The sequence below is a fragment of the Linepithema humile genome, chromosome 8 (genome assembly GCF_040581485.1).
Source record: "Linepithema humile isolate Giens D197 chromosome 8, Lhum_UNIL_v1.0, whole genome shotgun sequence".
In the NCBI taxonomy this organism is placed as follows: domain Eukaryota; kingdom Metazoa; phylum Arthropoda; class Insecta; order Hymenoptera; family Formicidae; genus Linepithema; species Linepithema humile.
In genome coordinates this window covers 4,279,643-4,399,666 of record NC_090135.1, presented here as the reverse complement: position 1 = coordinate 4,399,666, position 120,024 = coordinate 4,279,643, and the positions used below count along the sequence as shown (strand labels likewise).

Below are 120,024 nucleotides of genomic sequence, written 5' to 3'. Positions count from 1 at the left end.
CGTCTCAATGATAACCATAATTCCGATTCACTTTGATTTCTCGTCTCGAGTTCAATTTTCTGCCAGTTTTTCGCATTCTCGGACAACTTTTCTGAATGGTATTGCCGAAGTTGCTCGAATATTTCGGATGGAAGATCCGGTTTTTGCGATTTCGGACCGTATTAACGATCTGTTCCTAGCTCTTGTTTAAATATTTTTTGTCTTCCCTGTGCTTCACGAGATTCTCTGGTTTTCGCAACTTTTATTTGTCGTCGCTTTTTCAGATTCTCGATAATAGGCGGAACAGTCTTACACATGTTTTCATGCAATTGTGTAAGAACTTGTTGCGTATTGTATTGCACAACTGCTCCTGCTACTCTAGCGTTGTAAGAGCCTCGTTTACCAAAATTAATGCGTTTCCCGCCAATTTCTTTGCAGATTATCGAGTTGAACGATTCTGCAGGATTATTTGTAAAATTCAGTAACAAGCTGTCGGAATAACCGCTCAAATATATTATAGCACTTTCTACTCTTTGATATAGACCGTATAATTTCAGAGATGGTACATAATTTCTTTTTGTTTCATTACCATTCTCTTTGCACATACGACCGCGTGCTTCGCATCGCTTATGTTGGCCAAAAACATGGCTAGGAATGTTCAATATATCATTTCGTAATTTCATAGCCTTACAATGTTGAGGTGTTTGTTCTTTTTCTCTTTGCAGAGCGGCTACCTTTTCTATTTCTTTTCGAATATTTAAAATGTTGTTTTTTACAACATTTCGCAACTCTACAAAGCCACGTCTATTTGTTTTTGGCTGAGTCGTCTCTGCTACAGCTTTCAGCTTTTTGCACAGATTGCGAAGCAAGTGATTCTTGCATTCTATTTTTTTTACTGTCACCTTTTGTTCACAGTATGGTCTGTTATCAAGAATGGACTAATACACGCTACTGTCACCATCGGCAATAACCGTTTTATAAATCAGTCCATGCATTTCGAGGCTACATTTAAAACCTTCTACGATGATATCGCTCTCCATGCTTGTGGAGCTTGCATTCCGATTAAAATTTTTATAGCATTTATGAGCTTTTGATTCGACACCATTTCGCTCTGCCATATCACATACTGCGCAAAATTTATTACGGACACCGACGAAGAGAATCTTTCTTGTATGGTAACCAATTATGGCTCCAATACCCGAAAGAGAATTGTAAGCATTGCCATACGATCTCTTCATCCAACTACCATCTGCTACAACGGTTATGTATGGAATGCCATTTATAACATCGTTTCTCTCGAGAGCGAGTTGCTTTTTAACTTCGCCAGCCATTTTCATATTTTCCATGGCTGTTTGGTTGAAATCATCAACTAAATTCTCCCTGTATTTGATATAAGTAGGCTCAGACATACAATGAACATTTATGGCTGCACATAGCTCTTCGAGCTGCGCATAACCAATTACCGTTGTAACAGTTCCTGCTACAACAGCTGTATTAATGTCCAATGTTTCTGGTTCTGTGGGTTCTGACCAGATACTGGCTTTATAATTGCACATTTGACATTGGAAAAACAACTGTGTCATTAATCCATTGCGACGAGAATTTATGAGTTTCCAATCTCTAAACTGGCACTCTATTTCTTGCGCATGATTATCAAATGTTCTGTGGATTTCATTCCACATAAAAGCAATGTCGACAATGCGACGGCCCTCAGGCAAACTTTCTTGTATACAAGAAGTGTCTAGAGGGGCATTTTTTTCGATAACAAGAGTATCGTTATCATTAATACTTAAATAAGACATACCTGTATGAGATGTTGATTCCAGGCATTGCATTACTTGAGTACTAGCTTCCGAATCCATCGTGTCGGGTAGGGATACCACAGATTTCTCGATGGATTCGTCGCTAGTACTTGTGGTAAACTTTATGCTCTCGGAATCAACTATCTCTTGGGTTTGAAGCATCTTTAATTTTAATTGTCGCCTGCAAATAAAAATAAATGGATTATTATTTTGTAAAGTCTTGTTATAAATGACATTTATTAAATCATTTCACATAATCTTGAAAAAAGTAAAACCTTTAAAAAATATGTAGTCCTTTGTTTATAAATTTTTATTACTAGAAATTAAGTATTTGGTAAAAAAAAATTAATGTTTTAACAACATAAATGCCTCGAAATATTAATTACCTACTTAAAGCGCATGTGGTTACAAATTAAAAAAAAACCAGCACACGAATAGATCGCCTCTGGTATAAAATATTCAGCCAGCACACGAATAAACCGCCTCTGGCACTAACTACTATTCAATTTTTGAAAAAACCAGCACACGAATAAATCGCCTCTGGTATAAAATATTCAGCCAGCACACGAATAAACCGCCTCTGGCACTAACTACTATTTTGTAAAAAGTTAGTACGTATTGTAAATTTTTGAAAAAAAAAAACAGCGCTAATTACTATTAAGAAAGTATGTAAATGAACAATTTTAAATTATAAAAAAAAAAGCAAAGGACTACTTTCTTACATTATATAGGTTTTACTTTTTTCAAGAATATATAAATAAATTAATAAATTTCATATACAGTGTGTGTGTGTGTGTGTGTGTGTGTGTGCGCGTGCGTGCGTGCGTGCGTGCGTGCGTGTGTGTGTGTGTGTGTGTGCGCGCGCGCGCGCGCGTGTGTGTGTGTGTGTGTGTGTGTGTGTGTTTGTAGATGAGAATAATTGCAACTTTTGGCTCGATTTTCTGATAGATCTATTAGATCCTCCTTGCCGCTCGCATGCTAGCAACAAGTCGCCAAACGCGTTAACACGTGCGAAAGTAAGGTACACGATACCCAACTTCATGAATATCCATATGACAAATGCAATGAGATCATAAATATAACAATAGATTTCCACATCACCTGTTACTATCATTGACGTTCTTTTAAATGATTTCCCCAGTAGGTATATTCCACTATCGAAGAATGACTAACAATAAGAATAAGTAATGATTTAAAATTTTTTTATGTATCTATTGTCTCATATTTATCATCTTATTGCATTTGTGATAATGACGTTTTTGAAGCAGAGTCGCCTTAGATACGTGCGGTGTTAACGTTGACGACTCGTTGCTAGCATGCAAGCGGCAAGGAGGGTCTAATAGATCTATTAGAAAATCGAGCCAAAAATTGCAATTATTCTCATCTTCTACAAATACAAACACACACACACACACACACACGCGCGCGCGCGCGCGCGAATAATATTCGAGATGGAAATACTGACCTTTTAAACCATTTTCCCTTTAAACTAAGTCTACGACCAAAAAGACGCAGATGTTTCTCATTGCACTTTTGCCCCATTTTCACTTATTTTACTTATTTATTTATAATAAATAATAATATATAATAAAAAATATATAAAATTTTTAATTAACACGTTCAACACGTTGTAACGGTCAATTCTTTTCACTGTTTTTTTTTTTCCTGTACAGCACCGCGCGACTCTGAGTCAACGATGCCTGATTCTAGACTTTTTAGACTAGAAAAAAGAAGCACGAACATGTATCCATATACATGCTCGCGCATGGTGCGGTTACCCCTCCGTTCGTGCTTCTTGTGTCTAGAATCTGGCATCACTGTCTCTGCTCCGCGCAGCAAAGCTATTTTAAAAATTATCCGATTTATATATCATGTTTCATGTCATTTTATAATTGTAAAAATCTTATTAAACCATTACAATTATTTTCTAATCGATAAAATTGTGGGCCCGGATCAAAGAACTCTCCCAGCGCTCGAAATCCTGTAAAAGTATTGTCCAAATTTCAGAGTATGAAAATTTTGAAAGTCACAAAATTAATTATTTTTAAATATTGGCTTATAGAGAATGACGAGACGGAACTTTTTTCTATTTGCAGTTTTTTTGTTCGATGCTTATTTTTAATAATAAAAATTAAATACTGAAAAATTGTTATTCCCAAATTTAATAAGATTTTAAGATATAAATCGTCGTAACTTAGCCAAATTTTGTTGAAATTGTTTGAAATTTGGTATACGCATGCAGTATAGTCTAGCGATGCCTACAAAACAATAAAGAAGCTGAAAATCGCCTATTGTTTAATAATAATTAATTGCAAATTGAGGCCAGTCGGTACCATGTTTTTTTAGCTTTGCCGACAAAAAGTATCGAGGGAACTTGAAATTTGAAACAACTTCCAGTGAGACATTTGTTCCTCACTATTGAAGGAAGATTTCTGGAAATTTTCAGATCGATTCATTGAAAATTTGCGGAAATATGCATTTTATAAGAAAACATGTGACGCCGCTAATTATAGCTCCGTGAGCGCTGAACACCATCAGGCAGCGTACTCGCTGTTCGGCTTTCCAAAACTCGATTTTATAATGATTTTTTAATGGTTATACATTTGAACAATTGCCCACTCACCACGAAATATGGAAATGACGAACTATTATTTATACGGTTCCTTAATTAAATACTTTTATTATTATTATTTCGAAATATTTCACATACACTCCAGAGACGCGGTCTCTAGGACGATAGTAATTTAACAAATAACAATAGTTAAAGTTTTAAAATATCATTATAAAATCGAGTCCTGGAAAGCCGAACGGCGAGTACGCTGCCTGATGGTGCTCAGCGCTCACGGAGCTATTATTAGCGGCGTCACATGTTTTCTTATAAAATGCATATTTCCGCAAATTTTCAATGAATCAATCTGAAAATTTCCAGAAATCTTCCTTCAATGGTGAGGAACAAATGTCTCACTTGAAGTTGTTTCAAATTTCAAGTTCTCTCAATACTTTTTGTCGGCAAAGCTAAAAAAACGTGGTACCGACTGGCCTCAATTTGCAATTAATTATTATTAAACAATAGGCGATTTTCAGCTTCTTTATTGTTTTGTAGGCATCGCTAGACTATACTGCATGCGTATACCGAATTTCAAACAATTTCAACAAAATTTGGCTAAGTTACGACGATTTATATCTTAAAATCTTATTGAATTTGGGGATAACAATTTTTCAGTATTTAATTTTTATTATTAAAAATAAGCATCGAACAAAAAAACTGCTAATAGAAAAAAGTTCCGTCTCGTCATTCTCTATAAGCCTATATTTAAAAATAATTAATTTTGCGACTTTCAAAATTTTCATGCTCTGAAAGGAGACATTACGTACTGTGGGTCACTGATTTTAATAAAAAAATTTTGACGACCAATAGTTTTCGACCAATAAAGTTTGTGTGCGAAGCCATTCGACGCACTTCTCAGAATTTACAGAAAAAAAAATTCTTAAAGTTAAACACAAATGTATGCGCAGTGTAAATGCTCCTACTGCTGAAATTAATTTTAGTTCGTAATAGCTCAACGGGAAACGTCTGGATTATCACGCTGGAGATTCGGATTCGGATATCTCACTGATTTTTTTTTCCTTTTTTTATATGAATTGTAGTGTTAAATACATTTTGTAAATACAAACGATATTTTTTTACTTATTGCTCTTATTTTTTCATAATATGTGAAAATCCGAATTATTATTGAAGGAAGACGAAAGAAATAATTTTATAATTTAATTAATTATTAATTGCTAGTTTTATTAATTATTTAAACATACTTTATTAACATTTGGAAAAATAGTTCTACTTTCTTTTAAACGTGATGCAAACTATGCATATTGTATCATATCATTGAATATAAATTAATTAAATTATAAAATTATTTCTTTCGTCTTCCTTCTATAATAATTCGGATTTACACATATGAAAAAATAATAGCAATAAATAAAAAAATATCGTTTGTATTTACAAAATGTATTTAACACTACAATTCATATAAAAAAAGGAAAAAAAAATCCGTGAGGTACTCGAACCCGAGTCTCCAGCGTGATAATCCAGGCGTTTCCTGTTGAGCTGCTACAAATTACTAGAATTAATTTTAACAGTAGGAGTATTTATAGTGCGTATTCATTTGCGTTTAACTTTATAAATTTTTTCTCTGCAAATTCCGAGAAATGCGTCAAATGATTTTGCACAGAAAATTTATTGGACGAAAACTACTCGTCAAAATTTTTTTATTAAAATTGGTGACCCAGAGTACGTGTTGTAAGACGTTTGGACAATACTTTTACAGGATTTCGAGCGCTGGGCGAGTTTTTTTATCTGGGCCCTCAATTAATAATGTGAAATATAAAAATTTTATTTTTTATAGTAAGATATATACGTAAGATAGATAAAGAAATCCTCGCGCGAAAAAATTTCGGAAGTCTTCAATATATCATCTCGCTTGCTCTTGACTCATTTTTGTTCGACACTGATACATAGAGTGTCGAGTGATGTTTATTATTTACAAACAAAATTAGTGAGCACGGTAACAGCGCACGGCCTCAGATTCGGTCTGAAAGTTCTCATTTGTCTTTCGACCGAGCAGCGAGCAGCGAGCAGCGAGCAGCGAGCATCTAACAACTAAAAAAAAGCGGAAGGCAACAATGCCGAGATGTAAGTACTTTGACTTTTTTAGTGCAAAATAACATTTTTAGAAATATATTATTATAAAATAATATATAATTTTCATTGCAGCACGAAGCAAAGGCAGTTTGCCATTGAAAACGGCGACGAGGATGATAACAAGGGCGACGACGACGACGAGGCTGCCGACACCGACGACGATGAGGTCGCCGATACCGATGACGACGTCGACATCAACATCGACATCTACGCCGACACCGACACCGACACCGATGCCGCCGTCGACATCGATGCTGCCGTCGACGAAGACCGCGGCGACGTCGCCGCTAGCGATGGGACAAAGGAACGCAGAACAAAATGTGAAAAAAGTTAGTATATTTTAAAAAATTTAATATGTTGCATGTGCGTGAGTGAGTGAGTGAGTGAGCGAGTGAGTGAGCGAGCGAGAGAGAGAGAGAGAGAGAGAGAGAGAGAGAGAGAGAGAGAGAGAGAGAGAGAGAGAGAGAGTGTGTGTGTGTGTGTGTGTGTGTGTGTGTGTGTGTGTGTGTGTGTGTGTGTGTGTGTGTGCGTGTTGGGTGTGGGTGTGAGTGTATGCATCGCGTGCGTGCGTGCGCGCGCGCGCGTGAGTGTGTGTGCATAATGCAATCTTTTTTTAAAGCTGAAATATTATTTCTCATTATTTCCACTTTAAAAAAAATTACATTAAAACATACATGTGAGCGCATACACACATGTATGTTTCAATGTAATTTTTTTTAAAGTGGAAATATCAATGAGAAATGATATTATATGTAGGCATGTATTTTAGGGTGATTTTTATTTTCCGAGTGTGGAATTCTTTCTGCGATACCTTTCAAAATGTTTTCAATGCACAAAAATATAATTCCTGTCAAATTTCAACTTGATCGGACAACGGAAACCCGTGCCCTTGGCTCGTTAAATGTTTTTTTCTTGTAATAAACTTTCTATACTATCAACATTGATTTTTAAAGTGTATTTTTTACAAAAATCAGCCTAAAGGACTTTTCTTTTTTTTTAACAAGTGTCTTGCTTTTCTGCATTGTTTGAGACCTTATACATTTCATTTTATCAATTAGGGGAAATTGTGTGTAATTGATAAAAAAAATAAAAATATAGTTATTGCATTTATTCATTGATTAAACTGGAAAAAATAATGTATGGGTTAAAAAAGTTGTAATAGTATGTTTAGAGCCGAAAGAAGAATAAAAATTTAAAGATTTTGTCTATAAAAATAAATTTTCTGACTAATGTTATATAATAATTATGTTCTTTTATTCTTCTTTTGGCTCTAAATATACTACTACAATTTTTTTAGCCCACAGATAATTTTTTTCAGTTTAAACAATGAATAAATGCAATAACTATATTTTTATTTTTTTATTATTTATACACAGTTCCTTCTAATTGATAAAATGAAATGTATAAGGTCTCAAACGATGCAGAAAAGCAAAACACTTGTTAAAAAAAAAAAATTAAAGTCCTTTAGACTGATTTTTGTAAAAAATACACTTTAAAAATCAATGTTAATAGTATAGAAAGTTTATTACAAAAAAAAAATTTTTTAACGGACCAGACACTGGTTCCTGTTGTCCAATCGAGCTGAAATTTGGCAGGAATTGTTTTTGTGGATTAAAAATATTTTGAGAGGTACCGTGGAAAGAATTCGAAACAAAATTTTGTTGCGCCTACTATGGTAGCGGTAGGCGCTGCGTATAGATTCGGGATTCGCCGTGCTGGTCAAGGGGGCTTTGGCTCGGAGAGTGTAAAATAATTAAGCACTTCTGAATATATATATATAATAGCTTTTATTTGGTATCTTCTTATTACACTTGTCACCTCACTTATTCGGCGACCGTACTACCGTGGTTACGCGTGTACGCGACGTGTCGTGCTTCGTCCGGAACTTTGCTGATAAAAACCCGCGGCGCCTTGTGTGCCGCCTTAATTTATACGGATCAGTATTCGGAACACAATGAGACTTGAACTATATCGATCCATTGTGTTACCAAAATGCTGATCTGTTTAACCTACTTTAGACGCAAGTGACACTCGGGCTTCTAAGAACGAGTGCTCGCGTCAGCGCCTAATTGTTTAATAATTAAATAACTTTTGTCACAGGATTCTCGAGAAGTGGCCTCGATTAATGGCCTTCTAAATGTTTATTATTGTTATTGCCTAATTAACCTATAATTATTACGTTGTGGTCTTTCGACACACAACAATTTTAATCAAAAGTTAATAAAAACCACTCTAATATATACATATAAAAACACTAATACTTTGTTTTTAATATTTTAATTTCTTTTTTCAGCGCATTAATGAGGCGGTGCGGCGGGCGGTCAACCGCGAGAGGCGGCGGCAGCGAAAGCGTGGCGTACCGCCACCAACATACACGGGATATCAAAGCACGGCCTATGTGCCCGTGCCTCCTGCACCGATATTTGTGCCCGTGCCCCCCGCACCAACAGCATACATTCCTTCCCTGCCGCCGCTAGGGTACATGCCCGCACCTCCCGCATCGGGATACGTTCCCGCACCGCCGCCAGGGTACATACCCGCACCTCCCGCATCCGGATACGTTCCCGCACCGCCGCCAGGGTACATGCCCGCACCTCCCGCATCCGGATACGTTCTCGCACCTCCCGCATCCGGATACGTTCCTGCGCCGCCCGCATCATACGGGCCTTATTAAAGAGTTACACCACTTTAAACTTAAAAATCAACGCCATTTTTGCCAATTTTTAAGTTTATTATTTTAAGTTTACTATTATACACAAAAATTTTTTTTTTTTTTTACAAAATGGCGATGTTGATGTTTTAAAGTGGTGTAACCCCTTAATAAAAATAAAATTTTTATAAATAATATATATTAAATATTCTATATAATAGTTACATAATACTTTAGAATAAGATTATAATAAAAAAAACTTATGTAATAAAATAAAATAAAATAAATACATATAATGTTTCAATTATATGTATTTATTTTATTTTATTTTATTACATAAGTTTTTTTTATTATAATCTTATTCTAAAGTATTATGTAACTATTATATAAAATATTTAATATATATTATTTATAAAAATTTTATTTTTATTATTAATATTACTAATATATATTAAATATTCTATATAATAGTTACATAATACTTTAGAATAAGATTATAATAAAAAAAAACTTATGTAATAAAATAAAATTAAAAAAGAATATGTTTAAATTATATGTATTTATTTATTTTTTATTCCTTTCCTTTTTTATCCTTTTGTAATCACTTAGCTTCAGACTCCACACATATTTGTTAAACACACATTATTTAATATGTTCACTCGCACTTCTTTCTATCTGTCTGTCTGTCTGTCTCTTTCTCTCTCTCTCTCTCTCTCTCTTATTTGCATCATTATATTTTATCTATATAGTTTTTATTCCTCCTATTTCCCTACATAAAAATAAGCACTTTTGTTTTATAGCATACATGAAATATGCAATAAGTTATCTTTTCTATTTTATTTTTTATATTTATGCTAAATATAAACAAATAAAATGTAATGAATATAATAAAATGTACATATATTTTTTACATTGCTATAATTATGTCATAATTATTATTATTTTTATTGCAATGTCAGAAATATATGTAAATTTTATTACATAAATATATTTAAAATAGTAAAATAGAAAGAGAAAGTAATTTATTGTATATTTCATATATTCTATATAAAATGTAGCGTATTTAAATTTATTTCTATGTGGGATAATACAAGAATAGAATAAAGCCATACAGATGAAATATAATAATAAACTATTAGAGAGAGAGAGAGAGAGAGAGAGAGAGAGAGAGAGAGAGAGAGAGAGAGAGAGACAGAGAAAGAGAAGCGCGAGTAAATATGTAAGCAAATATGCGTGGAGAATAAAGCTGAACGATACGTAGTGAGCGAGCAGTCAGAAAAAAACAGAATGAATGTATCAGTGAGAAATCGAAAATACAAAAGCGAAATATTATTTATGCGTACATATATATAGCTCTCAGAGACAAAGATAGTACGATTGTCTGGCTTTGTCAAGTCAGCAGATTGCAGCTCTATCTATCTCGATGTCCAGCAATTAATCTACAGCTGCGTCTTACTCACGTATATAGAACCGCACACACACATCTATACTAAATAATTAAAACTAAATACTTTTTACATTAGGCTTCTAAACTTATTTCTGAAAGCTCCATATTATTCTTTCATGTAATCCCTACTACGGATGCAGCTTGTTTTGTATGTGCAAACTACATAACTTTTATATTAAGCAAATATTATTACGAGCTGACGTCAGAAGCCGGTAATAAAACTGTAACTTTTGAGTTTTTCTTATTTTTTCATATAAAATTGCTGCTTCCGTAGTGTCTTACTGTTTGTACTTTAATTGTAGAGAAGGATTTATCAATCTGTACAGTAAAAAAAAAGTTAAAACAATCCTTCTAAGTTTCACGTTAGGTCGGTAATACAGACCCTTTTAGGATCCCCTTAATAAAGAAAGATGAAGTTAGATTAGCTGCACTAATAGACAGATTAAACAGTATCTATAAGGATTCATCAAATAGAAAGCGCGGACTGATTAACGGAATAGGTTCGCTAGTTAAATCGCTATTCGGCACTATAGACGCCGACGATGAAAAACAAATAAACGAACAACTGATGCTAATACAAAGGGTGTTTACGATAATTCAAGTTCGAGTTAGTTTCACTAGGACCGAAAAATGAGATAGACATAACCATCTAGAACCTTTATAATTCATGACAATTCGACGCTGTCTTGTATCGCTTAAGTTAAATTCATTGAATTTGTTGAGTTTATTGAGCAAATTTTATTGTAATAGAAAAATGTCAACTGCAAATCAATCTATGAAAGAAACAAATAATGTTGGTATGTATGTTGGTATACCTCTTTAATAAATTAATAATAATATAATTAATAATAATAATAAAGGACATTTTTCTATTACAATAAAATTTGCTCAATAAACTCAATAAATTCAATGAATATAACTCAAGCAATACAAGACAGCGTCGAGTTGTCATGAATCATAAAGGTTCTAGATGGTTATGTCTATCTCATTTTTTGGCCCTAGTGAAACTAACTCGAATTTGAATTATCGTAAACACCCAAAGTAACCAGAAGACGCTTACGCACGTAACGCATAACCAATTAAAAGTATTAAATACTACAATAGCGCATATTAGTGATTTAGAAGAAACTATCGAACAGAATAACGAAAGATTATACGATTTAGATAAGCGTATCTACAACGGCACATTATTAATTATCAAAAGCGAAGAAATAAACGAATATTGCACTATTATTAACAAAATGTTAACCGATTTACAGCGTGACGTACAGAACGTATATGACTACATGTCTTACGCTACACACGGAATTATACACCCTAGGTTAGTTCCGGTAGAGCAAATTTTTAGCGAATTGCGAGCGACAACGCCATACTTGCCTTAAGGGACGCACTTCCCCTTTGCCCTCAAAAATAATGGATGGCCGTTACTAGAAAAATTGACCACTATTAACGCGTATTATGCGAACGACACTGTGTACACTATATTAAGATTTCCGCTTGTATCTTATCCTAAGTATAAGTTAATAAAGATAATTTCTCTACCTGTCCATAACCATGGCGAACTATTTACCTTTACAAAAATAAACCAACATGTAATTGCCGTTAATCTGGAATTACCCTCCTATGTAACCATGTAGAAAATTTAAGTAAGTGTGTAAAAATCGTAAATCAGTATATTTGTAAACCAGACAGTCCAGTATACTCTATAAATCCGAGAGCACTCTGTGAAGTACAGTTGTACGCGGGACTAGCGAAAGAAAATGCGTGCGACGTTAGATATATTAAATCTAACCAAACGATTTGGATAGCTCTAAGCAAAGAAAATTCATGGCTGTATTCGACTAATAAAGAACAGAAAATAATTATACAGTGCAAAAATAAAAGGGATATGCGAATTAAAATTGAACGCACAGGTAGAATTACATTAGTAAATAATTGTAAAATAATTACGACGGACATGACCATCAGGACGTCAACAAGCGACACTAGCATTCAAGCCTTTTTGCCGAAATTTAAATTAACTCTAATAAAAGAGACGGTCATAAATAAGCCAGAGGAGGCAATCAGACCAATAAAATTAAAGAAAATCATCCAGAGCTCTAAGGAACTCATGGACTTAGGAAGAGAAAAAAAAGAAATTAATAAGGAATTAAAAGAAAGTAATGTTGTGCAATTCAAAAAGCCAATGTTTATTTATCCTATGGTCACTAGTTCTGTAGTTATCGTAGTTATTGTGTTAACCATATTAATAAAAATGGTAATTGTTCTAGCGAAAAAAAAAAAGGAAACTCGAGACTCTCGCAACCCCGGAATGCGTAAAATTGTAAATCATTATAACATGCACTACTCAGGTTACTACTAAGACAAACTGCATTAAACAAACGAAAACTTCGTACCTTCGTTTTCTTCTTTTAACGGGGGAGGGATGTTGTGTGTCGAAAAACCACAACGCTATAATTATAAGTTAATTAGGCAATAACAATAATAAACATTTAGAAGGCCATTAATCGAGGCCACTTCTCGAGAATCATGTGACAAAAGTTATTTAATTATTAAACAATTAGACGCTGACGCGAGCACTCGTTCTTAGAAGCCCGAGTGTCACTTGCGCCTAAAGTAGGTTAAACATGTAACGGTGCAGCCCGCAAGCTGCATCGTTACGGCTACGGACCGTCCATCATCCGTAGCCCACCAAGGGCGCATCGAGCGCCGATAAAGCTTCATCAAAAACAACGGCGGTCAAGCGCCGAACGGACCCCCACATTCGACCGTTCCAAAATTCCGTTAGTGGGGGCCCGCCGCCGAAATCGCCGATGCTTGCCGATCCGAAGTCAGTCGGCTGCCAGCCGGGTATAAAAGAGGCCCGGCTGTACGTCTTCTCACCAGATCCTGATGTTCGCTGCTAGACAGCGAACATCTCTCTACGAGCGTTCTCATAGTCCGCCGAGCGTACTCGGCTTCTATGCCTTTTTCCAGCACACGAGCGTTCTCGTGTACCGCCGAGCGTACTCGGCTCCTCTAGGCACCGATCTTCGTGCAGCGGGCATTCCCGTGTACCTAGCCGGATCGCCATTCTAATTCCGCCTTTGTACGAGCGTTCTCGTACTCCCGCCGAGCATACTCGGCCCCTCTAGGCACCAATCTTCGTGCAACGGGCATTCCCGTGTACCTAGCCGGATTGCCGTTCTAATCCTGCCTTCGTACGAGCGTTCTCGTACTTCCGCCGAGCATAATCGGCTTCCTGATCCAAATATCGCGTTTCTTCGCCGAGACTTCAAATCGTAATCCGTCCGGCAGGCAAAACAGTGTTGCTAGACGGGATGCTTTTTCTCGCGCATGCGCAGCGCTGCAGCTATGAATCCAGCGGTGTATACGGCTTATAGTGTTGGGTGCTGGCGCGAAAAGTTAGACGTTTGACAGGCTACAGGAGAAGGTTAGGTGAGTACATGTAAAAAATAATAATATTTATATCATATATATATTTATATGTATTTTTTGTTACGCAAAATATGGATAGTTCAAAAGGAGCCATTAAAAAGACGCATATTAAAAATTTTCAAAATTCTTGGTTAGCTGACGATTTATTTAAAGGATGGCTGGCTCCTCATCCTACGGAAAATAAGGCAATTTGTAACTTGTGCAATATTACCATTAGATGCTGTAAATCAGATTTAATACGGCATTCACAAAGGGCTAAACATATTAAAAATTGTGACAGTAATTCTCAAATAAGTCAAAGCCAACATTCCAAAAATTCTCATATTGAAAACGTTAAACGAGCCGAAATTAAATTAGCAGCTTTTTATTCTGAACATAATGTTGCTCTTTATGCCGCAGATCACGTTCCTTTGTTAAAAGACATTTGTATAGATTCTTCAATCGTGCAAGATCTTTCACTGGCTCGATCAAAGTGCACCAATATTATTAAAAAAGTTCTTGCAAAGCAGGAAATTGAGAAAATTGTTAACATTTTACAGAATCAAAAATTTTCAATTTTAATAGATGAAAGCACGGATATTAGAGATACTAAAATTTTATGCGTTCTTGTTCAATTTTTTTCTCCGTTAAAAAAAAAGTTGAAACACAACTATTAGAATTATTAGAATTAAATGCTGCAGATTGCTCTGCAAATAGTATTTTTTAATTATTTAAAAAACTTTTACAAAAATATGAAATACCTATTACAAATATAGTTGGAATGGCAAGTGATAATGCATCCGTTATGATTGGATGTTATAATTCATTTTTTTCTCGTTTGCATTCTGAAATTCCGGGAATAGTTATGTTAAATTGTATTTGCCATTCTTCCGCGATTGTAGCTAGTAAAGCCTGCAAAAAATTGCCACAATCTTGTGAAAATTTAATTAGAGCGGTTGCAACTTTTATATATCAGGCAGTGCAAAGAGATGTACGATTTTAAAAGAATTTCAAGATTTTTTTGATATTGAGAAAAATAAGATATTAAAATTAGCTAATACAAGATGGCTCGTTTTGCATAAATGTGTGGTTAGGCTTCTCAAAAATTGGGAAGCTTTAAAACATTATTTCACATTAGCTATTCATGAAGACAAATTAAGATCTGCGGAACTAATTTTAACAGATTTAAATAATAATAATATTAAATTATATTTATTATTTTTGAAATACTCATTAAATTTTTTAAATACTTTCAATGCTCTTTTTCAAGGACGACAAATTTTAATTCATATTTTATTTGAAAAGTCTCAAAAAATTATTCGGCAAATTGCTCAAAATTTCATTAAGCCTGAGGCTTTGGAAAATATCATCTCTTTAGATGTTGACAATGAGAATTACATACAAGATCTAAATGACATATATGTAGGGCCCAAATGTAAAAACTTTTTAGCAACACAATCTTTAGAATGCGCGGAAGAAATTAGATTAAAATGTTTAGATTTTTATAAAACAGCAGTCCGCGAAATGTTGAAACGTTTACCGTATAAAGATACCTTTTTCCAACAATTAACTTTTTTACATCCGTCTATTGCGCTATTTGATCAAGGCAGAATGAAAATTAGAGATTTAACTTGTATTGCTAATTCTGTTGCAAATATTGATATTACTAACTTAGCTTTCAAGTGGAGAATTCTGCCATCAGTTTTTAACGATACAGAAAAACAGAAGTTGGTTTCTTTAGAAATTGATCAAATGTGGTCAACAATTTTTGAACATACAGATTTAAATGGGGAAAAAATTTTTCCAAATTTAGAATTATTAGTTCAAGCGGTTCTTTCTTTTCCCCATTCAAATGCCGAAGCCGAACGGATTTTTTCTATTATTACTGATGTAAAAAATAAAAAGCGAAATCGCTTATCAGTTGATACTCTTTCCGCGATTAGCATTGTTCGATCAAGTTTTCAGGTTAAAGGCATTAATTGCATTAATTTCAAAATTGATTCGCGACATTTGGAGTTACATAACTCTCAAAATTTATATACAAAATCTGATTGCAGTTTATCTGATGGTAAATAGCTTAGTTTTTTATTCTAGTCGTTATAATAGCTTTGTCATTTTTCTTTATTTTTTCAAATTTTATTTAATTTTTAATGCATAAAAACGCGATTTTTTTTTCTTTATATTTGTCATATTAGAGTTTTTTTATATTTACAATATTGTTAGTATAGTTTCATTTTAACACATTTCTTTCAGCATATTAATACACATTTTTTTCAGCATTATTAGTACTCGCATAATATGCAATTTTTATTTTAATTAATATTTTTATTAATATTATTTTTATTTTTATTATTCATTATTTATTATTTATTTTATAATAATTGATAAAAAAAATTATTTTTGTTTTATTGTAGAATTAGATCTTAAAATTAGTTGTACAAAATATGTTATTTTTAATTTTAAAAAATATGTGATTTTATTTGTGATAATTATTGTGATATTATCAATGTAAATACTTTTATTTTCTAATGTTATATATGTTAATACTTTTATTTTATGAATATTGGTAAGGTTTTTAGCAGTTTTTCCTTATCCTTGCAACAAATGTTGGTATTCTTCGTAATTCTGCCAAATAAAATACTTTATTGTTATTAAAATGTTATCAACAATTATTTAAACATCCTTTCCTTTTTTAGCTTATTTTTTATTAATATTATTAATTATTTTATTATTATAAAAATAAACATAATATTTACATGCGTTTAATTTATTATTATTTTATTACTTTTTATCACTTTTTAACGATAAACAAAATTTTCTAATAATTTTTTAATAGAAGAGTCTACAAGTGCCCTTTTTTTTCCTCAATTAGTACACCGTTGAGGCCGATTCTCAAGTGCGTTCGTGAAAAAAAGCGTCCCGTCTAGCAACACTGAGGCAAAACCGCGTCGACCAATCCGCGCCGCCGATCAGTCCGCATCGATCTATTATCGAACGGACTCGCGACTCTACGAACGCACTCACCGACAGGCGCTCCGTCGTGTGCCAATTGTTACGACTCGATCACACGGCGCTTGCGCCGATCGTTCCACCGATCGCACTAAGACGCCTCACGTCAAAGCCAATCATATTTCGCCGTGGCTTTTATACTTATCTCACCGTTGCTTTTATACTTATTTTACCGTTGCTTTTATAATTATTTCGCCGTTGCTTTTATACTTATTTCGCCGTACCTTTATACTTTTCTCGCATCACAATCATACATCGCATTTATACAAATTTCACCGAGTACATTTATCGCAATCATACATCGCATGTACACACAGTCATCAGACTCATTATTTGAATAAACACATTTTCTTATTTATTATTAACATTCACGTGCATTCTTTCTTGACGTACCCCCAACCGAACGAACCCGGCGAGCTATACCACGTCCGAAAAAGCTCACACGGTTTCAAACAGATCAGCATTTTGGTAATACAATGGATCGATATAGTTCAAGTCTCATTGTGTTCCGAACATTGATCCGTATAAATAAAGGCGGCACACAAGGCGCCGCGGGTTTTTATCAGCAAAGTTCCAGACGAAGCACGACACGTCGCGTACACGCGTAACCGCAGTAGTACGGTCGCCGAGTGAGTGAGGTGACAAGTGTAATAACAAGATACCAAATAAAAGTTATTCTATTTATTCAGAAGTGCATAATTATTCTAAACTCTCCGAGCTAAAGCCCCCCTTGACCAGCACGGCGAATCCCGAATCTTTACGCAGCGCCTACCAAAGTAGGCGCAACAATATAGCGCGGGTCCGTCGATGTGGTCGCGCTGCCACGGTTGATTGTAATGCTTAAGACACGAACGATAACCTCGCACCTCCGGATCCGCTTTTAAATGTTCCGGAAGTTTCTCCCACAGACGCTTAACGTACCGACAAAAGTTTTGTAAAAGAATCACTTTCGGTATAAATCGCAACTCCTCGGCTAACAAATGTAAAATATCGTCCGTCAGTACGAAAAACATTTTTCCAACTGAAGAATGTTTGAGCCGCGCACACCTATAAATAGCATGCAAGCATCGAACGTTAATCAGTAAAAATGAAATTTGTCCGACAACCGTATACGATTCGTGTGAAAAATATGGACGATAAGACGCTGGTGGGAGGAGCTTACGCATCTAGACACGGTCGAATGCTGCCAAGCACGATACGCGGTATCATTTGCGGTCCCTCGAATTGCGGTAAAACAAACGTAATGTTGAATCTGTTGGAAAGTCCGCACGGTGTGTGTTTCGAAAACGTGTACATGTACTCGAAATCGTTACATTAGCCGAAATATCGATATCTCGAAAGATTGCTCGGACCGATCAAAGACATCGGTTACTTTACATTTTTGGATAATTGCTCCGTGATACCTCCGAGCGAGGCGCTACCAAATTCTATATTTATCTTTGACGATATAGCCTGCGACAAACAGGATGCGATTCGAAAATACTTTGCGATGGGTCGACATTCCAAAGTCGATTGTTTCTATCTGTGCCAGACGTACGCGAAAATACCTAAACATCTTATACGCAACAACGCGAATCTGTTAATTTTATTCAAGCAGGATGGTACAAACCTTAAACATGTCTACAACGATCATGTAAATACGGACATGACGTACGAAGATTTCTGTACATTGTGTCGCGCATGTTAGCAGCACAAGTGCGGTTTCATTGTAATAGACAAAAATAGTGCGATTGGCGATGGACGTTACAGACGTGGTTTTAACGAGTTTGTGGTACCACGAAATGGTTAGTTGTTCTCGAACCGTCGACGATGACGCTCAACACGAAAGATATTGAGGGGCGTGAGAAGTTGGCGAAGGAGATTGTTCGTACGAGCGAATTGATTCGCAAGAAACATCGGACGTTGAAGGCTAGAAGGATAGAGAAGAAGATAGATTTGGAGAAGCATTTCAAGCCAGTCGTCGAAACGTTGAAACGAATCGTCGAGAATATCAAGGGTGACGATGATTCAGTTGACGATCTCGAGATTAAAAACGAACCGGACATCAAACGAAAGCGGTCGAGCTTTGAGAAGAAGAAAATCAAGCGTACCTCGTTAACGATACCGATATAGACCCCGTTGACGTCATCGATACAAGCCTCGACTCCGCTCCAGCCGCAAAAATTGATGTTTGAAGCACCGACAAATTTACCGACCGAAAACGTGTTCGAAACCACGGACCCGTCTTTCGTAACATCCGTGAGACAGACGATGCAAACGTCCGATGGTCAGGAAGCGCTGCACAGCCATTTGGGCCGGCTCGGGCGAGAGTACATCGGAGTCCTCTTGAGCGGTGATAACAATATTAATAATGTTTACGGAGTGTACTACAACAACGGGGGAACGCAGCTAGGAGACAAGCGCTTTGACATTGATAAAAATGATAACATAATTGTGAACGACGTTAAATACACTGGTACGCCCGGTCTGTATGAATTAATATTGAAAAGACATCCCGACGATGTGGTGTACACGGAGGATGATAAACAGTGCGACTTGAACTAGCCTCGGAATCACGCTAGATCCGAGGGAGCACGCCCAATGGAAATCGGTAACCGCGGTACTCCACGATCTTCGGGAGCTAGGTAACTCGCGAAATCGGCAATAACTGCACGATTCGGTAACTCGCGGTATTCCACAAAATTCGGGAGCAAGGTAACTCACGCGATATCGGTAACCGGAAATGGGCGCCAGGTGCGAGTAATCGCACCGCGGTATCGGTAACTTCAACAGTTCTCAAAAATGCTCGGCCGCTCCCCGCTCAGTATATGGCAGAGGGGCGCAGTTCTTTTATTTAACGTTAGATATCTAGAGTGAGAGGCGAACACAAGGACAACTCGATAATTAATATTTAACAATAATGTATTTCCATGATTCGGTTACAAGGGTAAAGATGTGTGGAGCGTTCGTCCTGAGCCGATACGGCGGAAACAGTTCAATGCGGTAGTAAGGCCATTCGCCCAATTAATCGGTAACAAGAATAAAGTTCGACAATTACACGAAATCACGGAAACGCGATCACGATAATTCGCCGCTGATCCGACTATATACAGCAAACAAATGACTTATATTTTGATCATCCGATACGGCCGGTGAAGGCCAAATAAATATTCTTTGAACGACGGTAGCCTAACGGCCAGAAATGAGATGTCGCGGAACGGCTATTTTTCGCGGGCTTTCCCGTTTCTCGCCGAGACGCTAACTTTACGGTAACAGCAATCTCGCGGAGAACGTTCCCGAACCAAAATCCGCGGACATTCACCCACGGTACTTCCGGTACGGTGATAACGCGACAAAATCGGTAACAGAACGGTATCGCAAGAAAGACGGTAGCAATCGGTATCTTCCCAAAAGAAACGGTAACGGAAAGACGATAGCAATCGGTATCTTCAAAAGAAACGGTAACGGTAGGACGGTACGGTAACAAAACGAACGGCAAACGAAACGGCAACGAGAAGAGACTGTCGGCGCTTAATTCTCGCAAGACGGAGAGACTTTTACGCGCTATCCGGAGCCCGCTGGACATGCGGTAATTGAGCGTAATTGAGCTCAGTGGCTCTTCTCGGCTCTGTACGTAGGTCCTTCCAAATCCGCGTCGCCTTCCTGCGCATCCTGCCGATTTTCCAAAAAGGGGGGCCCCTGAAAACCGCCCACAGTTCATCCAGGGCGCCCCCCCCCTCCCCGCTTTCTGTGGTTTCCTCAAATCCTTCGGCCGATAATGTGTTGATGAGTCGATGTTCCCGGAAAAGACTGGTTAGGCTGGCCGAGCCATACTCCGGTCTTTCCGGGTGCAGCATCTTCGGAGTCCTCGAAGCCGTCTGCAGCCGGGCGAGGTCCGCTGCTGCGTGTCTCTGCGCTTCTTTGATTTTGTGGCTAAAACCAAAGCGGAGTTAGATAGGGCTTGGATGGCGGAGGCGACGGAATCGCGGTACCTTTTGCTATGGGGTCACTAACGCGTGACACCCGTCGATGATCCCCCGGCGTCCGGTCTTCATGGCGATGCTGCATCTTCGCCCTGAGGCACAAAACACGCAACGCCGCCCGCACGGGGTCTTGCCTTACAACTTAAAAACGATATTAACGGTACAAAGGGATTGACATAAAAAAACAAATCGTATCGATTGTGGAGTCTCGCGGGTTGCTCTCTCCACGCGAGGAGCAACACCAGGACTTTTTGCTCCCTCGGTCGGGCTATCGCCCTTGTGACGGCGCTCGAAAAGCGTCACGTCACAACTCCCCCTTCCCAGAGGAGGACCGCGGGGTTTCGGTCCCGACGAACGCCGGTGACCGCCCCTCCGGTAGCCTTACCTGGGTGTTCTCACCACAAAACCGCAAAACTCGACAGCTTCCCCAGTCGTTTTGTTTCCCCCCCTGCCCCGTTTGGATTCCGCGTGCGATTATCCCGAAAGTCTCTACGAAATTCCCGTCCACGCGAGGATCGCGGGGTGTTTCTCAATTAACGGAAAGCTCACGCCTTACTACTAGGGGAGGGTGAGGAAGTAAACATGAGTTGGTTTGACGGGCTTTATTTGTGTGCTGTCAGTGCAGCGACTTGTTGGTAATAGCAAAACAACAAAAAAGAAAGAAAAAAAATTAATAATCAAGAGGACAGAAAAAAAAACTATAATACTATTGTAGGATTTAGATTTAAATTTAGCGCTATATTATTTGTTTTCGAAAAACGTTGCGACTTGGCGTGACGAGCGCGACACCGTCGCCGCGACGAGCTTCTTTTTTTTTGGGAGAAGGGACATTACGAGGCTGGCAGCAGTAGAGCCGAGTCGAGAAAGTGACGTGTGTGCGACAAGACTTGATTAAACCTCTCATTTACGAGATTTATGCCTCATTGATCCCACTTTATTTTACTTTGTTTGATTCTTGAATAAAATAACTTTTTTACAACTGGGGGCTCGCCCGGGATAGAGGCTAGTAAGTGAGAAAACGACGACGAGAAACGAAACGACGACGAGAAACGAAACAACGACGAAAGACGAAATCACGACAAAAACGACGGAAACTTAGCCGGGATAGAGGTTAGTAAACTAAAGACGAAAGATAAAAGTAGAAGACGACGACGATGGCAAACAATGACGAAGGACGAAATCACGACGAAAATGACGAAGACGTGCTGCAAGCCGACGCGATGACGGTGATCCGGCTAAAAGAAGAGCTTAAAAGACGTAAGTTAAAGGTGTCGGGCAATAAAGTCGATCTAGTAGCACGACTAAAGGCGGCCTTAGTGCTGGAAGGCCAACACGAGGAAGATGACGACAACGACGGATCCAGCGACGAAGACGAAGGAAGCGATGCCGACGCAGATGGCGCCGCAAAAAACAGACGCCGATCAAAATTTGTGCCGACTTTCAAGGACGTGGAAGAATCAATTGACACATTCAGTGGAGATGACGGTACAAATGTGAAGACGTGGATCAAAGAGTTTGAGGATCTGGTCAAGTTATGCGAGTGGAACGAGACACAAAAGATCATCTATGCGAAGAGGTTACTGAGAGGCTCTGCCCGCTTGTTCATAAAATCTGGTGATTGCCCAAAGACGTGGAAGGTTATGAAAACTGCCCTGAAGTCGGAATTCACACAGAGAGTGGACAGTCGTGCGGTACATAAGCAGCTGCAGAGAAGAAAAAAAAAAGCCAGCGAATCCTACCATGAATACTGTTACAAGATGGTGGAAATAGCTACGCGAGCGGACGTTGAGACGAAAGCGGTAATTCAGTATATTATTGACGGCATAGACGACGAAGAATATCGTAAGTCCGTCTTATACGGTGCTAAAACTATTCGCGAATTAAAGGACAAATTCGATACTTATGTAGAAATGTGTGGTAGAATAAAAACAAAGTCGAACGAAAATAAAAAGAAATCGCCGGTGGAAAGTAAAGTTGTGAAACAAAACGGAAAACGCTGTTATAATTGTGGTGACAGTAATCATTTAAGTGCAGTATGCCCGTCGAAAGGGCAAGGCCTGAAATGTTTCGGTTGTAATAAATACGGTCACATAGCGGCGAAATGCCCGGAGAGTGCAGATGCGGAAAAGAAGAAAAGTTGTAACGTAATACAGTCCGATTCCGGAAAATGCCGTAAAGACGTAATTATAAACAATACGAAGTTGAGCGCGATAATCGATTCCGGTAGTGATATCAGTCTGATGTGTGAAGAAAATTATAAACAAGTCGGATCGCCGGTCTTAGGAAATCGTACGATTAGATTCCGAGGAGCAGGTTCGGGAGAAAACACGACGTTAGGAGATATGCGCTTAAAAATCTGTATCGATATGGAAATATATGATATCATTGTGCATCTTGTTCGCGACGAAATAATTCCGCACGGTGTGCTCATAGGATCCGATTTTTTGAACGGTGTCGAAGTAAATATCAAAAGGGGAATCGTAAATATTTCAAAAATCGCGGATGATTCTAGCGAGTTCGCGGAAGTTTGTAAAATTGACGCGGTGCAAAATGACGAGCACATGGATTTATCGCACATCGCGAACGACGATATTAAGACAGAAGTAGCAGGCCTAATAAAAGAATATAAGCCGAAAAAAGAGGAGGAAGTAGATGTCAAAATGACTATAGTTGTAAAAGACGATGTTCCAGTCACACAAAACGCGCGTAGACTATCGGTAGCGGAAAAGGCTGAGGTAGATTTACAAATTCACGAGTGGCTTGAAGAAGGAATAGTGCGACCATCATGTTCAGATTACGCAAGCCCGATAGTACTGGTTAGAAAAAAGAATGACTCGATAAGAATTTGCGTGGACTATCGAAGGTTGAACGAAAAGATAATTAAGAATCGATATCCTTTACCGTTGATCGAGGACCAATTAGATTTTTTGCAAGACGCGAAGGTGTATAGTACGCTCGATTTAAAGAACGGGTTTTTCCACGTGCCGGTTGAGGAAACGAGTGTTAAGTACACTGCTTTTGTTGTCTCGAATGGACAATATGAATTTTTAAGAATGCCATTTGGCCTCAGCACTTCTCCAGCGTATTTTCAAAAATATTTTTGAAAATATGTAAATGCCGTTTTTCGCGATTTAACTGCGGAAAAAATTGTAACGATATACATGGATGATTTGATAGTACCTTCGGTTGATGTAAAAGAAGGATTATCACGACTTAAGCTAGTATTAAAGACGGCGGCTAGATACGGGTTATCATTTAATTGGAAAAAATGCCAGTTATTAAAGTCGAAAGTGCATTATTTAGGATACGTAATAGAAAACGGAAAGATCACGCCTTCTGAAGAAAAGACTGACGCCGTGAAACATTTTCCAAAGCCGACCAGTGTGCGCGCCGTACAAAGTTTTTTAGGCCTTACAGGCTACTTCCGCAAGTTTGTACCGCAATATTCCCTCATAGCGCGTCCACTAACCGATCTGTTAAAAGACGAAAGAAAATTTGATTTTGATAAGGAACAAAAACATGCGTTTGATCAGTTAAAACTGGCTCTTAGTAATAGACCTATTTTACGTTTGTACTGTCCGGCGGCGGAGACAAAATTACACACCGACGCATCCGCCCTTGGTTTCGGTGCAATATTACTTCAGCGCGATAGCGAGGATCGGTTATTCCACCCGATATATTATGCAAGTGGCAAGACTACGCCGACTGAAACGAAATACGATAGTTATAGACTAGAAGTGCTAGCCATCATAAAAGCGCTAAAGAAGTTTAGGGTATATTTAATCGGAATCTCGTTTACTATAGTAACCGACTGTAAAGCGTTTATGCAGACTATGAAGAAAAAGGACATTTGTACGCAAGTAGCAAGATGGGCGCTCTACCTTGAAGAATTTCGGTATTCAATCGTACATCGTCCTGGCAAAACAATGCGACATGTGGATGCCTTGAGCCGACATCCGTTACCTTCCGCCATGCTAATTGAAGAATGTCAAGATGATATTTTAACAAGACTCCGTCAAAATCAGCAGGAAGACGAGGAAGTGAAAGAAATTGAGAAAAAGATGAAAAAAGGACGAACAGACGGATTTATAATGGCGAATGGACTGTTGTGTAAAGAAGTGGATGGCGATACCCCAATCGTCGTACCGAAACTGATGCAAACTCCTATAATCCGTCAGATCCATGAACGCGGCCATTTTGGGAGTGAAAAAACGAAGCAACTGCTGAAGTCCGATTACTGGTTCAAGAATATGCATCAGAAGATCAACAAGGTCATTCAAAATTGTCTCGCTTGTATCATGGCTACGAGAAAAACTGGCAAGCAAGAAGGACTACTCCATCCCCTCGATAAGGAAGTTCTGTTGGACACCTACCATGTGGATCATTTGGGTCCAATGCCGTCGACACAGAAGAGGTATCAACACATATTTGCGGTGATAGACGCCTTCACTAAGTTTGTATGGCTTTATCCGACGAGGAGCACTGGGACGGTAGAAGTACTCAACCATTTAATGAAGCAGTCAGCTGTTTTCGGTAATCCTAGACGAATAATATCCGATCAGGGGACAGCCTTTACGTCAAACGATTTCAAAACATACTGTGAAGACGAGGGTATAGAACACATCACTATCGTTACTGGCGTACCAAGAGGTAACGGTCAGATCGAGCGAATAAATCGGACGTTAATCCCGTTATTAACCAAGCTATCCTTGCCGCATCCGACTCAATGGCACAAGTTTGTCGCACGAGCACAGCAGTATTTAAATCACGTACCAAGTCGGAGTACAGGAATGACACCATTCCATCTTATGTTCGGAACACGAATGAGGCTCAAAGAAGATCCTCAGATAAAAGAGATATTGGAAACAGAAAATGCTACCATTTTCCTAGAAAAACGTGATCAATTACGAGAAGAAGCACGTAAAGCTATATCAAAAATCCAGGCTGAAAACAGGCGAAGTTACAACAAGAAGCGTAAACCTCCGAGTAGTTACAGCGAAGACGACTTGGTAGCCATCCAACGAACGCAGGGCGGACCAGGGTTAAAACTCTATACAAAGTATTTAGGACCCTATCGGATCAAGCGCGTCCTACGAAACGATCGATATATCGTAGAGAAAGTAGGTGAAGGAGAAGGCCCCAGAGGAACTTCGACTGCCGCTGACCACATGAAACCGTGGGCAAATCTACAGGAGGACCCGCCAGATAACGAAGATAACGACATCTGAGGACAGATGTCAGTCGGATGGCCGAGTGTAGGATTTAGATTTAAATTTAGCGCTATATTATTTGTTTTCGAAAAACGTTGCGACTTGGCGTGACGAGCGCGACACCGTCGCCGCGACGAGCTTCTTTTTTTTTGGGGAGAAGGGACATTACGAGGCTGGCAGCAGTAGAGCCGAGTCGAGAAAGTGACGTGTGTGCGACAAGACTTGATTAAACCTCTCATTTACGAGATTTATGCCTCATTGATCCCACTTTATTTTACTTTGATTCTTGAATAAAATAACTTTTTTACACTATACTTAACCTACAAAAAGTACAAAAAGAAAAGCAAAAAGAGAAAAACAAGAAAAAAAACAAAAAAGTAAAAAAGAAAAAGAAAAAAGAAGGAAAAAAAAGAAAGAAAAAGAAAAAAAAAATGTTGGTGGTCTGCGTCCCCTGAGTCTTCACTGTGAGGAGGATTCCGACTGGCTTCGCCACGGCCATCCCTCGGAGCTGGTGGAGGTTTGCCGGGACCTTTGCCCCCGGCCGCCTCGTCGCCGCCGCTCTCGCGGTCCCCGGGGCCCGGTGTAGCGCTCCGTCCGCCGGTACGCGGGTCCGCAGCGCGGGCATGTGCGGACGGTCACGTTCCGTTCCCCGCAGCCAAAGCAAAAGCTTTGCATGCGGGGCAGGTCGCACTCCGGGTAGGCGTGCAGCTCAGAAAGGCAGTTCCAGCAGCCTCCCGGATGCCGTAGGTTCTCCGCTGGAGGGGCCCATACCGCCGGGCTAAGTCCTCCCTCACCGCCTTAGTTGGCGGCGGCGGCGGTAGCCAGTCCTCCTGGATTGATTCCGACTGTCGGGCGCTCTCCCGGGTGTCCGCTTGGGTGCCGGCCTCGCAGGTTGATTCCCGGGTCGTCCCCACCGCCGCGTCGCGTGTTGCGTGGGCGGAAGTCTGCGTTTCCGCGTTGCGAGTAGAGGGAGGCTCGGCCACTACGGCGCCCTCCTCGGTCCAACGCCACCTTCGGGCCACCTCCATAGTGTCCCAGAGGTCATCCCAAAATCCGGGCTCGCGGTCGTGTATGAAGCGCCATACACGGCGGTGGCGGTGCCAAAATGCGCGAGAAATGCGCCGCAGCTCCTCCATATCCATTACGTTGCGCTGCATCTGCTTTCGGGATCGGGAAGGCAATAAGGTTTAAGGTCCTGCACGTGAATTTTTCCCGCGGGAGACCCGTCCAGCTGGACTAGCTCGTACACGACGGGCGAGATCACCCGCGAGATTTTCAAAGGGCCCTGGAACCTGTGTGCCAATTTCGCGGCTATATTCTGCGCCGCAGACGATAATACGTGCTGTCGCTTCAGCACCAAATCGCCGACCTCAAAACGTCTATCACGCCTGCGTAAATTATAACGGGAGGACTGTCTTTGAAACGCCTGGTCTAGGTTTTCCACAATCCATTCGCGCAATGATTGTAATTTCTTCATGCGCTCCCCCCATTCTGCGGTATCTTTACTCTCAATTTCGGTAACCTCATTGTCGCGACGCTTTAGTGATTGCACCGGCTCTAACTCCCTTCCTAAGTTGAGGAACGCGGGAGATGTCCCTAAGGACGAATGAAACGCGGTGTTGTACGCGAAGCGGAATTCGGACAAGTGTTTGTCCTACTCGCGATGGTCCTTCTCTATGAACGAAATGACCATTGTCTTAAGAATGCGGTTTACTCGCTCTACGGGATTAGCCTGAGGATGATAGAGCGGTACCGTTGTGTGCGTGATATTACGCCCTTCGGCAAACGCCTTCATCGTTTTATTGATAAATTCGGTACCGTTATCCGTCAATAAAAATTTCGGAGCGCCCCACCGTGAGATTACTAAATCTTCGAGGGCCTCTTTAATTTTGATTCCGGTAGCCGATCTGAGTGCTTTGCACTCCATCCATTTGGTGAACAAATCCTGAATAACAAGAATGTACTGAAATCCCGATTTACTACGCGGCAATAGCCCTATGATATCGGCAGCTACGGTTTTCCATGGGCCGTCCGCAATTCGGCGACCCATGAGACCTGCGGGACACGTTTGTTCGACCTTGGTGCGCTGGCAAATATCACACGCTCGCACGTAATCGGTAACATCACGAAACAAATTCGGCCAAAAATAAGACATGGCGACACGCTGATAAGTTTTCTCTACGCCTAGGTGACCTGCCTGCGGCGCGTCGTGTAAATTTTTTAAGGTTTCTCGGCGCAATTCTTTCGGTAGGACTAATTTCCAACGGTCGAGGTCCTCGACTATCTCGGAAATCACGCGTTTCGGCCTCAAAAAATATAATTGCCCGTCCACGACCTTCCATTGCGTGTATTTATTCGGACTTGATATTATCTCTTTATATCTTTTGCGGTACCAATCATCCTTCGTATCTATCCCCGGAGCGGTATCGGCAGCGGCAAGCGCGCCAGCGGTATCATTTTCGGTAACCAAATTAACGGTATCGGTAACGGTATCTGAATTTTCCACGGTAACTTGAGTTTCGAACATGCGAGAAAGTGCGTCAGGCACGTGATGTAAGGCACCTTTCCTGTGAATTACCTCGTAATCGTACTCTAATAATTCGAGAGCCTATCGAACTAATCTACCTGTTAAATTTTTCAAATTATGTAACCAGCGTAGACTGCTGTGATCGGTAACAACTGTGAATTTATAGCCTTCAAGATATGGTCTGAATTTCTTTATCGCCCAAACGACTGCTAAGCATTCTTGCTCGGTAACTGTGTATCTTGTTTCGGGGCCTGCCAGAGCGCAACTTGCAAAAGCTATTACCCTTTCATCGCCATCAATCTTTTGAGTCAAAACGGCACCTAATCCTACAGAACTAGCGTCAGTCTGCAAAACGAAAGGTTCTTCAAAATTCGGACACGCAAGTGTTGGTGCGGTAACTAAATGATCTCGAATCTGATCGAAGGCGCGAACCTGATCACTCCCCCATTCCCAGCGCTTGCCTTTTTTCAAAAGGCGTGTCAATGGCTCGCTAAGAGTGGCAAATTGCGGAATAAATCGTCAATACCAGGACGACTAGCCTAAAAATCGGCGCAATTGCTTGATATTTAACGGCGCGGGATATTCGAGGATCGGTCGCGTCTTTTCAGGGTCGACCATTAGCCCTTCTTTTTGCACGAGAAATCCCAAATATTGCACCTGAGCACGGCAAAATTCACATTTGTCGGGATTCACGGTAAGACCGGCAGCGGTAATTCTATCCAATACTTTATTCAGCCAGATCATATGTTCCTCAAAAGTAGGCGTTACTATCACAATGTCATCGAGATATGCAAACGCAAAAGGTTCCATTTCGGGGCCTATCAACCGATCTAGCAATCGTTGAAAGGTTGCGGGTGCCCCTGTTAAACCGTACGGCATCCGCGTAAATTGATAGAGTCCTTTACCCGGAACACTAAACGCGGTAATTTCTTGGCTGTCCTTAGCCAACGGTACCTGAAAATATGCCTGACTCAAATCTATAGTTGAAATGTATCGAGCTGATCGCAATTTGTCCAGAATTCCTGCCATGTTCGGTAACGGATATGCATCCTTTTTTGATAAACTATTTATTTTCCTAAAATCCAAGCAGAATCGGTATTTGCCATTCGGTTTTTTGACCATAACCACCGGGTTCGACCATTCGCTAAACGAAGGTTCTATTATTCCGGCGTCTAACATTTTGTCTACTTCCGAACGGATGGCTTCTTAAACCTTAGGCGACACTAAATAACAACGCTGCTTCACGGGCGGATTACTGCCTATATCGATCTTATGTTTTGTCAGGTTTGTAATACCGGGATTCACAGACGGTTCCGGGAGGGTTTTCAAAAAAGTATCTAACGTATGCTCCTGTTTTGACATTAATTCCGTCAATCCATAATATGAGCCTTCACGAGAAATTCGGTTGGTAGCGAGACGGTAGCGAACGTTTGGATTTTGCGCAAAATACCATTCACCTGTTGCGAAATCTAATCCTATACCAAATTTTGTTAAGAAATCCACCCCTAAAATGCATGGTACTGCCAACGTCGGCAACAATGCAACGGTAACCTCACGACACTGACCTTTTAATTCTAACTTGGTAAAGGTAACTTGATTTCTTCGTGAATGTTCGCGATCTGTTCATTCGCTGTGCGAATTTGTATGCCTCTCCCCTTAGAGGTCACGAGTCCTAACGTACGAATAATTTTTATTCCCTCTCGACCAAGCAAAGTTCGATTGGCTCCTGAGTCCACGAGGGCCGAAAGTGTATAATTGTCGATACGGATCGTAAAGTATCGCAGGGGCGGCAATTCGTCTCGCTCGAACGTAACGTAGGAATGTATTAGCGTTTCGGTATCTATCAATCTAGTTCGGGTCTCTTCCTGTGGATCTGGAGTCGTAGGGACCCTATCTACTGGCTCCGGTCCGCGTTTCCCGCACACGTAGGGCAGGTTCTAACGGTAACATCCGGTTTGCCACACCGGTAACAATACATGCGGCGCTGCTCGGTACATTCGCGTGCGTGATGTCCGATTTTAGTGCAGTTCCAGCATTTGACATTGCTGGCCGCAGCGGTAGCGGAAACGGTAACTTTACTTGACGAATCGGAAGCGGTATCGATAGAGGTATCTTTATCGGTATCAGCCTTCGCCTTATTCGCGGTTTTGGCCTTCTTTTTCTTCTCCTTTTTAGTGGAGGCAGCGGTAGCAACGGTAACAGGATTCTTCGGTTTTCCTTTCGGAGCGCGGTACGCTAAGTCCGGGAAAATAGATTGTTCCGGCGGTAACGGGGGTCGGTAATTTTTCTCCGCGAGGTAGCTTCTTTCTACGCGGCTCGCTAGATATTCTAATGTGGAAAAATCTCCAAATTCCTGCCGGCGGATCGCGATTTGCAAACGCGGCAGCATATTGCGGTGCGCGAAATTAAGCTGTTCCGCTAAGGGCCAAGGGGGCGTCATTCTATTTAATAACGCGCGTAAGCACGTCAGGTAATCGGCAGCTGTCTCGTGCTCCCCCTAGGTGCGCCTGAAAATTTCGTCTCGCAGCGCGTACTGAAAATCGGGATTTCCGAATCGCGCTCACCATCCGGCCTCAAAATCATCCCAATTGCGCCAATTTGCGCTCTCTAACCTCACCCAATAAAGCGCCATGTCCGATAAGAACAGCGGTAAACACCTGAATAGATCAGAATCCGATATCGGTACTATCGCACGAGCTTCTTTTATCCTTAACAGGAATGCTTCCGCGTCGCTACCCCGCTTTCCCGAAAACTGTAGGTTCCACTTACGCATTAAATTATATGCCTCCGCAGTGGACGCGCGTGACGGACGCGGTTCGTAGATTTGCGGGGGAACCTCCGGAATTTTCGGGGGACGCGTAGGGTAAGCTCCTCCCACCGCGGCATCTTCCTTTCCCCCCCCCCCCCCGAATGTGAAACGGGGGTGTCCCGGTTAAGTTGGGTCTTCCCTTCGGGGGGTAGATTCACCCGACATCGCGCCCTTGTCTAGTGACATCGCGGCGTCCTCAGCCGGGCTAAGTGCCGGAGACGGGGGAGATTTTTCCTGCTGAGCGTTCTCGTAACGCGTAAGTTGCGCTCGTAAAACCGGCAAAATTCCCTGAATACTTAATCCCCTATCCCGGGGGTTGAGCTACCCACCGGGCGCGTCTCCAGGTGGCGGATAGGAGGATGCCCAGTAGGTGTGAGTTTTCTGAGAGGACTTAGTGCTGCTGGGTAGTGGCGGTTATAACCTGGCCCCACGGAAGTAAAACCCTGTGGAGGGTAAAGGAAGACCGTTGCCGCGGACCAGCTCCCCAAGCCAAGTTGTAAGCCATCGTGGCGATGGCTGCATGTCACTGGGGGAGCAGTGTCGCGAACGATGCCTCTGGGGTACCGGGCGAAACCCCAGAGTATCCAGCCTTACCCACGCATGCGGGGCTCTGCGTGGGCGGACCGTGTAGTTCCCTAGCTACTCGTGACCACTATGGATTCGAATATAAAGACAAACGTAGAGAACGAAGTGGGAGGTCGGAAGGGCTCGCGTGACGGGTCTCCGAAGGAAGGAGCTAGAACGGTGACGGACGGGACCCTTAAGAGCTCCGGAAGTGAGGCCGGCCCGGCTGCGCGGCAGGAGGTTTCACCTCTAGCGAGGAAGAATCGGTGCGGGGCCGAAAGAAGGAGGGCGAAGCGGATAAGAGCAGCGGCTCTGGAAGGGGCTCGCTCTCTTCCCGTGGCTTCCCCCTGCACGCCGGTGGAAGTGGTGAAGGGGCACGCCGACGGTAAACGTCGGAAGGGTTCCAAGGATACCCCTCTATCGGGCGACCGTCCGCTGAAAAAGCAAAGGACTCGCGACGGGCAACATGCTTACTCGGACGCTGCTGACCCTCTGGCGAGGATGATTGTGGCGGAGGGCTACCCCGAGACAGGGATCACTGCTGAGCAGTTGACTCTGTTGAGAGATGCGGTCTTGGAGGAGATCGACGGGATCCAGGAGGGTCCGATGCCCAGATTCCACGGCACTTCTCTAAGGAGTGGTGCGGCAGTGGTAAGATGCGCGGATGGAGCGTTGCTGGATTGGCTCGTGGGGCGGAACGGCGGCATCACTCCGTGGGAGGACGCCAGTCTCAGGGTGATGGGCTTGGACGCGCTTCAAAAACAGCACAGGGCGGTGGTTTGGGTCCCGGGACTTCTCAGGGGCGCGGCCACGGTCCTGAAGCGGCTGGAGAAGCAGAACCCAGGTCTCATCACCGGGAGCTGGAAAGTGTTTGCGGAGGGGGTAGGGGCCACTAGGGAGGGTGGAAACCTGGTCCTCGGGGTCCCGGGGTCCAGTGTCCTCAAATTGAAGACACTGGACTTCAGACCATTCTTTGGGCTCGACAGGATTGTCTTTCGGGTAAGTGGAGCCCAGGGAGGGGTAAAGGAGGATAAGGAGGACCCCCCTAAAACGGTCTCGCAGCCAAATGGCGGGATCGAGAGGGATAGCCTTCACCCAGGTTAATCTGCATCACAGCAAAGGGGCCTCGGCTGTTTTGGCCAGGCAACAAGCTGGGAGACAAACATGCATATCACTGATGCAAGAACCCTGGATAATCCGAGGTTGCATCAGGGGTTTGGCGGCCTGCGGTAGGCTCTTTAGGGCTCCATCAGTGGACCGGCCCAGGGCCTGCGTGGCCGTCAAGGGCATGGAAGCCCAGCTAATACCTCACCTGTGTTCCAGGGACGTTGCGGCTGTAGAAGTGAATTTCACTGATCACTCCGGTGACAGGAAGAAAATGGTTATTTGCGGCCTATTTCTCTCATGACGAGGGGGAGGCAGTGCCGCCTGTACCGGTGATAAAACTGGCAGAATACTGCCAGGAGAAACGGCTTCCTTTGATCATGGGATGTGACGCTAACGCGCATCACACCGTGTGGGGAAGCTCGGACACCAATGATAGAGGAAGGAAAGTGTTGGAGTTTCTAGCATCTACGGATCTGGAGATCCTCAACACAGGAGATGAGCCCACCTTCTGCACTATAGCGAGAAGAGAAGTGCTCGACATCACTGTCTGTTCCAGGCAGTTGATACAGGAGGTAGTGGAGTGAAGGGTCTCGACAGAGCTCTCGCTCTCTGACCATAGGCAGATCTCCTTCAGGATAGCTAAGGCTAGAGGGAAGGAGGTCAAATTCAGGAATCCGAGGAAAACCAAGTGGGACTCCTATAGGGAAGACTGGCCAACAGTCTCAAAGGCTTCCCTAAGAGGCACGGGACAGAGGACGAACTGGAGACCTGTGTGGACTACTTGCAGAGGTCTCTGGTAAACTGCTACGAAAGTAACTGCCCCGAAAAGGCGGTTACAAATAGTAGAGGAATTTCCTGGTGGACCCCTGGACTGCAGGGACTCAGAGTGGCGGCTCGTAGGGCCTAGAACAGAGCCAGGAACACGGGCCGCCAATCCGACTGGGAGCTCTCTAGGAGGGCACAGAAGGAATATAGAGACTCTGTGGTTAGGGCAAAACTGGAAAGCTGGAGAAAGTTTTGCGAGGAAGTAGAGGGAATGCCTGAAACGGCAAAAATCTGCAGGATCCTCGCAGGAACCCGGATGCGACTCTGGAAGCCATCGCACTCCCTGATGGGACGGTGGTGACTGGAGAGCAATGTCTGGAGCATCTACTGGAAGTGAGCTTTCCGGGCTTCCATAGGGAGCAGGGAGAGCTATTTGCATATAAGGAGCCGGGCTCACTCAGAAGAGCCCGACAAGCGGACTGGCGAATGGCGGCCAAGATTGTCATGCCCGAGAAGGTCAAGTGGGCAATTAACACCTTTAAGCCCTACAAGTCAGCGGGACCGGATGGTGTCTTTCCGGCTCTTCTACAAGAGGGACTGGAACAGATCGTGGGCCCACTGACCCAAACTTTAAGGGCTTCTATCGCAATGAGCTACACACCTAGCGCATGGAAACTGGTCAGGGTAGTTTTCATCCCAAAAGTGAGAAGAACGAGCTACACCAAGGCAAAGGATTTCAGGCCAATTAGCCTAACATCGTTTCTCCTTAAGACATTGGAAAAGCTGGTGGACGCGTATCTGAGGGAGACAACTCTGTGGAGTCACTCTCTCCACAAAAATCAGCACGCGTATCGTTCGGGCTATTCCACCGAGACTGCTCTACATTAGACGGTAGCGTTTATTGAGAAGCAGCTGGAAAGGAAGGGCTACGCAGTGGGTGCTTTCTTGGACATAGAGGGCGCCTTTAACAACACACCGCACGAGGTAGTGTGTGAGGAAGCCGCCAGAAGGGGTGCCCCGATGAAACTCGTCGAGTAGATCCGGGGCATGCTAGGGAGGCGTGTGATGACTTCGCTGGGAACTGCGAAAGTCTGTGAGTGGGTGGGAAGAGGCTGCTCGCAGGGCGGAGTACTTTCCCCACTTTTATGGTGCCTGGTAGCAAATGGTTTATTAAAGGCACTGGACGATAGAGACTTCACTGCACAAGGCTACGCGGACGACGAGGCAATACTTGTGCGAGGCCCTTTTCTGGAGACGTTTCTAGAGCTCATGCAGGGGGCACTGGAAGTTGTAGAAGAGTGGTGTCAGAGAACGGGTTTGGCGGTAAATCCACTAAAAACCGGTCTTACTGTCTTCACTCGCAAATACAAGGTGGGCACCATTGTGGGACCCACTCTTGTAGGAGTAAAGTTAGTTCCGACCGAATCAGTGAAATATTTGGGAGTTATCCTAGATAGGAAACTGCTTTGGGAGGAGCACTTTTGTAACCGGTGCAAAAGCTTGTGCCAGTATTTTTGAATGTGCAGAAGGACCTTTGGCCAGACTTGGGGTTTGAAACCGAGTATGATACACTGGATCTACACAGCCATACTTCGCCCCAGACTCACATACGCAGCCGTAGTATGGTGGACTAGGGTGCAAAAGAAAACAGCCAAAGTTGCGCTGGAGCATGTCAGGGCTCTGATTTTGAAAGAGGCCCTGGGTGTTATGGTTACGACACCAGTGGCGGCGATGGGCGTAATGTTCGGCATCGAACCATTTTATCAGGTGGTAGTGACTGCGGCAGCAGTGGCGACATACCGTCTAAGATGCGAACTAAAATGGAAGAAGGGAGCCCGGCATACGAGGCTGCCGGAAGACGTTCTGCTGGATCCGATATTTGAGATGCGACAGGACAGAATACCTATTATTCGGGCTTCTGATAGGCGCTTCAAAATGCATATACCGAGGCCGGAGGAGTGGGAAAAGGAAGGTGAAAACTTAGGGGCTCGAGTGCGTGGAGGAGATGTCTGGTATACGGACGGCTCCAAGACGGACACGGGCTCCGGGGCCGGCTTCTTTGGCAGTCGAGAGGGATGGAAGGAGAGCATTTCTCTTGACAGTTATGCCACGGTATTCCAAGCGGAGATTGTGACTATCCTAAGCTGTGCTCAGACCGTACGGAGTAGGGTAGAAGCGGGAGAGCATATCAGAATTTGTACGAACAGCCAGGCAGCCATCAAGGCGCTGGGGGCTCCGACAATAACGTCGCGATTGGTTCAGGAGTGCAGAGGCGTTCTGAACGAATTGGCGAGAGAGAGAGAAGTCACCGTTACATGGGTGCCTGGTCACTCAGGCATCCAGGGTAATGAATGTGCGGACCAGCTGGCAAAAGCGGGTTCAGAGACAACGATGGTAGGACCGGGGCCGGCTCTAGGAATCCCCTTTTGTCTAGGAAAGGGGAGGATCAAAGAATGGCTCCGCAGAGAACATCTAAGACACTGGAGAGTGGAATCTGAGTCCAAATGCAGACAGGCTAGAGCTCTGATGGAAGATACTCCTAATAGAAAACTGACTTGGAGCATAAGGGCTCTGAGTAGGAGAGATGCCAGGACAGCGGTACACATACTGACTGGTCATGGCACCTTAAACTACCACATGTACAAGCTTGGGCGTAGCGATACATCCAAGTGCAGGACATGTGGAGACGACGAGGAAACAAGCCTTTATGTGCTCAGCGACTGTCCTGCACAGGCAGGGTTGAGACACAAGATGCTGGGCTCAGCACTACTTGGGCCCGAGCAGATCAGGAAACTGCCGGTGAGGGATCTGATTCTCTTTTGGAGAAAAATAGGTCTCTCATAAGTAAGTTTATGAGGGGAGGCACAATGGACAATGTCTGGGTGCCGCGGGCGGTGCTTCGAAAGAGGAACGCCCCCCCGTTACAATATTATTATTATTATTAATCCCCTATCCGATAAGTGTTGTCGCGCTTGTTTGATAGTCAGGTCGTAAATCCACTGATGAGGATTACTATCCTTCCTCATGTGGAGAAGAAAAAAAAAAAAATTATCCGGTACTATTCCCTAGGCCCACCCGAATACTCGCAAAAAAAACGTAGTCAAGACGCAAAACAACTCCAAAAAAAAATTATAATCTCAGTAAGGAACGGTACTAACGAGAAAGAAAGCCGAGAGAAAACAAAAAAGAACGACGCTAAATTGATTCGTATTAACCAAAAGTACTTAGTTACCGAACGAGAATTCACCACAATAGAACGCAATACCGGAAAACGCACACGCAAAAACAACAAAAGAAGAAGTCAACAATATATGATAAAAGAAAAAGAACGAAAAAGAAAAGAAAGAAAGAGAAAAGGAAAAAAAAAAATAATTAACGCCACTAACAAAACGAGAGGAAACCGAAAATAAAAAATACACCAAAATAGAAAGTAAGCTTAATTTATTACTCCCAACTTACTCACGAGACGATAATCGCCGACAAACGAAAAGAGACACGGAAAGAGAAAAGAAATCACGCCGAGAGCCGATTCTCGCCGGCGTATTCACAAATCTCCCCGAAATTTCAATAAGTCTTCCGAAAGAAAAAAAAATAAGGATAATAATAATTCCGCTACACTTACGCGATCTTACTGCAATTAAGCTTCACGTATGCTTCCTTCGTGATTCGTACGCGAGAAAGCATAAAAGAGAAAAGGACATACAGAGAGAAGGAACGAGAAAAAGAAATGAAAAGGAAATTATTAACGGTAGCTTAATTTAAAAAAAAAAAAAAAAAACAACACACGAAAGTGACCGTATGCTCGAGTAACCGACACGAGAAAAAAAAGAAAAAAAAAGAAATCATAAACACAATTGATACGATAACGAATAAATACGAGAAACAAACAATTTCAAACGACACGAAAACTATACGTTTTAACGACTTTGATACGCCAAATCAGCCAAATTCAATGCGAGTCCGTTAAACCCACGATCGAAATTTTCATCATGTGGCGATATCAATATAATAACGGTAACGATATTTTCAATCCGACCTCCGTCAGGCAATCTATTGCTTAAAAAAAAACGTCATTCGGTATGACTCGAAAAAAAAAGAATTTTACAAACAAAGAAAAAAAAGTTAGCAGGCTAAGGTTACTGTCATATAATTTTAAAGTTAATATATCGGAAATGAAGCGTCAATTACTAGCGTTATCGTGAAAAGAAAGAGAAAGGGACAAGATGAAAGAAAGAAAGACGTTTTCAGTGGCGGAATACGGAACGCAATGATCAATCCACGAATTTTAACGAAACAGAAAGAAATAACGAGAACGAGCAAAAAGAAAATAATTAATTTTGAAAAGACAATAAGTATGCACTTAAAGAGCGAAACGAAAAGAAGGGAAAAGAGACAAAAAAAAGGTAACAAAAAAAATGTGATGTGATCACGCAAAGCCGAATTAAATAATTCCTTAAGTAATAAAAATCAAAAGAATACGTTGAGACGGAAGTTTAAACGCAACGAATTTAAACACGACCTTATACGTTGAAGCCTAAGAGAAAAGAAGTAACAAACAAAATCCGAAAAAAAAAAGTAATACATGAGCTATCGACAATAATCAAAAGAAAGCAGCTAAGATCAACGGTATCAAATAATAAACGAGTTCGTCAAGCGGTCATAATAACGATTCTCTTATCGAACAATATTATACGAATGATTCATTATAACGGAAATTTACGAAATTAACGAAAAGATCTCGAAATCAGGCCTCGCGCATAATTAATATCGGAAAGATACGATAAACGGCTCTCTATAACACGCTCGAAATCAGTCAGGCGGAAATAATGCTGAACAGGTTGAGACTTTAAATGTCTCGGTTTTTCTATTGATCTACTTAATTTCTGCGAAATCGGTCTAGACGGTATTATATAAGCGAGCGCATGTACGAGTGTTTACGTCGCGTTCGGCCGCGAGCGAGCGACGTGTAGAAAAACTCTACAGCTGAGCGGCACGCGCCAACACAGCGAGCGGTATCACACGTATACGCGACGGCACACAAATTCTAGAGTCCTTTTCTTTTGAATAGGACTTAGAATAGACTTATTGCAACTTACTTGCATAGGACAGCATATAGATAGTGTGGACGATACGAACATTTGTCATATACACAGTCGAAAGAACATGAAATGTAATAAGTGGATTAGTACATTGACAACGACACAGATATAACTAATTGAGTTACGCTCTCTCACTCTCCAGATCTTATTTTCTACTACTTTTTCGATGAGTTTTCACGGCGTGGGCCCCACGTTGGGCGCCAAAATTTGCGACGTGAACTAGCCTCGGAATCACGCCAGATCCGAGGGAGCACGCCCAATGGAAATTGGTAACCGCGGTACTCCACGATCTTCGAGAGCTAGGTAACTTACGCGGCGTCGGCAGTAAATGCACGACTCGGTAACTCGCGGTATCGGCAATAAATGCTCGATTCGGTAACTCACGGTATCGGAAATAGATGCTCGATTCGGTAACTCGCGGTACTCCACGCTCGTCGGGAGCAAGGTAACTCGCGAAATCGGCAATAACTGCACGATTCGGTAACTCGCGGTACTCCACAAAATTCGGGAGCAAGGTAACTCACGCGATATCGGTAACCGGAAATGGGCCCCAGGTGCGAGTAATTGCACCGCGGTATCGGTAACTTCAACAGTTCTCAAAAATGCTCGGCCGCTCCCCGCTCAGTATATGACAGAGGGGCGCAGTTCTTTTATTTAACGTTAGATATCTGGAGTGAGAGGCGAACACAAGGACAACTCGATAATTAATATTTAACAATAATGTATTTCCATGATTCGGTTACAAGGGTAAAGATGTGTGGAGCGTTCGGCCTGAGCCGATACGGCGGAAACAGTTCAATACGGTAGTAAGGCCATTTGCCCAATCAATCGGTAACAAGAATAAAGTTCGACAATTACACGAAATTACGGAAACGCGATCACGATAATTCGCCGCTAATCCGACTATATACAGCAAACAAATGACTTATATTTTGATCATCCGATACGGCCGGTGAAGGCCAAATAAATATTCTTTAAACGACGGTAGCCTAACGGCCAGAAATGAGATGTCGCGGAACGGCTATTTTTCGCGGGCTTTCCCGTTTCTCGCCGAGACGCTAACTTTACGGTAACAGCAATCTCGCGGAGAACGTTCCCGAACCAAAATCCGCCCGCGGACATTCACCCACGGTACTTCCGGTACGGTGATAACGCGACAAAAACGGTAACAGAACGGTATCGCAAGAAAGACGGTAGCAATCGGTATCTTCCCAAAAGAAACGGTAACGGAAAGACGATAGCAATCGGTATCTTCAAAAGAAACGGTAACGGTAGGACGGTAACGGTAGGACGGTACGGTAACAAAACGAACGGCAAACGAAACGGCAACGAGAAGAGACTGTCGGCGCTTAATTCTCGCAAGACGGAGAGACTTTTACGCACTATCCGGAGCCGGCTGGACATGCGGTAATTGAGCGTAATTGAGCGCTCACGGTATCAAAACTTCGGTTAGTGGTGTGAGAGACACTACATATAAAACAAACTCACGCTACCAGCCATCACCGGACGGAACTCTACGGCTACCCGAGAGGCGGCTTACATTGAGTGGACGTCTTCGGCGTCTTCGGCGTCGTTGGGCTGAGTCCTCGATATCGGCCTCGCGCACTTGCGGCACACCAAACAGTGGCTCTTCTCGGCTTTGTACGTAGGTTCTTCCAAATCCGCGTCGCCTTCCTGCGCATCCTGCCGATTTTCCAAAAAGGGGGGCCCCTGAGAACCGTCTACAGTTCATCCAGGGCGCCCCCCCCTCCCGCTTTCTGTGGTTTCCTCAAATCCTTCGGCCGATAATGTGTTGATGAGTCGATGTTCCCGGAAGAGACTGGTTAGGCTGGCCGGACCATACTCCGGTCCTTCCGGGTGCAACATCTTCGGAGTCCTCGGAGCCGTCTGCAGCCGGGCGAGGTCCGCTGCTGCGTGTCTCTGCGCTTCTTTGATTTTGTGGCTAAAACCAAAGCGGAGTTAGATAGGGTTTGGATGGCGGAGGCGACGGAATCGCGGTACCTGACCTTTTGCTATGGGATCACTAACGCGTGACACCCGTCGATGATCCCCCGGCGTCCGGTCTTCATGGCGATGCTGCATCTTCGCCCTGAGGCACAAAACACGCAACGCCGCCCGCACGGGGTCTCGCCTTACAACTTAAAAACGATATTAACGGTACAAAGGGAATGACATAAAAAAACAACGCGTATCGATTGTGGAGTCTCGCGGGTTGCTCTCTCCACGCGAGGAGCAACACCAGGACTCTTTGCTCCCTCGGTCGGGCTATCGCCCTTGTGACGGCGCTCGAAAAGCGTCACGTCACAACAGAAATACAAGAGCATACTCTTGGCGACAAACGCTTACAGACGCGGCCATAACGCGCATTTACCTGTTTTGGGAAATAAAGGGCACAAATATAAAAATATCATTGCGCCTCTGATGCATCTCAACAAGAGAGGTGGAGGTGTAATGACTCGTCACGCATTACCCGAATGTAGCACGAGACGAAACGTGACACCGCAGACCATGACCGTGACCAACAACGCGGTCGATTACGTGCACTGGGATACAAGGAGCAGGAGCGCGCCCGCGCAGGATCGATTCTATCGAGGCGCTGCTCTCGATCATCTGGCTGCCGTCCGCTGGCGCCGTCTATCGGTCAATCTAGGTTGCATCTTTCAGTGTCGACTTCGGGGCTGGCAAGATGTCTGATTATACGCGACTTGGCGTCGAAAACTTGAGCATTCACGCAGAGACTATGATCCGAACGAATTAGTCGATCGTCTTCGATTATTGGATGCCTCCCATCAGGCGGGAAACAACGCTTACGACAACGAGTTTCTGTCGATAATCGAGGAACTGCGGGAAGCGGGTCTGATTATAAATTGATCACAACTTTTCAACTATCGCCAGTAGCGCTAGTGCAATGCTGCAGGAATGTCTATCAATAAGTTTGGAATACAGCTTGTAAAAGGTGACGCGAAGAGAGGAGAAGCGCGGTGGAGCGGTGGAGTTTCTAGAAATTACGTACGAGAAAATAGTCTCTGCGTGAATGCTCAAGTTTTCGACGCCAAGTCGCGTATAATCAGACATCTTGCCAGCCCCGAAGTCGACACTGAAAGATGCAACCTAGATTGACCGATAGACGGCGCCAGCGGACGGCAGCCAGATGATCGAGAGCAGCGCCTCGATAGAATCGATCCTGCGCGGGCGCGCTCCCGCTCCTTGTATTTTTATAATATCAAATAATAACCGATGATATGTTCGAGAATGTTCGAAGAAGTCGACCTGCGAAAGAACTGAAAAGCGAAGAGACACTCTCTATCGCCGTGTCAGACTAATAAGTCGCAATCGTCAGTAAAAAAATATAGAGAGACCGTCGAAAGTTGAAAAGAAAGAACTTGTATCTTTTCGGGGAAGTCGAACTTTGTAAAATATCACAGTTTAATTAAATTTATTTCAAGTAGAAGTGTTAAACTAGTTTCAGTGTTTTATCTCTTATTTCACAAACCGTTTTACCATCCTAGATACTACCGTTGCCGAATAAAAATAAATAAAGTCGAAGATAGGACACATCCGTCTTGCCGTTTGAAAAAGTCGTTGTCGTTCAGAAGATTTTATAAGCTTTTATTTAAATAATACAAAGTGTCGATTTGAAATCTTACAGCTCAGAAGTGGGATAACACTATCCTTGAGCCGTGTCGTGTCGAAATACATTTAAAAATTATTGCCGTGTCGTGCCGAGATTAAAAAAGGGCTTTTCAAGTCCGCAACGTGTCGAAAACGATTTAAAATCGCTGCCGTGTCGTGCCGAAGTCGAAAAAGGCTCTTCGAGTCTGAAATTAAAATAAAGACGATTTAAAAGACATTGTCGAGTCGTGACGAGCAAGCATCATGCCGAAGACAAGATCGATGCTTGACAGAGAAGATTTGGAGCAGGCTTCGTTAGAAGCGATCCAAAGGGAGGCTCGAAGGTATCAAATACCAGTAATGAACGACCGAGACCTCCTTATCGACCAGATTCTTACCCACCTTGAGAGGGTTGGGCCGTCGGAGAGGACGTTAGACGAACAACAGGCAGTTGGTGAGGTCCACGTCCCAGTAGCATCGTCTGCAAGGCGAACAGTAGTAGCGGAGCCGTTGACCTCGGAGATGTTCCGTCAGGCAATGTCGGACATCTCAGCGACGATGATGAGGCAACAGCAGGAGATGCAGAAGCAACAGCAGGAGCTTCAGCAGCAGAACCAGCAGTTCATGCTGCAGATACTACAGCAGCTGGCGCCGAGGGCGGGAAACGTCCAGGTGGTCCAATCAGACGGAGAGGCAGACCCAGGTAGCCCTGAATCATTAAGCAGAAACGAAGGTAATGTGTCGAACAATCTTAATTCTGCGATAAACGGACAAACGAATATCAGTGCGCATACCTTACCGGCGGGAAATGCGGTTAGTTGGCTGGCCTCTCAGATTCCGGAGTTTAGTGGCGGTGAAGACGAAAACGTTGCCGTGTGGTCGAGACGGGTCGACCAAGTCGCCGTCATTCATGGCGCTTCCGACGGGATCACGTTACTGGCCGCGTCCAGTAAATTGACGAAATTCGCTCGTCAATGGTACGAGATCCAGACGGGCGATGTGATCGGGTCTTGACTGGCCCTAAAAAACGAGTTAAATAAAATGTTTGAGAAAAAAGTGCCTTTCTATAAAGCGATGCAGAAAGTCGAGGCGCGAAAATGGAACGCGCATAAGGAAACGTTCGACCAGTACGCGATCGCCAAACTCGCGTTACTGAACAATTTGAATTTGCTGATTAAAGACTCTATTCATTTACTTATCGGAGAAATAACGCAGAGTTCGTTGAGAGCCATAGCTCTTTCGATCGCAGGCGACTCGATCGATGACTTTTTGGTGAAAATGCGCCGTATCGCGGAAGGTGGAGTCGATGCCGAACGGAAGCACGGTTCGTCGATAAATACGCCGAGAAATTTAAACATTAATCTGTGCCGAAATTGTGGAAAAAAAGGGCATTCGCATAAAGAATGTCGAGGTGACACTACCTGTTTCTATTGCAAAGCAAAGGGTCACCGTCAGTTTGATTGCCCCGTGCTTAAGAGCAAGGGCGACGGGAAGCCGACGCTGCAGGCGCGTCACGCGACGGGCTATACAGCAGCAGCTGTTTCGTCCGCGGCGTCGAGCGATGACGTCGTGGCGATCGTCGCAGAACCAGCCGACAGCAGATTAGAGCTGTCCCACGACTAAAATCACGAGCATCTATAATGAAGAATGCGATTTAGAAGCGCTAGTCGATACCGGCAGTCCGGTATCTTTTGTAAATTATAGGGTTTTTATCAAATACATAATGCCGAAAAATCAAGAAATTCTTCCGTCGGATAGGAAATTAGTTAATTTAAGTACAAAACCGTTGAAGGTCGAAGGAATCGTTGCCGACGAGAATAACGATAAAAGATATCGAAAACAAATTGTTTGAAGTCCCTCTGTATATATTAAACGAGTCGTACACAGGGGATATGATCCTAGGTCGCGACTTCATAGATAATAACCGACTCACTTTAATTTACAAACATAACGACGCGTCGAAGGAAAGCTCAACAAGCCGAGTCAGCTTGTTCGAGCAACTGCCGCTCTGTATCGAAGATAATAAAACGCACGATCTTCACGATAAAATAAAAGATAGCCTTACAAATGTAAATATAAAATATAAGGAAAAATTAATTAACGTTTTAATAGATTTAGAAAGTAAGAATGTCGTGCCGATAGAAGATAATTATGAAGTAGAAGTGATCTTACGTGATCCTTCGATCTATGCATTTGCGCCGCGACGCTTTGCATATGCCGAGCGCCTTCAGATTAGGAAGATCACAGATGATCTATTAATGCGGGGAATTATCCGTCCGAGCGTCTCACCGTATTGCGCGCGGATAATCCCTGTGAGAAAAAAAGACGGTAATATTAGATTATGCGTCGACTTAAGGCCGCTAAACATTAGAGTCGAGAAACAAAAGTACCCGTTTCCGGGGATTGAAGACTGCTTGTCGCGTCTATCAAATAAATCCGTTTTTACGTTATTGGACCTGAAAGATGGGTTCCATCAGATAAAAGTGCACGCGAATTCAACGCGGTATTTCTCGTTCGCGACGCCCGACGAGCAATTCGAGTACACACGCTTACCTTTCGGGTACTCGGAGGCGCCCGCCGAGTTCCAGAAACGCGTTATCCAGATTTTGAATCCGCTGATCCGCGCGGATAAAATTCTAGTTTATATCGATGACATTTTAATCCCGACGGAAACGGTGGAACAGAATTTTGAAATTTTAAAGGAGGTACTTTACCTTTTAAAGCAGTATCAATTCGTATTAAATTATGATAAATGCATTTTTATGAAAAGCGAAATCGAATTTTTAGGATATGTTATTTCGGCAGACGGTATCACGTTGAGTCCGAGACACACGGAGTCGGTAAAGAACTTTAAACAGCCAAGAAACGTTCACGAGGTTCAACGATTTCTCGGGCTGGCTAGTTACTTTAGGAAATTTATAAGAGATTTCGCGATTAAGGCAAAGCCGTTGCACAATCTTTTGAGAAAAGATTCTGATTTTACTTTCGATGCGGAATGCATGAGAGCATTCGAACAATTAAAAAATGAACTCACCTCAGCGCCGGCACTAGCGCTTTATAACCCGGCCCTCGATACGGAACTGCACACCGATGCAAGCAGTCTGGGCCTGGGCGCAATACTGCTTCAGAAGCAGAACGACGGTAGATGGTGTCCGGTTGCGTATTTCAGTCAGGCAACCAATAACGCTGAAACAAGATACCACAGCTTTGAGCTCGAAATGCTAGCGATCGTAAGAGCGATTGAACGATTTCATTTATATTTTTTCGGGCTAGACTTCGTAATTGTTACCGACTGTAATGCCCTTGTGCATGCAGTGAACAAAGCTAATCTTAACCCGCGTATAGCGAGATGGACACTCACCTTGCAGAATTATCGTTTCAAGGTTACGCACCGGCCGGGCAAAAGAATGGCACACGTCGATGCCCTCAGCCGATGCACAGGATATGTAAACGAGCTACCGCTTGAGAGGGAGCTCGAGTTCAGACAATTAGCCGATCCTAAAATTAGAGCAATTAGCGAAGAGTTAGAATATAAGAATAGCGATAAGTTTAAATTGATTAATGGGTTAGTTTATTTTACCCGTAATGGGGAAACGAGTTTCGTCGTGCCGGAGTCGATGGAGACCTGCGTGGTCAGGGCTCACCACGACGACATGGCCCATTGTGGTCTGAAAAAAACATTACAAAGAATCAAACAGAATTATTGGTTCCCATCGATGCGAAAAAAGATATATGATTACATCGAAAATTGCCTTACGTGCATAATGGCCAATGATGCGCCTACTCGTAAAGAGGGGGAGACGAGTCTCTATCCCTCGCCAACAGCGCCGTTAGAAACTTTGCATCTTGACCATTTCGGTCCGCTACAGGAATCTGTAGACAAATTTAAGCATATTTTTGTAGTCGTCGATGCGTTCACACGATTTACGTGGCTGTGCCCCACGAGATCGACATCCACTGCCGAAGTGGTGGATCATTTAACCAAAATTTGTAACACTTTCGGTAATCCACGAGAAATGGTATCAGATCGAGGTACGGCGTTTACCTCCAAGGATTTTGCGGAGTTTACGTCAAAATATAAAATAAAACACCGAAAAGTAGCCGTGGCGGCTCCATGGGCGAACGGCCTAGTAGAACGCGTCAACCGATTTATAAAATCCTCGTTAATAAAACTGTTAGATAACGCGGCCAATTGGAAAAAGGAACTAGGAAGGTTACAGTATATAATTAATTAAATAAAAAAATTTTTCAAATTTAATCAAAATAAAAAAATATTACAAAATTTCGCAAAAAACTTGGCGCTTCTATAAAATAGCCTTCATTGCTCTATAATATTTTAAGATGTATAATAATATTTTAATAGCCTTCATTGCTCTATAATATTTTAAGATGTATAATAATATTTTAAGGCTATTTTATAGCAGCGCCAAGTTTTTTGCGAAATTTTGTAATATTTTTTTATTTTGATTAAATTTGAAAAATTTTTTTATTTAACTAGATACAGATATAAAAAAAATAACTAGATACAGATGCAATTATTTTAAAAAGTATACTTAAGAAAAATTAACTAGATATAAACATAAATATCATTTTTAAATAAATAATTAAATATACATGCAACTTTTTTTGAAAGGTTCTTTATTTAAACTTGGCGTCATTTTCTGATATCACCTCTTTTATAGACAGAATATGTAGCAAATTTTTATTTAATATATACAACTTTTTTTAAAAGTACAATTTTTTTGGAAAGGTTTTTTGTAAGAAAAACTTTTTTTTAATATAATATATTTTTGAAAGTACGGTTCTTTGAAAAGGTTTTTTATAAGGAAAACTTTTTTTAAAAAAAACAATTTTTTGGAAAGGTTTTTTTATGAGGAAAACTTTTTTTTAATATAACAAGGCGTGTACTTGGCGCCCTTTTTTTACCTTTTTTTAAAAAAAAGGTTTTTTTGTGAGATATCATTTCTTTTTTTTAGTAAAAATAATTTTAATAAATATGATTCTTTTTTTTTAGTAAAAATAATGGTAATAATATCCCATCATCACTCCCGTCATATTTTCAATACGACGATCCTCTTTTTGATTATAGAAATCTTAATTTATACAAACCTAATAACTTTTTTTTATATTTCACAACATGTTTTATAAGAAAATTATTAGTGATCATAAAAAGGGTATAAAAAACCATCTGTATATTTCTAAGTTATTGCGTTTTTTCATATGTAAAAACAGATTACTTTTGATCAAATTTCTGTAAAAATGACAAAAACATCTTTAGCACCTCTAGGCCATTGTCTTTTTTTAATTAGCGTATCGTCAGCTTCAATCCAAGTGTTAGACATTTCTTCTCTATAAACATTACATACCTGCCGATTCCACCAATGTGCACAAAGTACACTTTCTGTCCACTAACTACAGAATACTAACAAGGGAACGTTCACAAGTGTCCCCTCCCCCGATTTGATTCTCCTTGAAATATGTTGTAAAACATACAATTTGAGGAGACACGTATTTTTTTATAGCGGCCCTAACTCAAATTTAAGGGATCAAGCACTCCTTTGAAAAAAAAAACGGTTTTTTTCTTTGTGTGTAACTATCGCCAAAACCGTAGGAGATAAAAAAATATTTCAAATAGAAGTTGTATGGCTTGTAATGGACTTTATAACTGTGTAGTTAAATTTTCAAAAAATAAAATTTTTTTTAATTTACCCCCACCCCTTGTTATTATTTTTTCGAATTTCAAAATTTTTGTAATGACTAAAGTTGTAGCATTTTTTACGCTGAATTCAACCATATATGATTTTATTATGTTTCGAAATCACATCTTTCAAAAATGAGTCATCAGTATCACATTATATGCGTCGCGCTGCATGACCGTTTATACCGCACTTGTGTTGTGCATAGTCGCAAAATAAATATAAAAATGACATGTTATTATATATTTGAGAAAGAAAAGTTAACTGAAATTGTTGCTAAAGCATCTCTTTCACATTACCCTCTTATAGATAATCGCTGCATTTCGTGCGTAGCGCGTTGTTATATGCAAGTTAGCTATCAGCGCATATTACACTTTGAAGTTTTGCTTGCAGTGACCACGGGAAAATAATTTATGAAACGAAAACAGTGAATGAATCAATCTATTCAACATATATCTACCCTGACTCTACCTTCTTGGCCCGACTTGACTGAGAATGAAATAAAATATAAAATTCTGTACAGTTTACTCTTTTTCAATAATTTTAATATACTGTGATTCTACATGCTATTACATTCCACTAAATTACTACGATTTTTTTAAACTATGGTATATAAAATGTATATTATAAGTATAATTATAATATATATAAATAAGCTTATATATATATAAAAGCTTATTTATTGTATCAATATATTATAATTATACTTATAATATACATTTTATATTTCAAGATTTTATATACCATAGTTTAAAAAAATCGTAATAATTTAATAGAATGTAATAGTATGTAGAATATATCGCAGTATATTAAAATTATTGAAAAAGAGTATGTACAGAATTTTATTCATTGTCAGTCAAGTCGGGCCAAGAGAGTAGAGTCAGGGTGGATATATGTTGAATAGATTGATTCATTCACTGTTTTCGTTTCATAAATTATTTTCCTGTGATCACTGCAAGCAAAACTTCAAAGTGTAATATGCGCTGATAGCTAACTTGTATATGACAACGCGCTGCATACAAAATGCAGCGATTATCTATAAGAGTGTAATGTGGAAGGGATGCTTTAGCAACAATTTTAGTTAATTTTTCTTCCTTAAATATGTGATAACATGTCATTTTTATATTTATTTAACGACTATTGCGCAACACAAGTGCGGTATAAACAATGCGTCATGCAGCGCGACGCATATAATATGATACTGATGACTTATTTTTGAAAGATGCAATTTCGGAACATAATAAAATCATATATGGTTGAATTCGGCGTAAAAAATGCTACAACTTTTGTCATTACAAAAATTTTGAAATTCGAAAAAATAATACCAAGGGGTAAGAGTAAATTAAAAAAAATTACATTTTTTGAAAATCCAACTACACAGTTATAAAGCCCATTACAAGCCATACAACTTCTACTTGAAACATTTTTTTATATCTCCTACGGTTTTGGCGATAGTTACACACAAAGAAAAAACTCGTTTTTTTCAAAAGAGTGTTTCACCCTTTAAATTTGAGTTAGGGCCGCTATAAAAAAATACGTGTCTTCTCAAATTGTATGTTTTACAACATATTTCAAGGAGAATCAAATCGGGAGGGGACACTTGTGAACGTTCCCTTTAAGAGTGTTGTCAGCATGTGTGTTGCTACACTTCTGCACTTCAAGACGAGAAAATTTTTTTTATAAAAAATACTATTATTTTGATATACACTATCTCTATTCGTCTCCACAACACGTTACATATACATTTTACGACCGATATTAATTATATCAATGTGATTAGTATCATCAAAGCTGCGAGCTGACAGGTCTGAGCGCCGCCATGTTGGAAAAGGACAGACATCTTTTAGAAAAAGAAAGGAAAGAAAAAAGACGCTCTTATGCGGGAATCGACATTTCACGGGATGTAGAAAAGGACAACATGTCGCATTTTGATGCTTCTAGTTGACAAAGGAAAAACTTATATATTAGAGAAGGATGACGAACAGACGACGACGACCAAGACTTACATAGATTTCGGCATATTTCGACTTTGGCAAACTTTGGCAATTAATATATTTTTTTAGAAAGCATGTACAAAAAAAGTAAAGATACTTTTATTATGTAAATCGCATGTGCTCTATCGATTGAGCCTATTATAAATTCGATCGGTCCACGCATTATTGAGATATGAAAATCTCGACTCCTATCAGCTCATGTGCTCGCGTAAAGATACACGGTCGGTCTTGCGCTGCGCGTGAACTTGGCGCGAGACACTACCGTGTCTCTTGATAACTCTTGCCATGCGGTAACTAAATCCAGTCTCTCCATGCTGCTACTCGGTTATGAACAGCGCAACCATGCCGACCAGAATTTTGCACGGTTCACCAAGGCCCTGTCAGGCAATATATATACTATGTGTTTTTTTTATACCAATTGATTCCTCTCATTATTTTGTGCATAAAAGTGTTGAAGTAAGATAATTGAAAAATGAATATTTAACGAGATATTTTATAGTTTATGTAAAATTATGTCAAATTAAAGTATAAAATATCTTGTAAACCATTCAATTTTTGGCCATCCTAGTTTTATAACTTTTTACGACAAATATTATGAGAAATCGATTTATATAAAAAAATTAAAGTGGTTCCATTTAAAAAAATAAAAATGACCTTCAAATCTCAGAAGCGCTTCCATCCAAGGTCAAACAAATATCCCTATATTTTTTCCCTCTCCAAATCCTACAACTTTTATTTAAAAAATTTTATTATTTAACTCGGTGTTTCTGAGATATTTGAGTGGATTGTTTAAAATGGGACACCTTGTATTTCTCATTACTCTTGATAGCATTGCAGGCATAATAAATACAAAATATATTTTGTATTTATAAAAAATTATAAAGTAAGTAATTTTCCCAACTCGCCAATATACGCGCAACGCGCAAAAGTACAAGTACAGTGAGTATACAAAGTACAGTAAGTATATAGATACAAAAATACAGTGTCAACTACTGTAAATTATTTTAACCTGTAAATAACAGATGTAAAAAAAAGTGGTACAATAGGGCTCCAGGCGACGATCCACTTAAAAAAAAATCGAACGCGCCATAAGTGGAACCTCAAAGGTGGTGCGGAAGACCACTACTTATTAATAGTATTAATAAAATTACCAATCTACATCTATTTGACTGCAGTTTTAATATGCTACTGTGTTCCTCCACTAATTTCCACAGTACATGTATATGTAGTTGCTGCAGTAACTCTTGCTAATATGCAGTAGTTTAAAATAAATAATTAAAAGCTTTGCAGGCGTGTAATCTTTTATGTTGATAAATGTAAAATAACAAGCATAGCTAAACGAGTAAGGCGAATGGCAAGAATATTAAAAATCTCGTGTTTGAAAACTGTGATTTTGTAACTTTTTTTCCTTTTTTGATATTTATTTTAAGTAAATTATTAGATAATGTTTTTGGCTAAAAGAAATTATTTTATCTTTATTAAAAATATTCGCATATGTTAAATTAGCACTTTGTTGCAACATTGTAAAATAACTTCATTTTTCTATTAACAATAGCAGATCTGTATTATTTCTAAAATTGTTAGTTTAATATATGCGAATATTAATAATAAATAGAAAATATTATTTTTTTGGGCAAAAAAATATTATCTAATAATTTACTATGTTAGAAACAAATGTGGAAAAAAGAAAAAAAAGTTGCACGAAGCAGGTTTCGAACAGGTGATCTCTAATATTCCAGCCACTCGCCTCAGAATTTCTTTTCTGAATCAGAAACGCTTGCTTTTAACATGCAAGTAGCATGCATTTATCGTCTGTTGTGTCGGCTCGGTGGAAGGGAGCGTTCGCTCTCTTCCATTGGTTGAACGGCCGAGCTCACACGGATACGTGACGTAGCGCTTCTGTAAGGTTGTGTGAGGCAGCGGAGCCGGGACCGCTGTGGGAAATATCGCATCACTGGCAGAGCGTAACCAGAGGCAAATTTGTCTCGCCGTTTTTCTCACGTTGCCTCGCAAGGCACGTAAAAGAAAAACAGAGTCCCAGCTTCGGCCGCACTCTTCAACCAAGCGGCCCGCTGACTCATCAGTACCGCCGTCACCTCCTCAGACTCTAGCGTGGAAGCTAATTCCCCTAGAGTTCTGCGTCCGGTTGACTCGGCCACCAAGGGACACTCTCGTTGCGGGTGACATCCGAATTCGGAGATCTCTCTCTCCTCGGTACACAGAGCATTCTGTTACGCCGAGAGCCGAGACGGTTGCATCTTCAGGCACACCGGAAACTCGTTCCGTGGCCATCCAGACCTCGCCGCCTAGAGCGTGCTCAGAGAGCAGTTGCAAGACGGAAGACCACTTTCCAAACGGAGTTCCTCCAACACCAGGAAAGGGGATGCAACGAGCGAATTCAATAGAACCGTCCTTTTTAGGACCCGTTCAATATATGAAGACGCGGCCGGTAATTTCTTACCGCGCCCGTCAATTTTTCTTTTAACTTCTCGGTCTTACACACATACCGAGAAAGCGCCTCTGGCGCAATCAATTAATTCAAACAGAATACAACACGTGTATATATATATATATTCATTTCTCTGACGAGGAAAATAAATTATATTTTCTACGAAATTGGTTTTCATAATCTTTAACCAAGTCGAACACATCCTTTGGGCAATACACCCATACAATATATAATTAAATTTAATTATCAAACATTTATTTATTCTGTGGCAAATAAGTACAACACTTTCCGATAAAAAATAAAGCGTATAAAAAAACAAAACGTATTCTTTTTTTAATATGTATTTATCGATTACTTTTTAACATTTATATTATATATTTTATTTATTTTATAAACATGTAATCTTTTAACATACTGCAATACTCACAAAGTTTGTAACTTAAAATTACATAATACCTATAGTAAATTTGCTTTATATTTTGTACTTAATACGTCTGAGCAGTACGTTAGCTTTTTGTAAAGAAAAGTATGCATTCAATGCACTAATATTAAAAACAACATAATTAAACAAATAATTACATTGTATGACAAGCAATTTATATCACAACTAGCTAATTTTTATAGATAAAAAAAATAAAATAAATTTGTCACATATTGCTATTAAAGATACAAAATTAAAAAAGATATGAAAAGTAAACAATTAAAATTATATCACAGCATGTCATTATTGACTTTAAAGCAAATGTTTAATTCCTCTGATTGTTCCATCATTTTTCGTAAATCCAGAAATATTACACTTTTTGGCACTAAACACATGTAGTTTATTGTTTAGCTGGGAGTACAAGAAACTCGCACTTTCGGCAACCTCGTGCTGCTGCTACTGAGCAAGTTTTTGGTGCGCACTCAGTGCGGTTCAGTGAAAAACGCTATTAGAGCTCGTGTCGAATTTATGCACTAACGTGCAAAAACTCGGCACTCAACTTCTCACTGAAACAGCGCGCTCCGTCTCCGTGCGCACCGAAACGCCCAGTGAAATACGTTGCCCTCATCTAGTGCGCACAAGTGCGACCAGTGAAAAACGCTATCAATCTCAGACATGAAGGATCATTTCTAATTGCTTCCATTTCATTTACCAAAGATTGATTACAATTAAAATAAATCCTAGTGTTATTTTGAATATTTATATTTGGCAAGTTGTTAGAATTGCGCCTAAATATTGCAATTTCTTGTTTAACTTCATCATCTATACGGGGCATCTGTCGTGTATTGCCCAAAAGATTGCAAATGAAGCATCTGAGTCTGTGAGCCATTATGTTATATTACACAACTGAGAATTCAATTTAAAAAAGCAGCGAGTAAATAGCACAATCAGAGATTGAAAAATATGAGGACAATTCAATGATATTGCATTCTAACTACGTAATAGCAGAATATTTAAAATTTGAAATAAACGGAAGAAACAATGCAATAGCCTATGGCCGTAGCCAGTTATAGAATAGAAAATGCCTTTCGCTTGCGAGAAACTGAATGATATGTATACGGGGTATATATGTATATGGGCACTTGAAATCAATTTTCAAAATGCTCGGCAATACGTTCAATATTCAAAATGCTAAACATATTGGAGAATATTATAGAATAGCGAGTGCAATAATAAATAGATATCATCCTCCAATTAATATGCAAAATGCAACTGTTGAGGTCGCCAGAAATATGCTCCAACGGAGAAACGATGCAAATGTAGTTCAAGCGCGAGTGGAGATTGACAGTTTACGTTATAGGAATGCTCAATGGCAAAGATTACATGAACAAGTTCCAAGGTTTCCACGACTTGAAAATAGATTATTTGCGAGATTTGACTATAGGCGTTTATCAAGTTAATCTCTCACCTTCATATATTCAAGATAAACTGCAGAGAAATGATGATGATGAATTGCAAATTGACACTGTTTGAAGAGAACAATCTCATAAGGGTAAGAGTTTATTCCAGATTTCGAAATCGCACAAAGCATCAAGTTTTCATTTCATATGTCCCCGAAAATGAAGTTGAACAAGAAGTAATAAATGGTTATTATTGCACTTGTCAATCTAGTGCAAGAACATTAGGTACATGCGCCCATGTGACAAGCATTTTGTGGTATCTTGGATATGTTTGTTATCAGAGGGGTGTAAAATATCCAGATGGAAATCTACTAAATACAACTAGAGATGCAGCAAATAGAGGAAATCAAGAAAATATTGATGGAGTGGAGATTGTGATAGAAGAAAGGTAAGTTAGGGGGATTATTACTTTAAATACGTATGCAAGAACACATACGCGCGCAAGCACGCATAGAGCAGATAGGGTTTGGAGTCGTTAACTACCGTGGGATTGACGAACCATGGGGTCCCTATCTCTGCTGTGCGACACACACACACACACAAAAGAGATGTAAATCCGACTGGGTAACCTCTGTTACGTCCTGATAGATGTTGAATTTTTTTCGTTGGGCTCGGCGATCAACGTAAACGGGCCTGACCGCACGAGCCGAGCGGCACGTTTAGGACTTGCGACGGGTCAGCGACTGGAAGAGTCGTTTTTATTCCATCGACAAGTCAACCGCTTGTGGTTCCCTTTTTGGGTCAAGGAATTGAATCCCTTTTACCCGGGACGGAACCTTTGTGCGCAATTTGAGAGGGAAGGTGTGAGGGAAGGCCTGGAGGAATTATGAAAGGCCTTAAAGCTTCCATGTTGTTTCTCATTTAAAAATGCAAAAATTAATGATAACAATGGCGAAATATATCTTAAATTCTAGGGAAAATGTTCGGAATGTAACACAGTTATTAATGCGTATAGTGTTAACAAACCAACAGCAGACGGTCTTGATATTTATGTATCTACTAGTGACACAAGAGACATAAAACATATAAAAAAACGTCAATTGCGCGGTACTCATAGAGCAAATGTTGTAAAGGAGATATGTGCATCATCGGTATACGCGTGGAGAAGAGAGAAAGCGAACGAAGTAATGACGTTTGGAGACGTAGAGCCGGCGCATCTATATAATGAAAATGTGTTACGTAAAGCAAAACAATTAGAAAAAGATCGGATATTAGGATTAAGCAATGTCTCCGATCCGATCGTATCGATTGCTAAGTTAAAATATAAACTCGAGTTTGCAGGCTGTATAAGAAATATAGGTATGGATAAGTTTTTTGTTATGTATTGGAGCAACAAACAAATATTTCTATATAAAAAATTTATTAAACAACAAGCTGTTACAAAAGATATTTTAAGCATAGATGCTACTGGATCGTTGATTAAACGCATTACAAGACCTGACGGTTCATCAAATGCAGTATTTCTATATCAAGCCGTGGTTCCCTTTAATGGAAAGATATTGCCAGTATCTCAAATGATCTCAGAGAAACACGATACGAATATGTTATCTTTTTGGTTACGAGAATGGTTGCGTACGCCTATTCCTTGTCCCTTTGAAATCGTAACAGATTATTCTCTCGCGTTACTAAACGCAATTAGCCTTGCTTTTAACGATATAAATTTAAATACTTATATTGAACAGTGTATGTCATTTTTAGAAACTTGCGACTACACACAGAGACCAAAGTGCATTATACGCCTTGATATCGCGCATTTATTGAAACAAGTGTGCCGATGGAAATGTTTTGATGGCAAACATATGCGGATTAAAGATTTTTATGTACGTTGCACCGCTTTTTTTACGAAATGCACAAATATCGACAAATTCCATCTCATTTGTCGAAATATCTTAACGGTAGCAAATTCTGATAGCGAAGAAATATCTACCGATGAGGTAGATAATTGTTTTAGCGCACAACAGAAATTAATTCAATTAATTAAGAATGATGAAACCTTGTGCAATACTGATTGTGAAACAGATTCTCTAAATAAAAATTGGATAAATGCCTTGGATGACGAATGCGGTAAGAAAATAACAATTTTTTTACGGCATATAGAATCTAAAAGCAAACCCAATCACACTGGTGAAAGGCCTAATCCATATTGGTGCCCTCAATTTGGTAGCAATTTACTTAAAATTGCTAAACATTTTCCTCTGTGGATAGGAGTAATGTCGATCCGCATAGCATCTTCTGCTTGCAGCGAGGAATATTTCAGAGAAGTAAAACAGTTAGTTTTTAAAGGTGCCAAATGTATGACAAATTTCTTGTTATGCACATCAGGTCGCTTGCAGGCGCCATGAAAATCTTACATGCAGCTGATTTGCATGCCATGTCTAACGATATTGACGATAATGTTGAAAACATCGATCCAAATAAATGTATTAATAGTCCTAATATTACACGAGATATTACAAATAATAGTTCTAATATTGTAGATGATCCTGCGGCCGATGCAAGAAATTTTTCAATTCAGGATACAACAACTGTGCATACTAATATTCCTTCTGCGCTTACTAATAGCGATACTGAGAATGACAATATTTTCGAGGGCTCTACTGACGTTAATTTGACATGTCATACATATCTTAACAAAGTAGAAAATTTGAGAGGTAAAAACAACAATCCAAAAAGCCCTGGTAAGTATTTAACCAATTGTCCGGATGTCGAAAGCATTCATCTGAAACCAAAATTTATTACAACATTACCATTACTAAAAAATGGCAGTACTCTAAGTCCGGTGATACTTAATAAAAAACCTATCATGCTTATAAATACATGTCCTTTTGACGCAATCGCTCAGACGCTATTAGTCGGATACTGCGATTGGGCAAATTTTCATTTTTATTTACAGGACACGCAAAATCAAGATCTATAGAGAGAAGGTTACCTAACCTAACCTAACCTCACGCGCAAAGAGGGACGCGCGGCAAGAGGGGCACATGCTGAGCGGGGTGAGCGGCAAGAGGGGCAATGATGATCTCATCGACGAACAGTAGCTGTCTCTCTCGCACGCTTTAGTGTTTTCTCTCTCGCTCCTTTAATATAGAAATGCTTTGAGTTTTTATCGAAAAAATACTTTTATTTTGTAAAATAATGATAGCACTGGAAATTGCGTAATAAAAATTGAAAAGTAAATTAAAAAGGCGCTATAAATTACATATATTGCAAATTATAGCGCTAGATATTTAACGTTTATAATGTTAAATATCGCTGCAACAGATGCATTTGTGATACAAATTGCTTTGTATTTGTATTTAGACTGTAATATCAATAAAAATAAAATATAATTTGGGGACATACACAAAAAACATCATTTGTAAAGTAGTAAAATAAAAGAAAAAATAGTACATATTTAAAAATTATTTTTAAAATAATATTTACTATTTATATGCATTATTTACAAAAAAAAATACTATAAAGAAATTTATTTTTTATATTTAATTGTGAAAACCTCAAAAATTGTCAAGAAATTGTAACTGAAATTCAAATGTAAGTACAATTCTAGGATAATATAAAAAACATCATACACAAATTTATTATGATACAAACTTAAATAATGAAATTGTAATATATGTTTCAACATTGCAAATGTGAATATTTATATAATAAAATTTACAAAGTGTTAACAATTTTCAAATATTTGCTAATAAAATATTATTGAAATGTTTCTGTTGAAATCTTAAAATAATTCTTTAAAACAAATATGATGGGGTATATATTAAGGATCATTAAATATACGGCAACATTGTGATTATAAAATTTTATAAGTATCTATAATAAAAATTAAGTATAATTTATTTGCATTAAATTAATTAATAATTTCTTTATATTAACAGATTAATACAACATATATGTATTTTTATTATTATAGATACTTATAAAAATTTTATTATTATACTTATTTACTTATTATATTTATTATACTTAATTTTTATTATAGATACTTATAAAATTTTATAATCACAATGTTGCCGCATATTTAATGATCCCTAATATATACCCCATCATATTTGTTTTAAAGAATTATTTTAAGATTTCAACAGAAACATTTCAATAATATTTTATTAGCAAATATTTGAAAATTGTTAACACTTTGTAAATTTTATCATATAAATATTCACATTTGCAATGTTGAAACATATATTACAATTTCATTATTTAAGTTTGTATCATAATAAATTTGTGTATAATGCTTTTTATATTATCCTAGAATTGTACTTACATTTGAATTTCAGTTACAATTTCTTGACAATTTTTGAGGTTTTCACAATTAAATATAAAAAATAAATTTCTTTATAGTATTTTTTTTGTAAATAATGCATATAAACAGTAAATATTATTTTAAAAATAATTTTTAAATATGTACTATTTTTTCTTTTATTTTACTACTTTACAAATGATGTTTTTTGTGTATATCCCCAAATTATATTTTATTTTCATTGATATTACAGTCTAAATACGAGTACAAAGCAATTTGTATCACAAATGCATCTGTTGCAGCAATATTTAACATTATAAACGTTAAATATCTAGCGCTATAATTTGCAATATATGTAATTTATAGCGCCTTTCTAATTTACTTTTCAATTTTTATTACGCAATTTCCAGTGCTATCAATATTTTACAAAATAAAAGTATTTTTTCGATAAAAACTCAAAGCATTTCTATATTAAAGGAGCGAGAGAGAAAACACTAAAGCGTGCGAGAGAGACAGCTATTGTTCGTCGATGAGATCATCATTGCCCCTCTTGCCGCTCACCCTGCTCAGCATGTGCCCCTCTTGCCGCGCGTCCCTCTTTGCGCGTGAGGTAACCTTCTCTCTATAGATCTTGCCTCTAGTAAGAGTATGGACACCGTCCGCCATTAACAGGAAACCTGTGACGCGCTTTCAAATTTGTTTCTGTAATTTATACATAAATGAACCAAAAAATTAAAGAAAACTTAGAAAGATTATTAAGAAACTAATGTACTACATGTAATGAAAGTTGTATCTAAAAATAAACTATCTACAAAATCCTAAACAATTTTTATAACTTAAAATAAAATTAAAACTTATATATATTTTTTTATATATTTTTACAATGATATTTGCACAGTTGATATTTTATCTACCAAAAATTATTATTTCTTTTTTTTTTAGTATTGGTATAATTTCATAAAATTAGATTAGTGAATTTTTATAATTGCCAATTTCCTAATTTACAAAAAAAAATTTCTGTAGTTTTAAATCATGTGTATTATTATCGTTTCTGTAAAAAGTAGGTAAATAATTAATTTAAATCTCTCTCTCTCTAACACACAGTATATTTAAACTAAATTAATATTAAATCAAGAAGTAAATATAAGTGATATAAATAATGTAATAATAATAATAATTTAATAGTAATTGTACTTTTCTAAATAACGATTTCTATATGGACTATGATTTTAAGCAAGAGATTAATGAAACACTATTGTCTCTTTGTAATTTTTTAATAATTTTGTTGTTATAAATTTCTATATATTTCTATATATTCTTTAATTATGTCACTTTTGTTATAAATTTCTATATATTTCTATTGTGACGTGACGCTTTTCGAGCGCCGTCACAAGGGCGATAGCCCGGCCGAGGGAGCAACGAGTCCTGGTGTTGCTCCTCACGTCGAGAGAGCAACCCGCGAGACTCCACAATCTTTACGCGTTGTTTTATATGTCGTTCCCGTTTTGTATTGTTATTATCGTTTAAGTTGTAAGGCCCCGTGCGGGCGGCGTTGCGTATTTTGTGCCTCAGGGCGAAGATTCAGCATCGCCATGGAGACCGGACGCCGGGGGATCATCAACGGGTGTCACGTGTTAGTGACCCCGCAGCAAAAAAGTCAGGTACCGCGATCCCGTCGCCTCCGCCATCCAAGCCCTATCGACTAACTCCGCTTTGGTTTTAGCCACAAACGCAAAGAAACGCAGCAGCGGACCTCGCCCGGCTGCAGACGGCTTCGAGGACTTCGAAGATGCTGCACCCGGAGGGATCGGAGTATGGCCCGGCCAGCCTAACCAGTCTCTTCCGGGAACATCGACTCATCAACACAATGCCGACCGAATGATTTGAGGAAACCACAGAAAGCGGGGAGGGGGGCGCCCTGGATGAACTGTGGGCGGTTCTCAGGGGCCCCCCCTTTTTGGAAAATTGGCAGGATGCGCAGGAAGGCGACGGGAAATTAGAAGGACCTACGTGCAGAGCCGAAAAGAGTTACTGTTCGGTGTGCCGCAAGTGAGCAAGGACCAACGCCAGGACTCAGCCCAACGACGCCGAAGACGCCGAAGACGCCGATTCGATGTAAGCCGCCTCTCGGATAGCCATAGAGTTCCGTCCGGTTATGGCTGGTAGCGTGAGTCTAAAGTTCTGTGTTTAGTGTCTTTCACACAACTAACCGCGATTTCGATACCGTGAGCGCGTTTTGACGCTCAGTTACCGCATATCCAGCCGGCTCCGGATATCGCGTAAAAGCCTCTTCGTCTTCCGTGAAACAAGCACCGACAGTCTCTTTCTCGTTGCCGTGTCGATTGCCGTTCCGTTTCGTTACCGTACCGTCTTTCCGTTACCGTTTCTTTTTGGAGATACTGACTATTTGCTACCGTCTTTCTTACGATACCGATATTTTGTTACCGTTTTTGTCTCGTTATCACCGTACCGGAAGTACCGTGGGTGAATGTCCGCGACGGATTTTGCTCGGGAACGTTCTCTGCGAGACCGCTGTTACCGTCAAGTTAGCGTCTCGGCGAGAAACGTGAAAGCCCGCGAAAATAGCCGTTCCGCGACATCTCATTTCTGGCCGTTAGGCTACCATCGTTCAAAGCATATTTATTTGGCCTTCACCGGCCGCGTCGGATGGTCGTAATACAAGTCATTTGTTTTGCTGAATATCGTCGGATCAGCTGCGAATTATCGTGATCGCGTTTCCAAAATTTCATGTAGTTACCAAAATTTGTTCTCGTTACCGATTTATTGGGCGAATTGCCTTACTACCGCCGTATTAAACTATTTCCGCCGTATCGGCTCAGGCCGAACGATCCACTCATCTTTACCCTTGTAACCAAATCGTTGAAATACATTATTGTTAAATCTTAATTATTGAGTTGTCCTTGTGTTCGCCTCTACTCCAGATATCTAACGTCAAATAAAAGAACTGCGCCCCTCTGCCATATACTGAGCGGGGAGCGGCCGAGCATTTTAGAGAACTGTTGAAGTTACCGATACCGCGGTGCGATTACTCGCACCTGGCGCCCATTTCCGGTTACCGATATCGCGTGAGTTACCTTGCTCTCGAATTTTGCGGAGGACCGCGAGTTACCGAATCGTGCAGTTATTGCCGATTTCGCGAGTTACTTTGCTCCCGACGAGCGTGAAGTACCGCGAGTTACCGAATCGAGCATCTCTATCCGATACCGCGGGTTACCAAATCGAGCATTTATTGCCGATACCGCGAGTTACCTAGTTGTGCATTTACGGCCGACACCGCGTAAGTTACCTAACTCCCGAAGATCGTGGAGTACCGCGGTTACCGATTTCCATTGGGCGTGCTCCCTCGGATCTGGCGTGATTCCGAGGCTAGTTCACGTCGCACTATATATTCTTTATGTCACTTTGATTCATACTCACTTTTTTCGTAAGGCGTTTAATTCTATTTTCCGCATTTTTTAATTTTATCTTAGTTTTCTTATGTATCTTGTCTAATTTGATATAATGTTTTTGTAACTTTTCAAATTGTTTTTTATAAGATTCCGAATTATCAGTGTATGAACTAGACGTGTTCTCTCCTATCATTAATTCTTTCCTTTCAGATGTACCCGCACTGTTAGAATATATCTCATTTTCCATTTCCTTGTTACTTATGTTCTCCTTAGATATATTATGCATTATTACATTGTCTTCCTCAACAATAGCTCCATTAGGTGCTTCAACGTTGCATTTATTATCATTTGTATCTTCAATTACAACAGCTACATCTTGATTTTCATTAAGATTAGTAAAAGTAGCATCATTTACTTCACTAGTTTCTGTAGAAGATAATCATTATACATGAATTTTATTTTCTCAACAAGAAATTTGAAAGCTCTAATAAACAAAACAATAAATAAAATTTTACCTGTATCTCTAAATAAAGTTGGTACCGCATTTCTTTTTAGTTTCAGCAGGTTATCCTGACGATTATTTTCCCACATCTCAGGAGTGAAATGTACCTGTATATTCATATAAAGATTATCATTTGAAAATCTTTTCCTAACAAATATTAATATAAATAATTTTCTTTAAAAGAAATAATATACTTCACATAACGCCGAATGTTTATTAGGTGTCCAATTTTCTCTATTCATGTTGGCTACCCATATTGCACATCTTTGTGGATCATTCAGTGGAAAATAACACATTTTAAAATGTTTTTTCCATGAGTTCGTACATTTTTTTGCTGAGCAACTCGGCATCTTGCATCTTGCAAATTAAATATATTTAAATGTTTTTCCATATGTATGTTTATTTTAAGGTTAGGATTACTAATTATATGTACAATTAAGTAATATTGATAAGTAATTATGAAAGTAATAAATAAATTATAAGTTTATATTTTATTAATAATGTAATATCTTCAATAATATTATATAATATTAAATATAACATTAAATAGAACTTACGAAGTATCACAGAAATATACGACAACGTACATTGAACGCCTGACAATGTAACCTGACAACTTGCATCACTTGCATCAACAAAATATAATAATTAGTCTTAATAGGATTTAACTCAAATCGATAATATACAAATATATAAAATTGTTTATTAACTTGTATATAAAATCACGCGAATATTATTGTTTTTTATCAGTATACAATAATGAATTCAATTTTCCCTTTTCTATTTCCCTGTTACATATGGCGAATCGAAGAACCAATCAAAAATTGACTAACGGTATCCATACTCTTACTAGAGGTACTCTAGGTGATGTGAGTGGGGCTCACGGACTAAGGAATAGAGGGACCGAGTCTAAAGTCCTATAGCGTTTTCGATTATACAGGATTTGAACGACCCAGGGTTGATCAATCACTATCTTACTATAAATGCAAGTCTTTCATTGGTGGAGAGGTTGCAATGACGTCATTAACCAACCCTGGGTCGTTCAAATCCTGTATAATCGAAAACGCTACTAGTTTAGGCGAGAGGAGATGGTAATTCAAGCATGCGGGGGGGACTGCTTTCCGCCATATTAATGTAGCGATTCTCACACAGAGATTCTGTGTCTGTGACATGGTTACACTCGTGTAGTGGTGCCACTAGACATAACGAGTGACAAGCATAAAGAGATTAGGCGGTTTTATTATTGTAGTATTATAAATTTTATAAAATACTTTAACTTTTATTACTCTGAGGCTCTTCATACAGTAGACAAAATATTAGAAATAGCAATAAACATTTAATATTAAAAAGAGAAATTATTTTACATCTAACAAGAGAATAAAATATATTAATTAGTTCTGTAAGATCTCGACTTTCTTAATAAAAATGTTCAATAGTAATATTTCAAAAGTTCTATGATTTTTAAACTGCTTCGACGGTTACGTCCTATACGCGACCCTGGTTATTTATTTAATTTAATGACGACGATACTTTGATGGAAACTGGTAACTGATAGGATGACTCTTTTAAAATGATTCGACACCGACTTGGTTTCACTATTATAATATAACTTTAATATTATAAGTACAACTTTAATAATATGACTAAGTTCAACGCACGAATATCGACCCGACTGTCTCTCTATATGATTTTGATTCTTTCGACTGTTCTGGCTGGTTCGGCGATAGAGAGTGAGAATTGATCTCACGTTGCCTCGCAAGTCGACTTCTCAGAAATTTCCCGTACAATTAGATCGGTTATAATTCAATATGGTAAGTAGTTATACTATGATGATTCTAACCCAGGGGCAATGAGGGGGTGCGCGGGTGAAGAGGGGAAGGGGGTATCGGATAACAGTGGAGGGGGGTAATGACGTCATCATGTTTGGAGGAGAGGGGGTAAATGTGGAGTGGTAGGGGTATCAGATTACAATAATTTCCGGAAGAGATAAGGATTGTTAATACAAATTGTAGACATCGCGAGATAAGGATTCCCGGAAAAGATAAGGATTGTTTATTGGAAAGAGAACTGTTTACATCCTATGGTTTTTTTTCTACACATCAAAGTAGAGCGCCATGTTGTCGGAATCATTATGTTTATAGTATGCAGGTTCGTGCAGATTTACGGATTGCGTCATCGCTGTATTTTAGAACAAAGAGGCAGCATTTGAGCGCCGTTTCTTAGAGGGTGTGATAATGATTGTTAATACAAATTGTAGGCATCGCCATGTTGCTAGATGCGTCATCGTGTTTGGAGGAGAGGAGGTAATTTTGGAATGGTGGGAGGTATCAGATCACAATAATTCCCGGAAGAGATAAGATAAGGATTGTTAATGCAAATATGAGCCATCGATAGTTTTAATCAATGTCGTGTGCAACAAGCGGGTATATAAGGTCCATCATGACCAAGTCGAGGTAACAGTCGAAATGTTCATCGCGCTATTGGACGAACGTGACATTCTGAGCTTGTCCGCGGAGCAATTAGAAATCGTGCCGAAAGTGATTCTTATAAAAAACTTTTCTCGGTTTGTGGATCACGTGTGGGATAGGCTACCGGATCATTTAAGAACGGATCCGGAAGTGCAAGGTTATCGTCGGTGCTCGTTGCACTACAACTAGGGTGCGTTCCACTTAACGCCCGCAACGACTACGACCACGACCACGATATTTATCGTTCCACTAGCTAGCGGGCATTGCAGGCGAAATCTTAAGTGGAACGATTTTATGAGTAACAGTGCGTAATATCATGGATGCCATAGTCGTAATAGTGCGCCGCTATAGAGATAAATCTGAAGATTCAGACTCATCGAGTTCTGATGACGAATGGAAAGCAATATTATGTGAAAAAAAAAGCGTAAACTTCGCTCGCGAATTCAGAATTATATCACTGTTGTGGATAGCTACATGGGATTCGACTTCAAAAGTCATTTTAGGTTAGTGAATATATACAACTTTATATATTTATTTTACATATTTATTTTACATATTTATTTTATTCTCAATTATCTACATATACTTATACGTACAAGTTACTAACATTTTTTTGTTTACAGAATGTCAAGAATGACTTTTGAATATCTTCTAGAAATACTCATGCCATATTTAATAAGAAAAATAAAAGGTTGTCCGATGATCCCACCTCGTCACCAGTTAATGATAGCTATTTGGAAAATGGCGACTATGGATTCCTACAGGTAATAAAAAATTCAAAATAATGAATAAAATTTTTTATTTATAATCAAAACATATTTTAATAAATTTGTTCCTTAAAGATCTGTTTGCGATCGGTTTAATGTTGGAAGAGCAACTGCAGTTCGGGCTGTGCGCAGGATCACCCATGCACTTTTTTTAAATTCTTCAACATTTATTAAATGGCCTATTGGTGATCATGCTGTAAGGATTATGCAAGGATTCGAAGAAAGCAGTAGATTTCCGAAAACTATTGGAGCCATTGATGGGACTCATATTCGAATTGATGCTCCCAAAGAAAATCCTGTTGATTATATCAATCGTAAAGGATTTCATTCGATACAGTTACAGGTAAGAATCACGATTAATTGATCACGATTAGTCTCTTACTCTTTTAGATGTTTGATTATATGTCTACATTCATTTACAGTTGGTGTGTGATCACAGAACGTTGATCACACATTGTTATGTTGGTCATCCTGGCTCAGTTCATGACCAGCGAGTTTTTCGTCAATCTGAGATAGCCAACTATTTGAATGACGAAAATAAATTTCCACTCGACAGTCATATATTGGGAGATGCCGCATATGAGATTCATCAACATTTATTGACTCCCTTCAGAGACAACGGACATCTCACAGCAGCACAGAACAATTTTAATTATCGTCTGTCAGCAGCCAGAGTGACTGTCGAAAGATGCATCGGTCTGTTAAAGGGACGTATGAGGAGTTTACTACATTGTCTGCCTATGTCAAGAGTGGACTTAATGGCGGAATATGTGGTAGCGTGCTGTGTGATCCACAATATATGTACATTAAGAAGTGATGAAATTGAAATTATAACCATACCCCCAATTCCATCTGAATATAATAGAGATCATGATATTACGTATCAAGGAAGACAGAATGTTGGCGGAATTGCCAAAAGAAATTTGATTATGAATACTTTATAATAAAAGAAAACTTTTCATAATAAAGAAAATTCACTTAATGTAAAAGTTTATACTCTAGTATTAATGTATATATATATATTTTTTGCTCGTGTGTTATATATATATTTTTCTCAACAATATATGTAGTTTAGATAAGAATATCGTAAAATAATAAAACAATACTGGAATTTTTCAAATAAGTATTTTATTCTTTATTTTATTATTCTTTACTTATTCTTTGTAGCTTACATATAAATATAATATTATAAAATATAAAAAATACTATTATATGAACTGTTCTATTAAATTTTAATATTTTAATGAGTATGAAGTAAACTTAAATGCAGCGACTATTACATCACAGTTACATCAAACATCAGTCTTTTGTTCAAAAATAAAATAAAAATAACATTTCTTCTTATTGCACAAAACAATAACTAAAAAAATAAAATTCGATGCATAATCAAATATAACATCATTAAACATTACAAAAATCAAAATGTTGCAGTTTATCATGTTAAATATTAACTACTTTTCAACCAATTTTGTTAAAACTGAAAGGAATTTCTCATCCATTTCCATTCTTTCTTTATGTCTTTTGACTTTTGCTTCCTCTTGTTCAGTTTTTTGAAGTAACTTTCTTTTAAGGAGACTGCACACGTTTTCTTTTGATGATTCTCTTGTTTTAGGACTGCATACCTTGCCTTCTGACGAATCTATAAAAACATTTATTAAATACTTGAATAAAATTTTTACATTTCAGATATTTATCATTAGAATTAAAATGCAATGACAATTATAAAAATGATATGATAATAAAATAAAAAGTTTCGTAATTTCCTCAACTAATATATAAAAAAAGACAAGCACAACATGGATTATACAGGGTGTTTCATAATGTCCGTGCCAACGCTCGTGTGCGAATAGTGCTGTATATAGCTTACCAGATATAGTTTCTATAAATCCTGAGTCTTTGTCCTGCTTAATAGAAAGTCCTGTTGATGATGCAACGGCGACTGGTGAACACCAAGCTTTTTTTGAAAAGATTTCATTCATAATCTGCAAAGGACATGTGTATTAAAGCAATGAAGAAAATGTATAATAAACATTTTTAACTATATTTTTAATCTAATTTTTCCTGTACCTCATAAAACTGCCAAGTTCGCCTATCATTGCCTGATAGATTGTTATGATCTTTCACACTTTTGTAAGTTTTCTTCAAGCTTCTCAGTTTTGCCGCACATTGCGGTCCTGTGGTCAAATGTCCTTTTTCCACAAGGGTTATGCTAATTTCATCCCAGATCTTTTTATGTGAATATTTTCCACTGGAAAATTTGTCTTGAAATGTTTTATATGTATCTAACAGTAATAATACAGCAGTTGTTGACCACCTATACATAGAACCTGAAATGAGCATTAAACATCAGATCAACTGTTTTATTCAACGTTAATTGAAAACTGAATAAACAAATACTTTAATTAACGTACCACTGTCATCAGTGTCATTTTGAAAATTTTCGACATTTGTTTTACTAATTTTTTGAGTTAGGTCTGATTCGATAGAACTTTCCACATTTTTGGTTGATTCTCTCTCTTTTAAGGCTGCGTTTAATAAAGATGTTGCAAAGGTCATGTCTAAAATTAGAGAACGCTACATTAAAGTATAAAAGTATTTTGTACTACAAAAAGTAAGGTTAAATATATTCATTAAAAAAAGTTTTACAATATTTAAAAATATATTATTTACCTTGCTGCGCACGTAAAACATCTTCCGAAGAAAGATTAATATCAATCACTATGTCTTTTTCCGGATCATATAAAGAAACTTTTTCCATCTTTGTTGAAAAGTTTAATACTGAGATTGTGACAACATAAAAAAATACATTAGGTGCGTTCCACTTAACGCCCGCAACGCTCACGATGCCAATACGATCGCGCCGACCCATGTGCGAACCATGAGCGTCGCGAGCTCGACGCGGTCGCAAGTAATGACGTCAGCTATGACGTTTTGAACGCGACTACAACGATCACGGTCGTTATGTGGAACGGGATTGCAGGCATCGTGAGCGTTGCGGGCGTTAAGTGGAACGCACCCCCAGCAATGCTGCCAGAAACGAGCGGCGGCATCACACTAATACAACCGAGAACCGATGACGTCACCCTATCCGTGTGAGCTCGACCCGGTCGACCAATGGAAGAGAACGCCGTCTCCCTTCCACCGAGCCGACGCAACAGACGATAAATGCTAAGAAGTAAGTGTTTCTAAGGCATGTGGCTGGAATATGAAAAATCCCGTGTTCGAGATTTGCTTCTCGCAACTTTCTTTTCTTTTTTCCGCATTTGTTTCTAACAGTGTAAATTATCAAATAATCTTTTTTTTGCTTAAAAAATAATAGTTTATATTTATTAATAATATTCGCATATGTTAAAACTAACAATTTTTGAAATAATTCAGATTTGCTATTGTCAATAGAAAAATGAAGTTATTTTGCAATATTGCAACAAAGTGTAAATTTAACATATACTATGTTCTTGCCATTCGCCTTATTCGTTTAGCCATGCTTGCTTTGGCATTTATGTCTATCGACTCGAAAGATTTTACATACCTGTAAAACTTTTAATTATTTCCCAACTTACAATTAGTCACTCGCGTCCTGATATTTTTTCTCCCGTTCAATAATTTTCTATTCGTACATTCGGAGAATCCAAATAGGGAGATCAATAATGTACTTAATTTTCGTACACTCTAGTATCTCAATCTGAGATCGGTGTACATTTTAACGTGTCAAATGTAGACGAATTATTTCTATATAAAAGATAATTAAAATTTTCACACCAACAATCTATGATATATGCTCCATATGCCATATTATATTTTATTCCATTTTTAATCATTTATTTTAAACTACTGCATATTAGCAAAAGTTACTGTACTATGGAGATGAGTGGAGGAGACGGTAACATATATTATAAATGCAGTCAGATTTATTGTACTCTTGTTAAAATATTGTAAAAATAATGTATTATTAGTAATTATAATAGTATTTATTAGTAATTATAATAGTATTATTAATAGTGGTCTTCCGCACCACCTTCGAGGTTCCACTAACGGCGCGTTAGGTTTTTTTAGTGGACCTTCGCCAGGAGCCCTATTATACCACATTTCATTAATCTTTCTATATATTTCTTTTATACATATGTGATGTCATTTGCAGACATGTTAGTAATATTTTATTTATCTATAAATATGTGACGGGATAGAGAGTTAGCACGAGATAATTGATTTTATTTGAAATTTTATTTTATATATATGTAAAATAAATCTTAATATAAAATTATCACAATATGACTAGTCAATATATGTTTATTATAATGTTATCACATAAATTAGATTAAAAAACATATTATTAATAATAATAATAAATCAATAAAAAAATATAAAATAAAAATATAAATAAAAAATTAAAAAATAATAAAAATATCGTCAAAAATAATAAAAATATAAATAAAAAAAATATAAGTATATTGTATAAGTAATATAAGTTAAAAAATAAAAATATAAATAAAAAATAGAAAAGATATTAAAAAATAAAAATATAAGTATATTGTATAAGTAAATAAGTTAAAAAATAATAAAAATATAAATAAAAAATACAAAAAAAATATTAAAAAATAAAAGTTTGTTAAAAAAATAAAATTAATATTAATATGAAATTAATATATAAAATTATTTTTATATTTATCTAATATTTTTTTAATTTATATAATATTTTTTTATTATGATATGGCCTCTTCCGCCCTGGCCACCTCTCGGTCCCCACCCACCTCTGCCACCCCATCCACCTCTGCCGCTCCATCCACCTCTGCCTCCCCATCCACCTCTGCCTCCCCATCCACCCCTGCCTCCCCATTCACTTCTTCCACCTCGCTGGTGATACCAGCGAGCGCGAGACTTTCCGCCTCCTCTCCTTTTTTCTAAAAAATAAGCACATTTACAGATAAGTACTATATTAAATAAAACAATCATGCATATAAATTAATCATTTAGTTACAAAAAATTAAAAAAAAAAATAATGTACCTCTTGTTTGTTCCTCCGGCTGCTGCTGCTCTTGGATATTTTCTGTGTTTGTATTTTGCTGCTGCTGCTGCTGCGTTGTTGCACCACTACTTATTAACAAATGCAGCTGCTGCTGCATTTGTACCAATTTTTCTTGTTGATGCAACATTTGTTGCATCAACTGTTGTACAGCAGCATCTTTCTCCTCCAGCGTCATACTTTCCACTCTTTGTGTCATGTCCTCTGCAAAAATTAATATATATTTATTAAATTAGTAATACATTTATGTGTGAGTTTAAAAAAAATAAAAACTGTTATATATGTATAAGAGAGGAGAAAGAAACTAAAGATTAAACATTTTGCTAACAAAATAAATAACATGAAAAACGGTAGAAGAATTATGAGCTACAGCTAAATAATATGTGTTAACCTTTCTTATATTTACAAAATTGTCTTTAAGAATATAAACAGTTGACTATTCGACCATTCTCAATATACATAAAATTAAAAGAATCAGCAATTTTAATATTCAAAATACATAAAATTAAAAATTTTAATCTTTAAGCAAGATTTAATGTAAATTTTTTTAAAAAGCTATGCTACTTGAGAAACTTGCAACATAGAAACAATAGATTGAGATTAGCGATTATTGGAGTAACGTTATATTATAATAAAGATTCTCTACGTAGAATAGAGAAAATATTAGGAATAGGAATAAATATTAAATATTAGGAAAATCAAATTGGAATTATTTTATTTGAAATAAGATAACGAAATGTATTAATTATTCCTAATTCTTAACACATAATTCTAGTCATAATCAATCTAGTCATCACTCTTATGCCGTTTTTCATATTATTTAATTAAAAATTTTATTTTTAATTAATAAATAATAATAATTTATATCTCTTATGATGATTTTAATAATAATTTAATTTTCTACTTACGATCCATATTTCGCAATATTCTTCAAATCGACTTTTCCGTCAAGTGTATTAACTGATAAGGAACCGAAGGAACTAGTCTGATCTCTGTTTGTACGCGACTTATAAACACAATTGAGGACGCGGATCAACGAAATCGCTCTGCGCTCGAAATCGTGTAAAAATATCGTCTAAACGTCTCGAAGCATGAAAATTTTGAAAGTCGCAAAATTAATTTTTTTTAAACATAGGCTTGTAGAGAATGATGAGACGAAACTTTTTTCTATTTGCAGTTTTTTTGTTCGATGCTTATTTTTAATAATAAAAATAAAAAATTGAAAAATTTTTATTCCCAAATTCAATAAGATTTTAAGATATAAATCGTCGTAATTTTGCCAAATTTTGTTGAAATTGTTTAAAATTTGGTATATCTGCAAATGACACTACACTTGTAAATGACAAGAGTAAAAAGAGTATCTTGTCTGCAAATGACACCACACTTGTAAATGACAAGAGTAAAAAGAGTATCTTGTCTGCAAATGACACCGCACTTGTAAATGACAAGTGTAAAAAAAGTATTTTGTCTACAAATGACATCACATATGTATAAAAGAAATATATAGAAAGATTAATGAAATGTGGTATAATAGGGCTCCTGGCGAAGGTCCACTAAAAAAACCTAACGCGCCGTTAGTGGAACCTCGAAGGTGGTGCGGAAGACCACTATTAATAATACTATTATAATTACTAATAAATACTATTATAATTACTAATAATACATTATTTTTACAATATTTTAACAAGAGTACAATAAATCTGACTGCATTTATAATATATGTTACCGTCTCCTCCACTCATCTCCATAGTACAGTAACTTTTGCTAATATGCAGTAGTTTAAAATAAATGATTAAAAATGGAATAAAATATAATATGACATATGGAGCATATATCATAGATTGTTGGTGTGAAAATTTTAATTATCTTTTATATAGAAATAATTCGTCTACATTTGACACGTTAAAATGTACACCGATCTCAGATTGAGATACTAGAGTGTACGAAAATTAAGTACATTATTGATCTCACTATTTGGATTCTCCGAATGTACGAATAGAAAATTATTGAACGGGAGAAAAAATATCAGGACGCGAGTGACTAATTGTAAGTTGGGAAATAATTAAAAGTTTTACAGGTATGTAAAATCTTTCGAGTCGATAGACATAAATGCCAAAGCAAGCATGGCTAAACGAATAAGGCGAATGGCAAGAACATAGTATATGTTAAATTTACACTTTGTTGCAATATTGCAAAATAACTTCATTTTTCTATTGACAATAGCAAATCTGAATTATTTCAAAAATTGTTAGTTTTAACATATGCGAATATTATTAATAAATATAAACTATTATTTTTTAAGCAAAAAAAAGATTATTTGATAATTTACACTGTTAGAAACAAATGCGGAAAAAAGAAAAGAAAGTTGCGAGAAGCAAATCTCGAACACGGGATTTTTCATATTCCAGCCACATGCCTTAGAAACACTTACTTCTTAGCATTTATCGTCTGTTGCGTCGGCTCGGTGGAAGGGAGACGGCGTTCTCTTCCATTGGTCGACCGGGTCGAGCTCACACGGATAGGGTGACGTCATCGGTTCTCGGTTGTATTAGTGTGATGCCGCCGCTCGTTTCTGGCAGCATTGGACATGCCCGCATTTTACGTATTTCTGTGGACTAGCGCCTCTATATGCACAAAACGTGCACATTGAACTACGTAGCCAATGTCTACGAATCCCGTAGGTAATGTCCACGATCATTTGGGTCTCTTCCGTGCTACGTTCACGACTTTTTGGTTCCGATATGTGCTATATCTACAAAGTGTCGGTAATGCATACTTGTAAAACTTGATTATGTATATCAATCAGATTTGAAATATAAATACACACGTATTGTAAATACATGTATTGTAGCATTTACTTTTGCATTTACAGTTTATTTAGCAAAAGATCGGTTATTTTCAATAACCTGTGTAATTTGAAAATGTACATTTAAATTATTTTAATAAATTACTTCTATAACTTTGTGTGTGTGTGTGCGTGCGTGCGCGCGTGTATATAAATAAAGTATTGCATTTTTGTTAATATTTAAAAAGATGATAAACTTTTATAAATATTTTATACAGTAATGACCAATAACTTATTTTAAATATTAAAAGCCAGGGTTGGGCGTTTACACGTAAACTATAATAGGTGCAAAAACACTCGTATATTAAACACGAATGCAAGCTAGACAGTAAAAATAATCTTTTCATCTATAATTTGAGAGGACTATAGTCATGAACCGTCGCAAGCAAATGTGCAAATTGTGCACCGCACAAAGTTTCATTTAACAATTAAGTTTTAAAATTTAATTCTATATTCTTAACACTACACATACACAAAATTTTGTATGCTTGTTCTGGAAGACTTTAATTTCTTCTAAAACAAATATTGTATATCAATTGAAAAGAACCGTGTCATAAAACTTGAAACTATATTGGTCGGATCGAATACTTGTTTATTTTTTAAAACATGACTATCCTAAAAATTGCCCTTTTAAAAAATTGTGTATTTACCAATCCTTTATAAATCAGATATTGTCAAAAATTATTTTAAGAATATCTTAATTTTTATAAAAGATTGGTAAATAAAAATATGCAACAAAAATGAATGAAATAATGAGACAACAAAGGACTTTTTGAAATTTTTTAATTTGGAAATACATAATTTACAGTTCAATATAACAGAATCATAAAAAAAATTTGAAACATTGTGGTTTATAATCACAGAAAAACAGGTCATAATAATCCTTTACACGTTTTCACGTCACAAAATTATTCGCTCACGCTACGAACCGACTAAAACAAATGCAGTCTACAAACTTCGATGGGTATTTGTTTCTGATTGTTGCTTAAGATAGTCAGTATAACATAGAAAAGCATTCAGTAAGCATCGATTTCCATTTATAACTTCTCGTTTCAATAATTCATTATCATGGGCAGAAAAAGCAAAGAAATAAATCTAGAAGTTAGGAAATTAATTATTTTTCATTGGAAAAATGGTAAATCTTTAAGAGAAATTGGAAGTATTGTTTGCAAAAGTTATTCGACGGTGCAATCAGGGCCGCGTTTGTAAAATTTGTGCCCAGGGGCTTGTGATCTTCGAGTGCCTCGATCTAGCCTTCCTCCCCCAATGAGTAAACAGTGAATAATTAACATTTTAAATATTAATATAATTCTACCAAAACACACTTAAGAAGATAATTAAAAATGGAACATTTTTCTATGAATATATAGAAGCTGCGGCGCCCCTGATGTTTCGGCGCCCAGGGGCTCAAACCCCAAAAGCCCAAAGGTAAACGCGCTACTGGGTGCGATACATTATTAAACGATACGAAGAAAGACGAATAGAAAATAAAACAGGCCGTGGTAGAAAGAAATTATTAAATGCCTCAGAAGAGCGTTCGTAGATAGAAAAGTTAAAGAAAATCCGAAAATAAATGCTCCGCGAATAAACTCACTTCTTCAAAATTTCTCTGAAAAAGAAGAATTCCCTGTGTGTTACAATAAATCGATCTAAAAATTTCCAGAAATCTTCCTTCAATAGTGAGGAACAAATGTCTCACTGGAAGTTGTTTCAAATTTCAAATTCCCTCAAAACTTTGTGTCGGTAAAACTAAAAAAACGTGGTTACCGGAGGGTCTCAATTTGAAATTAATTATTATTAAACAATAGGCGATTTTCAGCTTCTTTATTGTTAACGGATGGAACGAAACGGACGTGCGAAATGGAACGAACGTGCGGTACGAAACGGACGTGCGGAACAAAACGCATGTGCGGAACGAAACGGACGTGCGGAACGAAAAAAACGCCGTACGGAACAAAAAACGCGCCGTGCGGAACGAAAAAAACGCAATGCGGAACGAAAAAAACGCAGTGCGGAACGAAAAACGCGCCGTGCGAAACAAAAAAAACGTGACGTACGAAACGAAAAACATGACGTACGGAACGGAAAAAAACGTGACGTACGGAACGAAAAAAACGTAACGTACGGAACAAAAAAAACGTGACGTACGGAACGAAAAAAACGTGCCGTACGAAACGGGACGTGACGTACGGAACGGGACGTGCCGTACGGAACGAGACGTGACGTACGGAACCGGACGTGCGGAACGGGACGGGACGTGCCGTACGGAACGGGACGGGACGTACGGAACGGGACGGGACGTACGGAACGGGACGGGACGTACGGAACGGGACGGGACGTACGGAACGGGACGGGACGTACGGAACGGGACGTGCAGAACGGTACGGAACGTGCAGAACGGTACGGGACGTGACGTACGAAACGGGACGTGTGAAACGGTACGGGACGTGCCGTACGGAACAAAACGGCCGTGCGAAACGGAACGAACGTGCGAAACAAAACGGACGTGCGGAACGAAACGGACATACGGAACGGAACGGAAAGAACGTACGGAACGGAACGGACGTCCAATACGGAACGGAAGTACGAAACGGGACGGAACAAACGTACGAAACGGAACGGACGTACGGAACGGAACAACCGTACGGAACGAAACGGACGTACGGAACAAAACAAATGTATGGAACGGAACAAACGTACGGAACGCAACGAGCGTACGGAACGAAACCGTTTTGAGGGATTGAAAGATCTCTCGACATCCTGTCAATAAGGTCCTATGGTCTGATCTTCTATTTCCTATAGTTTTCGAGTTACAGGTCCCGATAACGAAAAATTCGGCGACGAAAAAAAGCTATAACTCCGTAATTATTCGTTGGCCGCTATATGTTTATAGGATCAAAGTTGCTTGTCTCAACGAGACGCATCGACGTAGGTACTCGGTTTCAAACGAAAAATGATAGCGATCCATAACTTCCAACATTCCAAATTATTTTTAAAAATTTACGAATTTCGAAAAACCGTTAGGAGAAATTGAAAGTTCTCTCGATACCCTGCCAATAAGGTCCTATGGTCCCGTCTTCTATCTCGTATACTTTCCGAGTTATAGGCCCCAATAAAAAAAATCGACGACGAAAAAGAGCTATAACTCCGTAAATATTCGTTGTCCGTTATATGTTTATAGGACCAAAGTTGCTGGTCTCAACGAGACGCATCGACGTAGGTACTCGATTTCAAACTTTTTCAAAAATTTACGAATTTTGAAAACCGCCTGAAAGGATTGAAAGATCTGTCGATACCCTGCCAATAAGGTCCTATGGTCCGATCTTCTATTTCCTATAGTTTTCAAGTTACAGGCCCCGATAACGAAAAAATCATCGACGAAAAAGAGCTATAACTCCGAAATTATTCGTTGGCCGCTGTATGTTTATAGGACCAAAGTTGCTTATCTCGACGAGACGCATTAACGTAAGTACTCGATTTCAAACGAAAAAAGATGGCGACCTATAGTTCCCAACACCCCAAATTTTTTCAAAAATTTACGAATTTTGAAAAACCGCCTGGAGGGATTGAAAGATCTCTTGATACCCTGACTACCCAGTAAGCAAGAAACATTAAATCAACGTTCTGAAATATTAATTTTATGTAAATTTTTATAATGTTTAGATATAATGTTGTATACATATTTTAAATATATTATTTTATAATATAGTTTTCTTAAATATCAGAGAAATATTTTTAAAACATTATTTAAAACTTTGTTTTCAATATTATTTTAACACTTCTATTTGCTGCAAGTTCAACATAGTTACAATAGTTTTAATTTGATGAAATCTTATGTTTAAAATAACGTTATAATGATAAAGATTTTGTGTTGTTATAATGTTTTTTTTATATTATTTTAATATTAAATTTATAAGAAAGAAATATTATAAAACTATTTTATAAAATTATATAAAGTAAAAATAATTGATATTAATATTTATGTAACTAACATTAAGTTTGCAGATAAGTAATGTCAAAATTCTTTGCGAGAGAAAGCCCTATTATTAAGACACTATAAAACGTTAGTATTCTCACGTCTGCTCACGTCTCCGCCATTTTTGTTCCATTCCCCCACTCCTTGCCTTCTCGCCTCTGTCACTGAGCTGAGAAGTTTATGATGATTAGGTTATGGCTTCTAAGCTGCTCGAACTCTGTGTTTACGTGTATTTTAATTATCCGACTGTGAACAAAAAAAAGATACAAAATGCCTTGCTGCGTTGCGGTCAATTGTACCAATAGAACAGAAAAAGGCGCTCGATTATTTTTGTTTCCTGCGGATGATGTTCGTCGACAGCAATGGATACGTAATCTCCGCAGAGAGTCTTGGACACCAACCAAATCATCGTGCCTCTGTGAAGTAAGTTTATTCTCTTAAATTTCCAATTTACGTAGCTTTTTCTGTTTGTTTAGAATCATGGATCGTTTTTTTAAGTGTAGTTTAGATTTGTCTCCGTTTGAAATTACGTAAATATGAATAACTGTAATCAATAAGGACATTTATCTTATAAGCAGTTTTTTTATTTCAGAAACATTTTGAAGAATCACAATTTAAGACTGGTCGAGCAATAATTGGCGAAAATTAAAACCAAACGCCATACCAACACTTTTCGATATATCTGATCCACCTGCAATGAATAAAAATGAAACAGATGAACCAAATACAAATGCCACTTATGCATTGCCAATACTGAAAATCTATAAGATATGTGACATGATATGAACTATAAATTTCCAGCACTGGCAGCAGTGAATTTCGGAACGCAGCGTATGTGTAATCCTTCTCGGCAGCTTCGTGATGTGTGTGCAAGCACGTGCATTTATAATCTCATATATCTTTGATTTTTGCAAGTGATTGCAGGGAGAACTTTATTGAGTGGAAAATTATAACATTGATGTTATGTTACTTTGTATTTACTAAGAATATGAAATAAATAATAAAATATTAATATTGTGTCAATGTTGATATAATGATAAAATAAGGTTAAAAGTAAGTTTAAATTTAATCATTTATTTAATGTTATATGAAAAACATTATATTAAAATTATAAAAAACATTTGCACAACATTATTCGTAATATTAAGACACTCTCATTTCAACGTTATTGAAACCTTAAAATCAGTGTCAAAGTTTGTTTATAATGACGCCGATTAGAACGTTAAAACCTACATATTTAACAATGTTACATATTACCAAATATCGTTAAAATAACGTTATATCAATGATTTCTTGCTTACTGGGTACTTTTATGGTAAATTAATTTTAGTACTTTAATTCAATTACATTTCTTTTTGTCCTTATATTTTAAAATTTAAATTACCAATTTTATATTACCATAAAAGTAATTCGAATATTGATAATAAACGCTTTCGATACATATTTATGCAAATATTCTTTCTGTAAAATAAAATTAATAAAAACGGAAAGGCGTTCTTTTGTGAGCAATGCATCATTATTTTTTTTTATGCGAACTAGTTCTTCTATTTCGGTGGATGTCCTTAATAAAATTATGTAAATGATCAAAAAAATTCAACAAAAGTTTTATAAATTAACTATTTCTATTTTTTTTAATTTATTTAATTTTTTTATTTGTTTCTCTTTTGTTATCTTAAATATAAAATATCATCTAAGCCCTAAAATTTAATATAAAATTTTCTGCCAAGCCATATTTATATAGATATTAAATTATCTTTGTTATTTTTTAGTAAAATAGGCCTATTGGGGAAACCACTTTTTAAAAAACGCATTCACAATAGTATCTCAAGGGTAATATGGAAAGCTATTGATTTCTAATTAAAAAGCCATACAATTTTTATTAAAAAGTTAAATTTTTTAATAATTTAATTTATTTTAATTATTTTTATTTTTTGAATATTATATATTATTATCTACGTAAATTATTATAATGAATGTAATAAAGATATTTAATTATAATTAGTAAAAATAAATATTATTTCTATAACAAAAAAAATTTTATTTTCTGAAAGGTGCTTGCTCATCATCAGCCTATTCGTTACACAGATGCTCCTGACTCAAGGCTATCGGCGGTTCGGCCGCCAGCGGTCGCGCAGTAGTGGGACAGCGGGAGGCGTCGTCTCAAGAATCGAGCTGAAATGTGCAACTAACGCCGAGCTCTGATATACATAATCATGTTTTATAAGTGTAAGCGTTACGTTAGGTAATTACGCGATACGTACGATGCACCACCGATGGGTACGGCACGTACATCCACGACCGACACTATTATCACAATAGCAATGGCGATACCGGTAATCCATAAATGTCCACTCGAAGTTACTTATCGAGGATCTGTCAGGATCAAAAGGCAGGACGGTATATTAGGTGCAAACACAATAATACAATAACGATATTTATTAATATCATTAACACTCGCGTACATACATCGTGGCTTTGACTATAGAAACATGGACTGCTAGTGTTCCCCCCCTTTTCCCATTGAAGCAATGTTAAACAGATGTAATGGACATCTCTAACGATATTAGCTCTGCCTTTTGCCCAAAAAGCGGGAAATTCAAATGTAAAATATCTGAGAATAAGTAAAGGTTAAATATAAAAACAATATCATTATTATTACAGACTTAATAATTTTATTATAAAGAAAGAAATAATGTTATAACGTTATTATAAAAATAAAATAAACGTAAATGCATCGTAACGTTATAATATAAAATAATAAAATAATAAAATAATAAAGATGTATTTACCTTGTTGGTATTAAGTTATTTTTAGATTTGTTCATTCTTTTTGGATCAAGATCTTGACTACTTGGAGACATTTCTGTCGTTATTTCTCTAGCTTCGATATATTCCGATTCAATTAGGCATTGATCATCATTGATCACATCTGTACTTAGCAATGGAATTTCTGGCGTTGCTGGTAATATTTCTATTCTGTAATTTACAATAATTATACTAATAGATTTACTAAATAATAGATGTTATAAATGTTCACTGTAATTGTAATTATATTAATTGTATTACGTTTGTTCTTGGGCACGTGGAAAAATAGATGGAATAGAATTTGATTTTAATCGAAATTGTTCATAACCGAAACGTTCTATACATTCTGATGTAAAGTGTAAAATGTAGATACGACTACTTTTCGGTACATTTCGTGCACTTTCTTGTTTATTTAAAGTTACTAATGCTTCGATCCACTTCTCTTTAAAACTTGGATTGCTCGGAAATCTATTATTCATATGTATGTAATTATTCTCTCGAATTATATAAACATCACGTTATTTTATTAAGATATTTAATATGTTTATTATAATATGCGACAAGACAAAATAAAAACACTAAAATAGTATGTAAATGAATAATAATAACTTAAATTATTAATACTTTGACATTAAAAGTTAAAATTTCAGTGAGATAGATACTGATCAGATACTGATCAGATAGATACTGATTTCTTCATTGATTTAAGCAGATAAATATTTTTACTTCGTAAACTACACATTTTAGAAAGTATTCTAGTATTATACAGATTAGAATCACACAAACTATAATATACCCAAAAAATCGCAAACTGGTATCATTATCGTCATGTTGACGTTTATATTTTGAACTATTGCACCTTTCCACAAAACAATAACGACCCATTTTTTAATTGTATAAAATAAATAAACTGATGAGGACTCCGGCTGTTGATCGTTTTCGATCATGCTTTGTATTGTGTGACGCATGTGACGTCATGATATTTTAGTTCTTGGGTAAGGGCCATGGTGGCGTTGTTCATTACACTCTTATTTCACTACTAGCAGTCCATGTTTCTATAGTCAAATAGCGTTTTTGATTATACAGGGTTTGAACGACCCAAGGTTGGTTAATCGTAATTCCCTAGAAACACATGTTCGAGCTAAAATAGGTTCTGATTTAAATTGGGTTCTAGTTACATACATTATATAGCGTAATTCTAAAAAATGTCGCATTAAAAGCAACTTGTGGCTCTTATGGAATTTTTATTTTCATCTGATAGTGATGATGATGTTGAATTAGAAATAAAAGCAAGAACAATATAAAAAATAAAACAAAAGCGACGTATGCATCGTGTACAAAACTTTACAAAAATAGTTGATAAATATGATGATAATGAAGTTAGTAGATACATAACCAATACAACATATTTTTAAAATAAAAAAAGTATAATATAACAATTAATAATTATGATATATTTTTTTACAGTTTAAAAATCATTTTCGTGTTTCACGTAAAACTTGTAATTTACTCATTAATATGTTTAAAAGAAGTGAATATTATCCATCAGGAAGAAGAGGCATAAAGACAAAAGCAGCTAAAGAACATATTTTATGTTTCTTATGGTATGCAAATATATATTAATGTTTGTAGTATTAAGAATTATAATAAAATATGTAAATGAAATGATGTAATTTATAAAATTATATTATATCAAAAAGATATTATTCATAAAATTATATATGAAATAGGCTGCGTTCCGTAAAGCGCATATGCGCATCTATCTATAGTATACGTTATGTATACTATTTATTGCTTGCAAACCTAAAATTAAGATTAAAAACAAATTAAGACTAAAATTAAGATTAACAACAAATATTTTGATACTATTTTCATATAATATTTCATATATTTCATATATATGATATATGAATTTGGCTGCGTTCCGTAAAGCGCATATGCGCGCATCTATCTATAGTATACATAACGTATACATATAGCGTTTTCGATTATACAGGATTTGAACGACCCAGGGTTGGTTAATGACGTCATTGCAACCTCTCCACCAATGAAAGACTTGCATTTATAGTAAAATAGTGATTGATCAACCCTGGGTCGTTCAAATCCTGTATAATCGAAAACGCTAATAACGTATACATAACGTATACTATAGATAGATGCGCGCATATGCGCTTTACGGAACGCAGCCAAATTCATATATCATATATATGAAATATATGAAATATTATATGAAAATAGTATCAAAATATTTGTTGTTAATCTTAATTTTAGTCTTAATTTGTTTTTAATCTTAATTTTAGGTTTGCAAGCAATAAATGTGTTATACGCGATGTTGCAAATTTATTCAATGCTAGTTTTTCTATTACTATGCTTATGATTAATAGGGTCATAGAATTTTTATATAATTTAGCTCCATCATTAATTCAGTTTCCTCAGACTGCTGAAGAAAGAGAGAGACATGCGGAAAAATTTAAGGAGGTAAATTATATATTATTTAAAATTATTTTATTTACATATCAATTTACATATATATATATATATATATATATATATATGTGTAAATATATATATATACATATATATATGTAAATTGATATGTAAATTAATATATATATATATATATATATATGTATATATATATATATATATCAATTTACATTATATATGTATATATAAAGAAACTATCTCTTAAATATTTCTATATCTAAAATATTTCAATATCTATAAAAGTTAACGAAATTACGTATAAAGCAATAAATATAATTTTTCTTGATAATTTTTTTCTATTTTCTATTATTTTTGTAGATCTGTGGTATTTCTGGCATTATTGGATGCATTGATGGCTCATACATTCCTATTCAAACTCCTTGTCACAAAATTAGATCTACATATGTTAATCGACATGATGAGACAGCTATCACATTGCAAGGAATTTGTGATGCTGAAAACAGATTCATTGATGTTTTTACAGGGATTTCCAGTAAAATACATGACGCTCGAATCTATAAGATGTCTTTTATTCGAAAAAATGTATGTGAAATGGGAGATCAGTATCATTTAATCGGGGATGCTGCATATCCTTTGTCTGTAAATTTGATAACCCCATATAAAGATTGTGACACTTTAACTGCAACACAGAAAAAATTCAATAATGCATTTTGTAAAGCTAGAGTAAAAATAGAAAATACATTCGGTCTTTTAAAAACCAGATTTAGACAGCTAATTCGATTAGAGATGTGGTCTGTTTTAAAAATGTCTAAATTTATTATTGCTTGTTACGTAATGCACAATTTATGTGTTTATAACAATGACATGTTACTACAAGAATATATTGCAATTTATGAAGAAACAGGTGAATATATTAATAATTCGTATAGACAGAGAGAGGCTGGTAAACGAAAAAGGGATATGTTAGCTGATAAATTTATGGAATCATTTCATTCATAGATAACATATTTATATATGATAAAATTATTTTCTTTTTTTTTATGATACTGACTTCCTATTTCACATACATTTTTACTTTTACTTATTATAAGATAAGACTTATTATAAAACTTATATTAATAAGACTTATGTTAATATGATTTTAAACTTACATTAATAGTTTTAATATATATAAAACGTATAGTTTTAATATGTTATAATATGTATTTCAATACAATTATAAAAATAAAGAACATTATTTTAGACTAAAAATTCTTTTGTTTAAATAATTGTTTTATACAAATATAAAAAAAACTTATGCTATTATCAAAATAAAAAGCATAGAAATACAATATAATAATTTTATTAAGAAACATTTTTTATACATATAATATGTTACATACATTATATAATATTTTAAGTATAATAAATGTTATATTGCTATTTTCCAATAAAGTAATACTACCAGCACAACAAAGACATACTGATATCGATTATAACCAAAATAAAAAATATACCTGTGTGATATATGTGAAAGTAACATTTTTAAGAATTTTAAATCAGTACTTTTGTACATATGAAAATAAAAATAAAAATTATAATTAATTAAAAGTAACAATCATTATCTTTATCTTTATTTTTTTAAATAAACTTTAAAAAATATTAATGTTATCACTAAACAGCAAAATCACAGCATGTAGTAAACATTCTCGTACGTACACAAAAAAAAATTAAAATTATATTTTTTAACAAAAAATAATCAGTCTTTATCATTTTTTCTTTAAATATAAATATAACTTTAGAAATAAACATATCACAACATATAATAAAAACATCACAGCATATAAAAAACATATATTGCATTTAGTTTTCTGTAGAACTAGAATTTTGTGATTTTCCAAATAAAGATAGCAGTAAATTACATGCTTCTTTATGACGCCGATCTCTGTTTTCTTCTGCGGTGGCAGATATTTCTCTTAGAACTTGTTCGAATGTATTTGATTTTAATTTTTTTTCAGGTTGTTTATATGAAGATATTTCAGATGTATCAGATGTTTCAGTATCACTTATTATCAGTGAATTAGATGTGTCAATATTTCTTTTAGTTGCATCTATCTTTTTGTTTATTTCTACATGATTTACTCCAATTAAAATTTCTGGTTCCAGACTATCATCAATATTTTTAATTTCCTCGAATTCATCGTTGTAGGATACTTCGGTTGGAGCATTTCCAGAAATTTTATTATTGTACAATGCAATATTTTTTTCTCTTCTAACATTCTTATATCTATTAGCGCATTGTGTTGCAGTAACTCTAATGTCAAATTTTTCGAACAAATCCTTGCTTATTTGTTTAAACATAGTAATTCTATTCTTGAAAATTCGATATGAACCGATTTGGGGAAAATATATACTATACTGTTGGAGTAAATATTTTGTTTCGTTTTCAGTCCATCTATGTATATTAATGTTATTAGACTCTTCATTCTCTTTCTGATCAGATACTTTCTGATCAGACATTTTATTTGTCTTTGAAGTAATCTCTGTAATTAAAAAAATTTAGTATTTAAAATAAAGATTCTTTTTAGTATAATATTTAAAATAAGAATCTTCTTTAATAGAAAAAATATATGTATTTATAATTATTATCCTAATATATATTTATATAACACGATATATAAATATATATATATATATATTATACATTTACTTATTAATGATGAATCAAAGATACCAGTTGATTTTAAATATTCTTTGGAAATAAATTTTATTTCATTTTTACCTAAAATTAAAAAAAAGATTTTTATTTGACAAACTTATATTCATGAAACATTATTTATTCAGTTTTCAATAAGCGTTTTATATAATTAATATATACATTATCTAATAAAAAGCAATTATAAACACTGACCTTTATCATTCATTAACTCACATAAAATCTGGTTATCATTATTTTCTATTGTGCTTCCTTCTTCATTAAGAATTGCTCTCTTAATTATTATTTTTTCTTGATTCCTGAAAAAAAACAGATTGTTATTAAATAAATTTTATATAATTTACAGTGTAAATTTACAAACTACATACAAAAATTATACACAAATTATATAAATTAAGATATTTATACTTCTTAATTAATAAAAAATCTAATATATATATATATTGTATTATATTCTTTATTATTCATTAAAATATCAGATTATTAATAACTTACAAAATATAAGTCTTGTATATTTGGCATTAACTCTTGATTTTGCATTAACTCTCTCGATTCTAGGTTAAAACTTCGATCAAATAATATACGTAGTAAATACTACGTTTATAAATCGAACACGATTCGGATCTGATCCTGTTTCTAGTAACCTCACACAGATTGAATGACGTCATGAACCAACCTTGGGTCGTTCAAACCCTGTATAATCGAAAACGCTAAAAGCATCGTGGTACTGATTCAAGATCTATAGAGAGAAGGTTACCTCACGCGCAAAGAGGGACGCGCGGCAAGAGGGGCACATGCTGAGCGGGGTGAGCGGCAAGAGGGGCAATGATGATCTCATCGACGAACAGTAGCTGTCTCTCTCGCACGCTTTAGTGTTTTCTCTCTCGCTCCTTTAATATAGAAATGCTTTGAGTTTTTATCGAAAAAATACTTTTATTTTGTAAAATATTGATAGCACTGGAAATTGCGTAATAAAAATTGAAAAGTAAATTAGAAAGGCGCTATAAATTACATATATTGCAAATTATAGCGCTGGATATTTAACGTTTATAATGTTAAATATCGCTGCAACAGATGCATTTGTGATACAAATTGCTTTGTACTCGTATTTAGACTGTAATATCAATGAAAATAAAATATAATTTGGGGATATACACAAAAAACATCATTTGTAAAGTAGTAAAATAAAAGAAAAAATAGTACATATTTTAAATTATTTTAAAAATAATATTTACTGTTTATATGCATTATTTACAAAAAAAATACTATAAAGAAATTTATTTTTTATATTTAATTGTAAAAACCTCAAAAATTGTCAAGAAATTGTAACTGAAATTCAAATGTAAGTACAATTCTAGGATAATATAAAAAGCATCATACACAAATTTATTATGATACAAACTTAATAATGAAATTGTAATATATGTTTCAACATTGCAAATGTGAATACTTATATGATAAAATTTACAAAGTGTTAACAATTTTCAAATATTTGCTAATAAAATATTATTGAAATGTTTCTGTTGAAATCTTAAAATAATTCTTTAAACAAATATGATGGGGTATATATTAGGGATCATTAAATATGCAGCAACATTGTGATTATAAAATTTTATAAGTATCTATAATAAAAATTAAGTATAATAAACATAATAAGTATATAAGTATAATAATAAAATTTTTATAAGTATCTATAATAATAAAAATACATATATGTTGTATTAATCTGTTAATATAAAGAAATTTATTTGCGTTAAATTAATTAATAATTTTTTTATATTAACAGATTAATACAACATATATGTATTTTTATTATTATAGATACTTATAAAAATTTTATTATTATACTTATATACTTATTATATTTATTATACTTAATTTTTATTATAGATATTTATAAAATTTTATAATCACAATGTTGCCGCATATTTAATGATCCCTAATATATACCCCATCATATTTGTTTTAAAGAATTATTTTAAGATTTTAACAGAAACATTTCAATAATATTTTATTAGCAAATATTTGAAAATTGTTAACACTTTGTAAATTTTATCATATAAATATTCACATTTACAATATTGAAACATATATTACAATTTCATTATTTAAGTTTGTATCATAATAAATTTGTGTATGATGTTTTTTATATTATCCTAGAATTGTACTTACATTTATGAATTTCAGTTACAATTTCTTGACAATTTTTGAGGTTTTCACAATTAAATATAAAAAATAAATTTCTTTATAATATTTTTTTTGTAAATAATGCATATAAACAGTAAATATTATTTTTAAAATAATTTTTAAATATGTACTATTTTTTCTTTTATTTTACTACTTTACAAATGATGTTTTTTGTGTATATCCCCAAATTATATTTTATTTTCATTAATATTACAGTCTAAATACAAGTACAAAGCAATTTGTATCACAAATGCATCTGTTGCAGCGATATTTAACATTATAAACGTTAAATATCTAGCGCTATAATTTGCAATATATGTAATTTATAGCGCCTTTCTAATTTACTTTTCAATTTTTATTACGCAATTTCCAGTGCTATCAATATTTTACAAAATAAAAGTATTTTTTCGATAAAAACTCAAAGCATTTCTATATTAAAGGAGCGAGAGAGAAAACACTAAAGCGTACGAGAGAGACAGCTACTGTTAGTCGATGAGATCATCATGCTCTCCCCCTTCCTTCGTTGCCCCTCGCCTACAAGCTGTTTCTAGCTCCTCCCTTACTTCATCGTCCCTCGCCCACAACCGGTTTGCCTGAGGTAATCTTCTCTCTATAGATCTTGGTACTGATTACCGAAAAACACGACGGACGTGTTGTCACACGAACTGCTCAAACGGCAATTGTCCGGCACACATGCCGTGACACGCTCAAGGATCGTCTATTGCATCAGCTAATCTTGATTGGCCCTTATTAAGGATATTCCTACGCCTAGGTCGCTAGACGCAGCGCATTAGATAACTCGCGCGTGGTCGCGTGGACCGCGGGAAAGGGAGTACAGTGACGCTCAATCGGCGGCGCTGCACCGCATTGCTTACAATAAGTATGCATTACCGACACTTGTAGATATAGCACATATCGGAACCAAAAAGTCGTGGACGTAGCACGGAAGAGACCCAAAAGATCATGGACATTACCTACGGGATTCGTGGACATTGGCTACGTAGTTCAATGTGCACGTTTTATGCACATAGAGGCGCTAGCCCACAGAAACACGTAAAATGCGGGCATGTCCACTCTCAGTCTTCTTTCTGGTATTATTCTCTCTGTTGCTCATTGAATATCGAACAAAGACAGAATGATACTTGTGTCGATTTGTGTCAACTTGTGTCCTTTGCTGGAAAACAACCTATATAGGGTGCATTTGTTTATGCAGCGGTTAGCGCATTCACTGCGTTTAAGGCCATCACACACAAAATGACATAACTGCATATGCATAGCATAAGACCGTCTTGACCAATGAGCATGCTATGTAAATCAATATGGCGCCCTTATGCTAGATGTTCATTGGTCGAGACGGTTTTATGCTATGCATATGCAGTTATGTCATTTTGTGTGTAATGGCCTTAAACGCAGTGGATCAACACCACCTATAGACAAGGCCTCTCCATTGAAGTCATGACGTCAGCACTAGTAGGCCATTTATCTTTCAGTCTTCTAATGTAAAACCAGAGAGAAACCTGAGAGAGGCCACGCTGCCGTTTTCCGTACGACGCTTTCTCTAGGCCGTACGCTAGTGACGCACGTCCATTTCCGGCCGGCTTAGGAACTAAATAGCCACGTCCATTTTCCGCATCGGTCAAAAAGTCACGTCTATTTTCTGAGATGGTTCATGTCCATGTTATATCCACAAGCGAAGCTATTTACGTCACGCGTCCTTGCCGTGCGTTAGACTGTTTGATCAACAGCAGCGTACAACAAAGAATCAAGCGTTTTTTAATCGAGTAAGGCGAATCGCTTGAATATTAAAGATCCCATATTCGAGACCTACTTTTTGCAACTTTTTTTTCCTTTTTTTGCATTTTTTCAACTGTATATAATCAAATTAATAAATTAAAATAAAGTTTAATAATAAAATAATGTTAAAATAATGTTAATATAAAAATAATATTTAATAAGCTTTTATTGCAGAATTGTAAAATTATTTTTAATTTTTTTATTAACAATAACAAATCAGTTTTTATTAAATAATTATAAAAAATTTTTTATATTAAAAAATGCTTTTTATAATGTTTTTGTAATATTTAGTACATGCCATGTACAATAAAATATACATATTTTTATATAACTAACATATGATCTGTATTAAAAAATGTTTTCTCTTTCTCGATCCTTCAAAAAAAAAAGTATTAATCGTAAAGAGTGATTCAAATAATAATTTCAATGTAGAAAGAAATTCAGTCTCTTATGCAAATGTAATACAAGTAACGATAGCATCGATCTCATTCTTAATAATGTGCAGTGGCTTAACGGAAAATAGTTGGTCTATCACAACGCAGATCAGGTTTCGAGACTGAGTGGTGTCCGATTTTTTTCAAGTTTATGGTACATCTTATATAGATCACATTTAGATTTGATAATTTAACACAGGCCTCGGAATTATTTCATCTTTTCAGCCGATTCTCGTGGTATACGCCTCCTTTCCTCTCTTCACCGCGCGCGCGGCAAACGCTAGGGCCAGCGCCGCCGAGCGTTAGGAGCGGCGCTATCCGATTAATGTTAAAAAAATTTATTAAAAATATTTTTTTCCTCAATAACAATAGTACCTCATGGGTGACATGGAAATCTATTGAAATATTTTCACATAATAAATTTAAAAATAAAAAAAATATTTTTAATAAATTTTTTTAACTTTTAATGATCAAGGAAGAAGAACCCAACATTTATCGGATAGCGCTGCTCCTAACGCTCGGCGGCGCTGGCCCTAGCGGCTGCCGCGCGCGCGGTGAAGAGAGGAAAGGAGGCATATACCACGAGAATCGGCTGAAAAGATGAAATAATTCCGAGGCCTGATTTAACAAGAAATAAGTCAAAGAGATTTATGTAGATTTTTTTACTTTTTTTTTTACTATTTGTTTATTCATGATACATAATGAAACATATATTTATTAATGTGATTATATTTAACAGAAATATGAATATATTTAAAGAAGAACACGTGAAATTTATAAATAACTAAAAAAAAGATATATAAATAATTATTTAGTAATAATAATTAATAGTGGTCTTCCACGCTACCCATGAGGTGCCACTAATAGCGCGTTAGATTTTTTTTAAAGTGGATCTTCGCCTGTAGCCCTATTATATCACTTTTTATTACATTATATATTTACAAAAGATATATATATATATATATACCGGGTGGACCATTTTAATCCATCCACGTAAATTTCTCCGTAAGTAAGCCAAATACAGAAAAATGGTTCAGACAAAAGTTGTTCAAGACAATAAGGGTCACCTATTTGTGTTAGTGACTTTGACCTTAAAGTCAATTTTCAAGGTCATTTGAAGGTCAGAGTTATTTTTTTAAATAAACCCCCTATTTTTGATTCCAAAATCTAATAGCTGGTGTTAAGAGCTTTTCAAAACACTATAATGAAGTTATTTTTCATTAAGAACTTTTCGAGTTATGAGGCTTGTAAATTACAGTATTTTGACATAAAATACAAATTATCTTGTAAAACATTCAATTTTTGGGAATCTTACCTTAATACTTTTATGCATAAAATAATGAGACGAATCAATTGATATAAAGAAAACACATAGTTGCTTTCAAGAATAAATATGTAATTTGCAACATGCAACTGCATACTTTTTTTTAAAACTAATGTGTTTTCTTTATACCAATTGATTTGTCTCATTATTTTATGCATAAAAGTATTAAGGTAAGATTCCCAAAAATTGAATGTTTTACAAGATATTTTGTATTTTATGTCAAAATACTGTAATTTACAAGCCTCCTAACTTGAAAAGCACTTAATAAAAAATAACTTTTTTATAGTGTTTTGAAAAGCTCTTGACACCAGCTATTAGATTTTGGAATAAAAAATAGGGGTTTTTATTTAAAAAAATAACTCTGACCTTTAAATAACCTTGAAAATTGACTTCAAGGTCAAAGTCACTAACACAAATAGGTGACCCCCATTGTCTTGAACAACTTTTGTCTGAAGCATTTTTCTGTATTTGGCTTACTTACGGAAAAATTTGCGTGGATGGATTAAAATGGCCCACCCTGTATATATATGTATATCTTTTGTAAATATATAATGTAATAAAAAGTGGTATAATAGGGCTACAGGCGAAGATCCACTTTAAAAAAAATCTAACGCGCTATTAGTGGCACCTCATGGGTAGCGTGGAAGACCACTATTAATTATTATTACTAAATAATTATTTATATATCTTTTTTTCAGTTATTTATAAATTTCACGTGTTCTTCTTTAAATATATTTATATTTCTGTTAAATATAATCACATTAATAAATATATGTTTCATTATGTATCATGAATAAACAAATAGTAAAAAAAAAAGTAAAAAAATCTACATAAATCTCTTTGACTTATTTCTTGTTAAATCAGGCCTCGGAATTATTTCATCTTTTCAGCCGATTCTCGTGGTATATGCCTCCTTTCCTCTCTTCACCGCGCGCGCGGCAGCCGCTAAGGCCAGCGCCGCCGAGTGTTAGGAGCAGCGCTATCCGATAAATGTTGGGTTCTTCTTCCTTGATCATTAAAAGTTAAAAAAATTTATTAAAAATATTTTTTTTATTTTTAAATTTATTATGTGAAAATATTTCAATAGATTTCCACGTCACCCATGAGGTACTATTGTTATTGAGGAAAAAAATATTTTTAATAAATTTTTTTAACATTAATCGGATAGCGCCGCTCCTAACGCTCGGCGGCGCTGGCCCTAGCGTTTGCCGCGCGCGCGGTGAAGAGAGGAAAGGAGGCGTATACCACGAGAATCGGCTGAAAAGATGAAATAATTCCGAGGCCTGTGTTAAATTATCAAATCTAAATGTGATCTATATAAGATGTACCATAAACTTAAAAAAAATCGGACACCACTCAGTCTCGAAACCTGATCTGCGTTGTGATAGACCAACTATTTTCCGTTAAGCCACTGCACATTATTAAGAATGAGATCGATGCTATCGTTACTTGTATTACATTTGCATAAGAGACTGAATTTCTTTCTACATTGAAATTATTATTTGAATCACTCTTTACGATTAATACTTTTTTTTTTTGAAGGATCGAGAAAGAGAAAACATTTTTTAATACAGATCATATGTTAGTTATATAAAAATATGTATATTTTATTGTACATGGCATGTACTAAATATTACAAAAACATTATAAAAAGCATTTTTTAATATAAAAAATTTTTTATAATTATTTAATAAAAACTGATTTGTTATTGTTAATAAAAAAATTAAAAATAATTTTACAATTCTGCAATAAAAGCTTATTAAATATTATTTTTATATTAACATTATTTTAACATTATTTTATTATTAAACTTTATTTTAATTTATTAATTTGATTATATACAGTTGAAAAAATGCAAAAAAAGGAAAAAAAAGTTGCAAAAAGTAGGTCTCGAATATGGGATCTTTAATATTCAAGCGATTCGCCTTACTCGATTAAAAAACGCTTGATTCTTTGTTGTACGCTGCTGTTGATCAAACAGTCTAACGCACGGCAAGGACGCGTGACGTAAATAGCTTCGCTTGTGGATATAACATGGACATGAACCATCTCAGAAAATAGACGTGACTTTTTGACCGATGCGGAAAATGGACGTGGCTATTTAGTTGCTAAGCCGGCCGGAAATGGACGTGCGTCACTAGCGTACGGCCTAGAGAAAGCGTCGTACGGAAAACGGCAGCGTGACCTCTCTCAGGTTTCTCTCTGGCTATACTATATACGCTATAATTCTCCATCTAGTAGGAACCAAAATGGCGGATAAGAATACCTACATATCTAGTGCCTTAACAAAAGTATTATTCTCTCTGTTGCTCATTGAACATCGAACAAAGACAGAGTGATACTTGTGTCGATTTGTGTCAACCATTGAAATATATACCATACTGGAACGAGCACGCCTTTGTTCTCGACCGGTCAGATGGAGATAGCTGTTCGGACCCGGATCTCTCTATCTAACCAACAGTTTTGGTCACGTGTTCACAACTACTATTAGTCGAGAGTAGACGAGATAGAAAGAGAAATCCGGTACCGAGTCACTGCCTTGTCTGACCGTTTTGTCGAATGGAGGGGGTAGCATGTGCTCGTTCCAGTATGGTATATAGTTCAATGGTGTCAACTTGTGTCCTTTGCTGGAAAACATACTGTATAGATCTTGTGCTTCCCCTACTAGTAGTAGGCTACCACGGAGCCCTGGTGCTTGCCGGCTCGAGTTTGCATCACTGGTACACTTTGATCTATGGCGTAAAATTATGCGCTGACACAACGTGGTTAGCTTTGCAATCTTTGAATCTCTTTCGTAAGCCGGTTTGTCATTCGAGTGTAAAACAGGATAGATAAGTGATCTCTTTTTGTAAGAAAACAAAGAAAGAAAATGGTTGGTGTAAATAGTGACGAGACTGTGATTGCGGAAAATGGCCCTCAGAAAACGGCTAAGCAACTACAAAAGGAGGCTAAGAAATTGGCCAAGTTGGAAAAATTTAAACAAAAGCAGGAAAAAAAAGAAACTGAAAAACCGGCGAATGTGAAAGAAAAACCAGAAGTGAGTTTATATTAACAGATTTTTTGGCTCTACAGTAGCACAGCAAATGTTCATATCTTTATTATCCATATGGAGCCTAATCAACATTCATTTTCAACAGACAGTTTTCATAGATTTGATTTTCTTTAATTGATCATGTTTCTTATCTTAGATTATTCTAATACCTGCATTATAATGTTTGAATACAATACAATACAATATTTGAAAAGAATAGTATATTATGTAATAAATATTTTTATGTACTTTTGTTGATTACAAGTATTTGTAAACAAATTCAGGATTGTCAGCTAATACTTTGTAATACTGATAGAGAAAATATAATTGCATTTTATAGGCTCACTATATTATGATCTAACTTATTTGTTATCTGATTTTTCTAATTAATCTAACATTCATTAATCTAATATTTTAGAAAAATGATAAGAAGAAGGAGACTGCATCAAACTTGTATATTATTAATACAGCACCTGGGGATAAGAAAGATGTTACATGTCCAATGCCAAATACGTATAATCCGCAGTATATAGAAGCTGCATGGTATGCTTGGTGGGAAAAAGAAGGTTTTTTTAAACCAGAATATGGAGTACGTAAATAGGAAATTTTAAAAAAGTTAAATAAACATATGTAATATTAAAATATATTTTGCTGTATATTGAAATGTTATTTTAGAGGAAAGATATTTTGGAGGAAAATCCGAAAGGAAAGTTTATAATGGTAATACCACCACCTAATGTAACTGGTCATTTGCATCTTGGGCATGCTTTGACTAATGCTGTGGAAGATGCTATTACTAGATGGTAAATATTACACAAATTTATGATTTAGTTTAAAAATATTTTTATAAGTGAGGGAAATTTTTTATAAAACTTAGATTTGCTATATTTTTCACATTTTGATTGTAATTTACTTAGGAATCGCATGAAAGGTCGTATGACACTTTGGAATCCAGGCTGTGATCATGCAGGTATTGCCACTCAAGTGGTTGTAGAGAAAAAACTTTGGAAAGAAGAAAAAAAATCTCGTCATGATATTGGTAGAGAAGAATTTATCAAAAGAATATGGCAATGGAAGCAAGAGTAAATATAAACATTGTGATTGCTTTTAATTTATATAATTATGAAAAATATAGATAGATTTAATATAATAGTAATTTAGTATTTAATAGTAATAAATAGTATTTAATTATATATATATGATATTTTTAAATATTTTTTTAGAAAGGGTGATAGAATTTATTTGCAATTAAGAAAAATAGGTGGTTCCTTTGACTGGAGCCGTGCCTGTTTTACAATGGATCCTAAATTATGTAGAGCTGTGACAGAAGCGTTTGTGCGTTTGCACGACGAAGGTATTATTTATCGCAGCAATCGTTTAGTTAATTGGTCATGCGCTTTAAAGAGTGCGATATCGGATATTGAGGTGACTACTATGTAGATATTTTCTGAACAAAAGTGATGTCTACAATGCGCAATATGAGACTTAATTAAAAATATTTTTATTAAAAATAGGTTGACAAAATGGAATTAAGCGGTCGGATCCTACTTTCTATACCTGGTTATGAGAACAAAGTAGAATTTGGTGTTCTGGTATCTTTTGCCTATCAAGTTATTGATTCAGAAGATAAAATAATTGTAGCGACTACACGCATTGAAACTATGCTAGGAGATACCGCTGTTGCAGTACATCCAAGTGATAGCAGATACAAGCAGTACATCGGAAAATACGTGCAGCATCCATTTTGCAATAGACTTATACCCGTTGTAGCAGACGAATTTGTCGACATAGAGTTTGGCACTGGTAAATAGTGTAGTATTCATTAAATCAGTGAAAGTATGAAAAGTAGGACAATTGCGAAAGTAACCGGCCTATTCTTTAGGTGCTGTAAAAATTACACCAGCTCACGATCCAAATGATTATGAAGTGGGCAAAAGGCACAATCTACCATTTATAAATATTTTTGACGATGATGGCAATATTATTGGGAATTATGAAAAATTTACGGTACATAATTTACATATTTTTTTTTATGTATAAAACGTGTTAGTAATTTTAAAAATGGATTAATTCAAACGTCTTAAAAAATTAAATTTATCACTTTGTATAACATCTACGTCATAATAATATGGAGCCATTTATGAAAAATGATTTAAAATTAAATCACTTAATGGCATTGGTAATTGTATCATTAAATAGAATTCAGTTCATATTTGACAGTGATCTAAGTCACTTGCTCTCTGTTAAATTTTCTTTATGAACAAGAAAGCACTTATTGCATCAAATAGAGGTTCAAATAAATAAATTTATATAATAATATAAAATAATATTATAAATATATTTTAAAGCTCTTGAAACTTTAGATATTGGAAATTCTACTATCAAAGAAGAAAACTAGAATATTAGTGAAAATTAATTAAATAAAATTATAATTATAAAGTGCAAACTGATATGTTTGTTTTTAGCTTGTTTTTTAATAAAATTCAATATTTTTTGTCGCAAGTTATTTTCAAGATTTATTATTAATTTTGAAAATGATCTAAGTCATTTGAGATACTAAAAAATATATTTTTCATAAGCTACTTAGTAAAATGTCACAATTATGAAGAAGGTTGCCATTATAAGAGTAAATGTTTTAAAAAATATTTTACATAATAAAAAAATATTTTATAAACGCAAAAGTTGAAATATCTGAAAACAAAAGATATATGACTTACCTCTTTTATAATCACCGACATATATGGAAAATCTCGAATTTCCAGATTTTATCATGTGCATACTGAAAAATAAATGTATATAAATTAAATATAAAATTTACAGGGAATGAAAAGATTCGAAGCCAGAGTGGCTATTATTAAGGAACTGACAGAGAGAAATCTGTTGATCGCAATAAAAGATAATCCAATGGTAATACCCATTTGTAGCCGATCGAAAGATGTCGTTGAACCTCTTATGAAACCACAATGGTGAGTGATATGTTAACATATGTTGTAATATACTATGTGTTGTGTTTACTAATTTTTTAAAAGTACATCTGATTTTTTTCTTTCTGTATTTAGGTATGTCAAGTGTGACGAAATGGCTGCGCAAGCTAGAGAAGCAGTGAACTCAGGTGCACTGAAAATAATTCCAGAGCAGTTTAAGAAAACTTGGTATATCTGGATGGATGGTATCAGAGACTGGTGTATTTCACGTCAGCTCTGGTGGGGACATCGCATTCCTGCTTATGCAATTAGGTGTATTAATTCTCACATGAACGCAAACAAGGTAATTTACAAGAATTGTAAATGATGAGACGTTTTGAAGTGCTAAATCTTAATTGATATTGAACTTTTAGTTCAGGTAAATTCATATATAAATTAATTAATAAGCATTCATATAAATTAATTAATAATCTCATATAGACAGATGAATATTGGGTAAGTGCGCATTCTGAGGCTGAAGCCAGAGAAAAAGCAGCTAAGAAATTAGGTATTGATATAAACGACATTATAGCGGAACAAGATCCTGATGTATTAGACACTTGGTTCTCTTCTGCTCTTTTCCCATTCTCCATTTTTGGTTGGCCAGATGAAGTATGTATACTAAAACTCTTCTTTAAGAAACAAAACCATTAATTAGTTTGTAATGTTGAAAGTAAAGAATATAATTTTAATACCAGTATGCGTTTTTAGACTCCTGAGCTTAAGGCATTTTATCCAAGTACACTGCTAGAAACTGGTCATGATATACTCTTTTTCTGGGTGGCTAGGATGGTTTTTATGGGCCAAAAACTGTTGGGACAATTGCCTTTCAAGTACGTTATAAATATAGCATATTTTACATACTATAAAAATTATTAAACTATTTTATAAAAATTTTTTATCTACAAAAAGAGTGAAATATGTTTTCACTCTTTTACAATAAATTATTTCTTTTTTACAGAGAAGTGTACCTGCATGCGATGGTGAGAGACGCACATGGAAGAAAAATGAGCAAATCCTTGGGAAATGTAATAGATCCTATGGATGTGATTAAAGGAATATCATTAGAAGTGTGTATAAATAATTCTATTTTTTTATATGCCTTGTAACATTTTAAATTATTTCAAAATGATTTTTTTTCTTTCAGGATCTTCAAAAACAATTGCTAGATTCGAACTTAGACCCGAAAGAGTTGGAACGAGCTCGGGAAGGTCAGAAACGCGATTATCCGCAAGGTATTCCTGAATGTGGTACAGATGCTTTGCGATTTGCTCTTTGTGCTTATACCACTCAAGGACGGGATATAAATCTCGATATACTCCGTGTACAAGGGTATAGATTTTTCTGCAACAAAATATGGAACGCCATCAAATTTGCACTTACCTATCTCCAATCGGAGTTTAGATATGACACAAATGACACAAATAACAGGGTAAATTTTGTAAATTAGTTTATTTTCAGAGAATTAATTATATTATAACGTAAAAGATATTTACTTGAATTTTTCATGTTAGAAACATAATAGTGCCAATTACATCGACATGGCTGGAGACGATAAGTGGTACCAATGGGCTCTGAATGAATCATGTGTACAGGAGGCGCTAAATAATTATTTAGCAGATTATTCGTACCTCGAGGGTTATACACCTTCGCAACTGGACTCGAAAGTTTACCAATCGATGAAAGAATTAAATATTGATTTCACAAATCATCTGCATCTCAAACGTTGGTACAATCATATGGCAACATTTACGGATGAAGAAAAAGCTGTTCTTCGTGCGGAACAAAATAAAATTATACCGCAACTCACGTACAAGTATCAAATAAACAATTACGATGCGTTTGAGGTAACAATCATTTTTTAAATGATGGAAATAATTTTTATTTTTTTACTAATACATATTCTTTATTATAGTTAGTTGGGAATGAAACCGATGTAGATTTATGGATGCTGTCGCGTCTCAGTTACGCTGCCAGGACTTGTGACGAAGCGATAGCGCAATATGACTTTGCGTTAGCCACTTCCACCTGTTACAATTTATGGTTGTACGATCTGTGCGATATTTATCTGGTTAGTAGACACTTAATACGTTTATTATGAAAGAGGGAAAGAAACTTTTGTATGGGAGAAACAACTTTTGTTTTTAGGAGTATCTTAAACCGATATTTCAAAGTGAAGATATTGCGGCTAAAGTAACAGCGCAAAAAGTATTATTTAAAACAGTGGACGTAGGATTACGTTTATTGAGTCCATTTATGCCGTTTATAACGGAAGAGCTGTATCAACGTTTACCTCGTGAAACACAAACATATGCAAGTATTTGTGTAAGTCCATATCCGAACGGTGCTGAGGTGATTGTCTTATTTGTAATATTAATTTTAGTTAAAATATTATTTTTGTAATCGCGTAATCACGTCTGATGTATTTCAGTGTCACTGGAGGAATCAAAAGATCGAAAAAGACATTGATTTTGTGCAAAAAGTAATTAAAAACATTAGATCTGCCCGCGCGACTTATAATTTACCTAATAAAACGAAAACCGAAGCATTTGTCACGTGTAACGATCCAGCTCTGAAGGACAAGATTATGCAATATAAATTGCTCATAGAGACTCTGGCGTATTCGACTCTTAGCATGGAAAAGCCACCAATAGGATGTGCTATCATCACCGTAACCGATAAAATTCAAGTACATCTCTTACTCAAGGTAATTAATCCTTTCTGTAGAGAGGACGCTATTTTTATTTTTGAAACTGCTCACTCGATTTTCATGAAATTGAGGTATTTATCGAATCGGTTTTATTCAAATCTGAAATCAAAAATACAAAATTTATAATGATGGAAAAGATGACCAAATTTAAATAAAAATAATTGGATTATTTTGAAACTCAATTTTGGAGGTTTTTAAGATTGCTAAATTCGAGTGAAACCTTAGAATTTTGAAATTCAAAATGAAAGATTCAATATGATGGACCAAATTTTAAAAAAATAATTGAATTATCTTGAAACTTTGTATTGGGTTTTGAAGTTAGTTGCTCAATATAAACTTAAAATTTTGAAAATCAAAATTATTAAAAAGGAGCGTAAAGAGCCAAAAAGCAAGTTGATCGTGCAATAATTTATTACTTAATTTGGACCTAAGTGCTTCTCTTCTATCTTACTATTGAGGGGTTGTTCTGTTCGCCTACACTATGTTTTTACCACAATCTTAATGTCGTTTGATTTCGAACGTTACGGCTGTTCTACGGATTTTTCCGATAAACTGTAACATGTTCTCACTTCTTTATAATTAATGCGTTGCGCCTTTTTGTTAATTTTATTATTTATATTGATAAGGGCTTGATGACAAGCTGAAACGTTTATGATTATGTAAATTAAGTAATAAATTATTGCACGATCAACTTGCTTTTTGGCTCTTTACGCTCCTTTTTAATAATTTTGATTTTGAAAATCTTATGAGCCTTATATCATTTTAATTAAAAAATTTTGAAGTTCGGAGATGATACTTGAGTTCAGTGATTTCAAAAACCACCTAAAACTGAATTTCACAATTGGACTAATTTTTTTGAAATTTGGTCCGCCGTATTGGATCTACCATTTTGAATTTTAGAAAGAATTCTAGAATTTTAGAATTTTAGAAGGCTACAATCGCAATTAAATTCAGTAATTCTGAAAATCTTTAGAAAACGAGATCTTATATAAATTACTTTGTTAGAAAGTTCCTGAGAGGGTTAATGGTGTATTATGTATATCCTAATTAATCACGTTATTACAGATATGTAATTATTATATTAATACATTTTTGCAGGGTTTAATTGATCCAAAGAAAGAGTTAGAGAAACTGCAAAAGAAACAAGGACAACTGAACGAGATTATACAGAAGTTAAAGCAGGATTTAGCTGTGCCCGATTATGACTTGAAAGTGCCCTTCGATGTTCAAAAGAATAATAAAGAAAAATTGACGAACACCGAAGGCGAATTGCAACGAATAATCGATGCGCTAGTGGTCTTACGAACAATGTAAAAAGTAAATCCATAGACAAATTTGTAAATCCTAAAACTTTTTCTGTTCGTAATTATATGTAAGTTACTTATTTTTATATAAGTTACTTATTTATTGAACTATTTAATAGTAAGTAACTTATTTATTGAACTATTTAATCGAAAAAGGAATTTAGTTAAAAATTATTTTCGTACTATCCTCTTCAAGCTATATTTAAATTAAATATATGGAGCGAGGATGTCCCGAAATAATCGAAAACTGCTTTCATGAAGCAGGGATGAATTCTTTCGTAATGTATTCAGCAAATAGTACTGCACAGAGAAGAAAGAATAGTGTTAACTCATTGCGTTGGAATCACGTAATCTTCTATACGTTTGCTTGTAAACCAAAATCCAGCATGTCTTAGCAACACACTTGCTCTTTTGATACAAATATAATGGTTAGGACTCAAATTCGAACGTTTATATATGTTGAATTGTTTGATCAATTCCAATCCAACAAAAAATAAGCATCGAGTTCGGACATTTCAAACAGTAAAGAAAATGTTTGTTTTCATCCAACTTTACACTAATTAATAAAATCAATATCATGTCATCTATTTTGAGATATTCGGGCAGTTTAAGCTATCCGAACTCGATGCTCCTTTTTTCTTATTCGAATAATTCGATCTGTTTGGACATAACTTGAGCTCAAAGCGTTCGAACTGATCAATTACTTGAAACTTCCAAGCAATAGCTTCTGGTGATAACGTAGAGTGCCGTATAATAAAAATAAAACAAAAGTGAAACTACAAAGAATGCAAATAATGCTTAATATCAAATAAAAGTTTTATATATTTTTGTATATTTTATGTTTCAATCATTAACTTTGTTTTTTTTTATCATAATTCTGTTCGTAAAATGTTAATATTATTAGAATAAAGATCTCTTCATTCGCATATGGCTCAAGAGAATAGAATTCCTACATATTTTCGTTCTTTCTGAGCGTTCACCTAAATCGACACATACACCTCACACGATTTCTAATTGAATTCCAACGCAATAGGTTAAAAAATCATTTGAAAAACTATTACTATACACACACGGCCGCATTTACCATAAGGCGCATTAGGCGCAAGCTGGGGCCACATTTTAAAATATTACTCCTCACAAATGACAAAATTAAAAACATCCTAGTTATAGTTGCAAAATAAAATACTTTTAAATATTAAATTCATAATATAAAAACTAGAGGCCGCTGAAAAATTTGTAAGCGGTAATTGTTTATTAAATTTTGCCTTTTTACATCATGTAATGCATGTCGACTTTTATTTTTAATAAACACTTAAAAAAAAAATGCGTATGAATTTGATTAACTAAAATAGACTTGAGGCCTCATAATCATGTTATGAGGCCTCAAAAAGTATAAATGCGGCCCTGTATACACAGAGTATTGTAAAATGTTATAAAAAATATAATTTAAATTAATTTAAGTATACGAAATGCGACGCATGAATTATGTATTTTAGAGCAACATTTTCATTACCAGTTAAACGTTGCACATAGGATACGATAGTGGGATAGTAATGGATATGATAAGTTGTAAAAATGACATCTTACTTTTTTGCATTAATTTATTATAAAGCATTGCCAATAAATGTGCAACAATTATTAAAATTGATATAATCAATGTCTAACAGTAATCTAAATTGTGAAGTTCGTACGGTACATTCGTTTCATTTACTTTCCTTCACTATTTGCAGTCGTTCTTGTTGTAGTTTATATATCACACACCAACAAGAAAAGTAAAAAAAAAAAAAAAAAAAAAATTCAGGAGGGAAAAGAAGGAATTGCGTTAGGTTAGGTTAGGTTAATAATAGTGTTTCCTATTAATAATATTAATTGAATTGGTTTTTATCTAAAATTGTGTTGCAAATTATAAATTATAAATGCTGAGCAAGCTTGATTTTAAACAAAATAATTTCACATGTCTATTCTTGGTTAAACAATAATTTTAAAATTAATTATTTACGACAGTTTAAACATTGCGGACTCACGCGGAAAGTATTGAATTCAACTTCTATCATTTTTTCTGAAGATCGATGTATTTAGAACACAATCCGCACATAAAACGAAATTCGAAAAATTTCAACTTGTGTTTACTTTTCTTGCGTATGCGACATATATATACATATACTTATTTTTTTTAAATAGATATTTAATATCTACGAATATTTATAAAACAGTACTCTCACGTAATTGAGCATTTAGTGAAAATTTCGAGGAAAGTAAAGAAGATGATGATGCAAAATTATAATAATAATTTACCTCAAAGTTTGTAAGAGAATGTAACAGTATTACGCAATACAGTACTGTTATTTTTTTGTAATTACAGTGTGTTTTTGCCGGCTTAATTATATATATCATCCGACATTAAAATATATTATATCGAGATGTTTTAATTGTCAAAATTGATTTCCCGGAATCTTATCCTTTCGCTACTGTTTATAAATTGAATTTACGCAATAATATTCTTGGATCACGCGAATTGTTTTGATAATGAATGACACGCTGGAAAACTGTTCGATGGAAAATAAGAGAAATGTATTATGTGTGTAGCAAATATTATTGGCCTTTAGAATACAAAAAAAATATTCGGAAGAAATATAAAAGTACTCTGTTTACGACGCGAAGGGGCGTTTTGGCGCATGACTATGTGCATAGTAAGACAATTATTGGCTGATTCCCAAGATGATCTTGTAAGGGAATGTGTTAATGCGAATATTTCATGGTGGATATATTTTTAAATATATAACAAAAATGACTAATACTAATGATATTATTTACAATTGTGATATGTATACTAAATATTTACTCAAACTTCGTCCAATTATTTTGTGATTTAATGGTAGGTGCATTCAGTGTTAAACTGAATGCATCCATCGTATCGTTACTAATACTGTTATCCGGTACACTTCTGTTACGCGCAGCACTATTCTGTGTAGTTGAGCTATCACCGTTAGCTAAGCTAAATTTATTAAAATCTATACCGTACGCCTGTAACAAATCCATGTCACCCATGTTATCGGAAGTCTTCGGCTTTTCATTAGTTTTGTGCAACGGTTGTTGGAAATAAGGGTATAACGGATTACTGAGGCCTTCGCCCATTTCAGGTAAATGTAACGATTGGCTCATTTGCTTTATGTTGGAAATTTCGGAAGATTTAGATAGAAGTGGATCAAAATCGTCACTGCTATTCGTCGAATCTAAGCGTATTAAATCTGGAACATCGGGAGAGTCCTGTAAGAAAACACAACAGATTGACAATTTAATTTTAATTGGTTAATTAAAGCGGCAATGCACGTGAGAATTAACGCGAGTTTTATTCGCAGCATCAAAATGTCATTCTTCATAATTGATTTTGAAAATGTGTAGTTCCAGTTTCCATGTACACACACACACACACACACACACACACATATATATAGGTGTCCGGTAATTGCTGAATCACCTCTCGGGTGTAGATAGAGCGGGTTAAACCGAGTAGAAAAGTCCTCTACCATTTTGCAATTTTCACAATAATGAATAAGGAATTAATTTAAAAATATCGGCCAATTCGCGCGTATTTAAGAGCGCGGTGAGAAGAGACCCGTGGCGATACAACCCATTGTTATTTGGTTAAGTACTAAGCGCGCGATAAAGCGTTGGGAAGCGCGCTCTACAAATGACAACGGCAACATAAGAGCGGTGCGTAACGCTAGATCCTTGCGTCCTAGCGACCATGTAACAGTGGGCTTTTCTCGTTGCGCGCTTGGACTCGCGCAAATTGACCGATCTTCTTTAATTAATTTCTTATTAATTATTGCGAAAATTGAGGGCGCGGATCAAAGAAGTCGCTCTGCGCTCGAAATCGTGTAAAAGTATTGTCTAAACGTCTCAGAGCATAAAAATTTTGAAAGTCGCAAAATTAATTTTTTTTTAATATAGGCTTGTAGAGAATGACGAGATGGAACTTTTTTCTATTTGCAGTTTTTTTGTTCAATGCTTATTTTTAATAATAAAAATAAAAACTGAAAAATTTTTATCCTTAAATTCAATAAGATTTTAAGATATAAATCATCGTAATTTGGCCAAATTTTGTTGAAATTGTTTGAAATTTGGTATACGCATGCAGTATAGTCTAGCGATGTCTACAAAACAATAAAGAAGCTAAAAATCGTCTATTGTTTAATAATAATTAATTGCAAATTGAGGCCAATCGGTAACCACGTTTTTTTGGTTTCGCCGATAAAAAGTATCGAGGGAACTTGAAATTTGAAACAACTTCCAGTGAGACATTTGTTCCTCACTATTGAAGGAAGATTTCTGGAAATTTTCAGATCGATTCATTGAAAATTTGCGTACGCTGCCTGATGGTGCTCAGCGCTCACGGAGCTATCATTGGCGGCGTCGTAAGTTTTCTTATAAAATGCATATTTCCGCAAATTTTCAATGAATCGATCTGAAAATTTCCAGAAATCTTCCTTCAATAGTGAGGAACAAATGTCTCATTGGAAATTGTTTCAAATTTCAAGTTCCCTCGATACTTTTTATCGGCAAAACCAAAAAAACGTGGTTACCGATTGGCCTCAATTTGCAATTAATTATTATTAAACAATAGGCGATTTTCAGCTTCTTTATTGTTTTGTAGGCATCGCTAGACTATATTGCACGCATATACCAAATTTCAAACAATTTCAACAAAATTTGGCCAAATTACGACGATTTATATCTTAAAATCTTATTGAATTTGAAGATAAAAATTTTTGTTTTTTATTTTTATTATTAAAAATAAGCATTGAACAAAAAAACTGCAGATAGAAAAAAAGTTTCGTTTCGTCATTCTCTACAAACCTATATTAAAAAAAAATTAATTTTGCGACTTTCAAAATTTTTATGCTCTGAGACGTTTAGACAATATTTTTACACGATTTCGAGCGCAGAGCGAGTTCTTTGATCCGCGCCCTCAATTGCAAACCGGTAGAGGACTTTTCTACTCGGTTTAACCCGCTCTACCTGCTCTCGAGAGGTGATTCAGCAATTTTCGAACACCCTGTGTGTATATATATATATATATATATACACACACGTACACATTTCAAACATTTATTATTCGCCAATTTGATACTGCATTTATACGTGAATAACCATTAAATTTACCACAGCCAAAAGTTGAGGACATGGACAACATGACAGCCGATAAAAATTATAAATAAAAGAAGCGAACTTTAGAGACAGAGACAGATTTACTGAGTGTTTTCTTGCCGAAACTCGATTCGTTAAAATTCTTTTATTCGAGAAGATACATCTGTGATTGTGCCAGTAATTATGAAAGTGGACTAAGTAAAAAATCTTGAAACATTGAACTTATCATTTTATATTATATCGATCTACATTATAATAATATGGAAATATTTTTTAAAAAATTGATTGAAAAAATTGAACCGCTTAATGGCGTTGGTAATTGTGTTATTAAACAGAATTCAGTTTATGTTTATTTTAACAATGGTCTAAGTCACTTGCTCTTTGGTAAACTTTTATTTTGTGAAAAAAAAAATACTTATTTTTCCATTATGTCATTAGATAGCTTCATGTAAATAAATTTTATATAATAATATAAAATGATATTACGAATATATTTTAAAGCTTTCGAGATTTCAGAAATTAGAAATCTTACTATCGAAGAAAAAAAAAGAAAACTAGAATATTGATGAAAACATAATTAAATTATAAAGTGTGAATGGATGTTTGTCTTCAATTTGTGAATAATATTCAATATTTTTTTGTATCAAGTCATTTTTTTAATTTATCATTAATTTTAGAAACAATCTGATTCTTCTTACAAGTTACTCATAAAATTTCATCATCACTGAAAATATTTATTTAAATGTAAATTTGCGAAAAATATTTTGTTATCTGATAATACAAACGCAAAAATATATGATTTCGCCCACTTTCGGCACAATTATATCAATATAGTAAAATAATATTTTAATCCTTCCAATCTGTTTTCCATCTATGATTGAAAAATAGCTCGGTAAATCTGGAAGATATTCCTAAACACCGCATTTTTGTACGTACTTTATGGACCCAACAATCTCGTGAAGATTGGATCGGAATGTTTCATAGACGTAAAAGATAGTGGACGATGATGTTTACCTTAGCATGTGCAGAGCAGGATGTAGTATTGAATGGATGTAGTAATGGATGATGAAATTGAACAGGCACCGTGGGAATCGTAGATTTGAAAAGTGGTGCAGTTTGCAAATAGGTAGGCATGAACACCTTGCTTGTATCGAAAGGATCGTCTTCGTTCACTTCGTTAAGAAAGTTTGACGTTTTAAATGGTCTATCAAATGGCTCCTGTGTACTCAGTGTTGAATCGGTATGTGCAAAGATATTGTTAGAATTAAACTTTTTGTTGTACGAAGAAAGGTTCTCTTTAGATTTAACATTCTCATTTTCATGATTGCACGATGATGAATTAATAACAGGTTTCGTTAAATCGTTATGTACATGTAATTCGCGTAAAAATTGATTTGGCTCGATACTTTGATTGTGTGACGTGGGTGGTGTAAGTAAGAATGACGTTTTATCTACTTCTTTTACAATTCCATTTGCAGTTACTGAATTAAAAGTAGACACTTTTGATTGATTAAATGAATTATTTACAGGAAGGGGATGAAAGGAGGAGGACAAAATTGGCTTTGCCGAGGAAACTTCGCGTGGATTTGTAATGACAGTACTAGGTGGAGGGCCGTGCCGTAAATGCCCACTCCATGCAGGTCTCAAGCTGTCTAAACTGCGTACTGGTTTCAACTGAAAGTGATGCATGACACATTTTTACTTTTCCTTCTTTACGACAAATTAATTGCTACGAATGATAAAATGTCTAAATTTTATTCAAGCTAAATTGAATATATTAAAGTGCAGCAACATACATTTATCAATCTTCAATATGTGACACATGCACATAATGACAGATAAGTTTACTTATTATCAGGCAGAAAATAATGATATTGTGCTATTATATTGAATAATACAGAGATGGTGCGTAAAACAATTAATATTTGTAAAATAGTTTACATTAGTGCTATCAACTTAATCTATTTCACTATTTTATCAAATCATAAGTATTTCAACAGACTTATATTCTAGTAGCTGAAAGAATGTTGGAGAGTAATGTTGATGGAAATATTTAGAGAGATGAGGATGATTACAAGCATGCAGAATATTTTCTTACGGACTAGATATTTTTGTGTATGTAATGAGAATATGCTATGCATGACTATTTTCTTTCTTGTAACATATAAGACATAACAGAGACAAAGTCCACTGCTTGACATCAATAAACAATTCACAAAAAGCAAGAAAAGTTTACATTTACTGATACACAGCAAATTAATAATTATGAACAAATTAGCATTTGTCAAATTTGTTTCATATTGTATTCATATTTATATCAAATAATCTCTCTGCAATAAAAATTTAAAGTGTAAAAATTATCAAAAATGAAACAAATAATAGTTATCTTATTATTTTTGCAAATCATCGTTTTTGACAATCTATGGAAATCATAAATAAATAAATAAATAAATAAATAAATATATATATATATATATTACATAAACTATGGACTTACCGTCCTATCCACAGGTGGTGTATTTGGAAATATCACATCCCGAAGTTCGTGCATGAGATCTATATTTATACGCTCTGGTGGAGAATCCGATTCTTCGGGAGAACTGGGGCTTAAAGGTGAGTATTGTTTCCTACTATAATACACAACAAAAATTTCTATTACGATTTGATTTTGTAATAAATACTTTTGCAACATACAAAAAACATTTATGTAATATATAAGTGAGGTATATTAATTCACAGGGAGAAACAATCCATACATAAGTGATTGCTTACCTTGTGTCAGTAAAATTGCTGTTTCGCAGACGCAATTCTTTTCGATAACTGGTTGTCGCTGACACCCCGTTTGGAGATTTTGGTGGAGATGTAAATCCTACAGTTCTTCTGTCTGATGTGGGTGAACTAGGTGCTGATCGTGGCTGATGAAATCTCATACTCGTGTCACTTCTATTAGAGCGTCCTATTAATGTTGAGTAATTATTTATACATTAATATTAAATATTCAATAGAGATAAAAATATAATTTAAGGAAAAGGCACCTTTCCATTTCAGTCCTTTGTATGCCGTTTTCATATCTTTGCCTTTGTCTTTCACCTGTGCATACCAATCTTTATAGCATACTTTAACCGTTAATATTAATTATTATATCATACAAGTGATGAAAACAATAACATTATAACTAAATAAAGAAAATGCCAAAGAAATAAAAAACATATATTCATAAATAACATAGATTAAAACTTACTGATTTGACAGCATATTTTACTGCTGGATTTGCCTGCAATCAAAAGATATCAGGAGAATAAAAAAAACAAATATTTTTTTACACAGCTAATATTAAACATAAACTCTCAGAATGAGCCATATGATATTTAAATTAATTCATACAACATTCACATTACTTTATCTTTTACGCTACGAAAAAATGCAGAGCTTTCTTTTCGCATAGTGTAAGTCCATTCTCTGTACTGCTGCATGAATTTGCTGCTTGATTTGGCCGAATAACTGCATGCTTCCATTTCAAACTCATCCGAGAAACCAAGTCCTGAATTGAGCATGTTCAATCTTTCTTCTATAAACTGGAAATTTTATGGAATATATTTGTATCAATTGTTATAGCAGTGTTACAATCATGCTACATGTGTAATACACTTACTTGTTGGAAAATTTGTAATTCCAACATTTTTCGTAGAAAGGGTTGCATAGAAGATGGCCTACTTTCAACAAAGGCATTTTGATTGAATGTAATACGTTCACCCTGCTGTAAAGTTAGCGCTTCTCTGTAGCCAGCAGTTAACTGTACTAATGCACGCAAGAATGCTCTCGACACGCCATCTCCGAGAAGAGCTGGCTTATTACGTAATGCTTTTTTCAAATTTATCACCTGCAACACGGAAACTTTTTATTTTATTATTTAAGATGTATATTAATCCTTAAAAGTACATTATTTTATTGTCTCATAGCAGTATGTTGCTTTACGCACTACATCTTGAGGCAAAGACTCCAGATCTTTGAATGGTGATTCAATCGTACTATTATCAGCATCTAAAATAACAACCTCTCCTAAATCACTCTTGGGTACTTTCTGCAAAGAATATGAAACAATATGTATTATAGAATAATATATTCTTGTAAATAGTGTGGTCGTGTATACCTGAAGCGTTGCTGTAGGCACCCCAATCAAAAATGGCATAGGTGCTAATAAATAATCTATTAATGATAAAGGCAGAACAGGGATATATATGTGTTGCCAAATCATTGGATAAATTAAGGCATTGCATGCTTGCACGCACGCACTTAGTCTCGACAGACGTTTCGAAATGAAAATAATACGACGTTCATATAACATAGACGCAAATATTATCATCATATGGTGTGAGTCAATAGCGTTATAATATTCAGTCAGATTCCTCTGAAACCATAAGATTATTATTTAGGGACTAGATAATAAATTTGATGCTTTAAATAGAATAAGTTCTTTCAGCATATTTAAATATGTGCCAGTAATATTACTTACATTTTCTGGGATACCAGGCAACTGAAATTGCTTTGGGCTTTGACAAATAAAACTCTGAAAATAATAAAATATTGAAAATATTAATATATTGAAAAACATGTGCACATAAAAAAAATTTTAGAAAAAACAATGTCTAAAAAATATATATTATTAACAAATTTATCACATTTATTGTATACTTAAGCAACAATTAATTTACCACTGTAGAAGAATTTGGTAACGGAATAGATATGGAATTTCCAGGAATAGGAACTCCACAAGTGTATATATTTTCAAGAAACTGCCACAGATCTTCTCCACTGGCATTGCTGGTCAAGGATGCAATGTGATCCAACAACCTGCAATGCAAGTGTAGTTTAATACTTTGTGATTCTTAGTATATGAACATTTAACTAATATGCTTTACTGACTTGTAAAATATTTCATGCCATGGAAGCGCGCTCAAAACCACTAAAGCTGTTTTTGTCTTGGGATCGTGACGGCAAAATCCAAAGGTCCATTTTGAATCTATGCTAGTGAGCACAAATGAAAAGTGTTGCACCAACAAACTGAAACAATAATGAATTTAATTAAAAATATGCAATTAAAAATGTTGTGAGAAAAAGAAGATAAAAAATATGAAAGCCTGTAAATGCACAATATTTTATGTTTACATACTTTTCAAATTCACAAGGATATGCAAATTTTGGAACTGATTTAAGTATCTCTTCATCGGAAAAGGAATTGGGATATTTTTGAAGTATCCAAGCTGCCTTTTCTCCCACTGGTGCAGCTACCTCGCAGAAGCACTCAAAGAGTTGTCTGACATTTTCTCTGCAAATATTACAGACCAATATTAACATAAACTCGAATAAAGTATAACTTTCAAGTTACTTTCAACTTTAATTTATTAATTGTATTGCAATATGTATGTGAGATTTTTACATTTTTTCTGGAATATTTTACAGAGGTCCAGAATTATTAAAAAAATATAAAATATTGTTTTGTTAAGGAAAACAAACACTATATGGTGAAATCATCCAAGTGTGTACACAAAGAGAAATATGCTCTCATTAAATTGTACTACAGAAGAATCGGTAATTCTATATATAAGAGAAATAGACTCACCTCAATCGAGATCCCATGATAACAGCTTAAAAAAAAAATAAGTACTTTGTATGCTCTTGACATCTATACGTCATCGTATTGTGTGACAGTAATGTATTCCGTTCACGTGAATTTCAAAAACGTCATAGCTGCATGTCGTCAACACTCCGTCGCGCTTTCACCAGTTGTCGTCGCGTTTGCAGATTTCGTTTCTCGATCTTACTTACCGCCTTCGACGCAAGAAACTGTTTGGGACAATCACCATCTACTGCACGAGATAAAATCGGAAGAGGCACGTATCTATCACGCGTCTCATTGAAATCAGAACGAATCGGAATGACATAGGTCACGTAGCGATGCTCTTAAGATCCATTTCTATTTGTGTCAAACTATTGCAATAAGTCTATTCGTTTTTAGTTGCACCTTCTCGCACTGTTTGCACTTAAAATAAGATAAATATACATTTTCCATTTTAGAGGGAGAAAGAAACGGTATCGCAGAAGGTAGAACTGAAACGAACGCACCTCGTACATCTATGTGTGCAATTAGATAATCATGAATTTGTTTTATTCAAAAGATTTTAATTTAGTTTTTTAATTAAAAATTTTAATGGAAAGAGATACTTGGAAGAAAATGCTCTCAGCGAAATTATTTTAATAATAATTCCTGAATAAAATATCTTTTATCTTATTTATACTATCTAAATCTTGCAAATAATGTTGCAAAATACACTCGAGGGAAATTCAAAATTTTGTGAAAGATAAATTCTTTTATAAAAAGTTAAGGAGTATTACTAGAAGTAAAAATTGCAGGACATATATCGTAAGAGGTGATTTATTAAATACATGTGATATACATGTGTATACATATTTACTATAAACATCTTTGACACTCTTCTTATTTCCCCTAAAACGTGGTCATCGTATATTCCGCAACACAGCGCAGCTGCATTATTTATTACATAAATACACGTATGTACACATGATCGCTAATAAAGGCAGTTTTGCTAGGTGATAAATAAATTCAAATCGAGAAATCGATTTGTTCACAGAAACATTCTAATTTTATAAAATTAAAGGATTGAACCTGAATTATTTGTGAACTTTGATTGTGCTGAATTTAAACATCAGTCTTCTCATTCGTATTTAATGAAAAAAACAACATATTATATAATTTTTTTAAAAACTTGAAAAAACATCAATGAATATTTTACAAATTTGAGTCAATACAGAAGCAATCCTGGCAATAATCCATAAATACCACGTATCGTTTCTTAAGTGTCCCTTTTATTGCAGATCGTCTATTTCCACCTGAGATAATATTTCTAAAACAAAAAATATAATACATCTCAAAATTTGAGTTGAGAAAGTTAAAAAAAAAAGTTGGAAGCGTTAAAACTTTACGTAAAAATACAGAAAGTATTGTGTTTCACAAACAAGTCAGTAATTTTTCATTCGCAAACAATATTTATATGCTATTTAAATCCTCAATTGATAAATCAACGACGGTTTAACTCACTACAGAAGCATCGTTGTCGGATTTTCCATCAAATCTTTAAAAGCAGCTAACCATTGTGCGCCTATCGCACCATCGACGGTACGATGATCACAGCTGGCAGTTACAGACATATATTGGGCAGTCGTAAACCTGTAGAAATAAATTCACGTGTTAACATTTGCATGTCATATGCATAGCGAAATCATCTTGCAAGAAAAAATCGGACGTTGCAAAGATTTACCCTTTATCATTTTTGGCAGGTACCAGTCTAGCCTCTGTAGTGCCCACAGCGAGAATAATTGATTGCGGAGGATTTATTATGGCAGAGAAATTCTTGATTCCAAACATGCCCAAATTCGAGAGAGTAATTGTTCCTCCTTGAAATTCGTGTGGCTGCAGCTTTCCTTCCCTCGCCTTCGCGGCTAATGCCTTCACGTCTTTACTAATTTGAACTATGCCTTTTGTGTCGGCGCCGAACAGTATCGGGGTAATTAAGCCACTATCTGTGCTTACTGCTACACTAACATCCACATTGTTGTATCTGAAAAAAGGGACACAAAAATTTGTTTAGATATATCACTAGTCATCACTTACGATAACAAAAAAAAAATATAATAATGTACTCACTGTCTAATTACATTTCCTAACCACGCGCTGTTGCCCTCTGGTACTTTTTTACAAGCCATAGCCATTCCTTTAATAATAATGTCATTTACGCTCAACTTTATTTTATCTTTTTCTAACAATTTATTGAATTGTTCTCTCATTGCCAACGCAGCGTCCATTTTTATGTCCACTGAGAGATAATAATGCGGAATTGTCTGCTTGCTCTCTAACAAGCGTTTGGCAATAACCGCACGTATATTTGATACAGGAATGTCTATTCCGCCTGGTGCACCAACTGCTGCTATTCCTGGTTGTACTGCCCCTGCTACAACAGCACTCTCCAGATCTTTGGACGTTATCGAGCCGTATAATCCTGTTCCTTTTAGACTCTAGAAAGAATTGAATAAAAAGCACACATTTTATTTTTATAATTTGCAAAAATTGATTGAATGGATTAATTTGATAATAAAGTGATACATATTAATCAACAATTAAAAATCATTATTAAAGCTTGATAATTAAATTAAATAATGGAGGAAATCGGCTCGTATTTGCCATCTTTTGTTTACTTTGATTTACAAATCAACAATCTTGTAGCACCTGTAAATTGAGTCCTTTTTCAGCTGCTAATCTTCTCGCTAATGGACTAGCATATATCCTATCTCCAGAAGGCGCTGGAATAGAAGGAACTTTTGCCGGAGTTGGTGCAGCTGATAGTGCTGCAGAAGACTGTGGTGGTACGGATGGTATAGGAGCAGCTGGTGGAGGTGCCACAGGAGGTGGAGCAGCCGCAGCTGCATCATCTTTAAAGTCTTTAAACGCAGCGATACTAGGCTCATCTGACACAATAATGCAAACCAATTTGCCTATGGGTACGTTCTTTGTTCCTGCAGGTACCAGGATCTTGGCCAGATAACCTTCTTCAGGAGTTTCAAATGCCATTGTGGCTTTATCTGTCTCAATCTCTGCTAGCAAATCACCTTCGTTCAACTTGTCACCTAATGAATTCAATATAATTCATTATTAATTCAATATTCAAGTTTATTTATGCTTAACAAATAGCCTTAAACTTTTATAAAAATTATAGAATTATATCTATCATATCTAATGTTATAATCAATCTTACCTTCCTTTTTTTGCCAACTGATTATTGTTCCTGTTTCCATAGTAGGAGACAATGCTGGAAGAGGGACTTTGATATGATCTGGATAATCCGCATAGAGTCTGACCTGTTGCTGCCATGGTGTCCATATAAAACGTAACGCACTATGATGCTGAATCCTGAGAATATCAAAAAACGCAACATTACTTTATTGTCATGTTTCTTCGCACATAGTGAATGATGGTTGTATAAACTGTTCAATTCTTCAATTATCTTAGCAAGGATAAAATTGCAAATAATTGTATTGTAATTCTCTGTGTTAGACCACATTGGAGTTAATGTGAAATAACCTTAAAAAGTGTCTCTGATCGTGCAATTTAAATGATCCACAACAAAATTTAAACACGGGAATGATTTTAGGACGTGGATGAAATACCTCTGCTGATGTTTTCTGTGAAGACATCGGATGACTATGGATCTGACGATGTTGGTTCGCGCGGAACCACGAACGATTGCGCGTGCCAACCCGTTACGTAGGCTCGACGTGGTCCGTATCATAACTGTCGGGATTTTCGATGATGCCGCGTGTCAATTTAAAATCCTCGACGAGAGCCTTAATTTACCCGCGTGATGACGACGACGACGACGACGACGACAACGACGACGATGATCTGTCTGTCAATAATCTGGATCTATGAAACAGGACTAGATGACGGACGATGTTAAATGCCAACCAGAGGTCGTCGGCAAGGTCACGTGGTTTTTCGCACGAAAAGTGCAGTTTGTGTTAGGAGACTACAATGAATACGAGCCGAAAATTGTTTCAACTACTGGTCACAGCATAGATTAATCTGATTGTGAGAAAAACAATGCAGATTGCACAAACAAATTGTGAATCTGTCGATGTCGCTTCGATAATGGAAACTTCGATAACAGAATCGTACGAACATACGAATCAAATATACGATGTTAAAAAAATTATGACTTTGATAACAAACTTGGATTAAAAAGGAAGATTTTATGTATGCAAATACGTATACATATATATATATATATATATATATATATATATATATATATATATATATATATATAATTTCAACAAATTATTTCGTTTATTTTAAAACTAATTTTTCTTTTTCTGTACGTATATATATATATATATATATATATATATATATTTTTTTTTTTTTTTTTTTCTTGCAAATGTATAGGCGGGAGCACAGACTTTTGCATAAAGCATAACGCATAAGCATAAGGAAATTGATTGGTCCGTTTCCTTATGCATTTGCTTATGCTTATATATAGACCAATCAATTTCCTTATGCTTATGCGTTATGCTTTATGTAAAAGTCTGTGCTCCGGCCTTATATGTGTATTATCAGAGAGAAGCCTGAGAGGGGCCATGCCGTCGTTTTTCATACGACGCTTTCTCTAGGCCGTACAATAGCGCTAACTGTATCCATTTTTAGAGCCGGCAGAACTACATGAGAGGTCTGTTTTTTATAGCTGAACTGGCTGCACTAGTTCAGAGTTTATCTTTCTCCTTCCAATGTGGAGGGAAAAAGATAAACTCTGAACTAGTACAGCCAGTTCAGCTATAAAGAACAGACCTATGGTCAGATCCATTTTTCGCTATGATAAAACGACCATTGAGTAAAAAGAAACAGGAGGGAGCGTTTGGTCGTAAAAGTGCGGACGGAAGTGACTATATAAAGTGGTCGCTCAAGATTGCCGCTCAAGGGCGCCAATATTGAATGACTTGTTATGTTTAATTAGGAAATAATGTACAATTAAAAGAAAATAACTATAATATGCAACAATAATACCAAATTTTAATGGCGTTTTTCATTGGGATTGCACTCGTGCAGTATTTCCATAAGAGCAATGTTAAAATCTAAAATCTAAATTTATATTAAATCCTTCGTCCTTACAAAAATTTATCCATGCATTTCTTTGATCCGGATTTTTCGGAAACCTGTTTGTGAGTGAAAATTATTTAGTAATTATTGTGAATCTACAATTTCACAATACTATACATATGATTATAATCTCCAAAATAAAAATCTTATTATTGTTGATAATACTAACCGATAAAACGTTATTCCATGATTTCGAGCTGCTGCTGTTATGCCACAAGCTCTACAGTATACCATTTTGATCGTTTATTTCCATACACTGTTGCATAAAAGACTATACACTGCATATTAATGCGTACGGCGTACGGTATGCCGCTTGCCGCTATGCTCGAGCATTCCCTCTCACTTTCAAAAAGTGGTCGCTCAAGATGGCTGCCATGACGTACATCCGTCCGCGGATTTACCTAGTCCTGGCTAGTATATGCTCCCTCCTGTTTCTTTTTACTCAATGAAAACGACCGATTGGTACATGTGCTAGATCCATAATTGTGAATCTAAGGGGCTGAGCACAATGAAAAGCACAGGCAATAGGAACAGGAAATAACATAGAAAAGAAAGAGAAAAAAGCTATTTCTCTCTCTTTCTTTCCTATATTATTCCCTGTTCCTATTGCCTGTGCTTTTCATTGTGCTCAGCCCCTAACATAGGCATGCACATGCACCAATCAGCCGTTTTACCATAGCGAAAAGTGGATCTGACCATGTAGTTTCACTGGCTCTAAAAATGGATCCAGTTAGCGCTACTGTACGGCCTAGAGAAAACGTCGTATGAAAAACAACGGCATGGCCTCTTTCAGGCTTCTCTCCGGTTTCGTAAAGCACATATGCGTGCATGTATCTATAGTATACATAACGTATACCAGAGAGAAACCTGAGAGGGGCCACGCTGCCGTTTTTCGTACGACGCTTTTACTAGGCCGTACACTAGCGGCGCGTACATCCATTTTACAGCTTGCCTGGAACTACATGGCCACATCCATTTTCCGGAATGGTAAAAGAGCCCTGGTTGGTTCATGTCCGTGTTACATCCATTTTCCGGGATGGTAAAAGAGAGATGCGAACACGAGCTCCGTGCAACAGGCAACGTGAGGGGCAGGGCCCCCACCATACGAGTACCACACAAGCGAAAACGTCACGCGTCCGTGTGTGTTCGGCCGTTCGGTCGACACAGCGTATGATAAATGTTAAGAACCAAGTGTTTCTAATCGAGTAAGGCGAGTCGCGCTAGAATATTAAACATCACGCGTTCGAGACCTGCTTTTTGCAACTATTTTCCGCATTTCCGCTTTTCTTTCTAACTGTGCACAATCAAATAAATGATTTGATAATGTTTGTTTGCTAAAAAATATTATTTTATATTTATTAAAAATATTCGCATATGTTAAATTAATAACTCTGGAAAAAAATACTGAATACTCGCTATTGTCAATAGAAAAATAAAAAATAATTTCACAATTTTGCAATAAAATGCAAGTTTGACATATACAAATATTATATATAAATATAAAATAATATTTTTTGGTCGAAAATATTATTTAATAATTTAATCGATTACTGTTAGAAACTAATGTGTAAAAACGGAAAAAAAGTTGTAAGAAGCAATTTTCAAATACGATACCTTCAATATTCTAGCGACTCGCCTTACTTGGTATTTACCTCTATTAACTGAAAAAAGAAAGATTTATGAATAATTAATTAGTAATAACTAATAGTGGTCTTCCACGCTACCCATGAGGTGCCACTAATAGCGCGCTAGATTTTTTAAAAGTGGATCTTTGCCTGTAGCCCTATTATATCACATTTTATTATATTCTATACAAAAGAGAGATATATAAGATAGATACAAGGTGTAAGGATAAAAAAAGTCTTATGAACGTGGCTCCGGAAATACTTCCTTTCCAAGTTATAAACGCTTTTTATTTAATAAAAATTCTGTTAACATAGAACGCATGTTAAAAATAATTCACAATATTGTATTAACAATTGAGGGCCCGGATCAAAGAACTCGCCCAGCGCTCGAAGTCCTGTAAAACAGAACTCGGCGTTAGTTGCACATTTCGGCTCGATTCTTGAGACGACGCCACCCGCTCTCCCACTACGGTGCGGCTGCTGGCGGCCGAGCCGCCGATAGCCTTGACTCAGGAGCGTCTGTGTAACAAATAGGCTGATGATGAGCAGGCACCTTTCAGAAAATAAAATTTTCTTTGTTATAGAAATAATATTTATTTTCACTAATTATAATTAAATATTTTTATTACATTCATTATAATAATTTATCTAGATAATATATAATATTAAAAAAATAAAAATAATTAAAATAAATCTAATTATTAAAAAATTTAACTTTTTAATAAAAATTGTATGGTTTTTTAAATTAGAAATCAATAGTTTTCTACATTACCCCTAAGATACTATTGTGAATGCGTTTTTTAAAAAGTGGTTTCCCCAATAGGCCTATTTTACTAAAAAATAACAAAGATAATTTAATATTTATATAAATATGGCTTGGCAGAAAATTTTATATAGGGCTTAGATAATATTTTATATTTAA

The 120,024-nt window shown here is 36.1% G+C and overlaps 10 protein-coding genes, 4 long non-coding RNA genes and 1 pseudogene across 19 annotated transcripts; 8 read left to right on the top strand and 7 right to left on the bottom strand.

Annotated features, from left to right (window-relative positions):
- Positions 1–6,406: 6,406 nt before the first annotated feature.
- On the top strand, positions 6,407–9,284 carry LOC137001553 (uncharacterized). The gene is made up of 3 exons (XM_067360610.1): positions 6,407–6,471; positions 6,553–6,809; positions 8,774–9,284. Exons 1-3 carry the CDS (start codon positions 6,462–6,464, stop codon positions 9,152–9,154), a joined length of 648 nt encoding a protein of 215 aa, XP_067216711.1. The 5' UTR covers positions 6,407–6,461; the 3' UTR covers positions 9,155–9,284.
- Positions 9,285–33,252: 23,968 nt separating this feature from the next.
- LOC137001718 (uncharacterized) lies at positions 33,253–34,835 on the top strand. Its single transcript, XM_067360826.1, has 4 exons — positions 33,253–33,439; positions 33,498–33,754; positions 33,806–33,978; positions 34,256–34,835. The coding sequence occupies exons 1-4, from the start codon at positions 33,253–33,255 to the stop codon at positions 34,833–34,835; spliced, it is 1,197 nt and encodes a 398-aa protein (XP_067216927.1).
- Positions 34,836–35,012: 177 nt separating this feature from the next.
- Positions 35,013–36,791, top strand: LOC137001717 (uncharacterized). The gene is made up of 2 exons (XM_067360825.1): positions 35,013–35,356; positions 35,474–36,791. Exons 1-2 carry the CDS (start codon positions 35,013–35,015, stop codon positions 36,789–36,791), a joined length of 1,662 nt encoding a protein of 553 aa, XP_067216926.1.
- A 21,834-nt stretch (positions 36,792–58,625) lies between these two features.
- LOC105669267 (THAP domain-containing protein 1-like) lies at positions 58,626–63,912 on the bottom strand. Its single transcript, XM_067360581.1, has 3 exons — positions 63,025–63,912; positions 62,844–62,937; positions 58,626–62,754 (listed from the first exon to the last, which is right to left on the bottom strand). The coding sequence occupies exons 1-3, from the start codon at positions 63,178–63,180 to the stop codon at positions 62,321–62,323; spliced, it is 684 nt and encodes a 227-aa protein (XP_067216682.1). The 5' UTR covers positions 63,181–63,912; the 3' UTR covers positions 58,626–62,320.
- Positions 63,913–64,560: 648 nt separating this feature from the next.
- Positions 64,561–67,145, top strand: LOC137001778 (putative nuclease HARBI1; annotated as a pseudogene).
- Positions 67,146–67,258: 113 nt separating this feature from the next.
- On the bottom strand, positions 67,259–71,810 carry LOC105669268 (uncharacterized). Its single transcript, XM_012362140.2, has 5 exons — positions 68,736–71,810; positions 68,477–68,623; positions 68,133–68,392; positions 67,933–68,047; positions 67,259–67,704 (listed from the first exon to the last, which is right to left on the bottom strand). Exons 1-5 carry the CDS (start codon positions 68,932–68,934, stop codon positions 67,517–67,519), a joined length of 909 nt encoding a protein of 302 aa, XP_012217563.1. The 5' UTR covers positions 68,935–71,810; the 3' UTR covers positions 67,259–67,516.
- Positions 70,766–72,000, bottom strand: LOC137001716 (putative uncharacterized protein DDB_G0291608). The gene is made up of 3 exons (XM_067360824.1): positions 71,994–72,000; positions 71,068–71,289; positions 70,766–70,956 (listed from the first exon to the last, which is right to left on the bottom strand). The coding sequence occupies exons 1-3, from the start codon at positions 71,998–72,000 to the stop codon at positions 70,766–70,768; spliced, it is 420 nt and encodes a 139-aa protein (XP_067216925.1).
- A 5,529-nt stretch (positions 72,001–77,529) lies between these two features.
- LOC137001781 (uncharacterized) lies at positions 77,530–78,918 on the top strand. Its single transcript, XR_010891649.1, has 2 exons — positions 77,530–78,329; positions 78,499–78,918. It is a non-coding gene; the product is annotated as an uncharacterized lncRNA (long non-coding RNA).
- On the bottom strand, positions 78,766–80,990 carry LOC137001780 (uncharacterized). Its single transcript, XR_010891648.1, has 3 exons — positions 80,373–80,990; positions 80,168–80,279; positions 78,766–80,091 (listed from the first exon to the last, which is right to left on the bottom strand). It is a non-coding gene; the product is annotated as an uncharacterized lncRNA (long non-coding RNA).
- On the top strand, positions 80,209–84,181 carry LOC105668296 (uncharacterized). Of its 2 annotated transcripts, none has more exons than XM_067360925.1 (4): positions 80,209–80,312; positions 82,178–82,314; positions 83,011–83,188; positions 83,516–84,181. In XM_067360925.1, exons 2-4 carry the CDS (start codon positions 82,229–82,231, stop codon positions 84,155–84,157), a joined length of 906 nt encoding a protein of 301 aa, XP_067217026.1. In that variant the 5' UTR covers positions 80,209–80,312; positions 82,178–82,228; the 3' UTR covers positions 84,158–84,181. The 2 variants fall into 2 exon arrangements, with proteins under 2 accessions (XP_067217026.1, XP_067217025.1); XM_067360924.1 differs by lacking the exon at positions 80,209–80,312 and adding an exon at positions 81,902–82,089.
- Positions 84,182–84,484: 303 nt separating this feature from the next.
- On the bottom strand, positions 84,485–86,571 carry LOC137001779 (uncharacterized). 2 transcript variants are annotated; one of them, XR_010891647.1, is made up of 4 exons: positions 86,349–86,571; positions 86,049–86,152; positions 85,848–85,919; positions 84,485–85,680 (listed from the first exon to the last, which is right to left on the bottom strand). It is a non-coding gene; the product is annotated as an uncharacterized lncRNA (long non-coding RNA). The 2 variants fall into 2 exon arrangements; XR_010891646.1 differs by lacking the exon at positions 85,848–85,919 and having other exon boundaries at positions 86,349–86,551.
- Positions 86,572–93,961: 7,390 nt separating this feature from the next.
- ValRS (Valyl-tRNA synthetase) lies at positions 93,962–103,396 on the top strand. Its single transcript, XM_012362691.2, has 18 exons — positions 93,962–94,629; positions 95,042–95,212; positions 95,299–95,426; positions 95,541–95,705; positions 95,847–96,048; positions 96,138–96,426; positions 96,506–96,630; positions 97,444–97,589; positions 97,683–97,890; positions 98,028–98,198; positions 98,298–98,419; positions 98,548–98,656; positions 98,734–99,018; positions 99,101–99,433; positions 99,502–99,657; positions 99,735–99,938; positions 100,018–100,293; positions 101,395–103,396. The coding sequence occupies exons 1-18, from the start codon at positions 94,462–94,464 to the stop codon at positions 101,608–101,610; spliced, it is 3,474 nt and encodes a 1,157-aa protein (XP_012218114.1). The 5' UTR covers positions 93,962–94,461; the 3' UTR covers positions 101,611–103,396.
- Positions 103,184–112,883, bottom strand: LOC105669633 (DENN domain-containing protein 1A). Of its 3 annotated transcripts, XM_012362688.2 has the most exons (15): positions 112,372–112,883; positions 111,922–112,077; positions 111,675–111,812; positions 111,464–111,602; positions 111,265–111,318; positions 110,902–111,159; positions 110,731–110,832; positions 110,404–110,631; positions 110,150–110,326; positions 109,993–110,025; positions 109,787–109,841; positions 109,524–109,707; positions 109,249–109,381; positions 107,766–108,425; positions 103,184–104,867 (listed from the first exon to the last, which is right to left on the bottom strand). In XM_012362688.2, the coding sequence occupies exons 1-15, from the start codon at positions 112,386–112,388 to the stop codon at positions 104,439–104,441; spliced, it is 2,763 nt and encodes a 920-aa protein (XP_012218111.1). In that variant the 5' UTR covers positions 112,389–112,883; the 3' UTR covers positions 103,184–104,438. The 3 variants fall into 3 exon arrangements, with proteins under 3 accessions (XP_012218111.1, XP_012218112.1, XP_012218113.1); XM_012362689.2 differs by lacking the exon at positions 107,766–108,425 and having other exon boundaries at positions 112,372–112,856; XM_012362690.2 differs by lacking the exons at positions 103,184–104,867; positions 107,766–108,425 and adding an exon at positions 108,655–109,081 and having other exon boundaries at positions 112,372–112,867.
- LOC137001577 (uncharacterized) lies at positions 107,738–108,831 on the top strand. Its single transcript, XR_010891553.1, has 2 exons — positions 107,738–107,877; positions 108,281–108,831. It is a non-coding gene; the product is annotated as an uncharacterized lncRNA (long non-coding RNA).
- A 283-nt stretch (positions 112,884–113,166) lies between the features above and the next one.
- Positions 113,167–116,524, bottom strand: muc (dihydrolipoamide S-acetyltransferase muc). Of its 2 annotated transcripts, XM_012362695.2 has the most exons (7): positions 115,992–116,520; positions 115,580–115,734; positions 115,054–115,451; positions 114,475–114,842; positions 114,089–114,388; positions 113,869–113,997; positions 113,167–113,674 (listed from the first exon to the last, which is right to left on the bottom strand). In XM_012362695.2, coding segments are annotated over exons 1-7 (1,473 nt in total). In that variant the 5' UTR covers positions 116,114–116,520; the 3' UTR covers positions 113,167–113,673. The 2 variants fall into 2 exon arrangements, with proteins under 2 accessions (XP_012218118.1, XP_012218119.1); XM_012362696.2 differs by lacking the exon at positions 113,167–113,674 and having other exon boundaries at positions 113,868–113,997; positions 115,992–116,524.
- Positions 116,525–120,024: the final 3,500 nt, after the last annotated feature.

Excerpts from the sequence above, each read along its gene's own strand:
- ValRS (XM_012362691.2), top strand. The coding sequence starts at position 94,462 with ATGGTTGGTGTAAATAGTGACGAGACTGTGATTGCGGAAAATGGCCCT. Across the intron at positions 95,706-95,846 it reads ATATGGCAATGGAAGCAAGA|AAAGGGTGATAGAATTTATT; the intron begins GTAAATATAAAC and ends ATATTTTTTTAG. Across the intron at positions 97,590-97,682 it reads CCTCTTATGAAACCACAATG|GTATGTCAAGTGTGACGAAA; the intron begins GTGAGTGATATG and ends TTCTGTATTTAG.
- LOC105669267 (XM_067360581.1), bottom strand. The coding sequence starts at position 63,180 with ATGCCGAGTTGCTCAGCAAAAAAATGTACGAACTCATGGAAAAAACAT. Across the intron at positions 62,938-63,024 it reads AACATTCGGCGTTATGTGAA|GTACATTTCACTCCTGAGAT; the intron begins GTATATTATTTC and ends ATGAATATACAG. Across the intron at positions 62,755-62,843 it reads AACTTTATTTAGAGATACAG|AAACTAGTGAAGTAAATGAT; the intron begins GTAAAATTTTAT and ends TATCTTCTACAG.
- LOC105669268 (XM_012362140.2), bottom strand. The coding sequence starts at position 68,934 with ATGGGTCGGCGCGATCGTATTGGCATCGTGAGCGTTGCGGGCGTTAAG. Across the intron at positions 68,048-68,132 it reads GAACTTGGCAGTTTTATGAG|ATTATGAATGAAATCTTTTC; the intron begins GTACAGGAAAAA and ends TGTCCTTTGCAG. Across the intron at positions 67,705-67,932 it reads ATTTATAGAAACTATATCTG|ATTCGTCAGAAGGCAAGGTA; the intron begins GTAAGCTATATA and ends ATGTTTTTATAG.
- LOC137001553 (XM_067360610.1), top strand. Across the intron at positions 6,810-8,773 it reads CAGAACAAAATGTGAAAAAA|CGCATTAATGAGGCGGTGCG; the intron begins GTTAGTATATTT and ends TTCTTTTTTCAG.
- LOC137001718 (XM_067360826.1), top strand. The coding sequence starts at position 33,253 with ATGCAAGAACCCTGGATAATCCGAGGTTGCATCAGGGGTTTGGCGGCC. Across the intron at positions 33,440-33,497 it reads GAATTTCACTGATCACTCCG|TGCCGCCTGTACCGGTGATA; the intron begins GTGACAGGAAGA and ends AGGGGGAGGCAG. Across the intron at positions 33,979-34,255 it reads ACTACTTGCAGAGGTCTCTG|GAACCCGGATGCGACTCTGG; the intron begins GTAAACTGCTAC and ends GGATCCTCGCAG.
- LOC105669633 (XM_012362688.2), bottom strand. Across the intron at positions 111,813-111,921 it reads TATCCTTGTGAATTTGAAAA|TTTGTTGGTGCAACACTTTT; the intron begins GTATGTAAACAT and ends TTATTGTTTCAG. Across the intron at positions 111,160-111,264 it reads TGCCTGGTATCCCAGAAAAT|AGGAATCTGACTGAATATTA; the intron begins GTAAGTAATATT and ends TTATGGTTTCAG.
- LOC105668296 (XM_067360924.1), top strand. The coding sequence starts at position 82,036 with ATGCATCGTGTACAAAACTTTACAAAAATAGTTGATAAATATGATGAT. Across the intron at positions 82,315-83,010 it reads CATATTTTATGTTTCTTATG|GTTTGCAAGCAATAAATGTG; the intron begins GTATGCAAATAT and ends TCTTAATTTTAG. Across the intron at positions 83,189-83,515 it reads ATGCGGAAAAATTTAAGGAG|ATCTGTGGTATTTCTGGCAT; the intron begins GTAAATTATATA and ends TTATTTTTGTAG.
- LOC137001716 (XM_067360824.1), bottom strand. Across the intron at positions 70,957-71,067 it reads GCCGGAGGAACAAACAAGAG|GAGAGGAGGCGGAAAGTCTC; the intron begins GTACATTATTTT and ends TTTAGAAAAAAG.
- LOC137001717 (XM_067360825.1), top strand. The coding sequence starts at position 35,013 with ATGACTTCGCTGGGAACTGCGAAAGTCTGTGAGTGGGTGGGAAGAGGC. Across the intron at positions 35,357-35,473 it reads CCCACTCTTGTAGGAGTAAA|AAGGACCTTTGGCCAGACTT; the intron begins GTTAGTTCCGAC and ends TTGAATGTGCAG.
- muc (XM_012362696.2), bottom strand. The coding sequence starts at position 116,113 with ATGATACGGACCACGTCGAGCCTACGTAACGGGTTGGCACGCGCAATC. Across the intron at positions 114,843-115,053 it reads AAAAAGGACTCAATTTACAG|AGTCTAAAAGGAACAGGATT; the intron begins GTGCTACAAGAT and ends AATTCTTTCTAG. Across the intron at positions 113,998-114,088 it reads CCTGCCAAAAATGATAAAGG|GTTTACGACTGCCCAATATA; the intron begins GTAAATCTTTGC and ends TTATTTCTACAG.